The sequence below is a fragment of the Drosophila sechellia genome, chromosome 3R, assembly GCF_004382195.2.
Source record: "Drosophila sechellia strain sech25 chromosome 3R, ASM438219v1, whole genome shotgun sequence".
Classification (NCBI taxonomy): domain Eukaryota; kingdom Metazoa; phylum Arthropoda; class Insecta; order Diptera; family Drosophilidae; genus Drosophila; species Drosophila sechellia.
Genome location: NC_045952.1, coordinates 4987561 through 5101176, shown reverse-complemented (window position 1 = coordinate 5101176; position 113616 = coordinate 4987561). Strand labels below are relative to the sequence as shown.

General features: G+C 43.9%; 13 protein-coding genes across 16 annotated transcripts; 2 read left to right on the top strand and 11 right to left on the bottom strand.

Annotated features, from left to right (window-relative positions):
* Positions 1-1103: 1103 nt before the first annotated feature.
* Positions 1104-3664, bottom strand: LOC6614080. Its single transcript, XM_002038498.2, has 2 exons — positions 1971-3664; positions 1104-1678 (listed from the first exon to the last, which is right to left on the bottom strand). The coding sequence occupies exons 1-2, from the start codon at positions 2436-2438 to the stop codon at positions 1322-1324; spliced, it is 825 nt and encodes a 274-aa protein (XP_002038534.1). The 5' UTR covers positions 2439-3664; the 3' UTR covers positions 1104-1321.
* A 2240-nt stretch (positions 3665-5904) lies between these two features.
* Positions 5905-8430, bottom strand: LOC6614079. Its single transcript, XM_032721995.1, has one exon. The coding sequence runs from the start codon at positions 8238-8240 to the stop codon at positions 7374-7376; it is 867 nt and encodes a 288-aa protein (XP_032577886.1). The 5' UTR covers positions 8241-8430; the 3' UTR covers positions 5905-7373.
* An 11362-nt stretch (positions 8431-19792) lies between these two features.
* Positions 19793-21934, bottom strand: LOC6614078 (keratin, type II cytoskeletal 5). Its single transcript, XM_002038496.2, has 2 exons — positions 21700-21934; positions 19793-21096 (listed from the first exon to the last, which is right to left on the bottom strand). The coding sequence occupies exons 1-2, from the start codon at positions 21916-21918 to the stop codon at positions 20377-20379; spliced, it is 939 nt and encodes a 312-aa protein (XP_002038532.2). The 5' UTR covers positions 21919-21934; the 3' UTR covers positions 19793-20376.
* A 6301-nt stretch (positions 21935-28235) lies between these two features.
* Positions 28236-29619, bottom strand: LOC6614077. Its single transcript, XM_002038495.2, has 2 exons — positions 29046-29619; positions 28236-28609 (listed from the first exon to the last, which is right to left on the bottom strand). Exons 1-2 carry the CDS (start codon positions 29362-29364, stop codon positions 28320-28322), a joined length of 609 nt encoding a protein of 202 aa, XP_002038531.2. The 5' UTR covers positions 29365-29619; the 3' UTR covers positions 28236-28319.
* A 6090-nt stretch (positions 29620-35709) lies between these two features.
* LOC6614076 (THO complex subunit 4) lies at positions 35710-39131 on the top strand. Of its 2 annotated transcripts, none has more exons than XM_002038494.2 (4): positions 35710-36306; positions 36922-37255; positions 37549-37856; positions 38789-39131. In XM_002038494.2, the coding sequence occupies exons 1-4, from the start codon at positions 35835-35837 to the stop codon at positions 38854-38856; spliced, it is 1182 nt and encodes a 393-aa protein (XP_002038530.1). In that variant the 5' UTR covers positions 35710-35834; the 3' UTR covers positions 38857-39131. The 2 variants fall into 2 exon arrangements, with proteins under 2 accessions (XP_002038530.1, XP_032577974.1); XM_032722083.1 differs by having other exon boundaries at positions 37549-37862.
* Positions 39132-39195: 64 nt separating this feature from the next.
* LOC6614075 lies at positions 39196-41539 on the bottom strand. Its single transcript, XM_002038493.2, has 3 exons — positions 41269-41539; positions 40588-40763; positions 39196-40097 (listed from the first exon to the last, which is right to left on the bottom strand). The coding sequence occupies exons 1-3, from the start codon at positions 41356-41358 to the stop codon at positions 39497-39499; spliced, it is 867 nt and encodes a 288-aa protein (XP_002038529.1). The 5' UTR covers positions 41359-41539; the 3' UTR covers positions 39196-39496.
* Positions 41540-43957: 2418 nt separating this feature from the next.
* Positions 43958-48073, bottom strand: LOC6614074. Its single transcript, XM_002038492.2, has 5 exons — positions 47971-48073; positions 45630-45984; positions 45209-45355; positions 44921-45060; positions 43958-44605 (listed from the first exon to the last, which is right to left on the bottom strand). The coding sequence occupies exons 2-5, from the start codon at positions 45980-45982 to the stop codon at positions 44073-44075; spliced, it is 1173 nt and encodes a 390-aa protein (XP_002038528.2). The 5' UTR covers positions 45983-45984; positions 47971-48073; the 3' UTR covers positions 43958-44072.
* A 1998-nt stretch (positions 48074-50071) lies between these two features.
* Positions 50072-59765, bottom strand: LOC6614073. The gene is made up of 6 exons (XM_002038491.2): positions 59329-59765; positions 53557-54297; positions 51981-52094; positions 51759-51920; positions 51243-51693; positions 50072-50776 (listed from the first exon to the last, which is right to left on the bottom strand). The coding sequence occupies exons 2-6, from the start codon at positions 54218-54220 to the stop codon at positions 50566-50568; spliced, it is 1602 nt and encodes a 533-aa protein (XP_002038527.2). The 5' UTR covers positions 54221-54297; positions 59329-59765; the 3' UTR covers positions 50072-50565.
* Positions 59766-63188: 3423 nt separating this feature from the next.
* On the bottom strand, positions 63189-71576 carry LOC6614072 (neuropeptide F receptor). 3 transcript variants are annotated; one of them, XM_032722342.1, is made up of 7 exons: positions 71166-71575; positions 69573-69786; positions 66213-66603; positions 65981-66150; positions 64742-65318; positions 64429-64672; positions 63189-63720 (listed from the first exon to the last, which is right to left on the bottom strand). In XM_032722342.1, exons 2-7 carry the CDS (start codon positions 69573-69575, stop codon positions 63705-63707), a joined length of 1401 nt encoding a protein of 466 aa, XP_032578233.1. In that variant the 5' UTR covers positions 69576-69786; positions 71166-71575; the 3' UTR covers positions 63189-63704. The 3 variants fall into 3 exon arrangements, with proteins under 3 accessions (XP_032578233.1, XP_032578232.1, XP_032578231.1); XM_032722341.1 differs by having other exon boundaries at positions 64429-65318; positions 70785-71576; XM_032722340.1 differs by having other exon boundaries at positions 64429-65318; positions 71166-71576.
* Positions 71577-73439: 1863 nt separating this feature from the next.
* LOC6614070 lies at positions 73440-75678 on the bottom strand. The gene is made up of 2 exons (XM_002038488.1): positions 75640-75678; positions 73440-74027 (listed from the first exon to the last, which is right to left on the bottom strand). The coding sequence occupies exons 1-2, from the start codon at positions 75676-75678 to the stop codon at positions 73440-73442; spliced, it is 627 nt and encodes a 208-aa protein (XP_002038524.1).
* An 812-nt stretch (positions 75679-76490) lies between these two features.
* LOC6614069 lies at positions 76491-77883 on the bottom strand. The gene is made up of 3 exons (XM_002038487.2): positions 77390-77883; positions 77035-77157; positions 76491-76973 (listed from the first exon to the last, which is right to left on the bottom strand). Exons 1-3 carry the CDS (start codon positions 77775-77777, stop codon positions 76564-76566), a joined length of 921 nt encoding a protein of 306 aa, XP_002038523.1. The 5' UTR covers positions 77778-77883; the 3' UTR covers positions 76491-76563.
* Positions 77884-81101: 3218 nt separating this feature from the next.
* On the bottom strand, positions 81102-84004 carry LOC6614068 (location of vulva defective 1). The gene is made up of 5 exons (XM_002038486.2): positions 83782-84004; positions 83282-83614; positions 82713-83129; positions 82313-82465; positions 81102-82248 (listed from the first exon to the last, which is right to left on the bottom strand). Exons 1-5 carry the CDS (start codon positions 83990-83992, stop codon positions 81161-81163), a joined length of 2202 nt encoding a protein of 733 aa, XP_002038522.1. The 5' UTR covers positions 83993-84004; the 3' UTR covers positions 81102-81160.
* A 1736-nt stretch (positions 84005-85740) lies between these two features.
* Positions 85741-93055, top strand: LOC6614066 (glutaredoxin domain-containing cysteine-rich protein CG31559). Its single transcript, XM_002038484.2, has 2 exons — positions 85741-86788; positions 92074-93055. Exons 1-2 carry the CDS (start codon positions 85907-85909, stop codon positions 92545-92547), a joined length of 1356 nt encoding a protein of 451 aa, XP_002038520.1. The 5' UTR covers positions 85741-85906; the 3' UTR covers positions 92548-93055.
* The last annotated feature ends 20561 nt before the right edge of the window (positions 93056-113616 follow it).

The window sequence follows — 113616 nt, the reverse complement described above, 5'->3', positions numbered from 1 at the left end:
CAATTAATTCGCATGCTATCTTCTGATGGCCCCTTCGCCCATAGTTGGCCATTTCGCTGGCTGACCCAAATAGGCATGCGAAATATTCGCTCTAGAGATAAAGCCGCCTTAAAGCATCGCACACTCAAGGCAAACAATCCCCAATTGCGGCCCCACCCGCTTAGCAGCCCCAACCCTTTTCAGTGGCATCTCCAAAATTGACACCTTTTCAAAGTTTCACTTTCATTCCGCTTGGCTGGAATGGAATTCCGGGTTAAGGCAGCTCCGTTCAGCCCAGCTCAGCTCCGGCTTGAGTTTGCAGCCCGGCGCTGTTTACATGCCTCTGCCCATGGTGCGCTTGGGTAATTTTCAATTAATGAAAGTCCCCCCATGACGTCAGTGGTGCGCCAGCAAAGGGCGCCCACAACTAACAAACTGAATAAGTGAGCGAGGGGCCTGGGAACGTCGCGTCGTTTTCCAGGTTCAACGTTCTACACTGAGCGGCAGCAGCTCATTAATATTTCGTGTAGTGGCCCAAAAGTGAAATTGTCGCATACCAAAGAAGGTAGCCACAACAATGGTCAGGGAGGGAAAACATCAGAGCCAAGAAGCCAGGAAAGTGCCGGGCAATATTTTATCTATGAATATTGCATTCAGCAAGTGCAGGCCAACAGAAAACTGCATGTGCAGTTGCAGTCAACTCTGCATTTTGGAATTTACAGGGAAATTATTTGAAGGAATCCAAATGGAAAACTTTGCATGTTCAAATATGTAAATCATTTTTCACCAATGTGAGCAAACAAAACAAATTTGTTCAATAATAGAGAAGCGAAGAATAAAAGTGTCTAAAGTGTCTAGTGAAAGAAAATTTGAAAGTACAGCATTTATTTTTAAATACCTACTTAGTAAATTTCTTTTTAGGTATTCTTACATATAAAGTCCAATCAAAAATAAGCTGCTGTTGGTACATTATATATATACATCTGAAATTGAGTTTGGTAGAAAGCGAAGAAGCTTCGTCTGCCATTTTTGGCACGCACGTATGCCCGTTTCAATGAAACTTAATTGTCATCATAAATTCATGTTCGGGGAGCGGCCATGACACCATAAAAAACTCATCTTCATGCGAATTTCGGGTAGCAGAATTTACTATATTTAATTAGGGCTTACTTAAACCTAACACACACATTTAGTTCGTTAAATTAAGGATCGATTAGGCGAATTAAACTAGACATTAGTCAGACAGTTCGTGCGGCGCTCGATTCTTTGGTTCACTCTCCACGATAATCTCTCGAGAATCTCCCATCTCGAACTACTCCTCTTTCCAAATGCAAATGCGAGCTCACAGGCTCTTGGCGCTGCCCGCCGACTCCTTGGCCGCCGGCTTCCAGCCGCTGTAGGCGGTGTCCAGCTCCCGACCCCAGCCGGAATGGCCTCCCGAGGAGACGACCACCTCGTGGGAGGACTCCTTTCCGCCGCCGCCTCCACTCAGCAGCTTCTTGATTCCGATGATCGAGGCCAGCACCAGGGCCAGCTTGGACACAATCAGCGCCTTTCCCGCCAACATGGCCAAGGCTCCGTAGGCCAGGGGCACAATAGTGCCGCCCAGCAGAAGGGGGATCATGATCATGGCGCCGTTGCCCTTCTTCTCCTTTTTCTTGCGACCCTCCACTGAATTTGCCTCGTTGTCGAATTTCACCTGAAGTAAAATGTAAAAAAAAGATGTTAAATAAATGTTTACAAAAAGACTTAAAATATGAATAGTAGACTTTTATAGATTATACACATTTTGTAATTATAAATTACTCGGAAAGCAATTACAATTTCTCTAATTTTTATAATTTCTCTAAATAAACGAAAGTCAAACTAAGTATTTAGTTCGGATAAGTATTTTTGTTAGTTTAAAATTACGAAAGGTATCCTTTTATTAATCAAAAGTATTTATTTGTTACATTCTTGTATAACTTTACACTGTCTCAAACTACACTCACCTGCAGTGTGTGATCCTGTAGGAAGTTGCCCACCCGCTTCAGGATCATGTTGTTTAGGACCTGTTCCTTGGCGTCCACACTTCCCGGCAAGACGGCTTCAATATCTTTTTCACTGATGGGAGCTCTTTTGGTCTCCTCACCTTCGCCACCAGAACTGACAAACTGAATGCCTTCCATGAGCGAGAATGACTTTGCCGATCGGAAGGCCTTCTCCAAGCCCGTTAGCAGTTTGACCTTTAGGCAAACGGACATGTTATCGCCCGAGCACTGCTGGTATATGCGGTAGACCATTGACATGTCCTTCCAGAAGCCCGTAGAACCCATTCCGGGGTTACTGCTCTGGACTTGGGGCCTGGGAGCCGAGCTCAGACTGTTCGGGTTCTGATGTTGGTAGCTGGCACTGCGGGCACTGGAGAGCCAACAGAAGACGATCATCAGAGCAGCCACATGCCACACGTACTTGATCATGACTGCGCTGGGTATTGTTATTGGACGCTGGACGAGATAAGGATCCTTGGGCGATCCTTGAGCTGAGGCATACACTGGGGAGATGACGCCGGGCGCTGCTCTTTGGGTGCTCAACTGAGTGCTGGCCGGTGGGTCTTATGCATTTTATACCTGAGTCGGATAAATCGCATGTCGGCCGGCTGCCTGAAATTGAAAAAACACAAAAACACACGCTTTGTCTTAGTCTAAATATCACGGCAATTAGCCAGATGCTGTTGGCCAGCGGGGCTGCGCTTTCGTGATTTCGCTGCGAAGCCGCCGAAATGCAGTTTCGTTCGCAATTATATTCCCACTTTTTAGCCCGTTCTAAGCTATTGAGCTCGTGCGTGACTGCCGTTGCCATTGCCATTCTTCTCTGTCTCTGCGCCAGACTTACTAGACCGTTAACATATGCATTTTCGGTTTTCTACAAGTCTTTTGGGGCAGATTCACTGTCGTCACCCAATTTTTGCGATAACTTTTATTTTTTCTTGTACACTTTGACAAACAACATTTCTATTGCTCACTTTTAGGTGCTGCAGAAAAAAGTGCTTCTCCTTAAACGAAAGAGTCAAGACACGAACTTGATCGCACTCAACGAAAGCAGAGAAAGCTTAACATTTAATAACATCTGTCTTGCTGAAATGGCCGACAGGTGGCGTTTGAAATAATTGAAATGTTAAAAAATTAGCAAGCAGGTGTCAAATCGGCACGAAAAAAAAAAAATTGGTAGCAGCCAAATAATTTTTAAGTGGTAAGCGTTGTAAAAAATGTGCTAAAGAAGTAGGAGATGTTAAGGTATCGTCATTATTGCTATTGATCTCTCTCTTAATTCAGCCAGATCCGTAAAGAATCTGCCAGAGCCCGTCACAGATCCCACTATATCCCGGACAGATCTTCCAGAATCTCAACTTTGTAGCATTTTTAGTTCTTGAGATCGAGGCGCTTATTCGGACTATTCTATGGGTTCTGATCAACCATATATATAATCAAAAAAAGCTTCTTTTTACCTGTTACACACTTTTCAGGAAACTTAGTATACACTTTTACTCTACGATTAACGGGAATAATAAACAAAAAGCATGTGGGTACGTCCAAAGACATAAGAATAATGTCTTCTAATGCCTTGGTACTTTAGTGTCTACTGACCCTAGCCATAGAAGTTAAGAGAATGAGGTCAGTTCTTTGGAACATTGCATTGCATTTACATTTTGCAAATAAGTGTTATAATAGATTCGTAAAAAAATTTATCAGACGTCTAAATAATATTTAATTATTTGTTGTGACCACAATTTTAATGAAGTGACCCAAATGTTGACCTCAACTTTAGGCATCAGCGGTTTACAAAGCGACTCAACCGCTTGCCGCTCGAGAGCGCAGCGATGAAAGCAATTAGTCGTTCCTCACCTGCAATGCAAATTGAACTGCTAATCAAAGTCCTCACGCAATGTTCACCATAACCGCTGTGGCGATGGCGATGCAACGGCCGTTCGACAATTACGATCGTTTGTTGTTAACTGGATAGCGTAATTTAAATTGACCACAAACGACGCTAGTAGAAGCGGCAGCAAATCAGGCGTGCGGAAAGCGCTCGAGTGACCAAAACTGTTTCACGGCTTGGCGGGGCTCGTGGGCAATTAACTTTCAATTAATCAAAAGCAATGAAAGCTCGTAAATGCGCTCAGTTGATTAAACCAACTGCCGCCGAGCAAAACTCCGCCAGCAATTGGTGTAATCATAAATTCAGATGCGTGCTTTGTCTGCCTATCTGACTGTCGAGTATCGAGTGTGGGAAAAACGTGCTGGAGCGGAAAATTATGGCAGCGGTAGTAATGACAAGTGCCTAATAATATTATTAGTCAGGCAGGCACTTTGGCTCTTCACTTCGTCGTACATTTTCTTTTAAGCCAATTTTTGCTGGCTTTCTGGTTTCTGGCTGCGTTTTGCTGGAAAGCGCAGTGCTGCAAGGCCGACAATCAACTTTGGCTCGGGACCGCCCCTGGTTGTTGTGTACGTTCTGGTGACCTGCTTTCGGAGCCTAAACTCGTTTTCATTTCGCTGAGCATTCTGCACACATTTTGCGCTGCGACGACGCCCTTGCAGGCATCCCCATCCCCTCCAGCCCACTTGGCTTTAACCCCCACTGCCCCCATCCAGTTGACAGTGAAATTGCTTTCAAATTGGGCACTCTGCACGATTCTCCGCCAAAGCCCTCCCCTCGCTCCCCTCCCACCATCGCCATTATCTCTTCTTATGAATTATTGCAAATTTTGTGGTTTTTATCTGGTTTTCAGAATGTGAAATTGCAGCCGATGAGATGCAGCTGATGCTGCACCAGTTTGGCCGCAGCTGAGGCGGCATTTCTCTAGCGGCGCAACCGTTGCTCGCTCCAAATCACCGAGTCGGGCTTTCATTTTGGTAGTCGATTTGCATATACTACCATGTTCAGCAGCAGTAAACGAAATCTATCTATCTATCTATCAGAACCGAAAATAGGCTGGGCAAGAGCCGAAGAACGTTAACAATTTCGTAAACTGATTGTGAGTCTTGTGGGACATAACGGCCAAATACAGTAGGCAGTGGAAGCGCAAAATGCAAATGGAAAGTGATATTTAGTATGCATTTGCCTAAAATGTATGATTAAGAATGAAGTTAAGATTCGAAATGTGAGCTCTTCGTTCGCCACAATAAATAGAAGAAAAAGACTGACAGTGGTCAGTCAATGTTTGCTCAAGCTTGGCAGCTGCTCAAATGAGTTGTTAACATTAATGCGCATTAACCTGTCTTTTGTTTTCGCGGGCATTCGCTGGGCAGCAGCGAAGGAAAAAGCCACATTTAGAGCGGCTTGAAAAGCGCTTTTGGTCTTGGCCATGTGCCGCGATTTCCAAGACTTTTCATTGCAATCGTGGTTGTTTTCGGGGTCTTGTCGGCTGCTGTTTCGGTTTCCTAACTGTTTACTTTCACTGTCGGTGGCCGATGTTGAACTGGCTTTTCTGTTTCTGTTTCTGTTTCGGTTACTGTTTCTTTTTCTGGGGCCGGCCGAAAGCAGCGGGGTTTATTGGGTTTTCGTTAACCTGTCTTGGCCAGACTTGAGTCATAATTATTTACACCTATTAACGGACAGATATTTAAGATTCGCCGGGGCAACTGGGTCGCAAATCAATTTCACTTGAAATGAAAGCATTTCGGCCCAAGATGGACTTGTCAACGGCCAGTTTTCGTCTTTGGAATTATGCATAGAGCTTTCGGTTTTGTCGTTTCGCTTTCACCGCGTGGTATGCCATAAATTATAGAGACTGGTCTTGATTTTCATTGATTTTTTATTTATTAATCTTCCTTGCTGTGTTTTTCAACTTTTTTTTTGTGTTTTGTTTTCATCATTTTGTTGTGTTTAATGACATGCATATGTGACAGAGAGTGGGGATTGTAATCTATGGAATTTACATTCTTTTGTGAGTGAGTTTTGTGATCTGTGTGAGTTGCCCACATCTGCAGCTTCACGCTTCTTCTTCGTCTTCATCATCATCATCTTACTACTGTTGCCGGAATTATAGAGTCATAAAGTTAGAAGTTGTGAAATCGCCGTACGACTTTGCTTAAATTGTTTAAATTAAAGTAGACGACGTGCTGGCGACTCGAAACTTATAGCCGCTGGCTAGAGGGCTCGCCAAATGTCATAAACGAGGCATTTTTAAGTTGATAATTAAAAATCTGTTTAGGTCCACAGAGCAGGTGAGCCCGACGCCAATCGGGCCGACAAGCCGTTCGAGTCGCTCGGATGCATAGAGTACGCTTAAGGAGTTAAAATATTGAAAAAAAATACTTTTAACATTACGCGGAATCACTGGGCGTGCATGTGTGAGTGGCAGTGGGGTTTACTTCATTTTTTGGGAAAGTAGAGCGCTAGAAAGTGACAGATGCAAAGGCAGCAGAAAGAGATGGCGGATAGGAGAAATGAGAAAGTTGAAGAGTCGAAGTGGAAGTCGAGTGTCGAGTGAGGAAACAGTGGCCCTGAGATAGAGCCGGAAAATGAGTTCAGTTTGGTGCGGCGATGTGTGTTCGGAGACCTATGGCAAGTGATGGCATGCGAATGACCAAAACTATGACTCAGTTGAAGGCAAGAAATGGAAGGAAGATGTGGAACTTTGTCAGATGATAGACAGTAGATAGATAGATAGTTAGATTGATAGATAGTGATAGTGATAGAGTTAGAGCTAGTAAGTTAAAGCTAATAGTAGGCATGCTCGTTGTTGCTGGTGTTGTTGTATTGTAAGACTAGAATTGCATGTGAAGAACATAGTTGAACAGACAGAGATAGAGCGTACAGATATAGATTAAAGAGTTAGGATTTGTACTTTTCTGCGATTGCATGGCAATCGGCAGAGTTTTGGTATAGGCAGTATGCAGTTTTAGATGAAAGCACAGAAATAGAGAGACAGAAACAGAAACAGATGGAGATGTAGATGTAGATAGAGGTATAGGTGTAGAAACTGACAGATGAGAGTGCACTAGATATAGAGCAGTTGGGTGATCGATTGGCTGATGGGTAGTGCTGGAAGTGCTGTGCGAGCTTAGACTTAAGGCTGAGTATTTGCAACTTGTGGGGTAACTCTCGCTGGCCGCTCTTTTTACAAACTTAACTTTAGCGTCATTAGTTTAAAAACTAACATATATGGTTCTGATTCTGGTGTCTGTCCGGTTTAACATTATCTTGTGTGTGTGTGGTTCATTCTTTTTCGTTTTCATTGCTTGGAGAAATAAATAAAATAAATTAAATTAATAAATTAGTTAAAACGAACGATAAATAATGTGTGTTTCTCTTCGAGAGTCGCGGGCGAGCTCTGCAGCTCAAGTCGCGTGATTTCGCGTTTCTGATTTTGCTTCTTGAGTGATTGTGTGGTGTGATCCAGTGTGATCTTAGGCCTGCACGGGCTTCTGGGCACCATAGGCCAGGTCCTGGGCGTCGATGGAGCGTCCCCAGCCACCGTGACCGCTGCTGCCGTACGAGGCGGAGGATGCTCCGGCATCGGCGCTGTAGCCACTGCCGTACAAGTCGTGGCTCGTCGAGTGGCTGCTGCTGTGGTGTGGGTGGGCCACCACCTCGTAGGTCACGTGCTTCTCCTGCGACAGCAGCTTCTTCAGGCCGATAACGGCTGAGAGCACCAGGGCGATCTTACCAATCAACAGGGCCTTTCCGGCGATCAGGGCGATGGCGCCCAAAAGCAGGGGCAGCAGAGCGGCGGCCTTCAGGGCAACCAGGGCGAGGATGGGTCCCAGGATCTTGGCGGCCTTCTTCTTCTTGCCACGGCTCTCCTCGGGAGCGTTGGGGTCGTTGGAGCCGAACAGAGACTCGGAGGCATCCTCGAGGGCACGGCCGGTGGAGCTAACAGCCTGCACAATGTCGGCGCCCTTCAGCTCCACCTTGATGGTGTGCGAGTTCAGGAAGCTGCTGATGCGGTTCAGGGCCAGGGACTCGAACGACTCGTCGCCGGAGATGGAGCGGGCGGCCTCCTGTTGGGGAGCGTCTGGCGAGCGGACCACGGTCACACCTTCAGTCAGGGCGAACTGGTCACGGGCACCGAGCACCTTGTCCACGAAGCTGAACAGCTTGTACTTGACGCACGAGACGGAGTCCTTGCGCAGACAGTCGCTGTAGATGCTATCCATAATGTCGTTCTCGCCGCCGATGGCGTTGCGGGCGTGGCCGCGCGTCTCCTCAGCCGGAAGGGCGGCGCTCAAGGCGACCAGACACAAGACACCGAAAGTAACTTTATGGCTTGCCATTATGCGTTTTTGTTTGGTTTGTTTTTGTTCTTGCACGTTTAACGATTTGGGTTCTTTGAATAATCCTTTTGTTGATCCACACTACACTTTCACGTAGTTCGGCGGCGAACGCACTTTCTCTTAAATGGAAAACTATATTTTTGTGTTTTTCGGTCTAGGCTGACTGCTGCTGCCGTATAGCTGCTCAGACGGTTAAGGATTGAATGATACAATTTTCCACCGCACACGACAATTTATATACGGCGGCAGTGGCAGTGACTTCGGCAACGGCATGCTCATCTGCTGCGAAAGCATTTCTCCGACCCACCTGCCCCCTGGCCCCCAGAAGCGGTTCCCCTAAACTAGTCGTGCAAGTTTCTCGTTTAAGTCTTTCGTTTGGCCGGCCAACGGTAATGCGCAGTCGGCATCGACGTCGCCGTTAGCGTCGGCCGCGCTGCAGCTGTACACCAGCAGCTGGAAAAGCATTGTTACTGTAATTTGTAAGTTGTCGCTGCCGCTGCGCTGCTTTCGCCCGAAGTTCATGTAACATTGTCAACAGACGCAGCCTCCTGCCGGTGGGAAACCAGCGAACAAACAACCAGCTACTTTTACCCGGACGGCAGAGAGCGGACCAAAAGTGCCGAAAATCGTAGTCGTAATCTTAATTGTCTGGGCTTTAATTGAAAATGAGATTTTGTAAAAGTAAGTAAAAGCATTTCCCTTTCAAGCCCAGTAGAGCGCTTGAAGCGAGCCGCTGAGGTGAACAGAACGGCTAATTTGCATTTCCAATTTACTGCCGGTTAGAAATCAATATATTTCAATTTTAATCGGCTCTCATAATTTCATTTTATAATTTTGTCATAAAATTTAAATTTGAAAATAGATTATGAAATTAACATAAAATAGAAAAAAGTTGAATTTTAATAAAGCAATTTTATCAAAAATATATCACTTTATTTAATTAATGTTAATACGTAATATTTAAAATGCAGTTAGTGACGAATCTTTATAATCTTCATTAATTGGAATAAAATCAATGATAATTTAATGATATATACATCCAGCTATTTTGCATAATAATCAGCAATTTGTCTAATATAATAAAAAAAATAAAATAAAATAATATAATAAATAAATAAAAGCAAAAAAGGTATTTATACTTTGAAGTATTTTGAAAGCTGCATCTGATATTTAATATCGCATACACCTTTGACTTAATCTTTTGGTATTGGATTCGGTATCTGAATTGTGGAATCATTTTCAAGTTCGCTGAAAAATGACTTGTTAAAATAAAAATGACAATGACAAATTGATATGGGTGATTTTTTCTCTATGTGTGCTCATAAGATATTCCAAATAGAAGCCGATCACGTTCTCAGGGCAGAGAATCTATGCCAACGCCAAGTCAGCGACCAGAAACTAATGGCAGTGACAGTGCCAATAATAATAATCATAACCCCATTCAGAAAAGGGAAAGTCGCGGATACATCTGCGAGAAATATGCGTGGTATGCGGCGGTCTGCCCTTCTTCGCGATGGATGCGCAAATTACCATATATGCGTTGTCAAATAGATGCGGCCCAAACAAACAGTTGCCATGGCCAACTGGAAAAGCACACCGATGGCGTCCAGCAGACTGAGATATCGACGGGCAAACACCAGTAGCTCGACCCACAGCTGTCTCTGACTAACCAAGTAACTGGCCAAAGTGACTAACTAACTGGCTGGGACAGGTAAAAGTACGCAAATAGACAGTGACCAGGAGTCCGGCCAAATGAAAGTCATCTTCTCATCCCCGGGCGAGAGAGTTTGTGGTGTGCAAATGCGAAATGCTGAATGCGAAATGCAAGTGGACCTCTGGATCGCATCGGATCTCGGCAAATGACCGCGAGCAGGATGCGATTGCCACGGACCCCAAGAAAGTGTTGAAAATAGTTAATTAAAGAGTTATGAATGTGCGAAAATGCAATGAAAATGCGCTTATGAATTGGGCCCCAGCAGCGGCGGGCGACCGGTGTGAAAACGCTTTTCCAGATCAGCCAAAGCTCAGCTCAGACCGACGTGTCCCAGTGAAAGCGAATCTCATATGCATCTTATGCTGGGAGGGAATCGCAGCGCGTTACGTGAATCTCTGACTAAGTCACAGAAAGAAAAAAGTAAATATTTATACCAAAATATAAAACATTTAAAGCGCCGCAATAAGTTATTCTCTTGATTATTTATTATTATAAATTGGTTGTTAACATTGATACTCTTTCCATTTAATTGATCATTTGTAATTTTTTTTAAAGATGAAATTTTTTAGAAAATCACAACACAATTTCAAACAATATTTTTTTTGTACCGGTAGAATGTATTTGTAAGAAAATCTTTTATTTTTGGAACATGAGCTGTCACTTCGAAATCTACAAAATTTACTTGTAAAAGGAAATATTTCATTACTAACTTAAAATTGTCTATAAAGTTGCATTCCTCGTTTTCCAAGCCCACTTGGTCAGAAACAGCATAAAAAAAGTTATACTTTGCAATTTATTTTTACATCGTCTTTACTCTTACTTTTTACCAGTGCATTTAGGGATGCAAATGTGTCTAGGCGCCAAATGTTGAATTATTTGACATTTAATTACATTTTTATATTCGTGGCTTTGGGAGTTGCTGCCTCGCTGAAAGCATGAGAAACGACACTTTCACTGCATTGGCCCCGCAGACTTCGAGTCCACGTCCAGCCCACATGAATGGCCACCAGCCTCCCAGACCAAAACCAAGTGTGCAGCGGATCGGGATTGAATAAGCTATGCGAACCACTTTTTGTTCTATTGTTGTGGCGGGCCATATCAACAGGTTGCCTTATGCCTATGGTTTGTAAAAATGGAGAGTAAGCTCCTAACAACGGGTTTCAGCACCAGACCTTAAACGCCGAAATCTGTGTTTGTGCAAAGAGCTGCAGAGCAGTTCAGAGCTTGAATATATAAATGTAGCTATATAAATATATATTATTTATAATGCAGTTGCCATTGTGGCTGACACTGCAGCAGTACACAAAAAAAGAAAGTTCAGGTTAAATTTTCCTTTTCCATTATAGACAACAACATTCACTGCCGCCGCGCGTGCAGCTCTGCATCTGGAAAATGCAAGCCAACAAACTCACAAAGTCACAAAATCAAAACTGCATGAATGAACGGATGACGAAGTGAGTGCCGGACCTAGCACTCCCAATTGCCATTACCATTGCCATGGCCATTACCATTACCATGGCCATTACCGTCGAGTGGGTGTTGACATACACCGAGACAAAAAAATAGCAGCCAACTCCCACAATACCAATGATAATACTGATGGCACTGCAGTCAATCACGGAGTGAAACCGCAAAACAAACTGCAACTGCCACTTAATATCTTCAATTTTAACTTACAGAGCGGCAACAAAGAGTCAAGTGGGCGTCATTTCTTTGGCCCAGTTCAAATCAAAAAGGCTTGGGTAAAAAGTTGACAGCCGTCTTTCAAAACCCTATGTAGTTGCTCTTCATAAAAGAGTAAGTCAAATGGAAATAAACCTGGTTTTTCTAACTGAAATAAGTGAATGATAAAAACATTTTGTATCCCAGCATGACATGTGTGCATTTATTCTTCTCAATCGATGTCGTCAAAATTATTATTATTAATATTTAGGCATACAAATACATCTCTTCAGTTGAATGACTCACGAGGTTGTTTTGCATATTTAACATTGTACTTAGCAAAGTAATTGACAGCTTTTAATTTCACACAAACACACTTAACTAACTCCATAAACATGAGTTGAGGATCCAACTTCGGGTAGCATTCAAATACAGTGGTAATTGACTTTCTTTTAGCTGTTTAGGGCCGTGTAAATGTGAGAATTTTCATGGGCCATCTTTACGACATAGTCGCAATACCCAATCTTGCATCCAGAGATGCAAGCTCATGCTTCCTCGCTTATGACTGCTTTTATGGCCCACTGTCAGCTGGAACAATGGGGAATTGGCTCGGCTGGCCATGTCATGGGAACAGCGGATTCGACCCCCACGGCGCGGGGAAAGGTCAGATCAAGCAGGCGGAGGCAAATTAGCGGTCTGTGCTGTAATCATTTAGCAGAAAAACCTGCCACGCCCATTAGCATAACCGCTGAGCCGGCCCACCTGGCAACCGCCGCTGGAGATACAAATTATAAATGCACGAATCGCTCTCGGAATCGGCCGCATCACTTTCACTTTCCGTGGAGCGCTAATATGCATCTAGCTAGCCGCCCGAAAATGGAAAAACACAAGCCAAAAATAAAACATTTATGGATATGGCCCACACTTGAAATTATCTAATTCAGCGGGCATAATCAAAACGGCAAGGCTAATTTCGAGGCGCGATGACGCTGTCGATGGCATCCATTGCGAAATCGGAGCACGGATGTCTCGGAGACAGTTACACACACACATTCTTCGGGCATATGGACTATATTGGAAGGCTTGGATTTTATATCTGCCTAAACTTAATTGACTTAATGTTATAAGATTATTGCCCCAAGAGCACGTAATAGTTTTTTATGTCACTCCACTTTGCCGTACTTCATAAATTTGTGTTAAAATATCGTAGAGTAGGGTATCAGATACACGCAGACAAATGTTCGTGGTGTATTAATATCTTGTTTGCAGCATTTAGTTAATAATTTATTAGCGTTTCTTTTCTTTTCGTTTTTATGTAATTTCTTTACCGTTAAATGCCGCTTATATTGAATAATTGATGCCAAAGTGTAAGCAAATGGTGCCACAAAGTTGAAAATGCAAGGAAAGCAGGAGTCGCCGGCGGCGTTAAAAATTATATAACGTGTGAAAAACTTTTATGGCCCTCGAGTGCAGTTGTGCGAACACACATGCAGCAAACGGGGCACCGCCGTCGCTTTCTTTCGAAAGAGAAAGGGTTTCTCCTCTTGGCCTGAGAAACTTGTCGAAATTGCAATTTTTATTGCCCGATCTGTGCGGCGCACGTGTGTCCGTCCCCAAGCCCTTTCGCTTTTTCTCGAGGATACATTATGTTTTAAACTTACTTCTTTCGGTGCCCCAACTTCCAGCTTCCGCAACTTTCACGCAGTTGCCGCCGCAACAGGAAAGCAGTTACGCCCTTGTTGCTGGACGCAGATGCTGTGCCCCACTTTGCGGCATAAATAATGCAACGATTTCAGTTTCGTGGCCTTAGGGGCAACCTTTGCGATCGAGGTGACCGATCGAGTGATGCGATCGTTGCATTCTTTAAAGTGAAACTTCTGTGACCGGCGCGCGTATGATCATTGGTCCGGCGATGATGATCATTCTCGTACCGCTTTTGTTTCTTCCACTACTCTTTTTTATGGCTACTTAAAACTACGCTGTTAATTAAATTAAGGCAAATAAAAAGGCGCATAACCGACTGGTTCGCAATGAATGCGGAGGAAATGCTGGCAAGTGAATAAAGAAGACAATGTGTGTGCGCTGGCACTGAGAAACTTTCTTCTTTTGCTTTCAATGGTATTTCGGTCAGAAGCCTCCAAGAGGAATCATAATGACGGTAATGACACGCCGAGCCTGAAAATACCGCGAAATCAAAGACCCTTCGATTGATAAAACTGTATCTCCGGTTGACCTGCTATCGCAGTACCAGAAAAACGCAAAAAGTGGCGCCCAACGAAGGGAAGCGAAGCAAACTGAAGCGCCATTGCTTGGTCAAGTGCGATATAGCCAATTAAATCGACAATTAAAGCGTATTGCTCTTGAAAGCCTACACTAAAGAAAATATTGTTAGCCACATTAATGTACTGGGTAACAGTTTCTGAGCTCTCAGCTCTGAGTCAAGTGTCAATGTCCAGACCACTTGATGGCTTTTCGTCACGACCGCGGCACAGCTTTTGCAATGACGATATTAATAATGAAATGGGCATGCTTTTTGGCAGGAGCAACAATAACAACCCGAACCAGAGCCGCTCGAAAACAACATGAGTGAAAGTTTTCTGCTACGGCCACAAAACTCACTCTCTGTACGAACGCGAGTATTTATGTCCATGGCCACAAGTGCGAATGCGAATTAAGCCTGCCCCATCCAAAATGCGAAATACTCCGAAAATCCCATTAAAGTTTGGCAGCTGCTGGTCCAACCTCCAAAATTACACTTTGTCCGAGTTTGTTTGTTATTGCTCATTGTTACGGCCATCGTCTCGTTGTCTCCGGTGTAATTAGTGAAATTCGCTCGCAAGATCCTCAGTTCCGAGGGGTTGACACGGGCCACTTAATGGATTATGATTCAAGTCCCCTACTGACACTGGAAAATTTCACACCTGACCTAAGCCAATACTTTCCGCCGGCCATTAATCATAATGTGTCCAGTGCGGCGGATGTGGTAAAAGCTCATCCACACTCTCTTCTGCACCTGCTGCATCCAATCGACGCTCTATCAATGTCAAACATTCGCTGTACTGCGGTCATTGTCCATTAAGAAGAGTGTGCCTGAAATTTAAATGACATCGGCTGACATTCAGATAGCCGAACTGAATGAACGCGGGACTATGCGGCGTATGCGGAATGGAATTGCTTTGTATGGTGTTTGGCCGCCTAATGAAGTAGGTGTTGCATGCGATTGCCAAATGTGCACTTAATAGGAGTAATTTCAAATTTAAAAGGGGTGTATCAAATTAATCAATAACCCCCCTTCAGATGCAATTAGCATAGAGGTAAATTTACTTAAATGTCAAAATATGAATTTTCACTGCATAAAAACCTGTTTACACTACAATTTTTAATTTGATTATTTTTGTTTTAGCACAATAATTTAAATTTAAAGCATAGTGCATTTAATTTTCGACAGCATAAGCCTAATTGATTTGTTTTCTGTCATACGTTTAATTAAAATCCATTTAATAAACATTTGTACATCAACCCAGAGCCATATCCACCCATTGGAGAGAGTATTTTATAAGATTTCAATTTGGCCTGCAGGCTTCTTCTTGAGCCTAGTACAGCCATTTCCTTTTGGCCACTTCGCCAGCCGGCTGCCAATCGTGGCCGGGCCAAAGAGCAATAACTCTGCTCACCAATAGCTTCCATATTTTTGTATGAGTAACTGTAAACTCTTGAGAAAGTGAAACTCTTTTCTTCTTACTTTTTTAATCTTTCCGATTTATACACACCTCACCCAAGGCGCTCGAAGCTGCCCCATCGAATTCGAAGCTCGTCATCGATACGTCGATGTAACTGAGCAAGTCCCCGCTTTGTCTGCCCGGTGGTTTGACTTTATCGCAAGGCATAAATCGAGCCAAAAACGGATATGGCCAGCACTAAAAAATACCAGAAAGAGCAAAAAAACAACCAAAGTCGAGCAGAGCCAAACCCAAAGTCACCGGCACTTTCTTCGACTTGCTTAAATGCAGAGAAAGAAAAGAATACGTTTATGATCACTCAAAGAATGTTATATTATATATATATTTTATATTAAAAATTTATGAAATTTATTTGGACTCCAATTATTTAGCTTAATAAATATGCAATTTTAAAAATCTAGTAAAATAATAATAATAATAATACATATATGTAACATGTATTTTCTTCGTGTAAGAAAGCATAAATAATAATCACCATTTTGAAAAATTCTGATTATATGAACTTATTAATTAGTTTAAAAGGCTGAAGTCCATTGATGTTGAATTTTTCCACGTGTGCCTGCAGCCCAAAAATGTTTGAAATTGAAAACCGAATGAGTCGACCGGAGTGCAACAACAGAAACTGACAACCGGTATCGAAATAAAAATAGTTCGGCCTGGACTTTGAGCGCGTGGCAGCCACAGGCAAGAGTCTGTCGAAGCGACAGAGTTGGCCAGAGTCCAAAAAACCAAAGCCACTTCGATTTTAATTAATTGTCAGAGGGTTGGGCTAGATGTTTTGCTGAATGAATGGCATGGGTCGGAATAGCTGCGACGAATGGGCCCCACCTCCAAATCAATGGCAGCGCATCTGTGCTGGCCGAGAAATGAATTTAGGTCTCGAGCCAAGTGGAGAAAGGTCTGACCCACATCAGGTCATTTCCAACCCTACAATAACTTCTAATTGAGATATTTAGTGTTGCTCCAAATCACAGGAGCGCATATGATGCCGCGGCACGATCGCGTTGGCCAATCAGCAACAAAAAGTGAGCATAAAATTGACTTTTATGCCGCTTTTCTAGCCGCTGAAAGTCGAATCATCTTGGGACAGAAGACCGAAGAGACAATAACAATGGGCACATAAACCGAAGAAAGATGATGAAGATCATGACAACCGAAAGCCATAAGAAAAATAATCGTAAAAGTGAGAGTTTCCACTTCATAATCAGTTTGGCTGCGGCTTGCCATTTGGCTTTGGCTCAGGATTCAGCTTCTTTCCCGTCAACAAAATAGGTATAGGTGGGCCAAAAATCGCCGAATCATGAAATGCAAATATCCCGCCACGCCTGCATTGTGTAATAGCCAAAAAGATCGCGGAACGAAAACGAAAGCTCAGGGAAAAATTAAACATAAAATGAGGGTGTGGCCGGGGCAGCATTAATTGCTCAGGTTTCACTTTCAAGGCACTTCAGTTTCGTTTCATTACGAAAATTTGTCATTATCGTAATTATGATCGAGCGGGGAAGCATTTCACTTTCGTTGTCAGCGTTTCGTTCTTTTGTTGGCCCAAACGTGCGGCTCTCCATTAAACGAGTTTTGTTCCCCCGTTTGCCGATATGTTGACAATAAAGCGGCAGGCCGACAACTTTCACACATCAGCCGCGGCATTGTGCGAAAAATTGTAAATGCCACTTGGGAACAACACTTTTACTGCCTTTTGGCCCAGGCCCAGATCCGCAGTCCAATCTTCGGCGATTGTATTATTCAATGTCAGCCGTCTTGAATCAGCCGCTCTAAAGTATGAACATGACCAGCCCACTGCAAGTGCAACTGGCCAGTTGCAACACTTTCACACACAGCACCTGGCCCACCTTTCCAGCTGCCCGCCGATTCCCATCCCCGAATCTCAGTGGTTTGGTGAAATGGGAACCAAATCCGTAAAGTGTACATTGACCCACACCGATGGACCACGGACCACCAACCACCGAACCCCAATCCAAACTGCCAACCACAAAACCGGAAAAGCTCTCGGTACCTGGGCAGTTGGATTAGACTACATGGACCACCAACCGACGAGTGCCTACCTGGTTTTCAGACCGTAAAAGGCTCTGTCAAAGGCACCTGTTAGTGGATTATAGAAAAATAAGCAAAACACGCCCAGCATGCCTGCTGCTTTTCTGAGCTCGCACTGAATTTTGGCTCTGAATTAATGTGTTTCTCGACATATTCCCCCTTCTCAAAAAGAGCAACCACAGCTTTTTTAATTATGAAAAACATACATTTGTGGCCGACAAAATAACTAAAAAATGTAAATGGTCTTTCTTTATTCACAGATTTTAATTTAATAAATGTTGGAATGTTGGCCGTTTCTATGTTTCCCTTCGCAGAGTTCGAGCATTTGAAATTTACTATGAAGTAAAAATGTATCGATAATATCGATCTAAATGTGCTGAGCAGTTGTTGGTTTAAAACTCCGAAAGAAAGTCTTTAATTTAAACTTTCTTCACCAAGCTTTTAGTACACCTAAGAAAGGCTTTCGATCGCAGCTTTGGAGAAAGTCTCGAAAAGTACTTATTGAAAGCCCTGCTTTCTCATCGGAATACTTTAAAGTTGTGATCTTTTACACACCTTTCTTCTGCGCAGAAAAATAGGCTAGTAAAATTAAAGAGACTTTAAGCGAAAATTTACGTTTAAGATTGTAGGTGTTGCTGTAAAGTAGACTTGAAAAAATCTTTCACTTGAACTTGAACTTATAATTTCTATATAATATAATAAAGATGGAAGGAATATAATATTCGTACATGGCTTGTCAACTTGGTGGAGTTACTCGTGACTAGATTTCCCCGCACGGCTTTTATCAATTTTACACAGCTTAAAATTTCACATAAAACGAAGGACACATTTTATTTGTTGGTCGAAATGTGAGAGTAGTCTTGGTTTCTAATTTACATAAAAAGGATTACAATGTATCCGTGAATATTTAAAACATGATAGGACACTACAGAATCTCTTCTTAGGAGAATTTGTCTTTTTTTTTAAATTCGGTTTTATTCGCAAACGTGTCCAATAAAATCCTATCTTATTTCAATGAATTTGGTGAATAATTTAAAAAAGGTGGTCCCAGGTTCAGTTTTTGTTCGTTGCCTAAGAAATTTGTTGCAAATGGAATCTGTCGAACCACCTCATTAAAGATAGATTTTAGAAAAGATATAAATTTAAAATACATAATTAGGTATGGACATATATCCAATTGTATGCTCCAATGATTCTACTATCCTTAATTAAAAAAAAATCTTAAAGAAAACAATTAAGAGAGATTCATTATAATAGATAATGGATATTTGAATAAATATGCATTTCTTAGAACTCAGTTCATTGGAATGGTTTCATTTTCCAAATGGTTTCTCACAAGACGCCATGTACTTTCCCTTTTTCTGAGCAACAGCCCATTTGTGACACGATTGTGTTCGGGAATGACCGTGTTTTCAATGACTTGGGAATGTCTGTTTTCACTGCCTCCACAAGCACCGGGAATGACTTTGCGTGTTCCTACGAGTGCGTCTGGACAATAGCTATTGATTTAAAGCGTGACACCTTCAATGGAGAACTACTTAGGAATTTCACTTAGCAAAACAATTCAAAAAGAAGAGTGAGCAGACTCCACGATTGGGCCCGAAATGAAGTTGTAAACTGCGGCAGAAGCAGAACCGAGCAGCTGAATGCTAAGCAAGCAAATCAAACAACAAAACAACAACCAACCGGCCCCAATGATCATAGAAAAGTGCTTTAAAGCCATTCGGCGACACATTAATTGCTGACGTATTTGTGCTCGAAGAAAGCCAAGAGGAAGTCAATGGGCACAGCATCCATGAGCCAGCCCCCAAAGTGGGTCATATTCATAAGTAAAGCAGCCATCGGCCCATCAGCCATCAGCGGCTGTAAAGTGCCGTTCTGCCAACCGGCAACTGCAGTTCAGTTCAGTTCATTTTAGTTCAGTTACTTAGGCTCAATTGAGCCGGGCCCACTTTGATGGCGTTTACAACTTTCTTTGGGCCAAAAGGTGCTAAGCGTCGCCTAACAATGGGGCTCCGGCAGGTGGAGAAATATTAAAATACAATACGTTGGGGCCCCGCCTTGAATGAGCCGAAATGCGCGTAGCTAAATGTTTGTTTTATTTTTCAGCAAATTGCCTTTGTTCATATTCTGTCAGACGGAAGAAAGTGCAGTGAAAATGGAGTTTACCAGAAGCAGAAGAGTGGAAGTGAAATAAGTGGGTGAAATTTAGAAAACCCATGAAAAGTTCGATTTTTGGAGGCTGATAGCAGGAAGAATGAGGTGGGCAGAAGTGAAATGAAAGTTGCGCCATCCACATGCAAATTGCTTTGCCAGATAACGCGGCGTATGAGTGATGCTGTCGAGGGCTGTGAAGGCGAGTTGCGTAAGAAAAGAGAGTCGTGTTTTTAAAGTATTTTTCATGTTTGAATTATTATTTGATTCTTTGATTTAGCAGCATTTGGTTGGTCTTTCCCGGGCGGTAAAGTGGGAAAGACCAGATAGTTAGACAGATGTAGATAGACAGATATGTAGATAGATAGAGGTACAGGTACAGATAGAGATAGTCGTAGCACAGGGATAGATGGAAATATATGAGAGATAGATACACATACAGATGGGCGAGGCGGCTGGCTTTGACTGATGGATCGACTAGTCGCAAAGATTTGCAGTCCATTTATCAAAGGTGCAGCCATGAAATTGAGATACATCGTGAAGAGTAAGGAGTGCGGAAAGTAGTGAAGATTCCTTTGTGGAGGTTATTGGCGGTTCTGGATGAAAGGTGGTGTTTGGGTGTGTTGTTATTAAGTGATTGTCTTTTTTTTTGTCTAATGGAAGGCACTTTGTTCGTCTCGTACTCTCGTTCAAGTAATAAATTAAAATAAATAATTTATAAATAAATATAAATATAGGTCATCATTTTTAGCGATTGTTTCTCTCTCTCTCCTTGGCCTTCGTCCTTCGGTTAACTTAGCTCTGGGCCAACTGTTTACCGGCGGGCCTGCTTGTATCCCTGGTAGGCGATGGTCTGAGCCACAGGCGAGCTGTAGGCACCATGGGTGTCCCAGCCCGAGCTGCCGCCAGAGGACCATCCGGCGCTGGAGGCACCACCGCCCGAGGACCATCCACCGGTGCTGGCAGCCGATGATCCACCGGCGTTCTTGCCGCCGAAGAGACCTCCCAGACCGCCGAGCAGACCGCCGCCGCCTCCGGATCCACCGATGCGTCCCAGTCCGCTGGAAGCACCAGCAGCCAGAGCCAGGAAGAAAGCGATTACAGACACAACCAGGGCCTTCTTGGCCAGGAACAGCAGTCCGAAGATGGAACCGACTCCAAGGACGGCAATCTTAGCACCAACTCCCAGCAGGATGGGCAGGAACTTCTTCAGCAGCTTCTTCTTGCGGGTACGGGACTCAACGACCAGCTCGCGGAGATCAGCCTTGATGTCATCGGGGATGGCGCGGGCCACGCTGCGAGCGGCGTTGGCGAAGTTGAAGTTCAGGGAGCGTTCGGCAAAGAAGCTCTTGGCGTTGTCCATGAAGTAGTTGCCCATCTCGGCGGTGCGGGCCTCCACGGTGGGAGCGGCCTCAACAGCCAGAGAGTTGTCCAGGGACTTGCCCTGACGACCTTCGTTGGACTTCACCAGAGAAACACCACCGAAAAGCTCGATCTGAGGGTTATCGAACACGGACTTGGCCTTGCGGAAGAGCTGTGGAGGAGGAAGTGTGGTTTCGAATTAGAGCGAACTGTGATGTGATGAACTGTGATCTCAAGTCAAAAGTATTGGTCATTGAGGATATGTTTGATTGATTTTTATGATTATATGGCATCCTTTGTATGTAAATAAGTGGCTAAATGAGAATTAAGTTATCAGTGAAATTTGAAAGAATTTCTTAGTTTGCAAGTAATAGAATAATTGTTGATTATATAATCACTTCTTTTCAAGATTTTAGGATAGGAATTTGATGACATATTTTTAGCTCGGAAATATAAATTAAATGTGCTTAGCGCAACTTGCAAGTCTAAAAGTCTTCCTGTCAGGTGTCAATTGTATGTGGCAAATTACACACTCTTTTAAATATTGATTATTGGGAAATAATTTCAGCTCGACAGGAAGCTGTAAAGAAACTGTTTTTCACTTTCACTTCAGTAGTATCCTTTAGATCACATGGGATTGTCACTTAATCGGAGATCAATGGATTTTTTGGTTTCACTTTCACTGAAAAGCATCTTTGCAATAGTTCTTGATTGTGCTTTGATCTTTCGTTTTGTAATAGGGGTATGTAATCCTTAGGGCCTAGATAATCCGTACCGTGAGCTGCAGGCACGAGATAGAGTCGGACTCGAGGCACTGGGCAAATGCGCCGGGCTGCTCCTCGGCGGCCTTGACGGGATCGGCGGAGATGCCTGCTGCCAGGAGCAGGATGCAGGCGGTGGCAACGAAGAACTTCATGCTGGCGGTTGGGTTGGTGGATTGGTGATTTCTGCGACTGAATTCCTTGGGCACCACCGAAATCACTGGTGTGTTCATTCGAATGGAACAAGCTGCGGTTTGATAACTTTTCGCCGCTGTCAGGCTGTTTTTAAAGAGTTTCCAACGTAGCGGTCGCCTCGGCAGCGGCATAACGTAAAATTATGTAAAAAGCGCCGGTGCCCACACATACAGCTAGGGTCTCCATCGCCGAAGAGCCCGAGCCCTCTTCCACACGTGTCTGCGTGCTCTTTCTGGCACTCTGACTCTGCGAAGACGGCAGCTGCCCTCTCTTTCTGACCGCAGCGCTGCTTCTCTTTCGCAGCAGCCTCCGAGCTTAGAAGCCGCATTAGGCAAGCGCAGGCAGAGCTTTGTATGCTTCCGCATTAAAGAAAGTCGCTGCGCATGCGCATGCGAAGACGAGTCTTCTGTCTTCGGTCGACGTCAGCGCAGGCAGCAGGCAGCAGGGCTGTTGAATGTGAGAGCACGAGAAAGTTTTCATGGGAGAGCCAAAGCCAAGGTTGTCCGTCTTCTCTCCCCCACACACTCACACTCATGCGCGCACATACATACAATCGAGCGGAGAGACCCCTGAAGACGCATCTTCCCGCAGAGTCTTCTGCCCATCTCCTCGAACAAACGCACGCAGACAAAGAGATGTAGTTTCTTCTGGAGCCTCACAGATTACAACACATGAGGTGATAAACAGGTGCTGCGCAGCTTAACCCTCCACACACCCCGACTCTTAACCCCTGGTTGCCCCCCTCGCGGCACAGACCCCCATATGTGTGTCATATATTCTTCTGGATTTTGTTATTTTTTGAACGCTTTTGTTTTTCGGGCACTTTGCCGCAAGAAATGAAAGTTGTGTGTATGATATTTTCATACTACTGTTATTTCTGGCCCCTGGTCTGTATGTCATCTCCGTTTAAGACCCCCGTCCACCCGGTATCACCAAAAATAGTTATGTTTACCGCATGTGCGCGCCTTGAAATTACTTTTAATTTTCGTGACTTTATTGTGGCTCTGTTTTTATTGCGCAACATAAAGTGTGATATATAATGACAGTTATGTAACTAGGACAGCGACTGGAAACAGGATAGCTGGGAGGCGGGATCTACGGCCAGATAGGCACGTCCTACTCGGGACTTTTCCTTCGGGCAGTTCGAGTGCTCAGGTGAAAACACCTCTGCGGGCATAATCATAAGAAACGGCCTGACTCGGCAATTGTGACACATTAGTCAACAATTTGAGCTTAGCAAAAGTGCAAATAACAGCGCGCTTCAATTGCTCAAGTGAAATGAAAGAGAAATTACACGAAAAGCAAACAAAAACGGATGCGCACAAGACGCCAGATACCCACAGATGATGGACTGCTGCACTGAGCGAAATCATCACTAAGTTACTGTATTTAAGTGAAATTTACTTGATTTGTTTTTATCTAGTGGTGTAAAGTAAGTTGATTGAATTGCAGAAAGCTCTAATAAGGTATTAATAGCAAATTAAATTGATATCATAGAGTAAAAATTTCCAACCCTTTAAAGTAAAATATTTTGGATCAGGATCATTATCCGAGAAATTGGCAAAACGAATAATAAAATTTAGGCACAAAACATTCTGCAGGGGTGACGCGTTTGGGCACTTTGCGGTTGCGAGAACGGGTGTTATACTTTATAGGGTCGGAAATGATTTCTTCAACCATTACATTCTACGAATCTAGCAAACCTCTTTATTCTTTTATATTTCATAGTACTATACATAATTAAAACAAAAATTCCATATAGTAATAGATTGAATTCGGCCAAATACAATCATGACGTTTTTCCTCAGTGTGCTTGGATGGATGGTAGCTTTCTTGGAAAGATCCGAGCTCCCGTTTCAAGGTGAATGTCTGTGACTGACGACATCCGACACTATCATGCGGATCTGGTGCGGTGCGCCTTACGAAACCCCTGAATCATCCGCATAATGGGCGCCAAATTGTCGATGGGCGATGGGGCGTATGTGTAATTTGCTACCACAATTAAATCGGCTTTCAGTTGGCCGTGTGACGTCAATCGAAATAGGCGTGCGGTGGTAAAAGTGCGAGGCATTTCGTAACGCAACATCAACGTCGAAATGGGTGCAGCCTCCCCAGAGGAGAAAATCAAAACAAGTGATGCGATCTTTAAGCTGGAATTCCGCTTTGCGTTTTCTTCGACCGCCATAAATCGGCACACATTCGGATGCAAATGGGTTCGGAGCTGCAAAGCCATGCAAATTTGAATGCCGCTGCACATCCGTCTTAACGGTCGAACTTATGTCGGTTCACGCGTCGAGCGTGAAGGCCTCGATTTGTCTGGCGACTGGCATGTGCCAACTTCCAACTTCCAACTCCCAAACTACCATATACCAACTACCAAATGACCAACAGCCAATGGCCAAGAGCATGGCCAACAGGCTTGGTCATTCATGCGAAAAGCAACCGTCCAAGTGTCCAGTGTGTGTGCTTTTATGAATGAATTTCGCTCGTAGTTGGAACTGGCAAGTAGTTGTTCATGTGGCTGCTGCTGCTCGATGTTGCTGTTGTGTTTAAGGTGTTGCTGTTATTGTTTATGGCTGTCCCCGAGCTGGGTAAACAAATCGCAAGTGTCTTGAGTCGCTCTGAAAAGAAAAACAACGCACAACTTGTGCATTATGTTACATCAGAAACTGACCCAATGGAGGTCAACATTTTGGGCCATAAAAGTACAAAGTTTTCGATTTTCCGCCACTTTGTTTTTAACTTTCGGCTATCCTTTTGTCCCGCATATCAGGCAATTTATAAATCCATCGTCCCCTAAGTCGTCAGGGTATTTACCTTCTTAAAGAGCACAAAGGGGTGCTGTCTGTAAGTTATCTTTATGTTTATCTATGTAGTTGTCCAGGACACAAAGGAAAGCCTAACGAGCTTACGTAACTAGGATGTGAGGTCAAGTGCTTTTTGTTTGATTAAAACAACTTCAGCAACTATTTAGGGAATTTTCTAAAAATCGACAGTAAAAAATTCATAGCTCATTTATTAAATTAATTTCTTTTGCTTAAAGTAAAATATAAAAAGTGTCCTTACTTAAAGTCCTAGTTGTTGTAGATGAAGAGGTATCAATTAATTTTTGTTTTTAATTAAATTAATAACTTTCAAAACATAGACAAGATTAGATTAATAATTAAATTAAACTACATTATAGCCCCTTTAAGACTTAGATTAAAGTTTTTAAAGTTTCCCTATAATAATGTCCTTAAAACTTAGACCATCCATCTTAGATGCCAAATCTGTTTCCGGCGCAACATACTTGCGTTTTCACTGGTTTAAATTATGCACTTGCCTACAAAAAGTTAATGTCTTAAGAAAGTTGGTCACAAGCCTCCGAAAAGATGGTCAAGTCAAACACCACCGCGAAGAAAATCTCAATAATTACACTACTTATTAGGCCAATGGCTGAGTGGGCTTCAATCAGCAGATCGAAGACCCGAGCGTTCGTCTGAATCGGTGATTATTTTGGGCCCGCGGAGATATCATCGTATTCTCACTTTCATTTTGCTTGACATCAATTTGGGCCCAAGACTCATTAGTGGATCGGGCCAAGACGACGAAGATGACCGTTGTGTCCCACACAGAGGCCATTTTACTGTATTATTTATCAGCGAAGGCCCTTTTTCTAGCCGTTTGAATTAAATTAAAGCCAAATGGCTTAGCCGTGAAAGTTTTTTTCTTTTATTTCTGACCAATTAGCATAAGCGACGAAAGCGTCGAGGGCGTGCATTTCGGAATTCTGTCGGTTCTATATATCTTAACGATATCTTAACGGATCAGCGAATGGACCGTTCCGAATCGGTAGAAAACAGAAAAGTTTCGACCAATTGGTAGCACAATTTCATATTGTGTGCTGACATTTTTTTTTCGCCCGAATAGTATTTTGCCAATCAATTGCCACTTTGTGGGTGTGTTTGCTCTGGCGAGCTAAAAACTCTTGTTGACTTTACATTTAATTTTGACTTTTTTTTCGTCTTTCAGCCGTGGTCATGCAAAAAGAATTTCGTGTGCGCCATGTAGGTATGTGAGGTACAGGTTTTATTGAACGGCTACAAAAACCAGAATGGACAACAACAGAAGCATCGCAGGGCAACAGCAGGGGCAAAAATTTAATGAATAAATAACAAAAATGTTTCGGTGAAAGTCGTGGTCAGAAGTGAACCATTTGCACACAGCACAGCAGCCATGGCAACAGATAAATATATACAATCCGTAGCTATATATATATATAAATATATATATATGTGTGGAGCTACGGCAAATATTTGCATTCAAATGGCGAAATGATGCCAAGGAATCAAGGAAAGTGAAAATCGATGATGTAATTTATGTTTCACTGGCCGGAACGCTCTGAGGGAACCTTCTCTTAACTAAATCCCAGATAGTGAACATTAATTGCATGCATATTTTAATATAGTTATAGTAAAAGTAAAGTTGGCCACAAATCCAAGAAGCACACACCCTGAAATGAAGCAGCGCCCAGAAGACGGGAGATTTCACAAAGCCATAAAAATGTCAAGTTAATAGAACACATTTTCCCTTTTACGGCCATTTGAATTAATGCGAAATTTGCATAATAATGCCGGAAAGGGGATTATGTATACAGCAGACTCCGCTAAGCGGCAGCAGTAACCGGTACGGCCAGCATTTCAAATAAAGAATTCGCGGTATTTGGGTTAAATATTAATTTACATCTGAACGGACAACGGCGACGGGCGAAGCAGCATCATTGAAAAGTGAAATTTTTGAGGCAGCCACTGAAATGTAGGCTGCGTGACACTTTCAGTCAGTCATCTCATCTTATCCCATCCCATCCCATCCAGCGTCGTTGGGCTCGGCCTGGTCATTTTCCAAGCTCCGAGTTCCAAGCTCATCGAACGACGGATTAATCAGCTAATTTCTTTATGAACTTTCATTTATGCACTGTAGCTCCAGCATTCACACACGTCTTGGCAGCCATCTCATCTGATCACAATCGTCATCATCATCATCATCGTCGTGCTCATAAACCCATAAAGCCCGCTGCCTTTATTGTCAACCGGTGGTGGTAAACAGGTAAAAATCAAAGCGTGCCGTTTAGAAAATTAATTCCGGAGCAAATGAGCTCTTATATAAAGCAGTAGATCATATATATGTATGGATTTTAAAACAACAAATTTGGCTTTATGAACTTATTTTATAATTTAATTACGCCGGCAGACGCGCTCGTAAAATGCCGTTGAAAAGGGAAAGTTAGCAGAAGCGCGATCCAACAAAGAAGTAGCACCAGTAGACGGAGCAATTAGGCGGCGGTACAAGGTTCGGACACGAAAGACCGTGGAAAGAGGGTAAAGGTAGAGCAAGTTGCTCTCGGCCAGCCGCCAATGGTAGTGGTGGCCGTATCCCCCGTATCCCTGCCGGCCGGTTAACGGGTTTTGGTCGTTCAAGTGCTGCGGCTTTAATGGTATTGTGTAACAGAACGCACATCTTGTTTTTCCCCCTTTTTCGGGGTCTGCTATGGGTCTGTCATACTGTAATTTTTTGCTACTCTGGCCAACGGCTCTTTTGGTGGTCGGAAAGAACCGTTGGCGCTGCCAAAATCCAGTGAAAGTTGGCCACGCATTATGCAAATTCAATCTCTGCGCGGGCCGACTCCAGTGAGCCAGTGGTCGTCGTGTACCAGATTCCACGGAAACCAAGAGTTCGGCGGCTATCTGAAGCGCACATCAGGAGAGAACCGATGAAGAGTATCCGAACTCCGATATCCGGTATCTGGCAGCTTCATCGATAACACTGCACGAAAGCGGGCTGACAAATGACGACACCGTAAACAAGAAAGAGGAAATCCGATATTGTGCTTAGAGGAAATCGAACTAGGGATACTCTCTTTCTTTGATGAAATATAATAAATGATTTTTACTCATTAATATAAGTCACGGATACGGATGTATAAATAAATGCCGTAAATAATCGTATTTGTGAATGATTCCTAACATATTTTTTTTAAAATAATTTTTCTCTATCATTTTGATTCCAATTTCAGAATACTAACATTATCTAAGCAACTGAGATTTTTAGCATCATCGGATTTCATATATCTCAATAACAGGGTATAGCCACAAATACAATGGTTATGGCCATGTGTAGGTTGCCTTCTGCCGCTGCGGATGCTGATGGCTACACAATGCGAGCGCGTCTCAAATAAACTTTCACCGATTTCATAAACCAAAGAGCCGCATTCAAGGCAGCAACAGCAGCAACTCCACTGTCCGATGCGGCAGCAACGTCTCGAGTGGCGTTGCACTCGATTCGATTGCAGTTGGTATAAAAACAACTTGGATCTGTTGCATGATGGATAAATTATTAAATTATTTAGGTGCTACATGAGAACTAACAAAATGCACGATAACATCATGGGCCCCTCAGTGCCTCAGTCCCAGCCTCTGTAAGCCAAGGGTTGTTGGCCGGACGAGCGGCGCCTCCGTTTGTGATGATGTCCCTCGCCGGTCACATACGATATGCTGTGACTGGACTCTCCGCCATGCTGGGCTGCCGTCTTCAGACCCAGCATCCCGGCCATCATCAGAGCCACCAAGGACACGCCCAGGGCCTTCATGGCCAATGCCGCGATGCCGCCCAACCCCATCACGGCCATCATCTTGCCAAACATCAGAGCCATTGCCAACAGCATTTCCTGGCCTTTGTCCTTTTTGCGGGCTTCTGAAACAATCAAAAATATATTAATCACTCTGTGTGTAGTGTGCACTTTCAGCAGATTTCGTTCGTTTAGGATTTTTTTGCAGCATTGGATGTCATGCAAATATTTGGGATCGATGGCAAATACGGTTTTGATATGAATGAGAATCATTCTCCAATGAGAATGATACTTGAATTCAATAAGTCTTTAATAACTGCTAATGGTTCAAAAATATTATACAAACAATTAACATCCTATTGCAATACAATTTAAAACCATCCTAATTACTGTTCTTTTTCCACAAAGTGACCTTCATTTGATGCATATCACATTACAAAAATAATAAGGGAATTTAGTAAGCCAACTAGAAACATTTGTAAAAATGTTTTGATAGAGCAAATAATTTTACCATATTATTTTATTTCACTTTTTTCGATATCACCTGATAAACTCGCTCACCTGAAACTTGGGCCTCGTCCTCCAGGAGATCTGCCAGCTTAACATTGATCTCATGGGTGCGCAGATAGAAGGATAGGGTGTCCAGAAGTCCCTGCTCCTGATCCGGCTCCTTATCAGCAATTGAATTGTTCTGCAGCGGAACTATCTCCAATCCTCTAACCACCACAAGGGGATGATCACTACGATTTAAATTCCGCAGGACATTTCGCAGAGCACGTTCACCGCGGCAATATAACGTGGCACCCGCATCCTGGTCACAGTTTTCCGAACGGACAGCCGTAAGGAACAGCAAACAGAGCAGCGGAAAAGTGCGGAACATGTTGCCAAAACGCTTGAAGTTCAACTAAAAGCCTTGACAATCGCCTGGTCATTTTTTATAGCTCGCATTTCCACGGCGCACTTTCCCAGGGGGGAAAACGGAGGAGGCGCAGTCAGTCAAGCATCCCCGGCCGAATTGTCACAATTGTAAATTAAAACAATGCTGCTTCTGGAAAGAAAGAAATGTGCCTTCAGTTCGCGTTTCTCTGCTTTTTGCCTCGGCCGTGCAATTTTCTTCTTCACTGGCGGTTGCAATTTTTCCAATTTTCAACGGTCAGTTGGTCGGACAGCCGTGGGATGCGCTTGGCTACCGCCCGTTCCACCAACAACTTGGCCTCTAGTACACTCAACTCGACGGCTCCGGCCAAATTATACAGATTAGAAGTGCTGCGGGCTTGTTCCTAGCCCACACCTGGTTCCTACTCCACTTCACACGATTCTCGCGGCCCAAACAACTCCATTAACCAACTAGCAAGCGTGTCAGCCGAAAAAGCGAAAGTTACCTCGCCCGAAAGATGAGCGATGTAGACGTTTAGTGGCAATTTGCCTTGGCCAGTGCATGTAAAGTCCATAAAAATGGGTCGCCAGACCGTGAAAAGGGGTAAGGGTGCGGAGCACGGGGTCTCAGTAATCGAAAGTAATTCTGACTAGAAGCAATGTTGTTTTAAAGTTTGTTTTTTCTGATGATAAGGCGGTTTAAGCACTGTCCAAAAAGTTGTTATCGCGTAAATTAAAGTCCTTTTAAGTCCTTTTTTGGGTTGGAATCAAAATTATTCAACCAGAACAATGAAATATCATTGTTGTTACGGTTACCAAATTTGAATTTAAGAGGGCGTTAAGTAAAAGACTCATTTCTAAAAGGTTTGCTTTCGTTTTCAACATTTATTGTCTTGTATCATTATTAATTCCGACGTATTTGCTACGAGTTTTTCGAATGAAGATTTAAATCCACCTGAAAAGAGCTTAGCTTTCTAAGCTTCTGACTGTGCTTGCTCTATTATATAAGATTCTTACAGTCTTAATTAGCGCATTCCGGCTTAAAAATTGGTTGGCTGGTAGCGTGCAACGTAGTGCCTTAATTCAATTAGGCAGAGTATCGGAAAAACGTCTTCTGGGGATTTCATAAGCCGTTTGCCAGTTTTTGACGTATTTTGTAACACCCCAAACTTATTAATCAAGTTAACGTGACTGGGTCGGGTCCAAGGGGCGGGCGAAAGAAATCACCTTGGCAGCATCAAAATCCCGCTTCGATCTTCATTATCGCCATTTCTCTCCCAACTGGCGGTGATGATTATTGCGGACATCATCGTGGCCATCCAAAAGCAATAACTTTCACTCTCAATGTATTAATTTTTATATTTATCATATTGTTGGCCAACACAAACACACGCACACGGTTCAGACCACACTTACACATTTTCTGGAAATTTGGAAACCCAAGCGATGCTAAAAATTGAAAACATCACCGCAGCGCAGCGGCAACACAACAAGTCGTACGTTATTGAGCCGAACTGGCAGCCAGTCAACCAAAAATTGATCTGAACTCGTTACGTTCGCCTTGTGTCGGTGTCGGCAATAAAAAGAAAGTATCTCCCCCTGGCAGCAGATCATCAGCTCCATCTCCATCTCCGATCTCCGAGAGGAAAGCAGCCAAGGTTCGAATCGGTTCACATTCATTCGAGAGGGGCCTTTGCGGCCGTTGTTTTCCCCAACTTCAATGTGAAGCTGTATCTGCATCTGTATCTGTATCTGAATACGAGTCTTTGTGGCAACTTGTTATAATTGATTGTTGTGCAGCATCATAATGATCGCCATCGTCATTAAAAGAATCTCATTTGCCGCACATTCAATTGAGACCACAATTCAATGTGCAATGTGCAATGCGCATTGCGGTATTTGGAATCGAGTTGATTGAATGACATGGCAGTTGTGGCTCCAAACTGTCGGGGGAGTAGGCAGGTGTGAGTCTATGTGTCCAATGGTTGGATTAGGGATTCTAGGATTCTGTGCAACCAATTGAGCAATAGAGTGGGAAAAATACTATGCATCCCAATTGTCTAACAAAACGCAAAGGGAATGATCCACTAAAGGCTTTAAAAATGTTGCACTTTGTGGGCAGTAAGCATTGTTAACGTATCAATAATAATAGACATTTTATACTGAAGTTGAGTGTTTATTTATTTTAAAATACATTTTCATTGGCTAAAGTGCACTCGCAAATTAGTGGGTAATGTAAACCCATCATAAAATTACAATTATTGCTTAAATAAGCCGAACAAATTGCCCAAAAGTGTATATTAAATTTGTATTTCGATATGTAATTACAGGCTGTTGTTAAAATTATTATTTTTATAAATATTGGCTCAAAAGCTTAGTATTATATATTTAACTTCACACAGAATAAACGTTTGTAGTATTTTTCTTTTGTTGATATTGCACGATAGTCCACTTTCCTATTGTTTATTTTTACCACTGTTTTGCCTCTCTCCTAAAACTCTGCCAAAAGCCGTGTAATCTTTTGCCAGCCGCAAAGTATACGTCACATATAAGAGCATACATTTTCCGAATGCATCGCAATCACCACGAATTGCGCGTCAACATCCTGCGGCATTTGGGCTAAAAATGTGGGCGGGGCTGCAAATCAGTGGCAACTAATTAAGGCGCCCAGTAGCCACGGCAACTGAAACAACAAGTCGAGTCGAAAAAAGCCAAGCCGCAAGTTTGTTGCTTGCGACACGCACAGGTGAAATCAAACAGAAGTATGTTTTAATTATAAAACAATTAGATTAAAATAAATTAAACGTATCGCTGAGCCCAGTCAGGCAATCGATTAGAAATGGTAGAAAAGCAGCCGAAGAAAATAAGCAAGGTGCCGTGCGATTAAAATGCATGCGAAATTCGTGCCGGTGAAAATAAAGCAGCAGCAAAGTCGCAGAAAATCAACATCAACGTGGCCAGCCAAACAACCACAGTCTCGAAGCCGGGATGTATGGCCACGTAATTGGCTCAAAATAAACAATATTATTATTATTATCGTTATTGGCCAGCAAATACGAAAATACAAACTAATAGGAATGGCTCTAATTGCGCTTGTTTTCAGGCCACTTGCATTTCTTGCATGACTCGGGACAATTTCGCTTTGATTGACTGCCAAAGAGTCAATTTGGCTGTCAGCCCTGGCAAATCCGGTGGTCATGGTGCGAAAAGAGCCTCCAGTCGGCAGACAAGCGGATTGCCAAAACAACTTCGTCGGATTTCGGGATGATTATGTAGTATCAACGAGGTGAACGATTCGCAGACAGCCACGCGTTTAACAGGCGATTCAGCAGCTTTAAGCGTATTTTAATTGTAAATCTCGCTTGTCCTTCGGCAGGAAAAGGTCCTTTGAAGACTGCAATTCTGAGAAGAGCATTTGCATTGAAATAAAAGCTGCATAATAGCAAAGGCCGTGTGATGTTCAACCAATTTTTCTACACATATAGTTTTCGTTCTAACGAGATCTGAAGTTGCACTCGAGGGTCCTCGAAACTTTCAGTCTAATTTTAAAACTCTCAATGGCTTCAAAGTTCAGGCAATTCGTCTGCTTCGCTTCACGGACAATAAAATTGCTACAGTAAGCTTCAACTTAAGTTGTATTGAAAGAGCGCATTTTTTGCACAGGTAAAATGAGATATGTCGTTTTGTCAAATATATGTATATATGAAATGTGGAATAGTCCAAAATCTTTTCATAAAGTACTGCACGCCTATATTGTATAGCTTATTAAAAACAAATATTATAATAAAAACATATGGGTGAATACTTTAAAACTAGTCACTTCTTGCCGCATATTTAAGCACATCTGCTTTGGCTATTAATTGTATTAGTTAGTTAGTAATTTATTAGTTAGTAATGAAATAAGTAAGTGTATTTTCCTTTAGCGTACTTGGATGAACATTTTTAAGGCATAATCTCTCAAAAAAGGAAACGACCATTTAAAAAAGGACAGCAAATTTTGTTCTGTACAATTTGTTGTTTTGGTGAAAGCAATATGACAAAAGCACTTAAGTTCTTTCGAAGTTTATTGTGGAAATAAGGTTCAAAAGGCCAAATGTTTTCATAAGAAATAAACAGCAAAATAAGAGAGCTATCTGGAAAGAGTAGTGTCTTTTCCCAGTATGTTTTTGATTACATACTTCGAGGAACAGCTGAACATAGATACTTATTTTGGCAGCAGAAAAACTTTTTGGATGCAGACAAGGGTCCAAACAATTGGGGCTGCTCAGCGAATAAGATTTTTTTTGGCTAAAAAACTTTATATTTGCTCTTGCCCAAGTTCTCGATTTGATTTCGAACTGAAAGCAGAGCGTTGGCCTCTGGGATTTGGCACTGTTAAAACGCGATTAAAATGTGTGACTCGATGAAAGTGAAACGCCTACGGCAGGTAAATATAATGAAATAGGCAATGTCCACTCTTAGTTTCAGCTAAGTGCATTGGAAACATTGAAATCAGAGCCAATTTGGGCGAAGAAGCCGCTGGCCTGCGGAGCGGACTCCACCCAACGGATCCGGTTGCAGTCAAGGATCATTAAACTTCGGAGGCACCCGCAAACTGGAGCAACTAGGTGGCCACTGGCCAGAAGAGTGGGCTCGGGCCGGGCTGGGCCGGGTCGGATCGGATCGGATTACCGCTTTCGGACTGCGTCACCGCTTTCTTTCGATGTCCATCTGGGCTGTTGGCCTTGGCCATCTATTGTTGCGGGTTTGGGCCATGTTGGAGCTGCTGCGGTTGCTTTCTTGGCGCCTCGAATTACTTGCGCTTTTGAGGCATCGACGACGGACAGTGGTGTCAAGTTGCGAATGGCGCTGATATCCAGATTACAGTCATTACACTAACAGGGGATCTCCGTCCAGATAGATTCAGATAGGAGATAGAGCCGCGATCGCCGATAAAACGGTGCCACTGCCAAAGAACGGTCGAGGTCTGATTGCCACTGCCTCGAAATTGGCCACAATTACCGAGCCCACCTGCGTGCTCACCTGGCTGGCTGGAAAAGTGAATATTTATTAGTCCGCTCATCATGCACCGACGAAAAGTGCTTATTGACTGCTTTTCCCCCGCACTCCCCCGGATTTCGCCTGCTCAGCAGAATGTAACTGAGCCGGCGATTTATGAAAAACGAGAGCTAATAGTTCGTTTCACTTTTCTTTTATTATTTATTTATTTATTGTGTACAGGCGGCGAGGCGTGGCCACATCTCAAGCAGCAGCCCAGGCCCCAGCACCAGCCTCCCACTTTTCCAACCAACCACCTCCCACCGCCCGACGACTTGCTGTTTAATTGTACTCATACTCGACTCGAGCTGCACGTTGCTTTTACTTTTGCCTGCGAAAATTGTTTTCAGCAAATTGCGGGCAAATTAATGAGCAGTAAATTAGCCGCATTAGTACGGCGGCCACATGCCGCGGACGCCGCAGAAGTTTGTGGCTTTCTGCCACTGTCATGGCCACGATTGCCGCTCCTGGCCGAGAGCCATGTGAGCCGGAGTCGCCCACCTGTACGAAGGTCAGGGATCCGGCGTAATGTCATGTGGTTAATTGCAGATAATTAGATCACCCTTTGAACCTTTTGGGAGTGCAGCTCGAAAGCGGCGTTCACAAATACACAGCCAACGGTGGACTGCGTTTGAATTTACACTGGGATGAGTTTTGCTGAGCAAGCAGAAGCAATTTCATTCAACAAATTGTTGTAAAATGGAATTGACAGTAAAATGTTGTTTTTGGACTGTGGCCGTGTGTAATAATCTATTAATTCGATTTTATAAATCACGTTGCTATTGCATTTTAGAAGTAAGTTTTAGAGATTCTTAGCTAAATTGCACAAATTGTTCCCTCTCTATCATCCCTATAATGTTAGTACAAATTGTAGTATTTAATTATATTTAGTTTAAATCTACATGGCTTTTTTACATATAAAAAGATTCTGCTATGGGCTTGAAGTTGTCCAAGTGAAATGTGTGGCTCAGACCACTGTGCGCCATTGATGCTGTTGGGCATCTCTGGTGTTGCAATACTGAAATACTGGAGCTTGCCCGCTGAGCGATGGCCGTCACTAAGCTGGTTGACTTGAAATCAAAACTGTAGCAGAAACGTGCGATGCGGCGGTGGTGGTGGTGTTTTGTTAGTGGATGTAGATGCCAAGGAGGCGGGGGTGGTGCAGTGTTGGTGTGGCGCAGGCAGTGTTGCTGCACGCAGCTTGGTTGGATGCTGCTGCTAATGTTGCTGCCACTGTGCAGTTGCCGCAGCTGCTCCAATAAAACTGAGTTGCATGCAACGGCTGGTAATTAGTCTACACAAGGCGCTGCATCAGCTGCCATCGAATCGCGACCGATCGCATCCATGTGAAGGATACGCCGTGCTCTCGTCCTTTTTTCAGTGTCGTGTGTTGTGTTGAGTGTTCTACCGAAAAAGAAAACCTGAAAAAGCCCAAAAATGACCAGCCATCTAATTGCCAACTGCCTTCTGCTAGTTTTGGGTCTGAACATGAGCCTGGCGGCGATTCACAAGCGCAGTGGTGCGAATTCGCTGGGAGTGGATCCCGAGTCCAGGCCTGCGGCGAATCCTGCGGTCAGTGTGGAGAACACGGATCTGCTGGACAAGCTTAGCTGGAAGTGCGCAAACAACGCGAGTTGCCTGTACGGGGTGGCCAATGGTCTCATGGCCTCCTACCGTCGTGGTGAAACCCTCAAGCTGGGGCTTTTCGACCTGCTCAAGTTGCCCGAACTAGATGCTTCTCGGAAGCACAAGTGGGGCACTGGGCGTGGTCTCTCCAGCTTTATGGACTTTGTCACGGGAAACGCCATCAGGGTGCCCGTGGGCCCCATGGTCTTCAGTGTTCAGCGAGCCGAGGACGACAGCGATTATATCGAGGTGGCACTGCTGAAAAAGGCCTCCAGCAGCACAGGTAATCACCGGAGAAGGGGTTCCAATCAGCGAATGACATGTGCCTGTTGTCCAGGCGATGCCATTCGAGCCCGGCGGAGAGGCTTAGCCAGCTGTTCCTGCTTGGCATGCGACTGGGATTTTAGCGTTACCAGCCTATCAATGGCTCTAAAAAGTCCTTGGCAGATGCTTGCACTGCGAAATTATAAATGTATAAATAATATATACAATTTAAGTCTATATTTATGAAACCGTAAATATTGGTTCTGATCATATTACTTGGCACTATCATCTACACGGACTTGATGGTATTATAACACTTTGGTACTTAGAACCACTTTCGAAAATCTCATATACCCACTGTGTTGCGAGTGTACATTTTCTGGGAACTTGAAAAGCTACTTCCTCACCCAATGCATATCAATGACTTTGCCCGGGCAGCCCAAACTGCCATTACTTACCCCTATTTAATCTAACATTCGATATACATGGCAGCAGCGCATCAATCATGCCGCATCTCTTGACAAGGAAGGGGTGGGCCGATCAAATCCTGTGTCGCACTATTACGTATACGTACGAGTGCCATTAAAGCCATAAAGCCTAAAACGTGTCTTGTTTTCCAAAATTCCCACTACAGGCCGCCTGCAGGGCAATGGAGGAGGACTACTGGGCGGTGGAGGTGGCCTGGGAGGAAACGGTGGCGGGGGAGGAGGCCTGCTGGGCGGCGGAGGTGGTGACAACGGCGGCGGAGGCGGACTTCTGGGCGGACGGAGGCGGCACCAGCACCAGGACAAGAAGCAGTTCCAGATGTTCATACCCATGTACCTGGCGGCCACAACATTCGGGTGGACGATGGTGGCGGCTAAGGCGGTGGGGCTGTTGACTCTCAAGGCTCTGATCCTGTCCAAAATTGCCTTCGTGGTAGCCGCAATTGTGTTGATCAAGAAGCTCATGGACAACGCCAGCGAAAAGTGAGTAGATGAAAGTTTAGCTTTAAGCTTTTTAAAGAAAGACACATTTGTGCTATGCAAAACGTAATTCAGAGTAAAGGATAAGGCTATCAAAAGAATTCAAAACAAGACAAGTAAATGTTGGGAGAAATTGGCAAGAGTGTGGGCGTGACATTTTTGGGCGCAAGAGTAGGCGTGGCCATTTTCTGAAACAAGTATAACTTCTAAAAGCACCATTTAATTTATGGCTGTTATTACGCTGCCTTATGTAGAAATCCAAACGCAAATAAAATCGCCTTGATATTTGTTTAAAGGATGATGTACCAGTTTCCGGAGCAGACGCCGTACATGATGCCGTACGGCATGGACTACCCGCTGCATGGCGCGGAAATATCGCCGGAAATGTATCCGTCCTCGCTGCATCACCTGGCGATGGCCGGCGGCGGCCAGCTGCCAGGACATCCCGGACATCCGGGACTGGAGAGTCTGAGCGCCGAGAGCCACCTGCACTCCGCCCAGGTGTCCAGCGACGGCAGCAACAACACACAGGTGCTCGCCGCGTTGGGCGGTCTGGGAGGACTGGGACACAAGATCAAACGTGAGGACTCCTGGATGGCGAAGAGTAAGTGTAAGTTGATCCAGCCTCTCGATATTCCAGATAGAGGGGGGACGGGTTGGGGCGCCCAGACATCCCATATCCTCCCCATTTTTTCGCCTCTCCATGGCCCAGGTAAATTCCCTGAATGCGGTGGCGGTGGCAGCGGCTGCAGCCGAGGGTGCCATTGAGGACGACTGTGACGACGAAGAGTGAATAGTGTACTTATTACTTTCATTTGTTACCCGGCACGGACACACGAGGTGTGGGTTCTCGGGGGAATAACACACACGGAGCACAAATATTCGCTGTCAATGGTTTTTTGTGCAGCTTTTAATTTGCGTTGCATACTTTCAGGTAGCTTCTTTCATTAGATTGCAATCGAATAATCAAAGTAACTTCCTATTGATGTGGGCTTGCTTTGCGATTTATTTGTAAGGCAATTCATTTTGAGATTTAATCAGGATTTTAAATTGAGTTTGAGACGAACGCGAGGAAATGCTATTTGAGAATGGTAGAAATATCTGTTCCACTCATCTATTTTCATTTATTTGAGCCCTAACTGTGCTGAAGTTCAGTTAGCATTACAAATAGTTGCATACTTTTTAGCTGTTGCGGATATTCGATGTCAGTTAGTTTAAAGGTGGGATGGGATACAAATTTCAAGCGTTATCCTTCAAAAATAAAAAGAGGATATTTTATAAGTGAAGAATGATACTGCTGAGAAATTCAATTAGAGCAGAGGTTTGGATTTTGCAATAAACTCCAAGCAGGAGGGGAATGCGTTCCACCCTTTCACACTGAACTTAGAAACACATTGACCCTCTCCACCTGGGAATTTATTACATCTGTGCACCTTGCTTCCCCAACACCACAAACCCACATACCCCGACCCGTGGCTAACAAATGGCTCCCGGCACCAATTACTTGCCTGATTAACGATGGAACTCGTGTTGCAGCCACTCCCGCCCGGCGACCCCTAATCTACAACTACGTGCAACCCCACATGCCGTACTACCGCTCCTGAGGCGAGGATTAGCCAATTAGCAGCTACCAAAGACCCGTGGGAGGAGGAGGTTGCTCTGCTGCCATAGGACCCAAATATCGGACACGTTGCATCGGAAAAGCAGCCTAGCGAGCTGGCGTATTGTTACTTATTTATTGAATCGTATTTAACTTAGTGAAACCTGGCGCACACATTTAGTCTAGTTCAATGTCTCTGTAATTAGCAGTCGAAGTGCTACAAAAAATACAAAAAAAAAACGATTAAAGAATTGGACACAAAGTTGTTCAGAAATCATATTCGCTTGCGTGCGCCTTTTATTTATGCAATAAATATTAATAAATAAATAAATTACGTGTAAGTGTAAGTTTAATTAAATTACAAACGATAGAATGAGCATCATTGAGAAAACGGAAACGGAAAGTGAAAGTGTGCGGGAGAATTACAATGAGATACGAGAGAGAGAGAGAGAGAGAGCTAGAGCGAAACACAGTAATTCTAAGGGAAAGTGGAGAAAGTTTACAATTGATCTCTTGTGGTGGAGGATAGAGAAGAGAGTGAGAGGAGTTTCCCCAAGCCAGCGGAAAAATGTTAGAGGAAAACCCAATTCAGTTCATTCCTGATCTAATGACATACATAACAAGTTAGTTAGTTAAAACTAGCTTTATTGCGCCACTTTCCCCGGCTGTTGGCCACTGTAAGCCATGTTTTGGGCCTGCTCCTGCTGGTGCTGCACTTCCTTGGCCAATATATCGGCGGGCACGTCCACCAGTCCCTCCACGAACCCGTCAAAGGCCCTCGACCAGCCGGAGCTGTAGCTGTCGTGGTGGGATGGCACCTCCACGATGGTTTTCTTGCTAGAGAGCAGCTTCTTCAGCGAGATGATCACCGCCAGCAGCAAGGCGATCTTCGACACAATCAAAGCCTTGCCGGCCAGCAGGAAGAGTCCTTTGAGCAGAAGGGCTCCCACCATGCCCGTCTTGGCCGCCATCATCATCAGCAGTGGCCCCATGTTCTTCATCTTGCCTCGCCCCTCCTGCAACGCCTCCAGGGGGCGCACGGATACACCCAAATTCAGACTGCCCTCCGGATCGCTGTTGATCACAAAGTCCGCGTTTTCCGAGAACTTGTATCGCAGGGAGCGCGACCGGATGAACTTCCACAACTTGTTGGCCATCAGAAGGGCGAAGGTCTCCTCATCGGACCCCATGGAACGCGACAGCAGCTGGTTCACCTCCGGATCATCTGGTACCATTGAGATATTCCTGCAAGGGATCGTATTCCATTACGAAGAACATTTATTTTAATAATTTATTCAAATATGTTTTCTTAGAGTGAAATGTAGTGAAATGTGTATAAAAATATGGTCTCTAAAGCAAAAATTCTAAGAAATAGTTAAAAGTGTTGTTTTGTCAATCTTAAATGCCAGTAACACTCTTCTCTTAGTCATTAAAAGTTCTTGAAGCCTTTATAATATTTAAAAAGTGCCGTTTAAAAATGGTAAAAAACTACGATTCCTTAACATTGAAGTTGTTTATTCAAATATTGGCTGCAGATAATTTTGTGTTTGTAATCTTCGATACTTTTGTATCCCTTTAATGTAATTTAGTGCTATTAATGTAGGTTATTTACAATTTCTAATCAGATACTTTTAGGTGGTATAATATTTGTATTGTTGTTGTTTTCCAATATTTTCTGATTTAGTTTTCATATTTTCGCAATTAGTTATGTGCTGTTTAAACAATTGTTACTCACCCGTTTTCTGTGACCTTGACTCTGTCGCCAAGGTCAATACGGGTGTTCAGGTACAGATGGTTCATTACAATAGACATCTTGACCATCTTACAGGCGCGGTCGTCTTCCTGCCTGCAATTTTGCTTCAGCTTGGCCAACAGAAAGTCCTCAATGTTCCTACGTTCGCTCTCCGATATCTTAAACGAATGATAGGTGGCATTTCTTGATGAATTATTAAATTTATTAAAGTCCTAAATATATGCATCCTTCCTTATGATGTCCACATGCTTTGCTCATAGCTCAGCATATCTTTAAAGTTCATAAATAGATTTTAAAATCGATCTATAAGAATAATGGCTATTTCGGCATAAAGATTTATTTTATAAATACGTTGGCTACTAGACTTCATAAATCTCTTTATCAGATATCTTTGAATTATCCTCAGGCTGACCTTAAATGCGGAATGTCACTCTGGCACTGAAAAGGCAAACAATACTTTTCTACTTATATTTTGACCCTTGAACAATTCTATGGCGGCACTGGCGATGAACTTTTGGATAAAGCAATAAATTCGGACAGGAAAAAAAGAGGTCAGTGTCTTTATGGTGCTGTTATCCTTGTCACTGACAATTATTACCGGCTCTATTGCCCACTTTTGCTACTTCGGCAACACTTTTCCAAACATCCAGGACATTTCCTTACCGTAACGGTGCCATCGCGCCGTTTGCTGCCGCGGGCGGAAACGAGGACGAAGCAGAATGCCAGGAGAGCGCAGACCTTGAATGTTTGCATTGTTGGTCTCGTTGATTTCGGCCTTTTGAAGCGTTCTTAGTTGTTTCGCTTAGTTTTTCTTGGGCTACACTTGGACTGACTGATACACACACTAGCACACTTGTTTCTGTTATATCCTGGCCTAATCCTTTGGCTCTGATCACACACAATCACACTCTCACAGTCGCCCGCGTCTTCGCTCTACTAGAAGTGCTACGCTCTTGCTGTTGACATCGTCGTCTTGATAGAAAACCTAATGCGAATTTCCCGCCAGAGTTTTCGATTTTATATGAAAAGCGGCCAAAAGCGTCGCAAACGCAATACAGGTCTCTGCCGCAGTCAGCGCTGACTGCGACGCCGACGATTGTTTTTGCAGGCACGAGATGTGGATTTTGCACCTGGAACTGGTCCCCAAAAAGACCAGCTCCTTGGCCGAGTGCCACTGGTTTGGCCAGTTTCTGGGGACTCTCTTATGGCCTTGCCCCCGACTGGCCGCCCCATTCTGCCACTTTTGGGTATGACTTTGTTTATGTTTTTCCCCGGCGACAAGTTCTTCTCTGTCTTTGTTGTCTTTGCCAGCGTGGGTCGTCAACAAAAACACAGGCAGTCGAAAGTAAACAACAGACCTAATTCCCAACAACAAAGAGGCCAATTTTCCCACACAGCATCGGTCGCAGAGGAGTGTTGTGCGAAAAGGGAGGGGGTCGGAAAAGTGGCAGCGAATTAGCAGTGAAAAGCCGAGTGCCATTGACAACACGCATGCAAACCTGAAAACTTTTCAGTTGCTCCAATTAGTCAAAGGCTCTTCATTCCACGGAGCACTTTGAGCCAGCGGCGCCACTCAGGGGGATCTAGAGAGCCCAGATTATTAACTAAGAAATTATTTAACCAAATAAGTTCGTAACGAAATTTCGAAATTCTAAATATGAAGGGAATTTTTAAATAACGTAAAAATAAGTTTTTTCTTTCCTGCTACTATTGTAATATATTTCGATAGCTGCTCTTCGTTTTTCATGTAGAATAATACATTTTTTATCCCAACCGTGCTGCTATTAAATGCGGGTTTGCGGTGAAAACTCTTGGTTTTCCCACCGCCGAAAGACCGCCCTTCGTTACCAGCCATTTCAGTCCGCCGCACGCGGGCTGCATTTATCCGGGGCCTTCTTTTAGCCGGAACAGATTAGGAGCAAGTGTAATTTATTGCATCTATTACGGATTCAGCCGTGTACCGCGGGCGTGACGACCCAACAGGTTGTGCGTCCGTTGGTCGTTTAGTGAGGAAATTCAATTAATTTCCCCGCAAAGACCAAAGTTATTGAACACACCGAAAATTGGCGGCCAGCCACAGAGCCTCTCGAATTTCCACGGAATTTCCACCGATCTGGAAGTAGGCTAGCCGGCTGGTCAGCTAAAGTGGCTAAAGTGGGACGCCTGGGTACGAAAGTGGTGTGTGTGTTCATGTGGTCGCAAAAACCGCTAGTTGATCTGTCCATAAACCGTTGCCTCCTCCGATCGCAGCTTCCAAATCAAACTTCACCAAAGCCAATTGCGTCCGCCCAGGCCACTTGCGCCAGTACGAGCACTGGAAAAAATTTTAAAAAACTTCTTCCTTGATTACGAAATCTTTTCCACCTCTCTATATCGGAGTGCTAGATCGGTGTTCTTAAATTGTTAAGGTTTTTAGGCGTTTACATACTTACATATTATAATTAGAACCACTATAAACCACTATTTATAGAAGTCTTCATTTGGTGATGACTTACACATTTTTTTAAGTGTCTTTCGGTTGGAGTCATAACAATTTCTCAATCTGAAGCAAACCGCCTGGCAGCCCAGCAAAGCGGCTGCTGCGCTTTCTTTTGGAAAATGTGGTCCAGGCCAGTCGACTCCTCCGACGGTGTTGACATCTCCAGACACAGCCTTCTCGGCTACTCAGTTGCAGCTACCATTATCACCTCTTTGGCTTTGGCATTGACTTTGAGTTGGCCAAGCCAATCGGAGGAAGTTAGAGCCGTTGGGGAGTGGATCAAATGTTATGAAAACTATTCAAATATTTCAATAAATTTTGAACAATTTTGTTTATACAAATAACCACAGCCTTATATAGCTAATATATATTTATGCAGTACCCTAGATGACAAAGTAACGAAATAAATAAATCAAATACACACTTTAGACTTTTAAAAAAGTTGATTAACTTTTAATCGAGATATAAAACATCCCTACAATATAAAAAAATAATTTAAAACTACGGCAACATTAAGGGCTTGAAACAATTTGTATAATGCTTAAGAAGATAAAATAATACGAATCCAATAATACATCGAGCTCCAGATGATTTATTGCGATTTTCCCAAGCTCAATGGCTACCCTCGCTACTACATGCAAAGCCAAAAAACACGAAAGTCCACTTTTCCTCAGCTTCTCGGCTTGGCTTTTCATTGCCTTAATTAAAAGCTGCATTATGTATATTTATCGGCTTCGGCGCGAGTAAAAGCAGAGCAAGTGCAGAATTTGGAGAATCGTTTTGTAGTGAAATTTTTGCCGTTAATTGGAAACAGCTATAGACCTCTGGCCAAGGAAACTATGGCATCCTTCCTTTCCCAGTGCGAAATTGCTGTTCATTTTTTAAACTTTATTTTATTTACAATTAGCGTAATAAATATTCTTATAGGAATGCAACAAGGCCGAAGGCCGAATAAATAACAACGCGGAGGTGGTTGGAGTCCTCGCAGTTAGCTCTTCTGGGGCTGTTGCTCGGCGACAATGTCCTTGCCGGAATTGCGTCCATAGTATCCGTTGTAGGCGGCCTCCTGCGGATCCCCGAAGCTGACGGAGTTGCCACCAACCTGCTGACCCTGGACCTGCTGGCCCTGGTAGCTCTTGCTGTAGTAGTCGGTGTAGGGCTTGGCAAAGCTCGGCTCCTGGCGGTAGTAAGGTCCTGGAGCGCCTCCATGGCCGCCCTCAAAGTGCTCGTGGTGGTGGTAGTAGGTGGCAGCTCCCACTCCCTGGGGGTTGTACTCGGGGAAGGTGTTCTTGCCGCCAAACAGGCCCGACAGTCCACCGCCGAATGCTCCTCCAACGCCACCTGGCGGACGGCACAGCTTGAAGTAGGCGAACAGACCGGGCAGGACAATGGCGGCTAATCCAAGGATCTTCTTGAGGCCAGCGATTCCAAGGATGAAGGGCAGGAAGAGCAGCAGCTTCAGCTTGAAGATCTTCAGCACCAGCAGCAGGGGAATGATCATCTTCTTCAACTTCTTACGGGCTGCAATGGGTTATATTAAATTTAATATTGTATTGCTTTAAACCTTGAAGACAGCGAAATTCTCAATCGGTCTAGTATTATTTTTGTAAGTTCATTGATCCATGGCAAATTTCAAATATTATTGCATTAAGAACAGTAAATTATGATTCATTGTTCAATGAAACATTAACAAATGTATGGCATTAAAAATATAAATTAGAAATGATTCCAAGATGGAAACCATTCCTGGCTCATTTGCATTTTTATCTATTTCGGACATTTATCCACATTCAAATTTTGCTTCAACTCAAAATAAATAATAATTTGTAGACTTACAGAAATGTCCAGCTCGCTGTCCATCATCAATGAGGTCCAGTTCGCCATCAATGTCGTTTCCGATGAAGCGTGCCTCATAACGACCGGCTTCGGTGAGTTCCTCGGGCCACTCGACCTCCAGAGCCGTGGACTTGATGAAGCTGCAAGGAAGCGGAAACGTGTCCGAGAATGAGCATTTACATTTTCATAAAAATCTCATATTTTATGCAAAAGCCGGGCCAACTTTGCGGTCCAAATTAATTTGCATCCGGCACGAGCCGCAGTCATTTGACTATTGTGACAGCTTACCGTTCGGCCCTTCGGAGTCCATATTTCAGCAGCTGATTCCACTCGTCGTCATCGCCACGTGGCTCCTCGGAGTACTCGAATGGCTCCTGCAGCAAGGACCTCTGCTGGGTTTCTGGCAGTCGCACCACGCGGGCGAAGTCGGAGAGCCTGGAAGTTAAAGGGATTCTTGATTAGCCTCCTCGTCGAGTGGTGGTGTGTAACGCAAGAAAAATATGCCTATAAAAGCACGCCTAAACCAACAATTTCTCTCAAGATGAAATTTGGGTCGAGGAACTATATTTTCTATGTTAAGAATCTTAAGGAAGCCATCCTTTACTGTTCAAGGGAAAATATGAAAGAAGCATCACTAGGAAACTCCTCTTCTCCAAAGACAGCAAGGGATATTTCTGTTTAAGGTTGTGTACACAATCTGAGCGCATACTTGTACTGGTCCTTGAAGAAGATCTCGTCGAAGGTGTTGAGCGCCTGGGTCTTGAAGCACTCGGAGAGGTCGCCGCCGAGGCAGTTGCTGTTGGTCCTGGCCAGGAAGGGATCGTTGTCGTTGCCCAGGCCGAAGATGCTGAGCAGGGAGGAACGTCCCCGTTCCTCGCCCACTCCTGGCTGCTGTGCCTGTGGGAACTGTTGTGGCTGCTGGGGCTGCTGGATCTGCTGAACCGGTGGCTGCGGGGCGTAGACTTGCTGGATGTTGTTGGACGACTGCTGGTCCGGAAGCCGAAGACCTTCGCCGGCCACCAGAGTGGCGAGGGCCAGAAAGATGAGCGCTCTCATTGCCATGGCTGTAAGCAGGAGAAGATGAAATGGCTTAAACAAAGCTACTGGCACAAGTTTCGCTCGAGCCGCTGAGGTTTTCTCTCAATCACCCGATTATTCCAGCATCTTCGGCTCCGTCACGCGATGTCAAAAAAGAAGTGTATATAGGCAACTTTTTGGCAACTGCTTATTGGCTTAACGGATCGACTCTCCACTTAAAACTGACACACTTTTCAGATGGCTTAGCGGTCCCGAAGGCTCACTGTGCAATTAGCCGCTCAAACGTAATAACTCTCGCTTTCAAGCCAACTTGGCCACGGCTTACCACTCTGTGCTCTTCGGTGTTTACTGCTAACTCGACTTTGGTTTGCTCAAATTTCTCGTGGAGCTTTCTGCACCCAAAAATACAGATAAAGCCACAGATGAGTTGGACCCAAAGTGAAATGCAGGCGGACCGGTTTGCCGGCTTAACACTTTATCGGCAATGAGGCGGCAAATGCTCGTAATTGAATTCCGTGCTAGAGCGCATAAACAGCGGGCCTAATGTGCTTTAAAAAGGTCAGCTCTGTCTGGTCAAGCAGAAGTGCAGTAAGGCGTTCCTAATGCGCATTATTGACAGTGGTTCGCATACTAACGGTATACATCTACGAGATATATATATATATATCTACGAGATATATACAAATACTTGGTCATAACAAATTATGTAAAATAAAAAAGGATTCGCAATAAAATGATCTTCCATTCATTGCCATTTCTTTGTATTTCGTAACTTTAAATTGGCCATAAAGAAACGTTAAAAGAGTTTCAAGCCCTAAAAGGAAATTCCCATTCGACATGTGGATCAACCACTGTATTAAGATGGACGCCAGCTGAAATCGCACGCGAAAAGTTCGTTATGCTCGAGGGGCTTTTTTGGCCAGTTGCTTTTACTTTCGTTAGGCTCCCATTTGGGCCAAATACAGACTGGGACTGGGACTCATCAGCACGACGCTTGTGTGGCAATCCGCTAGTGGTTTGGGCCAAACTAACCAAGAATTTGGCTCGCCCACCAACTTTAAAAAAGTTAAATGTCCACGAGAAGAAAAGTTTGTTGGACGCCAAAGAGTATGCAGGGAAAAACGCTTTATAGCGCGAAAGTGGAAAGTTTATGGCAACTGAAAGTCGAGCACCCAAAAGCATACAATAAATTCCGGATGTTTATGAGGGATCGTAATTGGATGGGAATGGGTGCGGAAGATTTATGGATTAGTGAATCATTATTGATTCGCGGCGAATATTTTTCACAGTCAGTGGGGTTCGCATACGATGTCGAAAGCGGTAACAAATTTTGGTCACTGTGTCTGTTGTGTTTGTTTTGCTTTTCCATTTGCATTCGCCATCGAAGGTCAATGAAATGTGGACTGGTGATGGTCGGTATTACGAAATTACAGTGGCGATAAATGGAAATGATGGCTTTATCGGGTCGAAAGATTAAACAATTTATGTACACCCTTGAATAGCTCTCCTGTGGGTACACAGTTGTCGAAAACGAAATTTATGAATATTTTAAGCAATAACTATGCCCATTTTAAGTTGACTTTGACCTATACTACTACTACTAACAATAAGATTAACACTAGTCTGCATTCGTTGAAAATAGCACTTCCTAGATTTAAATAACCATAAAACAATGTCGGTTTTGATACATTTACCGTATAATGTAGTTAAACATTAAATTTTCAAATGGCCATGCTGAATATTTTATTAATTTTCCTTGGAATAATAACAGGTATAAGGACTTCTCTGTTCAGAGAACTGAATTTTCCAAAAATTCTACATTTTGCAACCGCTTTATTAAAATACGGTCAAAAGCTATTGGCCACAATCGAATGGTCGTTTAAATTGGCAATGCAATGCTGGCGTTTCCCACATCTATTTTATTTGGTTATTACACAATTTCTCGCAGTTCATTTCACTTCACTTCACACAATTTTACATTCTTTTTTCGCTCGGTTTTTTCCGCTGTTTACCTTTTGCTGTTTCCTATAATCGCCTGGGGTGATTTTGGTTGGGTGTATCCTTGACGCGTTTTCCAAGCGACTCTGTCTTTCTGCTGGCCGAAAGCGACTGTGCGGTGGCTGCTGGCCGGCAAAGATTTTATATGAAATGCGAGAAGTGGCGAGAGGAGGAGTCGGTGGCGGAGTCAACACATGAAGACAATAGCCCAGCCGCTGTCGTCGCTTTTGGCCCGCAACGATGATGGCTAAGAGGCAGATCTCAACGCGGTCTCACTTGCGGTAGGTTGTGGATACGATCAGCCGATCGGGTTTACTTTTGCCTCCGTGGGTGAGAGAACGACCTGTGCTTCTTCGCGTCCGGCTGGGCGAGTCGAGCGTTCGTGTGCCTTGAGAAAATCCCAAAATTATTGTGGCGCACGTCGAGGCCTTGGCTTTAATTCGAGTTTGATTTAAAGAGCCAACAAACTGTTCAAGTGACTCATTCCGGGAAAACGTACGTCACAGTCGTCGGGATTATGCAACTCTTGGCCTCTTGCCTCACATACGATTATTACTTTTACTGCAAACGGGTTTTGGGAACGCCCACGTTTAAAGTCAGAGCAAAATGCGAACCAGAGGAACCTGCATCCAGTGGGTTTTTGCATTCTCTGCAATTTCCTGCGGCGGCAACTGTGGGGCAACCGTGGGGCAACTGGGCAATTCCCCATCTGGCTGCAACAAAAATCAAAACAACAGGCGGCACTGCTGCGGGTTTTCCCGCTGCCACACTCGCACGATTTCCCGATTTTCCTCGGTCAGCGGAGGCACGATCTGCCAACGAGGCCGCAAACAGAAGCCCGCCGGCGGAAATTGTTTCCGTCAGTTCGAGGGCGTTTGTGTGCGGGGGCGTGGCCGGGGAGCAAGGCTGCGGTCGGGGACGCTTCTGTTTTGCCCAACATGTTGCCCAAGCCGCGTAATTGAATCATCTACTTGGGCAGTCCTTTCGAGGATTTGACCAGTGGGAAAATTCATCAAATGCAAATAGAATGAACATTCCGCTCACATATGTAAACGTAAATAACTAGCAAGGGAGGAAATCCGGTAACAGAAAAGCTAAGCCCAATATGTCCAGTATACTCCTCTTCCGCTGCACAGATTTGGGCCCTAAATAAATAAACCTAGCACAAATTTCCGCAAATAGATTTACGAAACAATACTACCAATCGAAGCGAAACGCAGTAGTCAATAGTCTCTCCATTTAAATATGTGTTACTTTATTGTCCACTTTTAATTAAACGAAACATCCACGAATTCGTTGCATATGTTGATGATCGTAAATGTACAATTCCAGCACTGTTAGTTTAGTTAGTTATAAAAAACTTATTAACAAACTGCAAACAATACTAGAGCATACATTTTTCCAAAGTCATTCAACAGATTTTATTATCTGATTTCTTGGAGGTTGACACCATAGTCTCTTGCCAGTGGAGAAAGCAACTTCAGAAAAGTCATAAAAGATTCCTTGGATTCAAGGTTCTAACTTGTGTAAAAAGATAGTATTTTATTAAATAGAAACACATCATAACGCAGTGAGATACAAGTTAAAGAATGTCTGATAATACGTTTGGTGTCAAATATTAGTAACATTTACAAAAAATATATTACAAATTGAGTAACTAGTTTCGATTGCTTATTTCTTTTAATGTTATCTTTATTAAGGCATACGGGGAAATCCATCTACCCCTTTGGGTCCATGGCAGCTATTAATTCACCCCATTTTAGTTAGCTTTGTCATTGTGGCTAGGACCACTGCATTAAAGCTGAAAGCACTATCATATGCTCTATGAAGGACAGTATTTTACATGATAAATTAAAGCACGTACTTACATTTTAATGCATATATTCAACAGACACTTAGCCACATGTTTGCTTGTAATTAAGTTTCTTGCTGCTTCAAGTCCTTTAGAGATTTCTGTATAATGCAAATATTTGCAATAAAATGGGAAAGGTGTTCCGGAGCTGGTGACGTCAGACAAGCTGTTTCTCCATGCAATCAATTTAAAGCAGAAATACGCTTAAGAAGCCATGTCCTTGTTTTTTCTCCCCAATCAAAGAGTTTACAATAACTTCGGTTTATTTCTGGTGGTACAACATGATTTTATTGAATATTTTAAGGACATTGAACAATGCTCGCTGACTAATCGCATAACAACAACAGAATAAATAAATAGTTAAAAATAGTCGGGTTAGGTTTAAACATAGTCGAAGGCTAGAAATAAATACTTAAAATTCAGCTAAATGGCTAAAAATAACAGCGTCCTCCAGTAATTGGTGCTGGCGCTAATTAAACTACGAAACAAACTTTTCTATTTACAGCGTATTAATGAAGCCCCCGCCCCTGCCTCTGCCCCTGTGCACCCACCCTCACCCGCCGCCGACAGCTGCCGTCTGACGAACCTCTATATATGGCTAGGCTATCCTATCTAAAGTACGATTTGCATAATTACACCGCCCATCCCCAGAAGGCAAGCATCCGTCAGACGGACTTTTGACGTGACTCCCACGAACTTTGCTGTCATCTCGACCCCATACCGTCCGAGAGATGGCTCCGTGACTTTTCGACCCCGTCTACGCCAGCTTGCGGGCCTGGACCAGTTTGTTGATGTCGTTGTAGGTGGACAGCATTGCCGGGTTCTCGAGGTCCTTCAGCTCCTTGCACTTGGCGAAGGACTCGTCGCAGTCGACGCCGTCCTGGCCGTCCTTCGCCGCTCGCATGTACTTAAAGAATCGCAGGATGTCCGGGTTGTCGGAAGTAGGCTTCCGCAGTTCGTTCAGTTCCCTAAAAGTGGGCGAGGCGGTAGTTGAATTAAATTTAAAGCAAATACATGTTAAAGCTATTAATATGAATAAGTGATTTCTGCGTCTGCCAAAGTTAGGGAACTGATTCTTTGAGCTGCTTTGAGGAGCGTCAGCAGACTTTGAATGTTTCAATGTTATTAATTTTGTAAATATTAAAGTTAAAAATTTAGATATCTACAGGTAGCTTAATTGATAGTGCCAGGTCAATGTTATTAATAATATTAAAATAAAAAAATCATAAATAAGGCACTCAAGCATACTCGAACTGACAATTTAAGCTTTAATTTAAATTTCGATTGATGATCATTTTTACCCCTATTAATTTGGCCTCGTCTGAAGGCACTTTACTGAAATGCAATAAGGAATGGTATGCCTTTAATCAATCCTGCTGTAATTGCTCAACTGCGATTAATTACGGCATACTTTCGGGCGGAAGCCGAACTCACCTGCTGAGTTGGGCGGAGACCAGGTTGCTGTACGGAGCATACTTCGCGGGGTTGGCGTACATCAGGCAGATGAGTTTCTCGCGGCAAGCCTCGTTCTCCGGATTCAATTTGAGCTGGGCAAACACCGAGTCCAGACGGGACAAGAGTGGACTGTAGAAGGGGTCGTAGTTGGACAGCAAAAGCGACGAGCTTGGCACCTTCTGGAAGCTCTGGAAAGTGTTCATTACGGCCGGCGTTGGTTTCTTCGTCATCCCGGGAGCTCCGCCACCAGCTCCGGCGCTGAAGGATCCCGACATGCTCTGGGAGTTCTTGAAGGAGGCAGCGCCAATGCTCTGCAGAGCACTCAGATAGGTGTCCTGCATCATCTGCTGACCTCCGTAGCGCGACAAAGTGGCCTGGTTCACCGAGTTCCCATTCACCTGGGCATATTGCGCCTGCTGCTGGGATGCCTCTACAAGGTAAGCAAAATCGGAATAACTATCATCAAGACAGCATCTTCTATTTTAGATGGCCCACCTGCATTGTACTCGTAGCCGGCTGGCGTTTTGCTCTCGTCCGCCAGGGAAAACTTGCTGTCGTCATCGAAATTCATGCTGTTGTCCCGGAAGTCCAGTTCCTGTGGCGGCTCCATGGGGCGGATGAACAACGGCACCGACCCAGCCGAGCCGGATGTGATGCCTAGCCCGAAGGAATACAAATGTTTAAATTTATTCAAGTGCCTTAAGCCGACGTACTTACCCTTGCCAATCAGTCGGCTAACACTGCTGATGATGGTTGGCAGGAACATGGCGAAGAGCACGCTCTTCAGCACTTGCAGACCCATGTAGATGGGCCACATCACCTTCTTCAAACCTGGAGTAGAAAAATGGTATATAGTTATTTAATACAAGATGCAAGTACAAAGCGAGAATCAATGACGTAAAGAACTTTAGTATTGGGTTAATTTCAACTGATTGAGATAATTTTGTGAGTAACGATGTTTAAAGTATTCGATTTCCCTTTCGGTTTTTGGTTCTTTTTAAAGTTATGGTATAAACATTTGTTGATCTGTACTTAATTTTTACTTAATTTATTTTCTGCTTCCAAAATATGGTTTTTCATAGAAAACATATTAAATATGTCAGGAAATATGTCCATAAGAAAGAACAAACATCTCCAGACCAATACAGAAAATTATACGAACACACAAAGAATAACCTCAAAACACATAATTTCATATTCACTGACGGTTCAAAAATTAATTACACAATATCATTCGCCATTACAACGGAGACAGACGTCTTGAAATACGGCATACTGCCCCCATATTCATCCGTCCTGACCTCCGAAACAATCGCCATCCTAGAAGCAATAGAACTTACTAAAAACCGAAGAGGCAAATTTATTATCTGTTCCGACTCCCTATCAGCAGTAGATTCAATTCAAAACACAAATAATAACAACTTTTACCCAAGCAGAATACGATCGCTAATAACGCAACACGCACCTAAAATTAAAATAATGTGGATTCCTGGCCATTCAGGAATAAAAGGAAATGAACTAGCCGATCAAGCTGCAAAATCAGCAAGCAGTATGCCACTTATCCTCACCCCAAACATAAATACCACAGATATAAAAAAACACCTTAAAGCCGACCTTGCGACAAAACAGAAAGAACACATAATAAACTGCAGTCCATGGTACCAATCTATTAACACGAATACCTCACACACATGCGATTACCTTAAACAATCCCACCCAAATTGGACCAGACTCGACCAAATAAAAATAATACGACTTCGACTAGGACACACAAACATAACCCACCAACACTACCTAAATCCCAATTCAATACCAACTTGTCCGTTTTGCCAAGGTGATATTTCTTTAAACCACATATTAAACTCATGCCCTTCCCTCCTACAAACCAAGCAAGATATATTTAACAACACCAACCCTCTAGACCTTCTTAGCAAACCCAATCCAGATAACATACAAAAACTCATACTTTTCCTCAAAAAAACTAAATTATACCACAAAATCTAAAAACAAAACAGACATTTGTACATAACAAGCCAGCAATTAGTTACCAAATTAGATATTAACTAAATTAAGATATAATAACATTGTAAATAAATATAGCTGTAAGCCCCGTAGCTAATGCTATACTATCTAAGTTAGTCTAATTTTGTAAACTATTCTATCTATCATAATAAATAAATAAATAAATGTCAGGAAAATGTTGTTATTCTAAAATTATGCTTTATGGTACTTAAGTAGGAGAACAATTAATGAGAATTTAAGAATGAAATAGTTAGGGCTTTCTTTTACTTACCGCTAAAGAAAAGCAGTCGGGCGCTCTCAAAAGCCCTTGGAACATTCAGCTCCACGTTGGTGTCCTCCAAAATGCTTCGGGTGGTGCGCTTGCCAGAATGGGATTGTGGGTTCGAGTGGTTCTGCTGAAGAGCCAGGACCAAGCCAGGGGTGGGCTCATATTTGCCGTTGCTGAAGAACTGCTCCACGTAGTCTACGAGCAGATCCTCCAGACCCTTTAGTTCGGCGTCGATAGAGGCAACGGTTTGGTTCTTAAAGGCGGCTGCCGAACTCTCGGACTCCTCCTTTCTGGGCGTATCCGAGGGGTGTTTAAAGTTCCGGCGACGCATGGCCACCGCCAAGCGCAGATCACTCTCGCTCTCCGCCGGCTGGAACACTCTGTACTGGCCCGACTTGGTGAAGACATTCCGCGAAATGAACTCCGGACTGATGTCGATGGGTAGGATGGGCCGGAATGTGTCATCGTTGCGCGGCTGTCCCGCCATCGTAGTGAGGGGCTGACTATAGAGGGCTCCAGCATCCAATTCCGATTCCGGAACAGCTGCCGGTATCATCGCCACTTTGCAGAGCAAGATAATTCCATATAGCAGCGTACTGCATCTCCGCTTTCTGTGGCTGTTTGCTTTTAATTTCGCCCCGTCGATGTCCTGGCTACCCATTTTCATTATCCTTCGCCTTGCAGCTGCACTCGCATGCCAAGGTTCTCGCTTCGCTTCGACTCGACTCGATTCGGTTCAGTTTTCTGTAATGAATAATTGCTTTTTCAGAGGGGAATTCTTTTCTCGACGCGATGGAGTTGTGGCCAATTTCCGCGAACTCTGCGCGGTTGGCACAGAAATAAATAACTTTGGGGAACGTGACAGGCAACTGGAAAAAATTCGCAACCTGATAAGCGCATTACGTGCGTCCTTGAAAGGATAAAAGTACACGGAGACTCAGGTACTGTTGGATGGCACTCTTTCTTTTATTGTCTCCAATAAATAATTAATTTAAACCCCATTGATAAAGTTTAAAAGCTGCGCACTTAATCTGTGCCGGCATATTTACGAATATATAAAGGAATTTAATCTAGAAAGAGTTAAATTGTTCATCAATTTTTGTGTAAAATCACTCCATTTAATTGCTTTATTTAAAATATTTGCTAACCAATTGCTAACTAATAGTTTTTCCATACTCAACATTCAGTATGTATGTAAAATGAACAAACTGTGTGTGCGCAATATATGAATATAAACTATTTAATTACATAAATTGGCTGCCCACCAATTTATTGTTTCAGTTTATGTTTGCCAATTTAACGGGTTGATACAATTTATTCACTGATTGCCCTTTCTAAAACTATTTTCACAATTTTCTCAGTTCGTGCGTGAATTTTAGCTAATTTTGTTAAGCACTTAAGCCTTTTCTTTGTTTGAAGCGAGCGATCAGGCAACTCGATTTTGTGGATAAATATACCTTCCATTTCTGTTGAGGAGGCCGGCATTGATTATTCACAATAGGATTACTGTAGTGATTTTGAAATTGGGTGGAAAACTTAATTACATTTTGATTATTCCATCTGTGCACTGTTAAACATAGGCGTAAAGAAATAAAAACTGTTTATTTAACTAATTTCTCGAACAAAATAGATTGATGCTGCTGAATATTTTAGATATTCCGACTTGTTTTTTGGAGTGCACTTTAAACAATTGTGTTTGTTTCGGCTACGTCGCTAATCAGGCCGGATAATGCGAATGATTTCCCGTTTCCCACTTTCTGGGCATACCAATTGGAGGGGCTCGTGCCCAGCCCCACCTACACCACCCACTGCTCCCCTTAAAAGCGCCACTCTTGGGTACACAAAGCACGTCGCCAACTTTTTATTTGCCTTTGGCATTCGTCGCACTCGCTATGCGACACGCCATTCATTCGGCATTCGCTGTTCGCCATATTCCATCCACACTTTGGGGCTCCGGAGGCGGGAGCTCCGCGCTGGGGAAAAGTGAAAATGTACACAGTTTTGTTTGTGTTTACCCAGCACGGACGTCTCGGATGCGTTGGCGCTACCTCCAGACTTTAGACTTTGGGCTTCAGGCTTCGGGCCTTCGACTCTGGTCCAGATCACGTTATTTTCGTGTTGCATTTTCACTTTCGATTTTCACGGCGAGCGGCAGTGGCATGAAAACTATTACAGAACTGAGTTTGTGGCTCTAGAGCCGCAAATTGCACCCACAAGTGCGCTGCACAAAGCGAATCAGCGAACTTCTTGTTTTCCAGTTTATTTGTTGGCTTCGCCATCAAAGCCAAGAGTCTGTCTTCTGCAGTCGACTGTAAACTAAATTGAAAAACAGATGTTGGCAGGTGGTAAGAATGCTACCCGGTTAATTACTCAAATACTATCGCAATTATTACTAGCAATTCTCAACTGAATAATAAGAGGCACTTAAGTGAATTCCACTAAAGCTAAAAGTACACCTAATAAACTTATTCACACAAAATAAATCATAAGCTGAATTGCAAAAATAAAACAACTGCATGACCCAGATATTTTAAATATGTATATTCTCTTTATTTTAGTCCAATTCAATGGAAACTGCTTACAAGCCGCACTGACTGATTGAAAATTGTTTCTCTTCGGTGGTCGGAAAATGAGAAATTTCCCATGAAATGCAATGGGGCACTTTGTAAGCCTGAAAACAGCTCAGCTCGCTTTGTTTGAGCATCAAGATGCATCAAGGGATTTGAGGGGACAGTGGGCTAGTAGTATCTGCGCCGCTAATGGAAACATTATGATCATTGGCAGCCCATTAGGGCCATCATTTATAGGTTTGCTCTTGCGTCGGAAGAATTCCCCTGTGCGGCCGTCTAAACATCTCATTAAAAAGTATCGCCAGCCGACTTAAACCCCCTGCTCCCCTCCCCGGCGGTGGGTAATACAGTTTTGCTGCTTTAATTATTCACATAGTGCACGCTTTCGGGTCATGGGTCATGGCAATGGCAAATTAGTTTCCAACATTACAATTAGAACTAAATTCTGAACCCTTTGAGCCCCGCCCCTTCTCCAGCTCGACGCCTCCCTTTGGCAAGACTTGGTTATGGTTTGTGGTCGGTCTACCTTCATGCTCTGATATTCCGCTCTGATATAGTTAAGGCAAACTTTTCGCAAAGGCAGCGTTTAATCAGATTTCTGCCTCCCTGCTTTTACCATATTACACTGTTCTCCGTGCAGCTGCGCTCATCCGAAGCGAAGTTTCCCAATTAAGTCACAAAGTTTCCCGGGTTCTGATCTAATGGAAACCGATGTCTCGGGCGCACATGCTCCATATTTTCAGTGGCTCCATCTCCGCGAAGGGCGTGGGTCATGGGGCTAATAAGCTGGTAATCATTGTTTGCGACACGCCCGTCCAACCACTCTAAAAAACTTAGATGTCAGCAACCAGTTTGGTTGACAAACAGCGGCCACTAACGGTCGAAAACGCTCGTAAACGCGCTGCATCGTAACTGTTAGAGTGTGACATAACTGTTAAGTCCAACAATGGCCGAGAACAAGTTGGTCGAGACCCCAGTTTGGTCGCGACCCGAGGAGAGTCGCTTGTCCATATGTTCTGGTCGGTTGGCAGGTGCATTCAGCCACAAACACACGCTGTCTATGCTGGAAAAATTGGGATTCATGGTCGAGAAGGTCGACTTTGTGGCAGTTAATAATTTCCAATGAATTCATATCAATTCTTGTTGAATATCTCTCTTTTAACGGAAAATATTTCTGGGAAGGCCAAATTAATATTCGGTCGTTTTGGTCATTGGTGTACAAAGTTAATGCGGGAATTGAACACAGACGCAAGTTTAAGTTAATGGAAGTGGCGATGAAAACTACGAGCCTTAAGCAGTGGAAAATACGAGCATACTAATAAATTCGAGAGTGTCCCAGTGCCTTATTACATCTTTATTATGTTAAAATGTTATCAAATTGTGGGAAGCATCTGCTGCTTAAAGTAACCTCTATCCTGATTAAGCTGATGCGATAAAAACCTGATTACCAAGTTGATCAGATCTGTATTTACTGTGCGAAACCTTCGTCACGCTTTAATCTTTCGCAGCTCGGAGCCGAGCTAAAGTCACATACGATAAATTTTGCCTGACAAATCCTGAATGGCTTCAACGAGCAGTTTTCTCGACTTAACGGGTCTGGCTCGAAAGCGGAATAATGGCCGCTACGTGAGGAACTGGCTCAGACCTTCTCCGAATGGCTTTAATCCATTCCGGGGTAGGACTTTCGGTTTCAGCCGATTCCACGACAGCCCAGCAACCGGGTAACGCAATCTCTGCGGATTGGAATTCGGGTTTCGCCAATTAGCTGCCAATTTGGACGCGATGTTAGCAGGCCATTAGGCGCTGATTGTTTTACGGGGCGTTTCCACTCACTCGCACTCGCATTGAGTGATTTGAATGCCAGCCCAGCACCTGGGAGGTCTTTCTGCTATTTACCCGCTACTCAGCTGGACTTTAGAAAGTCGACTGCTATTTATGTCATTAAGTCGGTGCTGTAAGTCCAAATTAAATTCATTGGCAGGGTACGACGAGTGATGCAATCGTTGCCATCTGTGAATTTACCCAAATGACATTTAATCCACCGCCAATTCATGCCGGCTTCAAGTGCCCGTGAAACCACTCTGACATGCCCATCCACCATCTTGCGAGGATGTCGGGCGAGAGTACTTTCATATGGAAAATAAGTGTGAATGCGGTCTGCATCTGCAGCTGTCGGATGATATGAGTGCTCTCGACAAGAAAGTTGCTTCTCCGGCAGGCGGGATTAAAGAGCTGGCAAAATGAAAGTGCGAGTCGGGCGAATAGCTCGTAGTTGGGAAAACACTAATGACTCACGAGGATGTGTCCATGCCTCTGCTTCTGCCTCTTTATCTGAATCCAAACCTACTCGCATTTCACTAAGCTGCACCACTGAACCACTGCACCACTAACCACAATTCCATGGATCACTGGAAAATAATACGTGCGCTGCAGACCAATTAAAAGCAATGATAGGTGCATTTAAAAAAAGTTCGGACTTTGAATATGATAGGGAAAAGGGCTTCAAACATATTGTGAAATTATTAATATTATTCATGCATTGCATATTCTTAGAGAGACAACTAAAGTCCGTCCGCCTTATTTTGTCATTTGTTTTCCTAACTTAATACCATTTTTATCGAGGTCTATAATTTGTCGCTGTGTTGCCCACTCCTCCGCTCGTATCATTTTCATAATTTGCAGTTGATCGACTGAGACGAGAGCTTTCTTCGACGCATTTTTTTTTTACGCGCTGTGAGCCGAAAAAAGAAAGTATCGTTAAACATTTGGCGACGTTTCGATTGCCGGCCGAGCTGAGCAGATGATTCCCTTTTGGCCAGTTGGGGTAGGCCAGCTGGTCGGCTTACGTAACGTCGCTCGACAATTAATTACGAAGATTGCGGGGCTTTTCTATTAAGTTAGCGGCCAGTAGTTGCCGCACACAGTGTGAGACTCCAAGATGCGATTACAAAAGAAGATACAAAGATACAGATGCAGAGGGGCAGTGAAATGAATGGCTTTAAAGAGCCACAGCAGTGTTTGCAGGGAAATGTTAACAATCGGTTTCTTGTCTATAGTATCTTGTCGGTGGCAACAACCTTCTCCATAGCAGGCAATAACTCATCAATTGTTGGAATCGAGATTCGTGAATAAAGATTGCACGGAGGATCTGACTGGTGATTAATGACGCCTCTCATTGTCGGTCATCAATTACAACTCAATTTACCTTCTCGAACTCGGGAGCTTGTGATTCCTGCAGGAGTTTCTGGTTCACTCGGCTGGCTGGCAATTAAATTTTTGCATTCGGCGACGGAGAACTTTCTTCACCAGACTTTCGTTTCTGTATGTTTCGAAATCGGAATTGCATTCACTGCCGCTCCGCGTCGGCTCTGCGATTTGGCCTGGTGAAAATGCTGGCCGAAACCCGTTCACTCACTGGCTCACTTCCTTTCTCAATGCAATTGCCACAGCTCGTTTCACTTTAACAACACTTAGATTCACTGCATCCAATATAGCAAACAATATCACCAATTGAACTAGAGCAGCACACGCCACTGATAGGCTGTATTCTGGCAGTTATTATAATCAGAGGATCGCAATCGGGATCGCAAACTGTTATTCCCGCTTTAGTCGCGCGTCTGCGTCTGTCTTTCAGCTCGCGAAGATTTGGACTGCCGGGCGAAAGCCAAACGGCGGGTGCCATCAACCAGTTTTACCTTACGAAGCTCTACGTGAGCGAACCCACTTCTTACGTAGCGAAGAGCGGCTTAAGAGAGTCTCTTGGCCAAGAGTTTGAGCCGGGCCAAGTACTGAACTCAACAGCTGGCGCGGCCGATCACTGCACGGAAAAAAATGGTGAAGAGCTAGCTGGCTCGCGTTAACTTTATTTCTTATAACATTTACTTTAAGTTCAAATAAGTAAGAGTAAGAGTATAAGAATATAGATGTGTAAGTCTAAGAATAAGCTGATAATGACATATATATAAAATATGCTCTTTAACAAATTGTAATTTGTGTAATTGTTTCAAAATAAATCTCAGTGTCTCATCAGTGACCATCCATTTTCTCTCCTACACGGAAAATTAGTCGCTAATGAAAACGGCTCCTCTGCGGACAAAAAATAATTAAAACTGCAAACTACGTCGCCGCGAAACTGCATGCCAATTTTGCATGTGAATATAAATAAATAATACAAAGCTATAAAAATAAGCCAAGTCATGGCGCAAAAAAATAGTCACCATATGCTAACGGAAAGCGGTCACTTAGTTAGTCAGTCGCCGGCTCAGTCGAACTTTCGATTTTGTTGGCCCTGCGAGCGAAGCTGCGGACCTCTGTTGAAAAACTTGGCCAAGAGTTGCCGCAAACTTTATTTAATTTGCTACAATTTGTTTGTGTTTTTCCCCGCCAGAAGCGGTTAAACTTTTGAAATACTGAGGTCCTCACGCAGTTTGCCCTCGATTAAAATTAATTAATATTGCAAATCTCTGGGAAATTTAATAACTTTAAATGAAGATAAACACTAGTATCCATCCAAATTTAAAATCAATGCGAAGCCTTAGCTTTTTATGAACATAAATTTTGAGTATGACTAATGATTGACTAATATAAATAAATACACACGTTTGTATAGAAACGAAATATTTAAAAATCTGCAAAACTGTACACCAAAAAAAAAAATATATTTCGACTATAAACAATGTGAATGATGAATAAGAGTTTCTTGTAGCAGGAGTCCTTTGCAACAGTTTCGTTGGCAAACTTGAAAGTTTTCCCTAATGGCCGTCTTATTGTATTGGGCTTTTGGGTTTCAGGAATCAAACAAACCATGCTTGACTGATTTTAAAAAAGTAAACCCTTCAGACTGTATCGTCCTATTTGCTATATATATACTGCAGTATTTTCTCAGACCCAATGATATCTACTGGAATATATGTTATCTTTGGAATGCACATGTTGTCGTTGTGGGGATTAGAGGATTAGGGATTCCGAACACAGTGGGAAAATGCAGTTGTGCACATCTGCCGAGCATTTTCGATTTCTATAAATATTTAAGCTGAACTAGTTTAGCTGGGTACATTGTAAGCAGATTTTCACTTATTTACAAGTTGTCGCCGTTTGATCTGTGAACGGGTTTCGTGGGCCGGTTTACGCATGGGAAAGTCGTCGTTTAGAATTGGCCAACTGAGCGTCACATTGTTATTAATTTCTGGTGACAAACTTTGCCATTGACTTGTGGCTAACGAGCGGAAACACTCCGCCCCCTACCATCAAACCATCAAACCACCAGGCCGACGAACCACTGAACCACTGGGAAGCTCAAAAGCCAAAACGAAATGAAAGCCAGTTTATGATACCGCAAAATCAATAACCACTCTCAATGTAACAATGGTCAGAGCAATGTTTTCTAAAAGCCCAACGCAAATCGGGGCCAACTTCTTTGCCCGAGAAACGGCTGAACAATTGACTGCGGGTATCACCCATTTTGGCCATCCCCTGTGAAAGTGCTCGTTGCGAATTCATTTAGCACCTATTAAAGAGCCGCCAAAGATGCCAAAGAAAGCCCGGCATCCTCTATAATTTTCGATTGACATGTGTCCAACGCCAGCGGGATGCAAAGTCTTTGGTGCCTTGAACCCATCCATATATTACGTTACATCTCGACTCAATCCAAGTATGAGTCTGAATCCGATCGATTGGTATGCGGAGAGGGCCTCGGCCTGCCGCAAATATTTGCAAACCTTTGCTTTGAATTTTATTCCAATCATTAATTTCACTTTTACTCATAAATATGCTAATTACCAGCTCACGCCGGTTTCGAAAAATTTCGATGCCGGCAAGTTTGGTTAACTCTAGCTGCCTGACGATACTCTCACACACCCAGAATGCTTTTGTCAGCATTGCGCAATCTGCATGAGAAGAAAGTGAGATGGGTCTGCGTAATCAGCATTCCGTGGAGAGGATGGCGATGATGGTGTTGACCAGGGGTCTGGGTATGGGAGTGGATGGTGTGGAGCCGGCTGAGTGTGACAAAAAGTAAGGTAAACACTTTCACGAGCTCGAGTGCAAAAGGCCGTTACGAGCCGTCAAAACAAACCGTTGACAGTTTTACAGCAGCCAGAAACAGGTGAGGTGATGAGGCCTCACCTGTCGCTTCACTCATTCCCAACGAAATTTTTAATTAGTTTATTTTGTTTTTTGCTTTATTTTCACGCTGCCGGTGCCTGGTTGGAACATTTCTCTTTTCGGCTATGATCCATAATTCACTCGCCACCGGTCACGTTTGTGTCACACGTCGCCGAACTATGCACCCACCTGCGACTTTGAGGAGATGGTGACACCGACCTTTCGCCCACGAAGGTGCTTGTTACCAAATTGAAATTTAATCATACACTAATTTCGCATACCTGTCGCTCATCCAGAGAGCCTCACCACATCTGCTAATGACTTAATTATTACCGAAACCCGAAACTACCTTAATTGGAATGGCTATTTAAGTTTCAAGGGCTAGTGGGCTGCTCAGCTCTTTAAAAGCAGTGTTTCTCAAGTATATATCCTATATCTACAGGTATTCTGGTTCTTGAACTTCCTTACTGCTGTGTCGCACATACTCATGCGCTATTTTTATGGGTCGTAGGTTTTTATGCTGCGGCTGCTTAAGTGTCGAACCCACAAAAGTCTCAAAGGTTAAGTGTTGGGCGGGTCAGCTGCTCTTTATTGCTGTGGTTGTTAAAATTCGAGACACGGTGTCCCTTTTTTGGCTCACTTACTAGGGAATCATTTAAATCGTGTTGAAATGTCTTCAAAAGAGATCAAATATATTTCAATTTACATAGCTTACCTACTCCATACCTATACAGAATCTTAAGATAACTTACCTTGCTTAATTTTAGATACATATTTATTCCAAGTTGCCACTTCATTTGTGTAAGGAAAAAAAAAATTCTGAAGTTTCGAACATTAGAAGCTCTTTAAGTTGCACATTTTGACAATGAAAGAGGCTTCTCTAATTGGCACTTCAGCCAAACTTGCGTATTTGCAGTGAAAACGTTTTAAAATGAAGGCTTTTTGGATATTGAAACAATGGCATTGAATGTTTAAGAGCAGCTGACATTTATTTTATAATTATGGACTATACTTTAAATTCACTTTGGCTTAGTGAACTTCAACTTATCCTATCATTATTGAATAGCGAACAGAACATCAATTATAGGTAATCCTTAGCTTAGATGATACCAAGAAATGCTATGAAATAAAACGAAAATATTTCCTAGGAACTGTTGAGAGAACTTATTCGAGTCTTAGGCATATTCGACTTATCAAATACCCGAAATCCAATTGGGGGCTCATTCAATTACTTTTCGGCATTCGATACGAAAGTGATCTAACCATAGACTTAGTCCGACGTTGATGATGGACGCCATGAGATGGTCACTTAAGAATAGATTACAGGCTTCGAGCTCTTACTCGCATGTGTCTTAACTTAGGGCTAACTCAGCTTGGCTTTGGATCACTGGACAATATGTGTTAAGTCTAAGGGCGACAGTCAGTCGCCTCCCTAGAACGCTGCTCCAGCCGCCCGCTGCTCCAGGATTGATTGCCAATTTAGTACTGTTCCAAACTGAAAATGTGTCACAAAAGGCGGGTCATAATCGATTGCTGCTCAAAAGCAAATAATGTCACAACATGGCAACGACAAGAGTTACAGCTCGACAAGGCAACGATAAGAGAAGCGCATGCATACACTGACAAAAATATATGCCTAGTTAGTCAACTGAAAAGTAATCCAAGTTGGAGCCGGAAATAGCAAGCCCCTTAGATCAGAAATATTTGTACAATTAGTAATGCTAAGTTAATGATTATCGGAGTAAAGATTAAGATACTAATTAGATAAAGTTAAGGTGAACAAATTGGGAAACGATATTTACACAAATATTTTAAAGCTTGCTTTTGGCTTTTTTTGATCAATTGCTTCATTAAAAAAGATGAAAACAAGCATATAATTGGGAACGAAGCTATAGTTATTGATATATAAAATAAAATAAACATAAGCTAGGAACTTTTAGAACGCTAGAAACGTTTGACTCGTCTGCTTATAGATTTAACAGCCAGAGTGTTTTTCGATTAAAGGACACGGCTTTTCGTTCAGTGTACTGCAGAGGTGGCAGTGGCAGTTGGAACAAGTGAAACGTAAAGCGAGCAGCAGCGACGCTTGGAGCATGCAAATCCAATCAGCCCGAGGGCGCACAAAAGGACATGCACGCGTGTGTCCTGAGGACTTAGACACGAGACCAGACCTCAAGGACCTTAGGACTACCCTGTGCTTTACCGCGGCATCAGCTTGGTGACCTCCGAGGGCACGGGGTTGTGGTCCGTGAGGGCCACCGACTCGGTTATGGCGCTGCGCAGTCCGCCCTCGTGGTGGCCGGTCATGAAGTCGGTGGCCGCCAGCCCGCCCTCGCCGCCGGCGGTACCGCTCTGGGCGCCGCACGGCCCCAGCAGCTTGAGCTCGCCCTTGGAGAGTTCGGCGCCCAACTTGCGACGCCTGCGCGCCGCCGCCTGAACGTTGCAGCCTGTCGTGTGACCGTTAAGAGCAACATTAGTGTCTGAGCAACGGCAGAGCAGTTCTTGAAATTCTTTACGGAAGTTGTCGTTGAGCCAGCCGTAGAGCAGCGGGTTGGAGCAGGCGGAGCTCATGCCGATCATGTGGCAAATGGCGTAGCGTACTAGCATGCTCTGAGTGACCGGTGAGCGCTCCATGTCCGCGTACAGGTTGAAAAAGTTCAGCGGCAGCCAAGAAACGCCAAAGATGATGGCGATGCTGATCAGCAGGCAGTTGGTGCGCTTCATCCGCCGCCCCCGCTCCACCTTCCGCTGGGCGGAGGACGCCTGAACGGCCACCACGGTGATGCGGCTCTTCAACTTGTTGTAGATCCCGAAGTAGGCCACCGAGACGATCAGGATGGGCACCAGGTATTGTACGCACAGCGAGAAGATCGAGTAGTAGAAGCGCCCGTTGCGACTTGGCCAGTCCTCGATGCAGTACGGGATCGTGTCCTGCAGCCCGATCTGCTGCAGGAGCGCCGGCGTGTCTGTGTTGATCAGCTCCTTGTAGACGAACAACGGCGAGGCCAGCAGCAGTGCCAGTGCCCAGATCCCCGCCAGGATCGTCACCGCGCCCACGAACTGCAGGCTGTCCCGCGTGGGGTACACGATCACCTAGAAGTGAGGTAAGACGGTTAGGATATCTCAGGGTTTGGAATCCTATTACCCATTGGCACTGTGAATTATACTGAGTCCAAAAAATATTTAACTGGGAATTTATAAGCAAATATAATATTTAATCGATTGCTATAAGAGTGTGAAGTACAATTAGAATTGGTTTTTCTAACCAGGCAATTACTATTATTTAATCATCAATGATTGGTTAAGTATAAAATGATATTAAAGCAAACTTAGAAGGATTTCTTTGTTTAATAATGTAAGAAACACCAATTGTCCACTCGCCTTAAATTGATTAAAAATCGGATTAATTTATATGCGTTCTACTTCTCCACATACCACCTTTTAAGTATAAGTATTTACCCCCAGAATATTCCGGCTATTTATAATCAATACCTAATAATCCTTCTGTTTATAATCCATCAACCCTTTTTAATGGTCCTTGTTTCGACACCATAAAAATAGGTTTAATCGTGGGTTAAGCCCTTATGTAATCGCCAAATATTTACTCAGAGCCCATCGATTTTCCCTCAACGTAAAATTTAATGGTTACAAATTGAAGGCATTCACCTCATTAATATCGGAACACGATTTGCCCCATTGATGGCCCCATTTACATACTAACGTTGGCATTAAAAAAGGCTCGAGCAGCGACTAACCTGATATCTGTCGAAGGCAATGGCCGTTATGGATATTGTCGACACGAAAATACAAAGTGCCTGCAGCATGGCAATCGTTTTGCACAGGATGGAGCAGGAGCCGTAGGGCCAGTACTTGGACAGGATCTCCATCAAGGTCAGCGGCATTGTGACTAGGCATAAAAGTAGGTCTGAAAGTCCGCTCGGATGAGACTCACACTTGCTCCGGCTGTCAGTGGGAATGGCAACTCACCCGATATGGCCAGGTTCAGGATGAACAGATTGCGAGCAGTGCGCATGATGGGCTTCCGGATGACGGCTATGACCACCAGGGTGTTGCCTAGGGCGCCGAAGACGATTAGCACGCCGTACATGCTGATGAGCATGTGGTACCAGGGGCTGTCCACCGCCCTGTTGCTCAGGAACCTATCGATGAGCACCGGGTCCAGCGGCCTGCTCCCAGTCTCGTTCAGATCCGAGGTGTTGATGGCAGTGGTGTTGAGGGCATGCACCGTACCCAGGTCAAGGTAGTCCAGCGGATGCCGGTCGTCCAGATAGCGCACGCTGTTGCTGCTGCTGGCGTATCCACTAAGATGCTCCCCAGCCGCCAGCTGGGTGGGTTCCGTCTGGTTCATGCTGATTATCTGGGGAACGAAGGAGGCAAGCAGGGTCCCATTATTCCCCAAATCCGGGGCATGAAATATTCAATTTTCAGGGGGCAAGGAAGCAGCAACTTTGCGTGCCACATCACGTATGATTTATGAGATTGGCTTGCTGCACACGCCACACTTTCTAGCGAGCTGCGAATGGCAAATTCCACTGGCTTGTTTAAGGCTTTGTGGCCTGAAATACGGGGCAATAATCGTATAAAAAGTTTGTTCGGTGCCAGTAGGTGGCCCAGCACCAAAGGATTCTATGGGCATACGACATGCATGAAAGTTCTGACGCCTCACTCACTCACTTAGTCGCAGGCAGACACTGAGAGAAATACAGTGTAACCTGTAACCGTCCATATCTATAAAAGAGCGATTGCCAAAATCAACCGAACGAGATGTTACTCGCAGGTCATAATATACCTCATATACTAATTATTTAAAAGGTTTTTGGGTTATTTACTAGATCATCATTATTAAAGACATTTAGGTTCTATAAAATTCCATTTTTAAGGATACCAAAATATACAATTGCATCAAATGTATTATTATTAGAAAAAAGTGGTTTTCTGTTCATCAATGCAGAGGAGAATTTTTGAAAACTTTCAACAAAAAAAATCGAAAAATAGACAAAGACACAAATACAATGGTTGTTGTATAAATTGTAAGTTATGTTTGTTGTTGGACACTGAAAATCAAACGGAAGTCTAAACGCTAAAAAGCGGTTACAGAACTATCTATGTCAACGTAAAATCATAGTGCTTATCGCCTCATCTTGATGCTAAATCCGTTTGCCAGTGAGCCATTTTAATAATTGAGTTCAGATCTCGGGGCTTGATAAAACTTCAAACGCCCTTGGCATTCGCCTTTTAATGCCCTTCTGAACACAGACAATGGCCTTGACTCAAAGGACTCGATTCGACTCGACTCGACTCTCGAATTATCTGCTACAGGATAACTTTGGCAAGGCAAAGTAATTCGCTTTGTTTTAAAGTTTCGCAAGTCCCTTATTTGTGAAAAATGTGTTCCCATTTGTAGTCAATTTATGCAATATCTCAGTTAGTCGGTTGTTTTCCCTCGTAAATATTCATGCATTACCCGTCGCCGTAATTTATGCAGCACATCAGGGCGAGACATGCATTTAATTGGAAAAAGTCAAAAGTGCCGTTTCCTACGGGGAAATGTGCGTTTGGTTTTGATGCCTGGTATTTGTGGCAAGATCAAGATATTCCGGTGTCGAGGGACAGCCGTCAGACCCAGATCCAGATACCAAAGCAAACACACAAAAACAGAAACAGAACAGGCAGGTTATAAATGACGACATTTGCTAAAAATAATTGTGTAATTTTATGCGCCGGATGGCTGCGCACTTGTCAGTATCGATAAAATCCGATGCCTCACTCGAAGGTGGGCGAAACAGACTTATAGAGGCGCCCAAAGGTATGCATTATGTGCCCCTGACAGCTGCGATAAATGAGGCGCTAATAAATCTCGCCAATCGGGGGATTAACTCGCCAGATACCAGATAAGGTGTGGGAATTTCGGGGCATCGGGTATCGGGTATCGGGCATCGAGGCGAAGAGCAAGTTTCCATGGAAATTTAATTTCAAGTTGGCCGGCTCTTAATTGACTAATATTTGCACTTCAACATGGGAGTCCTCAATGGAAAAGTCTGTCGACCGCAAACTGGCCAGTCTGCAAAGTGGTATTTCCCTTCCGCTGCGGGCAAGGACCTAATGGAAAGTTTCAGCCTAGGAAAAAGGAGCATAAAACACCGTCCAAAGTTGATCACCAATTTGTCGCAAAAGTTCCAATCTCAGCCCAAAACAACAACGACTTCGATGGATTGACTTGCAAGGTGGAAATTGAATTTACATGTTCTGTTCCCCAAAGCAAAAGGGGAAATCACTGCGCAGCTGCTTTCTCAGCCTGGAAGCAGAAAGGAAGTTTGTGTGGGGAAAATTATGTAAAGCAGCCTCAAGTAATCGGCAGTTGTCACAAAATTGGAATAATTTTTGCAATCCGAGTGCCTACAGTATTTCCGCCTCACTGGATAAGCGGAGCATGACAAAGATTTTAAATGCCATCCGTTTTCCGGGAAGCTCGTGCAGATTCCAAGCTGCTGGCACTTTTAGTCAGCTATTTTTGTGATTTATTTGCGGTGGGTCTCTTGTTTCGCCCACTATAAGATGAATTTTATTGCTGCTTGTGCGATTTGTTTGCTTGAAACACAGCCGCCTAATGAATTTATCAGACGGTTATTGAGCGCCCTTTGCTTGCCCCAGGACTTTTTCTTTATTAATTGCAGGCGATTTAGTTTCAACAAGATGAAGGTGGAAGGCAGTTTGGATTGGCCTCATCTGTGCGGCTGGTCAACTCCAAATCATTCACTTGGTAGGAAAGAGCTGTGCTGAGCTTAAGCGGAGACATCTGGCACAGAGCCAAACTGGGTTTCTAGGGAACTAATCGGCTAAGCTGCCTAAGGGCTGAACGCAAATTCTAGCCATTTGTCTGGGTCCCTCGCAATTTAATCATGTTCTGTGTGCCGCTTAACACTTATTTGGTGTCAAAGGAAAGCCACAGGGTGTTGGGATAAAAATAAAAGCCCCTAGTACGAGCACACAAAGTCCCGACCACGAAAATATCATGCGATTGCGTAACCAGGTAAATTGATATAGCTCTACACGACTTTTAAGCCTTCTCCGAGTTTTTAAATTGGTAGGAGCGAGCATTATTTTGAAATTTTTATGGTTCTCAATCTGGGGAGGCATTTTGCAAATGCCAACGAAGTGGGAGCTGCTACACAACCATATGGCCAACTCAGAACACAACCGATTCCCCCAAAGCAACTCGAACAAACTTTTTCATTTTGGGAACAAAGTAATTTCGTTCCGTTTGACATCTACTCCGAAATGGCTTCTTGAGCTGGCTTTAAGTATTTATATTGCAATTACACTCACCATCGTCCTGGCAATCTCCTTCGCCCTGGGTATATGTATGCTATATATTTGCTATAGTGCGTGGTACCGTATTGTTTTCCTGGCCGTCGGTTGTTGTTTTTCCTTCTGCGAGTGACACGAGTGAATCTCTGTTTTTCCGGCTGACAAAGCAGCAGTTGCTCACTTAGTTTTCAACTTGGAATGCACTCATTGGACTTCGCGTTGTGCCTTTGCTCTTGAAATTAAAAGAAATGATAACAATTCAGCTAATGGATGCTTTCGTTCAAGGGGTCCGATGCACCCAGCTTTTAATCTGGACAATCTGGTTGCCGGCAAAAATTCCTAAAACTGAGCAGTGTTTCTGACACAGCTTAATCCTTAAGGCTGCAGGCACACGGGCCCGAAGCTAAAAGTTTGCACAAGATAGTTGCACTTTTAAAGTGCCATGGGGGTTCCAGCTTCGCATACATTGGTATGCATAACTTTTGCAACATTTTCCAGATTCCGGCGCACTTTGAGGGCGTCCTTTCCCGTTCAAGGCATGCTCAGTTGCCGGTAAAACCTCAAACTTTAAATTGACTTCATGTCATAAGAACATCATTTAACATTAACAAAACACTTCATGTTAGATGTATGTGCACTTTCATCCTTTTAATCTCTATAGCCCTGACTTGGAATTCACATTAAGTATCCAGCTTTATTTTAAGTAAAGTTATATTTTATAGAATCTAAACGTCACTCAATAAAATGTTATCAATAAAATCCAAAAATAAGATTTTTTTTTTTGTAAATTATTTCCGTTGAAATGGGCCATTTATTCCAATTTATTAATTTCGTTCCCAATCGATAGGCATAAATGACTGAATACCGAGAAACATATGTTTTAATCAGACCTAAAGTATATTTATTTAATCAGAGCTCGAAGAAGTAAAGCAATAAGTGCTCTGTCTTAATTATTTCAAACATAAATATGCACAATTTGTGTGGCTCTAGATGGTTAATTCTTCATCTCATTATAATCATTATTGCTGCAATATTCTTGTCAGAATTTTCCTTTAGCGCACGGAACTTTTTTCGACATGTGGCGGGAAATCCGCTTCTTTATTCAGAGTCCATTAATAATCCCATTAAGTAAATGAACTTTTGGTTGTATTTTTTGTTGAACTGCAGCAGTCGTTTACATCTCATTACGCAAAATACACATTCATTAAGTTTCCATCGAACGGAACCCACCTCAGTAGATTCTCAAGGACACCAACTGTCCCGTATTTTGTTGAAAAATAATTTTTGCTCTTTGCCGACGCACTTCACTTGGCATTACGGGCTCGAAAGATTTGTTATCCCGAAAGACTCGCGGGGGAATAATAATTTTTTTCTCGATATATTCACAACTTGCAGTCCAGATTCATTGGAGCGCGTTCAGAAAAATAATCATAATAAATACCGACAACTGCGGAACGTCCGGCGGACAATTAGCGAATTTCCGCGGACCACTTCGCATCAGGGAAAAACGGTCGTAAATGTCGAGGCTCCGTGCGAAATCCTCACACTTCAACTTTTTAATGACGGCACATTGTGGGAAAACAAACACAAAACACTGCGTCGATGGCATACCTCTCGGAATTCTGGATTCCGTGCAGATCCAAAGAGTTTGGGGGCCCTTGTGCTCGGCCGCCTCAAAATTCAAAATAAATATGCGGCCGCATTTTGATTATTTCGCTTATTCACCGTTTTTTTATTACAGTAAGTTTCGGTGTTTAGTTGGGCTGTTTACTGATCTCCGATAACCACACGCGTGCACAGTCAGCGACCATCTGTTGGCTTTTGGTGCGCATCCCCTGCTTATATAGCCTCGTCCCGCCGATATATACGCCTGATTCGTTATTTGCCGGTGCGCGTTGCGTATACGCCGCGTGGCACAAAAGTCGCGACTGAAGGCATCGCACTTGGTCAACAGGCCGTGGGCCCTCGCTTCGAGTTTGTTTTGGATTTTGGTCCGTCAGCTGTGCGGAGCTTTCTTATCACTGAAGCTAGGGGTGGAAAAGCTTCGCACACTGGTCGAGGGGATGCCAGAAAGTTGCGTGTGCCTGGAAATTTGAGTCATATAAAATATGGTTCTACCTAAACAGTTAAAGCCAAGATGGCATTTTATCATACCTCGCCAAAATGTGACGCCAAAATGACGAAACGAGATATTATATTATTATAAAATAATGTGGTGCCTGCTGATAGCTTATCTTTGCTCTGCATCAAACAGGTGTCTTTTTACACTAGAGAGGTCTGAGGTCTCTTTAGATCCATTGTAACTAGTCAATGATCGCTTTTAGGACTCTAAAATTATGCTCAACAAACTCAGAGCTCCTGTCCCTAAGACTGCAAACAGTGGGGCTAATCAACGGTGGGCGAAGGCGAAGGTGCTGATCTGAAAATGGCCATAACTGATTACCCTCACTCCACACAATACTATATGGGTACGCAACTTCTCCAACTTATTGTCATTACTTTTTTATATTCGGTTGTCCATCAATGAACCTCATATATCCGCCTCACAGGATTATGAAGGCAGCATGGAACTTTGCTAACATTTCCGGAGTCAGCTTGGTGTAAACCAAGTCCAACTACTGCACTGCATTGATGAACTTATACGGCACAATGTACATACGCGGATTTTTGGAGCTGTACACCGGTCTTCGGCCATGGAATATCCAGTTTGCTTTCCGCCCAGTTATAGTTTTCCCGATCGATGGGAATCTACAGCAGGGCTTTTTTGAATAACTAATAAGTCCTGTCCAGGTGAGAAGCATTCCTGACGTGGTGCGATTCCTCAATCTTTTGACGACTTAGCTCGGTTGCTCACGTTTATATTTTGACGAATTAGAGCCTTATCGGAGACCATAAATAATATTATTATGGTGCAAATGCGATAAGAGTTGTAATAGCTTTTATTGTGTTATCTCAGATCTCGAGTGATTCCACTATAATACGATGTCATCGTGAAATGGCACATTCTACAATGTCAAGTCATTCCCCCAGGGAACTGCTTGAGATCTGTCTAGTCATTATTGTTTCTAACATTTTAATGTTTTGCAAATACACAATCCTCAGCCTTGATTGTATATGTCCGTGCTTAAATCAAATCTGAATTTAGCATTTTGTCCTCTGAAAAAGTTTTGTCATTTTTGGTTAAAGCTCAAAATTATTATTATTCATAGCTGATAAACAGATTATTTAAAATATGTTATTTCAATGGGCCTCAAAAAATACCTTGGCATCAAGAATTGGTAGTATTGTGTCAATTCTTCTCTGAATTTCCTCGTTTTCGTACATCGAGTCCTGAAACTTGATGGCTTCTGCGGTTTCCCGATAGAAATTTATGAAGTCGCAGTCCTCGTTGCCTTGGTATACCATTATGGGTTGAAAAACGTTAGCAATAATTAAGCCTTTATAAGAAAATATTGCCGTTAGTAAAATGTAATCTAAGGGTTCCTTTATTCTGAACTTACTCAAAAATCTACGTTTCTCGAACTGCAGGCAGGAAACCAGGCTGGGGAAGGATCCCCTATAGGAAAGTGCCTCCAAGGTGCTTTTCAAGGCATAATAATGGTACTGCACAAGCTCCAATTCCTCCGCCTTCACGTCGGATTTTTAGCGAAGTGCTGAAGAAGTAATGCAAATCCACAGCCGGAGATGTACAAGTACTGAACTGGAAGTCTATAGGGAGTACTGTGGTCGGATTTCCCTCATCATCGTACAGGTACATAACGTTGGTAGTCCAGCAATCGCCGTGAACCAGAGTCTGCAGGTCCTTTTCTCCCACATCGACAGATTTGGCGGCGTATTCCATTAAATTGGTGACAATATTGTCCAACTTGTTCGCATAGCGATTCTTTAGATTCGGCTTGGTCTTAACGTAACGATGGCCTTGAACAGGCCAACAAACACCTGCCCGTAACCTTTTTTGCCCCTTGAGAAGAAGTGCGATGAGTAGTTCCGGCTGAGGAGATCCGGCTCCCGTTGATTCAGGATAATGGCTGCAGCGTGAAATTTTGCCATCATATCCAGGACGAGCTTAGTATGTGCCATGTCCAGTTGCTTCACCCTGTCTGCATTCGTGTAGCGCAGAGGAGCCAGATCCTCGAGGATCATGACGGTGCGTTCCCGATCAACGACTATAGCTTCCGCCATCAGCTTATCGTTGAAAGCAGCCTCTTGGAGAATCTTGGTCATTTTGGGCAGCACAATGTCGTACATATCCAGTTCCCTGTTGTATACATCGTACTCAGCGAATATTTTCGCCTGTGGAGCATCTGAAGAAACTGCCTGCTTTAGGATGTAGGACTGCTTTTGCTTGGTTCCATCTCCATGCTGAAAGTCCACATAGATACGAGTCATCACACCCACGAAGTTCTCTCCTTTCCCTGTAGCTGGCTTGGCGCACATCTTCTGGACACGTAGCTGATCGTCCTTGTGGAACTCCTGAAGGGCCGAAGTATAATTATTAGATTGTATACCTTAAATCTGAGTGCAGTTTTTATCGTGGCTGGGCTGCCACGCATGAATATTCCTGAGTTATTACGTAGATAGAGGTGACCAAATCCGCAGAAGCCACGTCACTCTTCGAACTGCTTAAAGTGATTCTGTCATCTCTCTTAGTATATAACTCTTTAATATAGTATAACTCTTTAACTAAATTATCATTTTTAAATTGTGATATAAGAACTGAAGACTATGCAGTTGGTATAACTCACAAAATATTAATAAAGTGGTCAATTACTTTAAATATAGTTAATTTTTGCATCATCAATCATATCTTAGGTCAGAAGTTTGTGATGATAAAACATAGTACATATTGTTCAGCATAAAATTGCGATTTGCAACGGTAATTGATAAGGAATCTTTCTCGAAATTTCGGTACAAAGCGGCAAAGTTTTGAAAGGAATAACCCAAAACTGTGCTAAATTTCCAGCATAAAGAGATATGGGCTACTGCTTTAAAACTTTCTGTGTACGTAACAGTTGCATTAAGTTATTGATTCCCCTCGCCCGACGTTCAGCTAACATTAAAGCCCATAAATTCATTCGCTGACACCACTTTCCATTCGTGTTGTTTTTCTCCACATATCTGACAGTTGCTGGAGCAACACTAAAATTCAGCCTTTTGTTGGCTTTGCATCATGCCATCGGGCCATATATGAGAGCAAACAGATGAATGTGCGCACTGATATTTGCACGGCTAAACCATTTACATGTGTTGCGGCAGATATCGGGCAGTTGGCCCGATGGGGACTTAACTGGCATTAAACCAATTGATTACGGGGCGTGCGTAGTTGGCTGGCCAAACAATTCGTGGCATGGCTTCTTGGGAGTCCGCAGCAAATTTTACGGCAAACAAAGGCAGGCCTGATAAGAAGCTGGTAAACATCGGAACATAAAGGACGCCGAACATAGCATTTCTATATTGGCCCGGCTGGGGCCTAGAAGAAGAAGAAAAATCGCCTGCGGCATAAACAAAATGCAAAAATAACAAATAAATCTATATGGGAAGCCAACACATATTTCATTGTGCCAGCAGCAAACAGACAAAGTTATTCGTGGAAATCTTTTTAGCATTTGAATCGATATCGCTGAAAACGAGGATGACATTAATTTTTGGTTGTGTGACATAAACTGCGTTAGTAGTGCGTATATTTCAATGAAGCAATATGCATAAAATTTAAGAAAATATCTATCAGGGTAATGGAGGTGTGTTCTCTCTGAAAATACACTTTAGTAGCAATCAGCCTAGTAAGAAAAAGTGTGTTTCTTAAACTCTCAATTTAATTTTATCCAATGGCAAAAAGTTAAGTGAATAAAATAGTGTGGATATAGATTAGGAGCCTATGCCAAGAAACTTTCCCCACGATTTCCAACAACGTATGGCTCGTTTTTCGCTGATAAGAAAAACCCCACGTGTCTGCCACAGAAGTTTGCTGGACTTTCGGCCATAATTCGTTGTGAAATGAATTTATCTAAATCACACAGGCCGCATTTGGTAAATTGGCTTATAAGTGTGGAGTCGCAAACGGAATCTTAAACCCATTTAAACATACCAGCTGCAAGCAAGAGTCACTATACTTTACTTTCGGCATGATGAACGCGATGACAGTGGCAATTAAGAAATTTAAAAAAAAAATATTAAATGTGTCGGCCGTTAAATCGCAAAGCAAGCATTTTCACATTTCCGTTAAATTTCCTTGAAAACTCACTACTAGGCAAAATTTAATTTTCCGATTTCGGTCAGAGAATTCGGAGTTGGTAGGCGTATTGATTCGACCAAATTGAAATGGCTTCTCGGAAGGCAAATCCCCATTGTTTGGTAAACAAAGGCAATGCCACTGATAAGAACTGGGTAAACACTAGAGCCCATCGCCACCCACACGCTTTTGTTTTCATTTTTATTTGGTTTTTTTGGTTTTTGGGCCAGTGGTGTCTGTGGGGAAGTGCTTGTTTGCTTTCGTCATAAACAAATTGCTCTATGCCTGTACGAGAATTGTTTGCGCTGGTAAATCCGCGGTGCCAGCGGGAAAATCATCTCAGGAAAGATTTTCAATTGGTGTCCGCCAATAAATGTTGAAAATCTATTTGAAAATAGTATTTGTACATGTACAATTTGCCTAGAGAAATATTTTCATTCTGACTGCGCGCTTTTCTGCCGTTGCACTAATATTTTTTTTGTAAATCGCCCGACTGTATGAATGAAATCGAAATTTAATGAAAATGAAAATGTGAACAGAATAAATATTATTTAATGTGTAATCCGTTTCCGGTCTCTCTAGTCAGAACCTCTGTTAATATTGTTTTGAGCCATCCTTTTATTAAAACTTCATAGTGTGGGTTTGCACATTAAAAAAAAATAAATACCTTTATTAGGATACAAATAAATTACTTAAGCTAATGGCGCGATGACGGCGACGAGTAACAATTTACTAGGTTTCGGTATAGTTGGCACAAGTCCGTTTGGTTCCTCGGATCCCCTACTGTATCCGCTTGCTTATCGTGTCCAGATAGTTGTGCGCGTTGTAGGCCTTACTAGTGGCCCAGTCCTTGCTGTAGCTATTGCCGCCCAACTCGTGAGGAGCTCCCGATCCGGAGCTGTACGGGGAGTACGAGTTGGAGTAGCTGCCGCTGCCCACGAACTGGGAGTAGTCCGAGGGATCTGACTCGTAGACGTGCGAGTGCGTCTGCACCAGGTGCGGGTGGATCTTGCACATGGTCTTGTACTTAAGGTAGTGGATCAGCCAGCCCACGCCGCCGACCAGCAGCACGTTCATGCCCAGCACGCCCATCAGCATGCTCACCATCATCTTCAGGAGAGTGATCTTCATCAGGATGACGAGGGGCAGGATGATGAGCCACTTCTTCTTCTTGCGCTTCAATCGGGCTTCTAAGGGGAGTGTATGTGCATTATATTTCAGTTCATAATGGTAGCTTTTTTCCACACCCACCCGATTCCTCCATCACTCTCGCTCCACCCTCGCTGTTCAGCCTCAGTTGGAGTCCATGGTTTCGCCCAAAGGTCTCCACTGCCCTCTTCAGGAACTTGCGAATCATCGTCAGTTCGCTGTCACCTGCAAAACAAACAAAGTCAATTAGAGCCACGAGAAAAACAATACCAGAGGCTATAATTCTTCAAATTAATTTACAACCGGATGGATCGTAAACATCCGCAGCGGGTCATCCATTTGCTGTGGATACTGACCAGGCGCAGGTGATCAATTAAAGTCCCCGTCCCCGCTCCCCAAGCTTGAAGATTCGAGCTGGAGATTTGCGCGAAAACAACTTTCGATTGCGCGGACCCACCTTCCAAACTCTTGGCGTCGTTGAACACGACCACCTCGTCGGCGGGCTCGCCCAACTGGACTAATCTCAGCCAGCGGCCTCTGTCCCCGGCCAGATCTCGCCCGTACTCGCTGGGGAAGAAGCCCATGCTGTTGGTGGCCAGTTTCCAGATCAATTTGCTGGCCTTGTACTTGATGCAGGACACCAGACTGCGGGTCTCAAAGCACTGCTTCTGGTTGCGCGAGATGAAGGGATCTTGGACGAGCTGCGATCCTGCCGCTCTGGCCATGGTCTCAGCCAGGGAGACCAGCACTGCTCCATTCTGGGTGGTTTCGCCTTCATCCTCCGCCTGGCAGTAGTGTAGTAGCACCAGCAGCAGCAGTGCCAGCACAACGCGACACAGCAGCATGTTCGTGGTCGGAACTTGGATTCGGATTCGGACTCGATGTAACGCGGGATGACTGCAAGATCACTGGGACACCACCGCACGGCTGAATGGACGACTCGCAAATGGCAACCGAGAGGTGCTTGCTGCTCCTTTTATCGCGCAGCCGCAACCTCTAGCCAACTCTACTGGTTTTCGCAGCTAGTGCTCATGTAGATGGAGCATGGAGCATGGAACATGGAGTATGAGCTTGGGGCATGCACCGGAATCGCAATTCCTGCCGCCAATGCCAATGCCACTACCACTGAAAGTTTCTGGGTCAGCGATCTGCGATCTGCTAGCTGCTAGCTGCGATCTGCGATCGGTGATCAGTGTTCGATCGACAACAAATTGAATCGCATTGTCGCGGGATTATGAAGCCAGGCAACCGCCAATTGACCGCCTTCCCGCTGCGTGTGAGTGTGCGTCCCAATGAAAGCCGGCCATCGAAAGTGAATCGCGATCCGTGCCCCGATACAATTACGATGGCCTGGCGCCACTGCCAGTGGCAGTTGCAGTTGCCGTTCGAGCCAACGATGCCAATCAGAATAAGTGCAAATGTGCATTTATGCGGGTTTAAGCTAACCATGCACCGGGTGGCTATTGCATCGTGCAATTTGCATACTTCACTTTACTCCAGTGCATGCTGCCTGGGAATAAATGACTATTTCGAGCTGGAGATGGGGATGGAGCTGTGACCGTCTTAATTACCAAGCCGCAGACACGGGATGCGAAAGTTATTGTTGTCGGAGATGGAGATGCATTGCCCCTATTGCATTATGGACTAGTGAAAGTAACAATTGGCGCAGCTTGCCGACTCTTTTTGCGTCGAATTCTCGAGCAGCGCTGACTGACACCACTCGCAGTGAGATTGATTGGATGATGGCTACATGCTGCTCGGTGGCCATCGTCTGGGGTTGCATTTAATGAGAATGAGGTAATCGTATGAGTGGCCCCCGGCTGGAATCAATCGGCTAGAATTCATCGGCCCACACAGCTGCGAAGAAAGTTTTCAGTTTCAGTCGAACGCCAATTTATTGTAAACATCGTCTTTGAGCCAGGATCGAAAATATTTGGCCGGCAAGCGGCTAACAACAATTACCAAAAGCCCACCCCACTGCCTGCCCCATTTGATGCCTACATATTAAATCACGAGGAGCACGCAAACGTGCGGGTATTCCGAGGATTTCGGATTTGCACCACAATCCACGGCTCGAAACGACTTTTACGAGAAATTAACAAAGGCGGTGAGAGGCCGAAACCGAGACCAAATTGCCCAGGCAATTAAGCAAATCCGATGTGCCAAGATTTTTGGACCATTTGCCTGCCCGAAGAGGTGGCCGGATGGGCTGATAATTGTCAAGGTGCCACTGGCCATGCTAAGTTGGCCACCAGACAGTCCTGGGTCGTAAAAACGTGGTTATGGCCTTGACCAGTTTGATAGTGAAATTTCCGATTAGATGCCCCTGCCCGATTGACTTGGTGCTATGCCGATTTAGTGCATGTCTCCAAACCAAATGCGAATTCCATTACCACGCCTAATTGACCTTTATTGGGATACAAAAATATGAAGATAAAAAATAACGAGACTTATGGTAAAACTTGGCAAGTCGATATTAGAGGCGCTATTAAATGTAGAGCTCCATAGGATAAAATGAGGGTAATTAAATCGTGCGCGAAATGAAAGTTTATTATTTTACGGAATAAAAAATGTTAAGTAAAGAACGCAACACATGTGTGTAGTGTGGGTCAACTCGACAAACATATTAAATTGACTGTGACCTGGTGTGAAATCTAAGAAGTAACCAGTTATTTTTAAGCCTTTTGCAAGAAGAGAAAATTAAATTAATAAGTTTTTTTGCAAAGCAGTGTTTAGAAGGCAAGAATCCGATATATTTCCTTTATAAATTATTTTGCGGTAAGAAGGTATAGAAATCGTTATAGAACATTTTAATATTAATCCTATTATTCTAATAGATTATGTAAGATATATTTTAAATTATTATAGAAATATATGTAATAATTATTGTTTTTTCTCCGAATCCTAATGTCAGCAAATATTATTTGTTTCGATTTGAAAAATTCACCATATAAGCAACTGGAGCTATAAGTTTTTCAAAGTGATCTCTTAATATTTCTACAATTTTATACCATTTCAGAGGTTGTATTATTTCCAGTCCAAAGTATGCAACGCATTGAGGGAGACATTTGCAACCATATAAAAAAATATGTATATATATTCCTGATCGGTAGTCCAGTTGATATTGTCATGTCCGTTTCTACGGAAACTAGTCCGTTCCCGAAAGTCTTATTTATAACTGCGACATAAAAAATTTTGGAAACAATTTACCGGCGAGTGAAGTGTAGAAATATTTAATGTTATTAAATAAAAACTTGAAGAAGGCTTTAAACGTATATATATGTACATATAGAAGAGCGCACAATAGTGTTCTTTATGTCGCAGATGGTATCTACTTTATTTATAAATAGTCAAAGGATATAAGTACGCACGTAATTTAACTCGTGTAATAATGTAAAATCAAACCGAATCGACTATATGTGAAGCGAGTTCGATTGGTAAAATTAAACAGAATTTGCCTGTATGTGAAGCGAATTCGAATGGTTTGAGTTTACATCATCGCATGTAGTTTTACTCGCATGTGTGCTTGCTCAAATACCGCCATCTAGATGAAAAGTCACATAAATACTAGAGGTGCCACTGGACAAGTTCTTCTCCTCGCTTCCGCGAGATGGCAGCAGGCAAAAATGTAGAATGTAATAATCATACCTTAAGGTATGTAAGGTGCAAGTCTCGGATAAACGGGATAAGCTCTGAAACTTCAACTGAAACGGCAGGCTTAAAGTCGAACTCTGAAACAGAATGTAAAAACTAACGATCGTTAAATAAATTTAAGCAAATTTATTTTAAAAAGCCAGTTCACCGAAATAATAGATATTCGGCATTAACATCCGATTCGATTTATGCCGACCAGTCCATCTTTGTCTCTGCCTGCCTATAGGCTGTTTGTTATAACTAAATAGAACTTTCGAAAATTGTTCTTCAAACCTTTCAACTTAATTTGTTTAAAATAAATAAATCGAGATAAAACGCTTATATGAACTTTATCTTGCAGAAATTTGATTTCCTGATTATATGTTTGTATATACATATCATGCAAGAGGAACACTTCCCATCCGCCTGTATTGATGTTTTGGTAGTTATAAATAAATGAATAGTTACTCTTAATACTTTTACTATTAATAATGAATATTTTTGTTTTTTCTAAGTATTATCCATGTGCAAAGATAGAACGTATGTATATTTAAGTCTTGTATTTATTGGAAACGTAAGCAATCAACAACTTAAACTAGATGAGCACGTTTTGGTTACTTCTGGCACGTAGCAACCTCATGATCAAGGAGTTCTTGTCGAGCCCATAGATGGAGGTCTGACCACTGGACTCGGTAAATGACTCATCCGCCGCGTAGTCCGCATTCAAGGTGGTCGTGGACAGCTCGTCGGAGGCCACGGTGGTTGTGGACTCGCTCCCCGTGGTTTGGCTGTTCAACTCCTCCGCCTCTGTGGTCGAAGGTTGTGGTGCATCTGAGGTGCTGGAATCGTTGCTGGTCGTTGAGCCCGTTGGATCAGTCGTTTCTCCAAAATCAGTGGTGGAGTCTTCACTGACCGTTTCCGCCGAGTCAGAGGCAACGTCAACGCTGGTGGGCAATTCAGTGGTTGAAGGTTCGGTGATGTTGGGCGGAGTAGTGGTGCTGGGCACAGGCGTGGTTGAGGTTGAGGTGGTGTCCTCTTTAGTGGTCGGCATGAGCATCGATTCGTGATCAGCTTCTTCGTAAGCGCCGGCAAGGTTTCCAAAATCTAAATTCAATAGCTCCGTGGATGACATGCTGAGAACAGCTGGTAGTTTAGCTGGTGGTGCAGCTGTGGTGGTGCTGGTAGTACTTGTTTGCCTTGGTGGGACAATCCAATGGGACAGTGGGTACTTCCCACCGTGCGCCTTCTTAAAGGAAGTAGGCTTATTGCCAAGTAAGCCCTTGACATTATCGAGAGTTTTCTGCACCAGCCAACTGTCATCAGAGGACCAGAAAGCATCTTCCTCAGAGCTCAGGTAATTTGACCCGCTTGACGCACCCAAGCCCGCAAATCCCGCAGCGGCTAGCTCAATTTTGCGTATTTTGCGATTATTCGCTTCCAGGGAAGGCGAAGTGGCTGTGAAATTTGTCATCGCCAGCTGACGTGTCTTGTGTGGTGTGGTTGGAGTCCTTGTGGTTGTGAACCTACGTACTGGTTTCCTGAAGCGGCTTCGTGGTGTGGTGGTGCTCTTTCCGTATAAAACACTTGGCACCAACGACGTTGGGCAACTTTTACCAGTGGAGTAAATGTGCCGTGGGTTGCTCACTGGTTTGGCGCACTCACCTCTGTGGGATAGCTTCCATACTGGAAGAAATTTACATTGCAAGATTATCTAAAAATGGTTTAGAAATACTCCGATCAAACTTACTGCTTTTTGGATCCTTGCAGCGCACTCGCTCCAAATAGCACTCGTTGACGATTGTGTGATTGATGCCGTTTCTGGTGGCACAAATAGGTTGATACACCGTAGGGCACGTCTTATCGCAGCGGCGACAGGCTCCATCGTGGGCAATGGTCCATGCTGTGGAGAATCCAACGATTTGAATATGGTATGTTAAAGAATGATTAAGGCAGAAGTAAGAATTATGACTTATGATTTATAGCCCATATAAATTTTAGAAATAATAGAATCATTATAGTCATCGATTTAAAGCCTAATTAAGTTCAAAATTGAAGGATTTACCCATATTAAGAATGCGACTTTAACGAAATGTAGGTGTGAGGTTGTAATATTTCCAGCATATATGTAATACCCATTAAACACTTACCATTTCCGACTTTTTGGCTAAACTCCATGAGTTCACACACGCTGGAAAAGGTGCGACTCTGGCCTCTTAAGTTCCCGCAAACGGGCTGATTGCCGAATACACAAGACTTTGTGGTGATTCGCCGCTTCGTTTTGGGGGGGAGCACGACATAGGGCTTCCTGGCGGGTAGCGAGTAGCTCTTCTCCATGGCGCCAGACTGGCTGATGAACTGCGTGTGAAAGGTCGAGGGAGCGTAGATCTCCACGGCGTCCTCCGGTATCTGGAAGTCTTCCGCCTGAGTGGACAGCCTCGTGCCTCTGTGGCTCCGCTTGGTGCGCTCCGCATCCGACTTGGGCTTGGCCTTCGGCTTCTGCTTGCGACTGTGCTTCATCTTGGTGCTGTCCTCGCCACAAAGACCCTCGGAAACGATGCGCCAGTCTGGGCAGGAGAAAATCATGTTAAATTATTGTTTATCTTATCGAATTTTGTTACAGTTCTCGTATAAGGAGATACGAGGTACATTTTGCATATTCGTACTTCATGCGACTTCGTATTTGTAGTAGATTAGTTCAGGCTTTAATATAACTCACTTCTTTGGGTCTTGATGTTTTCCGCGTTCACCAAACACTCGTTGGAGAAGGTTGACTTGACACCCGCGTACATGGCGCATACAGGTCGATAAATCCTGGTGCAGGGCACGGGCGGCTTTTCGCTGCTCTGGGGCACCGCGTTGGCTTTTGGGCACACTCCCCATTGATGGACCATCCAGTCCGACCGGGAGATGCAAGCGGTTCGCAGCATTTCGCAGCGACTCCTGAAGGTCTTTCGTTCCCCCGACTTCGAGCTGATCCCACAAACTGGCTGATACCTTGAGCTGCACTCAAATTCGCAGCTGGGAAAGCAGAAGCGGAGGGTAACGTCATCTGAGCAGAACATAGAATAAAAGGTCAGAAATTAGATGGCTATTTTTCGACATGTTCGAGTACCGATATATCAAATAAAAATAAATATTAGCTCTTCATTTTCCTCGTAAGTTGACAAAATTTCAAAATATTTCTTTCGTTATTTTGTTACCGGTAGTAGTACTCACATAGAGGGCCATTCATGAGGTTGCCCCGCTGGGCCTTCCGAAGGTCACACTCGTTGGCGAACAAAAAGTACATTCCATTTTCGCGGCTCTGGGCACAGGCTGGTGTGTCGTCGTCGGAACAGAGCATGCTCATCCGATCCTGGCCAGCGGTCGCCAGCATCACTTGTAAGAGTATTCCAAAACAGAGACCAATCACCCTTCTCCCGGCCATGTTCTTGCTGTTCTGAGTCAGTTTCGAAACTCAATGCCAATCAAGATGCGTCCGGGCCTTTTATATGCCACCGGAGTCACGCGTCCAAAGTTGATGCACAGTAGCTCGGATTGATGGTATTATCGGACCCGAAATTCTGCAGACATCACATTACGCGATAAACACGCTTGGCATCGGCATTCTGCAAAATTTGTCACAGTCGATAGATGTAGATGCTTCGATTGCCCGGATTCGCTCTATTGATAGCGCCGCCCGACGCCTCAATTAGATGCTCACAAAGTGCGGAGTGCAGACTCTGCGGCTACGTGATATTCGGCCGATTTCGGAGCCGCGAGATAAGCCCCAGTTGCCATTTGCATAGATTGCGCGGCGACAGCTTTATAGTTAGTATCTTTTCCGCTCGTTTCTCTAAGCCGATAACGCGCTCATCCTCAGCCAGAATTGTGGCATAAATAAAAATAAGTGAGTGAGTGAGGGAGGGAGTTTGGGGAAAATGCACATCAGACATTCTTTATTGGCCAACTCATGCTGGCCGCACATTTTCACTGACGACTGAATGAGTTACTGTAACCTTTGCTATCGGGACAGGAAGTTGTCCGAGATGCGGTGGATAAGCTGCGTCGATGACGGCGACTCATTCAATAAAAAATTCGGAAAATTGTCACGCACAGTGTGTTGAGATAGTCCGAAATACCATGGACTGCTATTTGGTTGAATAATCGCTATATACTGATTTAGGTGTCTATAATCGTGGCAACATGCTTTTTAATGCACTTCTCGCTCACTTAAGGTGTTAATTGGACATTCTAGAGATTAGTAGAGGCGCTTACAAGGTATTTGGTAAGGTCAAGATTTAAATTCTTACCAATTTGCAGATTTTAAATTAAAATGTATAAAATAGCTATAAAAACCAAGCGAAGAACAAACAACGAAAAATCAATTCAACTCTCTAATACGTGCATGAATTTGGTTTCAATGCTTGGCACATGCTGTTAAATTAATTAATATCATTATATGGTTAACAAGTTTTATTTTGTTAGTTTAACATAAATCTTAACAGCTCCACAAAATCTGTGCTCACCTAAACATTCTTAAGCTAACTTATTTATACTTTTAATGCTTGAAGTTTCCAAGGAGTCCAGTTAATACTAATTTTACAAGAGAAAACATTTTGTTATTTATAGGCTCTCGACTACTGCTGCCAAATCAATTAGCGACCAACCGCTACCCGAAAAAGTGGGTCAACAAGGTCAAGTTCCAGCGATGATGGGACCCCTAATTGAAATATTATTTAATAGGCGCTGCTGGAGTCTCTGCTAACTCGCGTTCTTACGGTTCTGCGATCTGGGAACTCCAATCTGGCCAAGCGATCGGGCTTACTACATTTCCCAGTTGGATTGGATCGCGTCACAGTCACGCGCAGGCGTCATGCCAACTTTGGCAGCTGCTGCTCCCGGCTCTGTAGGCCAATTGCTAATTCGCGAGGCGGCCAGAAACTTCTTCCCCGGCTAATGACAAACAATTTGAGCCCGGCAACGGGCTCTAAATTACCAAATCTAATAACGCGCGGCGGAGGTGCAATCTGGCCGTAAAAAAGCCACCGCGGAGTTGCTGAATCTCCAGCTGAGAGCTGAATAAAGTGGCCCGAAGAGCGAATAAGATAGAGAGAGAGAGAGCTGAGTGGAGTGGAGCGATCGCAGCTCTGGCTTGCCATCTTGGCCAGAAAAAGTCGGGCCAGTCTAACGACGATATCTGAAGCATAAAGACATGCGACGTCTCGGGTGCAACGGCCGTCAGAGTCATTGAACGCTTGCATTTTCCTGGGCCAAGCCGATAAAAGCCAATACAGTACAGTGCCAGCCGAAAGTCGGCTTATTCCGCAGATTCTAGATAGCCAGATAAGTGATCATCGATATGGTGCTGGCCACGCCCCCTGTGAGCAAGGGCGGTAACGCGGGCGGCCTCTTCATGGACCAGTATCAGCAGTACGCGGCCCACTGTGAGACCGCGGACAGTGGCAATGGCAGTGACCTGGAGAGTACTGGATTGCCCACCAAACCGGATGACAGCGAGGAGAGTGGCCCCTCCTCGCTGGGCAGCGACTCCATGCACGGCAGCAGCACGGAGTACGTGCGACAGTCCGCCTCCCAGCCCAGTGGCCAGCGGCAGCGACAGAAATCCTTGCGGGTCCTGGGTGCCCTGCTCCCCGACAGCCTGCTCCGCGATATACGGGACCGGAGGAGCACCGAGTATGTAGTGCAGTTCTCGCAGCCAGAGAACGAGGAGAAGATCCAGGTGCCCGACAAGATTCCGGAGAAACCCAGTCCGTTTCGACTGGCCCGCGAGTCGCTGAGCGAGGACAAAATCGAGGAGCTGCGGGCCGCCGTGGAGCGGGCCAACTTCGTGCAAACCGGTGAGGAGACGCTGGACAGCATCGATGCCACCTCGCAGTCTCTGCCAGCCAGCAGCAACATCGGCGGACACCGCGGCAATATCAATTACAAGTATGCTGACGACCAATACTACAGCTTTCACATCAACGAGCACGAGAACTTCGGCGCGAGAAGTGGCGACGAGGCGGATCACTCCACGGGAGCGGGATCGGAGGCGGGATCCGAGAGCGGGATCCTAACGGAACAGCAAGACCTCTTCGCCGGCTATCGGGACGTGCGATGTGGGACCAGTTCCACCCAGTCCACCATCCGATCGGCCAAGGGAACGGTGCGGGGCGTCAAGAACCGTGTGCGCAATGGAATAGCCACGTTCTTGCAGCTCCAGCAGCAGCCCAATGCCAAGGTGAGTTCCGGGATCATGTTGGGATGGGATGGGATGGTATGGGGATGTATGATTGGATAACGGGATGGGATGCGTACAACATTGAAATACTGCTCAGGTCACAGTCGACTGATTGCCTATCAGATGCATACCCCTAAATACCGGTTTACTCATCACAGTCTTAAACTTACATTCAAGAAATGGTAACTATTTGCATCTAGTTGCTACACAGAAATCTCATATCGGATTAATAAAATTTTCTTTGCAATAAAAAATGCAAGTAAAAAGAAGTCGTTAACGTCATAACAACTGAAAGATCTCTTTCCAGGTTATTTGAGGGGTGATATAAATTTAATTCGAATAACCCTTGAGGAAAAGTTATACTAAATTCGTTTAAAAGTATTTAACAGGTGAACAAGAGTAGATCAGGAACAAAAGCCATGTCGACCATCTGTTTACCATTATAATGTCGAAATATCGGTAATTTACGCCCACCAGCACTCCCACTAGCTGACTAAGGGGTATCTTATAGTCGAGGAAGTCGATTTTAACGTTCTGTCTTGTTTTAATTAGTTTTTTACATTTTTATGTTCTGTTATGTTCATGTACGTTTAACTAATTAATTAATTAATAATACTTGATTCAACATTTTAGCACATACTGAATCATAAACTAAGAGACCGTATAATTATATTAGTTATATAACTTTTTTAGGGAGCTTCTTGAGCTAAACTTTATTAAAAAAAAATGTATTTGATCTTCGGATCTAACAACTTGATGCAACGATATCAGTAGACTTTACTAAAATATTGACCTCCGCTGTGGTTATGAGTACCGATATGAATATTCAGATATCGATGGTTATTCGGTTCCCACGCTGATGGGCGTCGGCACAGGCCTCCAGTGGCGTTGAGTCACCTGCTCGCCCAAATTATGCAATTGGCTTGCTGCGAGCATCTTGCCAATTGTCTGCATCTCAGCATTTCGGCATTTCAGTTGGCTGAAATGGAGAAAGTGCTGGCCAACAATTGCGGCGGCCGATGTGTGGCTGTGGCTTTTCAATATACGAGTATCTTTCACATTTCGTATTTCGTGTTTCGTATTTGCCCGTAATCTAATGAACAGCTCGTGGTTCCCCATCGCCCCTCGGAAGCCCCGAGATCTGGGAAACCAACTGCGCTTTCAGCGTCTTCGCCGGTTTCTTCTTCAATTATAATGGAAACCGTTAAGTGGCTTATTTTGTCTCCGCCGATGTCGTTTTGTATGCGCTTAGCGCGCGTTTACAACTTGCCCAGATAGTCAGTTGGCCAGAAATCGTCTTGGCCAAGTCGCGTTTGTTTTAGCCCCTCGTTCCCAGCGACATGTAGTTTGGGAGCGGGATTGACACGACTAATCGCAGTTAATGTCGGGCAGTTGGGAGTTGGGGCTGGAAAACAAATAAAAAGAAACAGCTAATTCCGCGGAGACAATGGAGCTAAGTGGAGTTGTCATCGCAAAAGCGGGATTAGTGATAGTTTCTATTCCGAGCCGAGGCGTGTTCTCGGAACTAGATTTGCATGAACGATCTTAATTTATTCACTTGATAAATAAATATCTCTGCGCTGATTTATGGTTGTTGGTGTGAGTGTGTTTCTAGCTTTCTAGCATTTTGATTGAAGATCGTCAAAGCCTGTGGAATTTATTAGCACTATCGAAATCTCTTAATAAATTAATTGAATATTCAGCCTTCTGATGAAAATATACCACCATAAATAAATTTTTAAATTTATTATTATTTACCATTTTGGCTAAAAAGCTTTCTAGTCTCTAGTAAACTAATACCGAAGCATTCCTCTACATGCTAGGTATTAACTCTTATGTATCAACATCATGATTGAATGCGACTTACTATATAATTGCCCACATAGCTTTCTAGTATTTCGATTGCGTCTTCAGAGTCATTATCAGAAATCAAACAAATTTTGAGTTTAATGTCTCAAATTAACTGAATTGCCGGCATTAGGAATTCCCCTTCCCAAATCGCGGCTCGCACTAGGGTTTCGAAATAGTTGTCATTGATTTCGAGTCTTTCCACACCAAACGCCATTTAGGATCGGAAACCTGTCCCCGTTTGACGGATTACTCGTATCGCTCAATCGTTTTTCCGGCTTTCCGAGCGCTTTCCTCCCGTTTTGCCTTTATCAACCGTGACGGGAGTAGAAATCTCTTCTAGTCCAAATACACACTTCTGCTTGGGCACGATGTTGTTTTTATGGTTTTTAGCTTTTATTAGTTGCCCGCTCCGAGATTTCCCTTTATCCAATTTAATGAGCAGATTTTAGATCACATTAATTGTTTTGCTTCGCGTTTCGGCCTGCGACTCCGTGGCTTTTCACTTTCTGAACCTGATGAATTGATGGAATGATAGCTGGTCTGCTCGGCGGACTAGAAACAACGGCGGATCGGCATAACTTAGGTGGATTGGATGCTAACTGAATAGAAATGTTTTATGGACTTATAGCGGCTCGCATGCAAATGAGCAAATGATTCGGGCAGGAGGAAGCATTCGAATGCCACAATGAGGAATGTGAGATGCTGCTAATTACAATGTAGTCGGTATGCAGAGCAGTAAAATCGAAAGTGAAAAGCTGGGCCAGCGTTGTCTTGGCCTTTTCTTCCACCCTTTTTCTATTTTATCTAACCCCCTTCCAAACCTTTTCAGCGCATTGCTGCAAGCCATAATTAGAGCGCTCACCGAATTTTCGATGGCCGATTGGCCACAAATTGGTGTTGCTGGAGCTGGGTGCTCAGCTCGGAAAACACACAACTCACTTTGTCACCTTCGAGAAGCATCAGCAGTATCTGCTGGCTCGGCATTAGCCTCCATCTCGATGTGGCTGTTGCCCAACTCTTCGATTGCCAATCACTCCAGCGCTGGCTCTTGGCCATACAAGTGACCTGCTTTCTCTTTTGTCCACTTATATGTAGCAGTTGCTGCTGCTGCGGTAGATGTTGCTGCTGCTGCTGCGACTGCTGCTGATGCTGCTGCTGTTGCTCGCGTTGATGTGACAAAAGTCGCGACGCCGCTGAGGTCAACCGTGCAAATCACGTGTGGTAATTGTTAATTGCCACCGTGTTTATGTTTTTGGCAATGCAAATCATCAGCTCGAGCTGACATTGAACCACTGACGGAGGGGGGTTACCACTACCACCATCATCACCACTTGGTGGCTTATTAGCTTGGGGGCTTTTCTTTTCGCCAGAAGACAATCGGTGGAATTGAATTGGAAAAACAGCTCGGCAACGTTCACTTGGAGCTGGCTGGAGTTGACTTTCCATTTGACCGCAGCTAGTTGTTTGTTTGTCAGCCAGCCAGTTGTTTATTGTCGATTCGGTTCGTGCTGCGTGGCTTTGAACTTTTCCTCAGTTTTGTCGTGAAATATTTTTCTCGCTTTTGTCGTTTATCGTTGACAACGGCACTTGCAGCTGCATCTCTCTTGGAATGCTGTGTTTTTGGCTCCGACTTCGACTCCGACTCTGGCTGTGTGTATGTGTGCATTTTCCATTTCCCTGCCTCCACCAGCTCATTAATTCTCCAGTCTTTTCATTCTTCTTGGTATGCAAATTCTCGTCTCACCGGTTTCGAGAGCACATACAGGGAGAATAAGTATTATTCGCTAATTTCAATTATCAAATTGTTATTAACCTACGAGATGTTCCTTCGAGTCAATACAAGCAATGAATAGATTCTTTGGGAACTTCATTTGGGAATGAACAAAAAACAATACCGCGATCAGTTGCACCAATAAAATGGTTGTCTTGTACTGTTTATATTATAATGAATACAAATTTAAATATATTTTGAGCAGGTTGCTATTTAAACCACTAGTCTTCATTAATGGTCTTCATAACTCCATTGTCAAAAATGCATTCTTTTTCTTTTAAATCAACACCTATTGAAAACGTCATTCGAGATTTCTCAACCTTTTATTTATGTGTACAAAACGCATCTGCACGGTTCATTGATACCACAGCAGTAGTGCAGGTGGGGGAACCGGGATCAGATCGGATTGGTTCGGTTCGGTTCGGACCGACTTGGTTCATTAGCCAAAGCAGACGCCACCAAAGTTGGCCAACTAACGGAAATGTTAATTGTCAAATGAAATGAGCGAACCCAGCTGCGAACCGGTTTCGCTTACAAAATAAGACATCATAAATTGTCGGGAAAACATTCCAGGTTTCCATTGTGACTCTGCTGGCTGGCGACGTCGATTGCCTAGCAGTTTTCCTATTATTGCTTAATTGTATTGATTAATAGGATTTTGAGTGACATGCAGAGTTGCGGAGCTGCGGAGTTGGGTTACGTGAGTCCAAGCCCCGAGCTAATGAACCCAAAGCCTGGCAGAGAGAGCCGAGTTTTCCACCAGACTCGGTTCGAAATGCAATTTCCAACCAGTTTTCAGCCCCCGAATTCCATGCTGCCTTGTCGGTTTATGGCCAAGACCTGATTCTAGCCGCAAGTGCTGGCTATTCAGTTTTGGGAACACTCGAAATGAAAATAAAGCACTGTTAATTCTTAATTGGCACGAAAGACGCAAATATTCCACAGCTGTCTTTAAAATACAAAATACTATATTATTAATTCGATAAAACTCTCTAATGTTAGCTGATCCTATAATGTCGGAAATTAAAGTCAGCCAGACAGGAAATCTTATTTTTTCATGTCAGGAGCAATTGCATTCGAAATTGGTTGGGATGCTTTTGTCAATGATAGGTAACAAAAAGCAATAATTTTTGTTGTATATTTAGCAAATACTATAATAATATAAAATGTTTGGTCATTACGCGGTCTAAATGTTCAAAAATGTTGTAACAACTTATACAAAAATATTACTCATCACACAATACCATTCTATGTAATCATCTGAATGACTCGTTTTCGGAGCACACACTTTAAAATCAATTGAAACACTCTGTTATGTTAAACATAGAATTTAAGTGCATTGGTTACCCGAACATAAGGAACAGTCAACCGTAGAATATCGTGTTTGGAATGCTAAAACCTCTATGCCATGCCTGCACAGCGGCTTCCGCATCGCCTTTGTCTGCGGTTGGCCTTCATCCTCAGCCGGTAGAGACCCAATTTGGCATTGCCATTCTTGCCTGGCCATGGCAGACTTCGAAATCCGCACTCTGTGGCGAATGGCGGGCCAGTTTCCAGTTTTCGGTGGCCTGCTTTTCATCATCTCGGTCCGCGCTGAACGCCAAACCAGAACTCGAACTAATCTGTGATCTGCTTTTTCACTTCCATTCCTCTCGCCCCGCAGAACTTCAAGGAGAAAGACCTGGGCAAGGTGGTGCTGTACACCACCAGCATGGGCATCATCCGGGAAACCTACACGAAGTGTGCCAACGTCAAGCAGATCCTGCGCACCCTGCTGGTCAAATTCGAGGAGCGGGACGTCTTCATGAGCGTGGAGTACCAGGCGGAGATGCGCCAGCGGATGCAGAGCGGTCAGGTGCGAGTGCCACAACTGTACGTCGAGGGCCAGTACATCGGGGACGCCGAGACCGTGGAGCGGCTGAACGAGTCCGGCGAGCTGAGGCAGCTGCTCAAGCCGTACAAGTCCATGGCCAGCACCTACACCTGCCAGACCTGCGGCGGCTACCGCCTGCTGCCCTGCCCCTCCTGCAACGGGTCCAAGAAGTCCGTGCACCGCAACCACTTCACTGCCGAGTTCGTGGCCCTCAAGTGCATGAACTGCGACGAGGTGGGCCTGGTCAAGTGCCACAACTGCTGAGTCCGAGTCCCAGTTCTAGTAGTCGTAAGCCCAGTTAGTCTAAGCCACCAAAATCCAATACTCTCGGAATATGCTAGGTCTAAGTAGTAAATAGCTAATCCGTACCAGGGCTCTGTGTTTTCATTTGCGAGGAAATAGTGGGGGAGGAAATAGTAGCAATCACTTAACATTTTTCCGTACTTAAGTTTTCTACACAAAGGGGCACCGACTATCATATGCGGAATGGGAAAATTTGGGCTAAATACTTTGCTAAGAATTGTAAGCTCTAATTAATTTGCTTAGACGCATTTATTTTTCTTTCAACGCCTGATAATGTGTCAAATAACCATTTTTATAAAGAGGTAAGTTATATACTAGGTAGTTTTTAGGTCAATAAATGTTTGTTTAATCGGTGAATCCCAATGAGAACATTTAAGATTTTGAATAATTATGTATAAGTTCGTCAATTTTAAGCTAGTACAACAATAAAAACCAACAAGAATTCAGCAATAAATATAAAGTCAACCAAGGAGCCACTATGTTTTCGTCTAATCTCATGTATAATGTATGTGTTCGATATAAAGGAGGATAATACATATTCTGGGTGGCTAGAATGTTGGTCGGACCGATGAAATATTTCACCAAGAGCAAACCAATATTTGCCGACAAATAAATTGTTTGCCTGAAGTGCAGAGCATATATTTCAGATGCAATTAAACCAGTTTAGCGCTTTAATGTTTCATTAATTCAATTGAACCGCAAAGTATGCAAAGCCTAATACCTACTTTGCGCTCGGTTAAATGCTGCAGCCTCTTGAATGTTTGGCGGCGCTTAAAATTAATTTGGAAATTCGCTGATTGCGTTGCATACTTTTTGGCGGACTTTCTCCAGGGCTGCCAGCCCACATGGAGGAGTAGTTAGGTGCTAGGCTAAGCCCAACCCAGATGATTGTTCCTGTTTGGATCGCCGGCCCAAAATGTCTTTTATTACCACATCAGCCGGACCATTGCTCTGCAGCCTTCTGGGAAAGTAACTTACTGCCCAACTAAAGCCAAGGAGCAGCCAAAACTATGCCACCGCAGAGCTGGCCAAGACAAAGAGTGTATATTTCAGGAAATAGTTAAATATTATAGAGGCTCTGGCTCTCTGTAGGCCCCATGTACGATGTATGTATGCACACGAGCGCTGTAGCAACGATTGCTTTTCAGTCCGGACCTCAGCCAGTGGCTTATGCATCAAGTCTGCCGAGTATGCACTGAGAAAAATGCTTGAAAAGAACCTTTAATTTATTTCATAATAGTAATATTCGTTTTTAGTTCCTAATGTCCAGATTTTATTATATGCCAGATAAAAGCGATCCAATATTGTGATTTGATTTTATTTGAAAATGGATTTTATGAACAAAACTTTCGGTACATACGTACTTCCGTTGTACATGCTGGCCTTTAAGTGCCGATTTTTTATCCAAGTGCGTCTTCTGGCTCCGGGCAATTATGTAAACCGGCTTTTCTCTTTTTGCACCACACCGACCATGCAATTTTCTCGCGCCATTTAATTTTTGTCGGCCTGCTCCTGGTCGAGCTGCGAAAGCGGGAAAAGTGGAAAAGCTGGTGGAAAGCGTCCTGGCCCCTTTGCCAGTTAGCCAGCCATTCGGCATTGCCATTTGCTTTTGGTGTCTTTGTTAGTTATTGTTATGGCCCTTTTAATGTTATTTTCCACTTGGCTCACACTTTTGTTAACATGCCGCCCCGAATGCCCAACCGGCAACCCACTGACCAACCGAACTGACCGACGGAGAACCCTTTCTTTTCTGATGGGAATGGGACTCCGGACGGAAGTGGGTGGAATTGTTGGGCTTCCGCCTCCCGAAGTCCCCCAGATCGTTAAATTCACAGGCGGCTACATTGTAATTACCGAGCGGAGCCACCGTCGAGCTGCTGGCCCAAATCCTCGGCCAAGGCGGCTTGATTTATGGGCCAGCGACGGCGTCGTCATACGCAATTTTTCATAAACAATTTGGCACAGTTACACACAGGGATTGGAGATGGAGGCGACCTGGCTGAGAGTGCGGGCCCCGAAAATATTAAAATATATATTGTAAATACCGGTAATGCTGACAAACGGTGGCCACGTCATATGAGTGCCGACTGGTGGCCAAAAGCAGCGGGATGGCAGCCGATTCGCAGGACTCTGGGCTCGAACCGGGATTCGCTTTGCGCCATTACTCAGCTGGTCGCCCTCCAGTTAAGCTGTAGCCAGAACTGAACAGTGTACTGAGAAAAATATGTTGTACATAAGGTTAACCACTACACATTACATTCGGCAAGATAAGTTCATGATCTCGTATAGGTATTTATTAAATTAAAAAAACTTTATAAAATATGTTTTCACTTTACACAGAAAACAATATTTCCGTCATTCTATTTAAAGTTCTAAAAATTCTTTCGAGTGTAGGGAAACACCACACAATTGCGCTGCCTTTGTTAAACTTTATCCGCGGTAATTAGTTTATGCGCGCAATTTCATGTGCAATTTGGTCATTAAAGATTTTTTGCGCCTGGCGCCGGCGGAGGTGTGGGTTGTGCATTATTATTTTGCCATATTTCGTGGTGCTCCCGTAGTCGGTCCCGGGGAATACGAGTATCTAAAAGCAATACCCGGAGTCGGGAACAGGTGGTCCGGAGCTCTGGCTCACTATAAATTAGTGTGTCAAGCGGACGGCGGCATCGCTCCCAATTGGCGACAAATAAAATTAGCCACACATTATGTTTTGGCAAAAACTTTCAAATTGTTTTGGCCACCGCTCCCGCAGCTCATTACACTGTTGTTCGGCGCCCTTGTTTTATTTCCCCGACTCTACTGTCCGCATCCGTAGTCCATGCTCTGCCCCGCCGTTCAGCTATGTTCCCGGCAAATCGGGTCGAATCGGTATGGCCACAAATCACGGACAGCTACTCAACGGATTATTAAGTGAAAATTATGGCACTCCGAAGGCTCATAAAGCATTTACAATGCCTCGACCGGAGTGGCGGCGGCGGTTAGTTACATTTTTTATTGTAACTGGGCTCCGTGTTGCCGTAACCCATTTGCCCATTTGTCTGACTGCCATAAAACTAGCGTGGCTCACATTACGGCCAGTCTAAGTCGCACTCCCAGGATCCGAAGATCCGGAGCCGGGAGCACCGAAACTTGCGCTGAGTGTGTGCATAAGTTTTAATCTGCCTCCGTTACAATCAGCTGTGTTCGTTCTGCAGTCTCGCACTAAAAAAGTACGTAACCGTGTTTTGGCCAAGAAGTATGGATACGCTTACTGATAACAGGCAATGCAGCCTAAAAGATAAGAGAGATAAGGCATTAGATATGAATGATAATAAATCAAAAATATTTTCAAGTTCTTGAAATATGTATACAAATTGCTGGCATACATAAAATAAACGTTAGCATATGGCAATTAATCAATTAGTATTTGCACGCAATTAATAATGATGGAACAATTTTGGTTATTGGGGACGTCATACCCATTTCTAGAAGGATATTGATAAAAACTGGTTGTTTTTCTTTTGCCGAGGCTTTCAGGTCTTGAAAGTTACAAAATCACCCAAAAAGTGTATAAGCTCACCTCAAGGATTGGCGCCGAAAAAAGGAAAGTGCATAGCAATTCGAGAGCTGCGCACTCCGAGCAGTAAATAAAATAAAAAAGCAAGTGCGGCCAAGAGAAAGCAAAAGTAAGCAAAGAATTGATTAAAATTTATGCTCCCCGCCCACATACCCACTTTCACACCCGAAGACGGGCGGCACATGTGCTCTATAAAGATATATCTCCTCGACAGCCATCCGACCATCCGCCTTTATCGAAATCTGTATCTCGTCCGGCGCCTTGTGGGATGCATTGGGCCACGGCGAACAACATTTTGATTAAATTATTTTAATGGCAAGTGCGGAATATATGGTAAATACATGTGCGGATCTATCGCCGGCTCATCTCGCGCCTCTGGCGCAGCAGCCAATTAATTCAGTTGCGAACTATTAAAGCACACACTGGGCGCTCATAAATCGTGACATGAGTTGGGGTGCTGGCCCTCCCCCACAGCCCACTCCACCACCACCAGCAGCGAAAACAGAACCAGAGGGTCCAGGGGCAGGAGGAGCCACAGTATCAGCGGAGAACATCATGAACCGATTCTCCGGAGTGAACTGCAAATGAATGAATATTTCATAGACGCGAATCCGAATAGATGCACGGATGCAAAGGCACTGCCGACGCGGTATTAGCTAAGCAAGCAGCTGATGGACGGCTCGGGATTCGCCATGGATTCAAAAGAGATGTCGGTAATATTCCTCCAAAATCTACACTTCAGGCTTCTAGCCTAAACTTTAACTAATATAAAGATAATGCACTCTGTTACAGTCATTCTAAACAATTCAAAACTCTGAAATACCTGTTTCACTTTGAAGATCGGTCAATTTTATGTCAGTATCAAACGTAGGCTATAAAAACATCTTGTTTTATTTTCAGCTAAGAAAGTAGTTGTACCTAAGTATAAAATGAATTAAATTCCTGGCCCACTTTGAATCATACAGTATTAATATCTTAGACGTGTTGAGAAGCGATTCGACGAATATGCCCATACTTTCGTCAGACTTTTCGGCAAGTGTGTCACTGGGCCCTTGCCCGCATGGATGTCTCAGCAGTGGCTCCCTCTCCATCGCCCGCATCTGGGGCGGATTCCTCCGACTACTTCGGTGATTCAGGGCCGCTACGACTGACTGGTAAATATTTATCGAACACGATTCGCTCGTTAGGCGGACGCAGCACACACATCACCATCGCACATCGCCATCGAACAACCAACATTGAACATGGCACATCTCGCATCGGGAGCTGAGTTCCTCCTGTCTGCTGCTCTGTGGCTCTGTCTCGCACATTCGTTTTTCACTTTGATTCATTCCGGAGCATTTTTCAATTTCTTTGTGAGTGCCAGCAGAGGGATACCGCCCCGAAGGATGCTTTTTCGGGGCGGAGTCCTTGGCCTCAGTTTCCTACAGGTACCTGCAAAGGGAAGGAGGTGTTCCCCATTAACTGCCTCAATTTTCCTGCTCACCGACTATTGTTATGTTCTTTTCGGAGGGAGAGGACATACATTTTACCAGCTAGACTTTTTCCCGATTCTTATCTGGGATGCTTTGCTTCGAGGCGAGCGATATGTGTGCAAATTTCTACTATCGTGTGTGTGTGTTAGTTTAAATTTCGGCTTAGCCTGGCCATCGGCTCAATGGGCCGGGCCCAGAGAGAAGCAGTTAATAAAATCCCCTGACACGGAGGCGTTTACATAAGCTTTTAGCAAATAATTGAGTGTGCGTGCCTTTGTTGCTATTGTTGTAGCTGTTTGCACGTGTATCGTGCGATTGGCAAAATTGCCAGGATCCGAGTCCCAAAGGATATCGGCTCGGGACTGGAACTAGGACTGGGAACTGGGTCTCCTCGGGTTATGCTCTCCGTTTCGCTTTCACAGTCGAAATTCAATTGAATTTGCAAAAATTTTTGTTTACATGTCGATTTGCTTGTTTGATTTATGCAAAAAGGGTGCGTGTGTGTGGGTGGATGGAACGGGAAGGGTGGAAACAAAAACGCACGCACACTAATGCGCCTGATGATGTTAGCCTGGAGATTTGGCCAAAACAATCTTGGCCCAAAGTGAGGGAACTGGCGGGCTGGTCAGCAGCGGCCAGTTTTGGCATTAAACGAAATTAGCTGGCAATGAACGGATGGCAGATTGCATCTCAGTATTGGGTTTTGTGGCCGTGGCAGGGCTTAATAGACCTGGGATCGGACCTTTTGTTCGGGGCCTGGGGATGTATGGGGCGATTTCAATCTTGTTTGATAAATTTTCTATTTACATACGATTCTGTTGGAGCTTTCTCCTCTTATTTTCCACTTGGCATGACCATCACGTATACGCATTACGCATACGCCGCGTTGCCCCGCGGACTAAGAGCTCCACCGCTTGGCCGCTAAGTGCAGTCCTGGCACACCGAATTCCATCAACGTCAGCCCACATAATGACCTGACCAACACAACTCCGGCTTTGGCGTCCGGGAGGACCAGCCCACAATGCAATACTCGAGAAGAAGAAAAATTTGTCTTCCCAACAAGTTGCAGTCAAGTTTGCCAGCGAGCTGGGGCGGATAAACATTTTTCAGCAGCAATAAATAATAACGCAGGATGGCAAGGAGCAGGACGGGGGATATGGAGCGGTCTGAAATATTAATAATAAAAGCTCACAACAGCAGTGCGCATAAAGGGACAATGGATGCGAGCTGGACAGAATCTGGGCAGCCAACAAGAAAAGTGCATCCACGAATAAAATCAAAGCCATCAACTGCAATTGCGGCAAAAGGAGATGAAGAAGGAGCGTGGAGGAGCAGGGGGAAGCAGGGAGGATCCAGGAGCAGGACCGGATTGAATGGTTATTGGAAGTGCTCGGTGGGGATGCTGAAAATAAAACTTTTGCGCTTCCCTCACGGCCATAAAACTATTACGCAAGATGCATAAAGACTTTGTCAAGTGGAAAAATATGAAAAAGTTTTACATTTCTATGCAAAAGGACGTAAATTGCTTCCCCAATCCAATAGATATATATATAGATATATAGATAGATATACTTATATATGCACAGACATGTTATCAGCTGCATGCGCGCTGAAATTGACTAACTTTTTGATCCGCACTAATTGCCCCAAAGAGGCCATAGAATTGGGGCTTATTAGATGGCCCATCCATATGGGGCTTGGCGTTATTAAATTACAGTTAATAAAAACCTTTAATGGCCGATTTAAAGATTACAGCTATTTCGCAGGCGTCGGCAAACAATGTGGCAAGTCACCAGGCACACTTTCAATTTTCGGAAAACACATAAAACTTGATTATCTTGATTAAATTGCAAATCAAAAACATGTTTCAAGGATTACTTGTGTGCCACACACGCACACACACACATACTTCGACACACAAGCGCAGTGAGAGCTTATCAAACCACACACAAACAGCAGCTCACCCCGAGCAAGAATATTTGTATACACATGGCAACAATGTGAGGATATAAATAATAATTGTAAACTGCAGACAAGATTGCCAGGCAGCCCGATTGTGTGGGTGCGCCCATGTTAATCTGTTAACAAGAAGCTTAGATCGATTTCATTTCAAAAGTGTTTATATCAATTTAAAGTAATTACAAGCAGCCGCAAACACAAAGCAAATCGCAAATCGCCAGATGTACGAAAGTCACTCGAACTTGGGCCTGCGTAATGCGAATATTACGAGAGCTGATTATGGCCACGCTCCAAAGACTCCTTTTGCTGGAGGAGCTGCTCTAGTTTCTCCGAGAATCCTTTCAATCCGGAAGCCACTCGGCTGACAAGTGTGTTGACAAATGCCGAAGCTGCAATTGTTTGGATTGCCAGAAGTTGCCTTTTGCAATTAATATGATTATTGATTCGGTGCGACAAGATTCGGCGCTAGATTCGCTTGTGGGTGTTGATTAATGTCAATCAACTGATTAGTTGCAGCTAAACTAATTGAACTTGTTGTCAAACGATTCAAATTGCCTAGGCACCCGGAAAATATTTGAAATTGCGAAAGACACAAAGTGCAAAGTGTGCTGATTTGCTTTAATTTGCATAAGTGTGATGTGGAATTTGCTTGTTTATTTAATTTGAAAAGAATTACTTTTTGATGGCTTACTTATTGCAAATCTCCGATTATTTCCGCAAGAAAATACACATCAAATCAAAATCTTCCACTGACACATTTCGATTCCATTACATGCTTCATTTCTGTTTAATTGCTAGTTTACTAATACAGATTTAAGCGGTTGGTTTTTAGGAAATCGTGAATACTTTGGCAGTTCGCTATTCGTATTTACACTAGGCAACTAAATTAAGAGAATTAAGATAAATATTTTACATCTGTGAACTCCCCTCAAACGTTTTTTTATCATGCAGGGCTTATGGCAAGTGCCAAGATGGTCGGGTGCATGTGGCATAAATGCCAGGCAAGTGTGGCAGCTGTGGCACTGCCTTCTATGCGAACTAATTAAATGTCAGCCCAAAAAACTTAGATGTGATAGTACTGCTGCTGCTGTTAAAAATGCACGAGGCACGGATGGCAACTTTCGCAGAGTGGGGCTTACAACTGGCCACCTGGCCCAGGTAAATCTCCAAATGTCAAAGAGATTAGCCGAGAAGGGGCGTGGCCTGGGGGCGGGGCGGGTCTGTGTGCCGAATGCCCGAACTAATCTTACCAATTCTAAGCGCATTGTCTTGCCAACTTCTGCGGGCTAGTTACGCCTTTTGTCCGTGTTCTTGCTGTCATCCTTCGTCCTCCGCACCTTCCGCCCCTTTTTTCTGCCCAGGAGCCGATGCTTGTGGGCGTGGACGGGTGGCTGGGCAAAAACCCGGTGTTTGTACGTACGTGTGAGAAAAAAGCAAAAAGTGCCAGCGGCTTCGTGTCGATGTGTGTCTGCCTGCTGCCTGTGGATTGGTGTCGGCGTGGGTGTGTATGTTTGCACTGCACTTATGCACATGTGTACAAACAGACAGGAGGGACGGAGGGGCGGGAGTTGAGTAGATGACGCTGTAATAGCATTCAAAACTCTTACTAATGAGCAGCAAGGCACACGGGAGGAAGCGAGAGAGAAGACACAGAGCGAGGGAAACGCCGAGTGGGCGGGAAGTCGGTGGTGATGTTGGACGGGGTAGGAGGAGGAGGAGGAGGCGGCGGGGCCAGCTTTTCCGGGCAGGTGATGTGTTGTTGCCTGCAGCGCGTTGCCAGCAATGCTTGAACCAATTTTACATTGTACCCCGCAGAGTGAAAGGGAGAGGCAGTGCACTGGAAGAAAACACAATAAAAGCCAAATTATACCAAAGGTATAAATTGATTCAACTAAACTGAAGAAACATCTTGAAATTATTTAGTGGGGACAATAAATAAAAACGATTAAATACAGCCTTGTTACACTCCCAAAAAAATCAATCAACCTAATTGGAAACATTTTTTACGCTTTTTGATCTTTCAAAAAAAAAAAACAAGAGTTAATACAACTATTTTTCTATTTAGATAAACAAATATAACAAGAAATATTTCATTGAAACTAAAACTTTATGCCACACTTTTTTTCTTTTTTCCTGTGTGGTTTGTGGGCGAAAGGGGCGTGGCATCGGGGGCAGAGGTCATTCTAAGAAGGCAACAGCAGCGGCAGCCAGCTTCAAACTAATTGTGCAATTATTTTTGCATAAAGTGGCATAAACATGGCTAGAAGAGGCATTATGCGAGTGGCCCGACTCTTGCAACACAGGGGCATATGTGATGCTTTTCTGTGTTCTCACGAGCGGCGGAATGGTATGGCGGGATGGCGGAAAGGCGGGAAATGCGGGAAAGTTGAGGGAAATGCAGGACGGCAGCAGCGGGAGAGGGTGGGGCGCGTGCCTAAGTGGCACTTGTAAAATTTGAATGCAATATTCATTATTTTTTGCACACTGTCTGTCCGTCCGATTGTCTGCCTGTCAGTTAGTTACATTTTGGCTTTTCTTTGTTGCGGCTGCCGCCGAATTCCTATATGGAAATAGGATTGGAGCACAGTGAGTGGAACTACTGTTTAAGGATGATTAAAGTGGCTATGATGTCGGCTACATTACGCATACGCCAAGTGGAACGTATGTCGAGTTAACTCACTTACAGCCGAAACTACACTAATTGTTGCCGCAGCCAAGTTGTTCCTGGAAACGTAACTAATAATTTTGAGTCATCATCTTGCGGTTTCCCAGTGCCAATCAAATGTGCCTTAATTTTTGGAAATCTCTTATGTAAGTTTAAATGTGCTAAATATGCAATTTGTTGCTAGAATAAAAGTTATCGCGCAAATTATATGAATTTTTTGCTCATATGAATCGTACAATTCTGATTTGAGGTTCATTTCAAAAAGCTCACAAATATGTATCTTACTAAAATAATTTTTTATTGTACCTTTTATCCTTCTTCTTCTGGCGAAACACCAAAAAATGGTCCAAGTACTTCATTGCTCGGACTCCCATTAGCTGGTTATCGTTTGTCTAATATCTAATAGAAGGGAACTTTACTATGCCCGTTCTCTATTGTTTTGCTTTCAACATTTCGATAAAAAGGGCTTGTGACCCTTATTTAATTAAAATATCATTTTGTGTCGGTGAAATAATGGCATGTGTGCTTGTGGCCCAAAACAATTGCAAGTGACTTGCCTTTCAGCTTTTCAGACAGTTGTCAGACGCACACTCGAATGTTTACAGTTTGGTTCTCTCAGCAGCAAACTTAATTGAAGTTTAATTTTTTAACTCACAATAAAAACTGTGAGTATGGTTTGGGTTTGCGTTTGTCGATGTTGACGACGCCTTTGGAGAGCCAGCGATGCGAGCTGGCCAAACAGACCAAACGAACTTGCCCAACATCTCCGATGGCTGCATGCCATTTTTTCGACAATTAAAATTAAAATAATTAAAATTTCAATGAAACGAAAGTCTAAAGGCGCGTGTGTTTGTGGGTGTGTGTGTGAGTGTGTGGCTGCAGTGTGTAGGCAACCACAACAGAGAGCAGGTCCTGGCAAGGACAACTGCAAAGCAGACCGCAGCAACCAGAAAGCCAAACAGAAGCGCTACGCAGCAAGGAGTCGACTTGCTTGTTGACGGCGGCGTCTGGCCCAGTATTTTGTGCAAATATGTAAATGAAATTGTACGACTCGGCACACACTCGTGCACCCGCATGTGGCAGCTGCAACAATCGAGCAGCAGCGGCAACATCCCCGCAGCAACTTTCAACTCGCAACTAGGCGAGGTGTAAATGGGTCTGTGTGGCTTGCTTTCTGCTTTTTGCTTGTAGGTCGTTGACTTCTGAAGTTCCTTGTCGGAGGAGGGCGGAGGGCAGCGCACTTTGGCGTTACATTTATTACATTTATAATTGTTGTCAGTCGGAGTTGCCGCTGCAGTTCCTCCGCAGCTTTAATTGCCAGGACCATTCCGGATTTCGCTTTCCTCAAATCGGCAAAGGATCATTTTGCGTCTCACAGATTGCGAAAGTAAAACATGAATGGTGGAAAGATTGATTCACTTTTTACTGGCTTGTGGCACCCCTTGCAATATTTTATTACCACTAAAGTTGAACTATCACATTTTTATGTGATAGTACAATCGAGCTTTAAGTTTATGATTGAAATCATTTTGTTTACTTCTAAAAATGAAATATTTAAATTTAATTTCTATCCTTTTTAGTGTGTTTCAATTCGCCGAATGAGAGCCAAAGGCGGAACAGCCCCGTTAGTGTGTGTCAACTGCAATTTCGCGACGCGTGTTAGCGGAAGTCGTTGCCAATCGGAGGAACTTCCTGCTTCGGTGGCTTTTTCCCGTCCTGCGGCTTCAGCCGGCTCCTTTGACTTTCGCTTGTAGCCGTCTTGGGCGCTCGGGCTTCTGCGCCGTCCTGCATGTGAATTCTGTATTTAAAATGCCTTTGTATATTTCATTAGCGTTTTAAAAATGCATGAGCTGCTAATTGAAAACGTTTGTCGTGCCCCAGCTCACACAAACAGAAGACCCATACGTGGATAACCCGGGGCCCAGCGGTGCGTAGAGCGGAGTATGTGAGTGTGTGAGTATGAGAGTCCAGGAGTGGTAGTGGTGGGGTAAAAAAGGTTAAAAGGTGCCATCGTGGCACTCCAAAGCCGGGCAACATAGTTTAGCACTTTGCTCCGCCATTGCCCAAGAAATCAAAGCCTTCCTTTTTCCATCGCGTCTAATGTATGCGACCTGCACTCAAAGTTCGCCTACAACATGGCCAGTCCTTGGGTCGTCGGGCTTGGGTCCCGGTATTTTCGCATTGTATGCGAGAATACCTAGACACATGTAGTGTCGGGTCTTCGGGGTCAGACCCTCGCGGAGCCCCCACACTGGCACACCTCAATCACTTCCGCTGAACGATGAAGTAGCTCCTTTGCACGCTATTATTTTCCTGGATCCCTTATAGAGTAGTAGAACCGAGGTCGTATGTAATTGGAACGTGTGGGAAATATCAAGCGACGGCACAAGTCAAAGCTGAAGCAGGCCTACACTCGAATAAAATAATTGCTGGGTAGCGGCAGCAGAGATTTTAATAATAGTAAAAAATTATCAACCATTTACATAGAACATAAACATATATGTTTAGCTTATGCTGTAATAAGCCATTACTCTAATAAAAGTCTTCTATGCGATTTTTCTTTAAAAAAATCCAATAGTTAATGTCATCTTAGCAATATTGTAATTAATATAGAACTGGTTATTCAGATCATTTTTATCAGCCGATTATAACTTATAAGCCTATTGCTAATTTGATTGTTATTTACCGTGTACCCCTAGCCGAAGCGACTTTAGTGCGGCCCTGTTTTGCCGGATGTCCTGTTTGAAGCGTAAATAGGCATAAAACAACGAAAAGAACATTTCTATTACCCCTTCGCTAGCCGGAGCCCCAAGCCAGCCGTGAAAAGTTGTCTAAAGTCCTGCGGCAGCGAGGCGGAAACGCTGCCAGGAGCTGTCTAATGGCTACGCAGCAATCCAACGAAATCCAACAGCCATCAGCGATCCTTCTGCATAGGCGTTTCAATTCGCTGGCAATGCGAATTTCCATGGAAACGCGAGCAGCTAAAGCGGTAAAACGCCAAAACGCCACCGACGGCAGCTCATTATGCCAGCCATGGCTTTTGTTCCGCCTTGGCAGTAGAAATACTCGAGTGGAAGTGGAAAACGAGTTGGCTGCCACCTCGTCCACTTGACACCTGGCTTGGCTGAAACACCGCACTCCTGCGCCCGGAGGCCTCGCACTCCCACTCCCGCCCAGCTGCAGCTCGTCCTGGCGGGAAGGAGTATGCGCCAACCGCAAAAGCTTGCTTAGCCAGTCTTAAAGTCGCGCCTCGAAAAGAACAAGGAGCTGAGCCGGAGACAAAGCAAAAGTAACCGTGGCCAAGTGCCAAATACACGTGCACCTTCCGTGCACGTACCGTCCTACGTCCAAATTCCCCGCGCAACACGATAAACTGCTTTTAGTCAACTTTAGTTACTTTGGTCAGTGCAGGACAACAGCACTGGCAGAAGAGTAGTTACAAGCCTGTAAAAGGGACATGCGTTTGAGGAGAGGAATTAATATATCAGTTTTGATGCAGGTTATGCGAAAAGTCCAGAAAACCTCACCGTCATGGGAGTTAGTATAAAATGCATTACCTAGATTTATTTTCACCATCTTGTGTGACGTTCTTTTTCCCAGTGCATCGTCTATGAAGTTTCCCTTTGCTAGTTCCAAAAAAAAAGAAAATGAAAAGAAACTCCAGTTTGAAATTGCTGCTGGTCCACTATTTACAGCTTTAGTTTTGTGCTTTTCGGCGTGCTTTGTTTGCTTGTCTCGTGTGTTTTGTCATGCCTCTTATGTCCTGCTCCGAAATGTGTAAACAACTTTGGGCGCTCAGCCAAGTGCAAGGTGTACGGTGCGCCGTGTGCAGTGCACACTGTACAGTGCACACACCACGGCAGCATCACGTGCCGCGCTCCATGTCGTATCCTCACTGCCCCCGCTCAGGTGTTTTGGCTTTCAGGTTCTCAGCTGCGTTCTGACCACCGTCCGCCGTTAATCCGTGATGTTTGTTTACCTTGCTGCCGGGCCGGGCAACTGCTTCTCCGGCTACGGGTTCGGGTGCGGGTACGGATCTGGGCACGGTTACGGGTCGGCGAAGGAGCCCATTCATCTTGCGAACGCAATAACAACGACTTAGCCAAAGATTTGGTGCAGCCAGTGTGCAAATCCATTAAATGCATAGCCTCGATATGAAGTCGGGCTCACCGAGCTTGTCACTGTGTTTGCCCTTGGCATATAAACTATGCGTTGGCTAAGACGTAATAGCCGTAATAACGGTGGAAACTAAAAGTTTTAGTTTAATGTTATGTAAAGACAACTAAAAACAAGAGAGAATGCTATAGTCGAGTTCTCCGACTATCAGATACCCCTAACTCAGCGAGTGGAAATGCGAACGCGAAATTTCATAATTTGTCTGGGATATCGATAGATATTGGGAAATGAAATGATGAAAAAATTTTAAAAAGTGTGCAGGTGACAGTTTTGTGCATTTTGGATGTCCTTTCTCCAAGCAGGGTGCCGAGGCAGCCCATCCGTTCTGACAGTAGTAGGTTTTGCCAGTTACCAGTCGCCTTATCAATAAGTCATTATAACTAGGATAATAGCACTGAGATGGTCTTCAGATACATTCAGTATCTTGTTTTGTAGGGAGATGATTAACCTTAGAGGTCATTGATCCTTACCAAAAATATATCCTTAACGAGGTCGCAATCTGACCTTCCTTGGTTGTTGTTATGATGAAATACTTATACTGCTGTGATTTGTCCAACTATTATTTACATTAAAATGAATTTCAAACTGTTAAGCTTTATGTAATTAAATTTATTAGTGAGCCATTTAAGACACTTAAATTGCAGCAGCGGGAATCAGTGACATTTAAGCTATTTCCAAAGCCAATTAATGGATTCAAATGAATTGCGGATTGTTTCGAATGGATCGACAATAGATGAGGGGACGCGATGGAGCCCAAAAAGAGACGGAAAAGGTTTTTCAAATTTTATTGTGTTTCCGTGGCGGTGCAATTTTTGAATTTTTAATCGGTTCAACCGCTTTAATTCGCATTTAAATTAATTAAAATCACTTGCGACCAGACCGAGGCAGCTACAACAACAACTGTGGAAACTGCTCAACGACGGCAAGGGAAAAACCCCAAATTAACTTTGCAGCGATACAGAATACAGAATCGGAAAAAGCCGCAGCTGGGTCTCGAATCGGGAAAGTGGGGAATCCAGGAGTCTGGGGGCCAGGAAGTCGGGGAACTGGATCCAGGGCACGGCAGGTGGCAAGCGGCGGACACAAAAGGCGCGACCGCAAAATCTGGGGGGTTGGGTGCTGGGGGCGTGGCCAGATTCCACGGACAAGGACTCCGTGTTGCATTTTATTTTAATAAAGACTTTTAATTGAATTTTCAATTGTTGCGCCGGCTTTGATGGGGCCGTGCCATCGCAGCACTTGTTGTTGGCCGTTGTAATTGTTGTAATTATTGTTATCATCATTACAATGTTATGTAGTATCGGCCACGGCTGCAGTTGTTGTTTTCGAAGCTGCGCAAAAAGCGCAAGTGTGTGGTTAAACAATTACACGAGGTGGTGCTGGGTGCACGGATAAGGGGCTGAGGGGCGAGGGGCGGCGATAAGGGCTGTCCGTCCATGTCCGCCCGGCCGATTCCTCAGTCCACGTCCGCCAATCGCGAATCACGAATGGCGTTCGCCACTTCCGTTTCCGCTGCCGCTGAAGCTGATGTCGCTGCTTAGCACTGCAATGCCATAAAAATTAATAAAAAGGATCTGGCCAGCCGCTTTTTTGCCATTTTCCGCTCGCACCACGTTAAATCAATGAACGTGGCAACAATTAAAATATTCTGCCTGTTTCCGTTTAACCAGCGACAAAATTTCCTCTCCAGATTATTGGGTATGCGATTGAGGGTATACTGGACAAATTGCTTTTACCTTATTTTTAAAATGTGCTTCACTAATAGATGAGTTTACTAATAGCTCAACGAAAAACCTAGTTTTAGAGTTTTATAAAGAAATATAGTAAAATTGATCAATTAAAATTTGAGTTCAATGTAATCTATTTGACGCTGTTCAAAGTTTTACAAATACGCTGCTGGGTGCTCAGCAATCGCATACAGGAACTTGGTCAACCTTTTTGCTTTATCTCGTGTAATTGCGGAATTTCAATAATTTATTTATTATGTGTAAATAAAATACAGAGTCCAGTTATTAATTTTTAATTTTCCCCCAATGTTGCTTTTGTGTACGCAGGCGTGTTGTTTAATGCTCCGCATTTTTTCGCTTAATTTTCAAGCTCTTTATTGCACTTAAAGGCAAGTACGCCCACCCATTCACATCAGTATAAATCGCTGAAAACTGCGAGTGCATGAAATGCAATTGTTGTTCGAAATGCATTTGAACAACCATTTATTGGCCAGCATTGTGTGGGTCGGGAATTTTGTTTTACAACATTTTCAATTAGTTTGCGATGCAGTTTATTGGCTATTGTTTCCACGCTAAGTACCTCCAAACGCACCCGCAAATTCAGCAAGTGCATCGGAACGCAGCAATTCTTTTGATTTTTTACAGTTGGCAATATAAAACAAATGGAAATATTTACACAGACGTTTGGCGTCAAGTGTTTTTGTGCCACGCTGCTAATGTAATTCTGATGGTAGAAATAGGTATGAAATATGATGGATTATTCTGTTGTTCCGTCACGAATAACAATTAAAAATTCAATTTTTTTATAATAAGCATTGGTATCAATAATTCAAAGCTTGGAAATAAAAAAAAGAGGTTAAGATAAGTTCCATATTGTCTGAAAACTTGAAATGATAAAAGATTAATAATTCGAATTTAAATTTAAATTTGACAACTGTGATTATCAAGGTGAATGTAATCCAGAATGTCCCATACACATGTGTTGTCCTTATTTTTGGGCAGGTGACTTATTTTAATCAATATTTTTACACTGAAAATCCCGTATCTCGCCTGAGTTGATTTGAAAGGCCTTCTCACTTGACTGGCAATACTTTTCATTAAAGGCAGCCTAAGACGGGCTTTTGAGCCATGCAGAGCACAAAGTGTGTGCAGCTCTGAATTAATTGGGTGCAATGGAGACGTCTTCCTGTGACGTGCAATAAAATTTTAAATTGAGTTTCAATGACTGCAGGGCTGGGGCTGGGTACTCGCAAATGCTTCAAATTAGTGCAGCTCGGAGCTCGCACATTTGCACATTTGCATCTGCTGCTGCTGCTGTTCGCTGCTCGCTGCACAAATGAGATAAATCAGGCGGGGGGAGCTGTAATTACCTTGCCAAAGTGTGCGAGCCAACTTTGCTCATTTCCGGAAGGAAAGCGTGGAGGGCGCAAATTAAAAAAGATGGAGTGAAAAAAGCCCTGCGCCTACAGTTTGACCATTTCCCACTTTTTTTCGGCTTTTTTTCACCTTGTTTCGGGGCAAAGAGCAACAAAGCGCAACTCGGCAACCGCAGACCAAGGACGTCCCAGCATAAGAATCTCGTTGGGGTCAGAGTTGGAGCATGTGGAAATCGAATTTCCATCCGAGAAGCCCCGGCAAACCCACAGCTGCAGGCGGGGAAGGAGAGTCCAGAAGCAGGGGAAGCCGCATTAATTAAAATTTGAATGCACGCTCAAAGGCAAACGCAAATCCGACAAATTTTTCATAGGCTAATAAACTTGAATGCCACTTTTTGCCGGAAAAAGAGAGCACCGATCTGACACCTGCCATCGGAACGGAAGGGGAACTAGAAGCTCCGCCACAGTGCTGGCCTGGCCAACAGTGTTTTCGCTTTTCGCATTTCGCATTTCGCATTTGGCATTTTGCATTTCGCATTTCGTGTTTCGCTTCCCATTTCTGGTTTCGTCTTATTTATTTATTTTTTTTTTTTTTATTCTGCCGCACTGTCACCCAATTATGTCACACAGTGTACAACAAATTAATGCCTCGTTGCGTTGATTGCGTCGCCGCTGCGCGCCAAAGTATGCAGTGCGAAATGAACGCGCAAGTGAAATCACTAAAAACATTTCCATTTACATTTCCGGACGGAGACTTCAGATGGCAGACTACGGACTGCAGACTACATATTACGGCCCAATGCCGTGTCTACGACTATGGTCGCGACATACAGCATATATGGTATATGGAACATAGCCCACTGGCAGTTGTCTTTGTCTGTGTCTGTGTTGATGTCTGCTGTCTGGTTGGGTGTGCGTTGATGTGATTGCGTGACAATTTCAAACAGATTTAACCGCCAATTTAAAATGAAGTCAATACACATGAGAGCTGTCCAGCGTAGAAAGCCCTAAGAGGCGAGGGAGACTACAGCACGCGACATACCTAGTACCAGTGATAGGCAATTTTCCAATGTTTGGATTACTATCCCTTTTTAAACAATAATTATTAAGTCGCATCAAACTACATATGATTCGCATTGACTCTAAAATGAATGAGCTCAATCAAAAAAGGTCCAGCTTGACTCTGAAAATTGTGTAAGTAGCTTTGTTCTTAAAATCCGCAAGGAACTATACTAACCATCCGATCAGTATACCCGAGCCGAATGGTTACATTGCAAAGAGATCAACGGCCCGTCAGCGGTGAAGTTGATGTCGAGCACAGCTGGGTATTCTGTTTTTCGTTTCCGTTCGCTGCATTTTAATAGGGCGGGGCTGAAGCAGCGGACCGCTCTGATCTGCCACCGACTAGCTGATGGCCAGCGGCAACGGTGCGTATGTGCGTCCAGCCCATTGGCATTGGCAGCTGAAAAATGTATTGTTAAATTCACGATTTTTTGCGGGCTGGCTGGCTGGATGGCGGGCTTTCTTCATTGTTTTATTAACGCGTTTTTGTAACAGCGGCAGCACTGAGCTTGTGTCAGACAAACGATTTAAATTGAAATAAAATTCGATGATTCACTCAATCGGTATAAATAAAAATGTAGCGAATGTAATAAGATCCGATGGACATAATCTGACTGACAAACAATTGTAATTCAATGGGTTTCAGGCAGAGTCGATCAATTTGTCCTTGTGAAGAGAGAGACTCTTTGTCGTAATCCGGGCAACTAGTCACACATCTAAGCCAAAAACCAAGTTCTTTTCATGCTAGCCGGTATCCAATCGATGCTGGATATTGCCTGGCAAAAGCCGCCTAAATACATTTGCCAGCACACTGAACCATAAACCAATTGACAGGGCAATCATTTGATACAAAAATGAAATGCTTGAATCAAAGTGAGTCCCTGCCGACCCATCTTTCCCATTTTTCCCCTATAGTTTTGGGTTAGTGGCAATCAGCAGTGCATGTAAATACCATGACAATGCACGCAAATATGGGACGGAATTGGGGGAAAACTCGATGGTATTAGTCGCTACAAAGGGATCCACACACTCAGCCCCGCACGACCAGCGTGTTGTCCACCTGAGTTGTCAACAAACCGTGATATTATCAACACAAATTGGACGACGATGTCGAGGACGAGGAGCAGACTCCGTTTGCTTGTGTTTTCATCTATTTTTTCTACGCCACATCTCCGACGCATATGTAAAGCTCCTTCGCCTACAAAAACCTTTTAATAGAAATTGAAAGTACTCAAAGCACAAAAAGGACAAACATGCAGCACTTGGGATAAGTGGAATGGTAACATCCTAAGCTACGGCTGCTTAGGATTCACACTTCTAAAAAAGGTTAACAACTATTAGAGAAGTTCGTTAAAAAAATGTGTATTTTGACAGTATTATGAATTTAAGTCACGAAAGAAAGGATCGCTATAATAAACTTATTTGACTATTAGAAACCTTAAATTCCGAAGCATATACTTTCTTCTTATGATATCTTTCTATGAGATGTAAAATTAAATTTTTCAAAGTATCTGACCTGGAAAATAAATAATACTCCCTTCAAAGAATCATGTGGTATGAGTCTCTGCCGTCTGTGAAATATGTATTCCCATTCCAAGATCTGTGGATTTCAAATAAATAAATAGCTTAGGTAGGTCGTTTCTTTAATATAATTTTTAAAACTACCACCACAAAATCTTCTAAACCCCTTCTCTGCGTGCATTTGTATGCTGAGTCGAGTGGCCAAATGAGTGGACGAGTGTCCGGCTGAACACCGAGGACAAAGGCTGCCAGAGTCTCGTCTCAGATAAGCCAATCGCATTGCCAAGGCGACGGAGGAATATCTCTTGGACCTGGGCTAGTTTCTCAGCAGCCTTCTTTTAAATCCTATTCCCAGAACCTTCACTACGAATCGAATGCATGCATAAATGTCAGGCGAGTGAAAAATTTACATGAGATTTACTGCGACGGCTATTTATCTTTGCAGTCGGCAGATGCCGTGGTCGCGATACGGACAAGCGCCGGAAATGGACTTTATGCACCATTTGAATGGCCTCGTTTCCGGCGTTGGCCGACCTTCAGGCGGCCGCCTCAATTAGTTCATTACGCTAAACGTTTGCATTTCACCTAATTTCGTCTGGAGTTCTGGAGGTCTGGTGGTCTGGGCTTCTGCTCCCATTCGCTGCACGCAAAGTGCAACTGGGATCCGAATTTCGGTAACAGAAGCAGGAGCCAGAAACGAAAACGGAATTTATTTCTCAATTCCCACTTCAATTTTGTAAATTGAATGAAAAAGCGCTTAAAAATATACAAAAGCAGACCGAGCAGCCAGACCGAGCATAACCCAAATAGTGGAACAAAAGCACACGGAACCTGGAAAGGATACAACGGTCGGCCAGGGACCGGGGGGCGTGGCAGGGCAAGGACAGGCAGCAAAAAAGGCAAGCGAACGACGAGCAGAGCAGAGCGAAAGGAAATCTTACAAATAAAACGGAAGTTAATTTACTACGTAAACCGAAAAGCATGGCGCAGCCACATCCGGATGGAAAGCGAAGCCAGAGGTGGGGCAACTCCGAAAATGCTACACTGTAAGGAATTGCAGTTGGCCATTTAATTGGGCGACTTTTTGCAGCCCAGCGCCCACCGCTTAAGGTGCCCAAATATTTGCTCTGCCAACAGTGGCGAGCCGAAAAGCGATGAAGAGGTATCGGACCAGAGATATGGCCAAGAAAAGGAGAGCGGCGACGGAGGGGAATGTTGGTTTGCAGGTGGCTGGTCGTAGCACAGGTGCAGCTCGCAGTTAAACCCGCTTATTACGTTAACAATTGCAAATATCGGCGCGGATTTCGCGAGCGGGCGAGACAGGATTACTTTGCATAATTTTAGGGGCATACAAATAACAGCCAAGGGTTCTTTGCCACACACACCCACGAAACCACACACACTCTCACAGAGAGAGAGAAGCAGAGAGAGTCGCTGGCTTGCCAATGAAAGCATTTCGCGTCCTGGCCAAAGCGGAAGGAAATTTCACTAGCTGACTGCAGCAGCCGCAGCT

Excerpts from the sequence above, each read along its gene's own strand:
- LOC6614080 (XM_002038498.2), bottom strand. The coding sequence starts at position 2,438 with ATGATCAAGTACGTGTGGCATGTGGCTGCTCTGATGATCGTCTTCTGT. Across the intron at positions 1,679-1,970 it reads TACAGGATCACACACTGCAG|GTGAAATTCGACAACGAGGC; the intron begins GTGAGTGTAGTT and ends ATTTTACTTCAG.
- LOC6614079 (XM_032721995.1), bottom strand. The coding sequence starts at position 8,240 with ATGGCAAGCCATAAAGTTACTTTCGGTGTCTTGTGTCTGGTCGCCTTG.
- LOC6614078 (XM_002038496.2), bottom strand. The coding sequence starts at position 21,918 with ATGAACACACCAGTGATTTCGGTGGTGCCCAAGGAATTCAGTCGCAGA. Across the intron at positions 21,097-21,699 it reads TCTCGTGCCTGCAGCTCACG|CTCTTCCGCAAGGCCAAGTC; the intron begins GTACGGATTATC and ends CCTCCTCCACAG.
- LOC6614077 (XM_002038495.2), bottom strand. The coding sequence starts at position 29,364 with ATGTTCCGCACTTTTCCGCTGCTCTGTTTGCTGTTCCTTACGGCTGTC. Across the intron at positions 28,610-29,045 it reads GGACGAGGCCCAAGTTTCAG|AAGCCCGCAAAAAGGACAAA; the intron begins GTGAGCGAGTTT and ends TGATTGTTTCAG.
- LOC6614076 (XM_032722083.1), top strand. The coding sequence starts at position 35,835 with ATGACCAGCCATCTAATTGCCAACTGCCTTCTGCTAGTTTTGGGTCTG. Across the intron at positions 37,256-37,548 it reads ATGGACAACGCCAGCGAAAA|GATGATGTACCAGTTTCCGG; the intron begins GTGAGTAGATGA and ends ATTTGTTTAAAG. Across the intron at positions 37,863-38,788 it reads CTGGATGGCGAAGAGTAAGT|CCACTCCCGCCCGGCGACCC; the intron begins GTAAGTTGATCC and ends CTCGTGTTGCAG.
- LOC6614075 (XM_002038493.2), bottom strand. The coding sequence starts at position 41,358 with ATGCAAACATTCAAGGTCTGCGCTCTCCTGGCATTCTGCTTCGTCCTC. Across the intron at positions 40,764-41,268 it reads GGCGCGATGGCACCGTTACG|ATATCGGAGAGCGAACGTAG; the intron begins GTAAGGAAATGT and ends CATTCGTTTAAG. Across the intron at positions 40,098-40,587 it reads GTCAAGGTCACAGAAAACGG|GAATATCTCAATGGTACCAG; the intron begins GTGAGTAACAAT and ends GATCCCTTGCAG.
- LOC6614074 (XM_002038492.2), bottom strand. The coding sequence starts at position 45,982 with ATGGCAATGAGAGCGCTCATCTTTCTGGCCCTCGCCACTCTGGTGGCC. Across the intron at positions 45,061-45,208 it reads GGACTCCGAAGGGCCGAACG|CTTCATCAAGTCCACGGCTC; the intron begins GTAAGCTGTCAC and ends GCTTCCTTGCAG. Across the intron at positions 44,606-44,920 it reads ACAGCGAGCTGGACATTTCT|CCCGTAAGAAGTTGAAGAAG; the intron begins GTAAGTCTACAA and ends AACCCATTGCAG.
- LOC6614073 (XM_002038491.2), bottom strand. The coding sequence starts at position 54,220 with ATGAAAATGGGTAGCCAGGACATCGACGGGGCGAAATTAAAAGCAAAC. Across the intron at positions 52,095-53,556 it reads CCGACTGCTTTTCTTTAGCG|GTTTGAAGAAGGTGATGTGG; the intron begins GTAAGTAAAAGA and ends TTTCTACTCCAG. Across the intron at positions 51,694-51,758 it reads CGGCTACGAGTACAATGCAG|AGGCATCCCAGCAGCAGGCG; the intron begins GTGGGCCATCTA and ends CTTACCTTGTAG.
- LOC6614072 (XM_032722341.1), bottom strand. Across the intron at positions 66,151-66,212 it reads CCTGAACCTGGCCATATCGG|ACCTACTTTTATGCCTAGTC; the intron begins GTGAGTTGCCAT and ends GCGGACTTTCAG. Across the intron at positions 65,319-65,980 it reads TTGCCTTCGACAGATATCAG|GTGATCGTGTACCCCACGCG; the intron begins GTTAGTCGCTGC and ends CCTCACTTCTAG.
- LOC6614070 (XM_002038488.1), bottom strand. The coding sequence starts at position 75,678 with ATGCCGAAAGTAAAGTATAGTGACTCTTGCTTGCAGCTG. Across the intron at positions 74,028-75,639 it reads GTGACTCTTGCTTGCAGCTG|GAGTTCCACAAGGACGATCA; the intron begins GTATGTTTAAAT and ends TCGGCCCTTCAG.
- LOC6614069 (XM_002038487.2), bottom strand. The coding sequence starts at position 77,777 with ATGCTGCTGTGTCGCGTTGTGCTGGCACTGCTGCTGCTGGTGCTACTA. Across the intron at positions 77,158-77,389 it reads CGACGCCAAGAGTTTGGAAG|GTGACAGCGAACTGACGATG; the intron begins GTGGGTCCGCGC and ends TTTGTTTTGCAG. Across the intron at positions 76,974-77,034 it reads GAGAGTGATGGAGGAATCGG|AAGCCCGATTGAAGCGCAAG; the intron begins GTGGGTGTGGAA and ends CACTCCCCTTAG.
- LOC6614068 (XM_002038486.2), bottom strand. The coding sequence starts at position 83,992 with ATGGCCGGGAGAAGGGTGATTGGTCTCTGTTTTGGAATACTCTTACAA. Across the intron at positions 83,130-83,281 it reads AAACATCAAGACCCAAAGAA|ACTGGCGCATCGTTTCCGAG; the intron begins GTGAGTTATATT and ends TCTCCTGCCCAG. Across the intron at positions 82,249-82,312 it reads CTGCAAGGATCCAAAAAGCA|TATGGAAGCTATCCCACAGA; the intron begins GTAAGTTTGATC and ends AATTTCTTCCAG.
- LOC6614066 (XM_002038484.2), top strand. The coding sequence starts at position 85,907 with ATGGTGCTGGCCACGCCCCCTGTGAGCAAGGGCGGTAACGCGGGCGGC. Across the intron at positions 86,789-92,073 it reads AGCAGCAGCCCAATGCCAAG|AACTTCAAGGAGAAAGACCT; the intron begins GTGAGTTCCGGG and ends CTCGCCCCGCAG.